The sequence below is a fragment of the Coloeus monedula genome (assembly GCF_965178545.1).
Source record: "Coloeus monedula genome assembly, chromosome: 5".
Classification (NCBI taxonomy): Eukaryota; Metazoa; Chordata; class Aves; order Passeriformes; family Corvidae; genus Coloeus; species Coloeus monedula.
In genome coordinates this window covers 39,272,759-39,416,937 of record NC_138785.1, presented here as the reverse complement: position 1 = coordinate 39,416,937, position 144,179 = coordinate 39,272,759, and the positions used below count along the sequence as shown (strand labels likewise).

The 144,179-nt window shown below is 36.8% G+C and overlaps 3 protein-coding genes across 6 annotated transcripts; 1 reads left to right on the top strand and 2 right to left on the bottom strand.

Moving 5' to 3' along the window:
* Positions 1-15,860: 15,860 nt before the first annotated feature.
* Positions 15,861-22,020, bottom strand: SPCS3 (signal peptidase complex subunit 3). The gene is made up of 5 exons (XM_082282498.1): positions 21,768-22,020; positions 19,935-20,008; positions 18,006-18,082; positions 16,476-16,591; positions 15,861-16,021 (listed from the first exon to the last, which is right to left on the bottom strand). The coding sequence occupies exons 1-5, from the start codon at positions 21,908-21,910 to the stop codon at positions 15,889-15,891; spliced, it is 543 nt and encodes a 180-aa protein (XP_082138624.1). The 5' UTR covers positions 21,911-22,020; the 3' UTR covers positions 15,861-15,888.
* An 11,796-nt stretch (positions 22,021-33,816) lies between these two features.
* Positions 33,817-62,567, top strand: ASB5 (ankyrin repeat and SOCS box containing 5). 4 transcript variants are annotated; one of them, XM_082282051.1, is made up of 8 exons: positions 34,037-34,113; positions 51,713-51,780; positions 55,143-55,222; positions 56,342-56,449; positions 57,842-57,992; positions 58,126-58,260; positions 60,299-60,490; positions 61,850-62,567. In XM_082282051.1, the coding sequence occupies exons 2-8, from the start codon at positions 51,723-51,725 to the stop codon at positions 61,975-61,977; spliced, it is 852 nt and encodes a 283-aa protein (XP_082138177.1). In that variant the 5' UTR covers positions 34,037-34,113; positions 51,713-51,722; the 3' UTR covers positions 61,978-62,567. The 4 variants fall into 4 exon arrangements, with proteins under 4 accessions (XP_082138175.1, XP_082138177.1, XP_082138176.1 ...); XM_082282052.1 differs by lacking the exon at positions 34,037-34,113 and adding an exon at positions 46,290-46,357; XM_082282049.1 differs by lacking the exon at positions 51,713-51,780 and having other exon boundaries at positions 33,817-34,113.
* Positions 62,568-67,305: 4,738 nt separating this feature from the next.
* WDR17 (WD repeat domain 17) lies at positions 67,306-113,620 on the bottom strand (the record flags this gene model as incomplete). Its single annotated transcript, XM_082282048.1, is given in 30 exon segments — positions 67,306-67,640; positions 69,302-69,506; positions 69,674-69,769; positions 71,886-71,987; positions 72,836-72,938; positions 73,024-73,165; positions 73,874-73,985; positions 74,942-74,962; positions 77,333-77,472; positions 78,561-78,660; positions 79,817-79,908; positions 81,127-81,259; positions 81,642-81,706; positions 82,003-82,158; positions 84,354-84,479; positions 86,341-86,471; positions 86,579-86,728; positions 86,871-87,073; positions 87,959-88,123; positions 88,835-88,921; positions 89,834-89,916; positions 94,083-94,174; positions 96,154-96,322; positions 97,563-97,736; positions 98,080-98,207; positions 98,956-99,207; positions 102,190-102,420; positions 104,168-104,351; positions 105,360-105,488; positions 113,555-113,620. Coding segments are annotated over 30 exon segments (3,957 nt in total). The 3' UTR covers positions 67,306-67,520.
* Between the last annotated feature and the right edge of the window lie 30,559 nt (positions 113,621-144,179).

Genomic DNA, 144,179 nt, shown 5'->3' with positions numbered 1-144,179 from the left:
ATATGCTTTTATGTAGAAACTGCCCATAGATCTCTCTTTCAAGTGCTTGGGCCCCCTTGAACACAAGCAAATCTTATTCATCTCGTTCATGAACACAGCCATTGTTGTGCACATAGTTCTGGATGCAGCTTCCAGTTGAAACATCTCTAAAACACCATTGACTTTGAACTTGCAGAGATTTTATCAGCATAAGGAAAAGAAGAGCAATGACAGAATTATTTCTGTCATTTTCTAAAAGTTGGACTATCAAGGGAAAATAACTTCATATAAGAAGGCTAAAAGAATGACATTTGCATACGCAAAGAAAGCTAGAATTTGGCTTTACAGAGGAGATGACTAATTAAGAATGTCTTATAGTTAAAGAACAGTAACCATTTACTTTTTAACCAGAAGACATTCCATTATTTCAAATATGCACGTTGTCACTACAGACTCCTCCTATTTTCAGATATAGTAAGTGGCAGACAATATCCTAAGTCTATTCCATAGATTTATCAATCAGAGATTTGTTGCTAAAAAATAATGTAAATTTGGGCACCATAGGAAAACGTCACCAATAGAAAGCTTGGGATACTGTTCTGCAAATTGTTGTAAAACACAGTTTGTGCATTTTTTACCTATTTTTCATGCTACCACTATGAAGAAAACACAAATAGATTAAAAATACTTCAGAGGTGAAAAAATGCATGGAAGATTCAGGTCTAGAGAGACAGAGCTGACCCTGAGGAACAATTCTTTTCTCCCATTTTGGAATGCTAAGACTTTAAAACCACGGGGGGGAAAAAAAGGGTGGAGGAGGATGGGACCTTATTTCTTATTACCTAAGCAATTGGGTTAAAGATTACAGAAGAACAAGAGAACTTTGTTTTTAGCTTTTATATGAAAAGCCAAAGCAGCCTTGGTTGCAAGAATTTGCAACACTAATTCACATCTTTCTCATGTCTGGGATAACCTAATGGCTGCTTAAATTGAACCAAACAAATTAAAACATTACCCTTTGTATACAAACATTTCATCAGCTTTTAAATTGTTTGTAACCACAACTATCTCAATAAATAATCTTTAAGGGACAACTAGGTATCTGGTCCATTACATCAGCAGTGAGTAGTAATTTCTCTTATTTATCTCAAATAAACTTCACTTTGTTACCACACTTGAATAAATATTGTATTTCTTATGATTTTTTTCTTACTGTGAGAGTTGATTTTTTTCAACAGGCATATCTAGCTCCATGGGATATGTTTTGTCAATTTATGGGCAAAACGAAATACATATAGTTGAAAAAAAAAATCTTTCTGACACTACCAACTTTTTTTGTGGAAGGGCAAATATTCATCAGTAGTTATTTTCTTACTTATATTCCTGTTTGTAAAAAAAAAAAAAAACAACCAAACCAAACACCAACAGCACAATATATATCAAAACTGCACAAAGCCTTACTTTATTTCAGGTCTTGTAAACCTTTGTATATTTTGAGATATGAAGCATGTCCATTGTTTGGCAAGCAAATGCAACTTTAATTTAGTAGCCTCAAAGCTTTTTGGTAATCTCTGACAAACAAGGAACGGGCTGCTGTCAAACATGCATAGATAGAACTTACATGTCCTACCTGCACAAACTGCATTTCCAAGCACCAGGCGAACACTGCCCAGTTTGCTAATACAACACAGCTTATATTTTCACGTACATTGTCAGAAAAACAGGCCTTATTTAGCTCTTTTTGTGATTTCTGTTCCCTTTTGCTAGAAAGCAACTCCAGTATTATTCTGTTAACTGTACCTCCCCATTTCACCTTCTTTCTACCAGCGCTGGTAGTTGTCTCCTCTCTGCAAGCAGATTGGACTTCCATGTTTTTCCTACAAAACCTGAATCATAAGCTTCCTAAACTCTCCTTTAGACAATTTAGAAAATCATTTGGATCAGGACCACTGTCTAATAATGACCATAAATCTATGTACCTGTTTTTTTCAGTTAGGTTTCCAGGAACTCTCATAAAGGACACCTTAGAACAGGTTCCACAGAGCAGAAATGTGTATAAATACAAAAATCTAAGGCAGGCATGGGGAAGAGAGATAGGACAACTTGAAGCCACCCTTGGCCTTCCTGCTGAAGAAGTGGAGACAGCTGTTTAGGCAGAGATCAAAACAACTGAGCTGCTGGGTCCTTGTCACTGGAAATTTGTGTGTGTGTGTCTATGCTGGTCTGCCTCAGCTGTCATAGAGCTCTTTGAAAACAAACTAATGAACCATCAAAACTTCCATTGAGGTAAATAATTATCAGCCTTCTTTCACAGATGAGTAAATAAAGACAGTAAATAAATAGCTGGTCTGAAACCACAGAGAAAAGCAGTAGTTCCAGAAAGAGAGTACTGGTTTCCATGTTTATATATTTCCTTTAAAGAGTTTTCCACTTTACTTTTTGGTTCAGATTACAGATTAACCTATTACTTTTTTGTGGCTGTATATTTAGCTCAATTTCACAGAAAAACCTCACAAGGTTTATCATTCTGTTGAATGATACACATATATTGTATAGTATTACACAGCATAGAGATCCCTGAGCTGGATCCAGCAGAAGCAGCAGGACAAGCACATTGGCACAAAGTAATTTATTGTAGAGTAGAGGGAAGACTCAAAAGGAATTGTTGCTGCAGAGGTCGGTTTTTAGGCCACGGCAGCATCATTCATCTGGTTTGAAACACAATCATCTTACCACTACTGCCTGATAACAGGCAATAAGTAGCTTCATTAGCAGCTTAACACCTAGTTCTATAATGAAGTTCCATCCCAAATTATTTGCACTACAAAAGGACATTGCTGTAGACCACCTTTCATGCTACTTAATTGCATCCACATGTATCAGAGGCTCAACACAGGCTACAGATCAACTACAGATTAATCTTTCTGAAAAGACAGGCATGGTGAGGAGCACAGAGGAGCTGCTAGGAAAGCTGCTGTGGCAGCAGGCTGGGTTTACACCCTGGACTACTGTGGGAGAACTGAAAACATAGTACTGCTTCTGTAGAGATAAACCAGAAAGGTTTGTACTACAGGTTAAGGAAGAGCAGCACAAAAGAAGGTAGGATATAAGTGATGCTTTTGAAAAGGAGAAGCTTTATCTTTGAGAAAGAACAACTCTCAGCAGCAAGTTATAGTCAAGCAGAAGATAAAAATAATTTGATTACTTAAATAATTTACCAGTAAAATATGACCAGACAAAAAAGCTTGAAAAAAAAAAGCTGTTTGATAAGGATAGCTACAAAATATCACATATGGCACATAGGAATGGAAATGGAAGTACATCATCTTTAAAAATAAACACTAGGTCACACTTGAGGGCAGTTCACTTACAAAAGGAAAGCAAACTTTCTTCCTCCCTGTGAAAAATAATAAAATTCAACTTACTTCCATTCCTATTTTATTTGTGTAATGCAGAATTAAGAAAAATTATAGTCATACTTACTTTCCACATTTGTATCCCTCTCATAATGAGAATTTCAAATGAAAAAGAGGGAAAGATAGGAAGATATTAATGTTCCTCTTTGGAGGTTGTTGTAGCATCTTTTCAAAACCATCTACTGAATTGAGTTTTGGTGTTTGCTCAGACAGTTTGGCACATAGGAACTAGCTATTGGGGTGGGCAGGGAAAAAAAATTTAAAGAAAGAGCCATATCAGAATGATTAAAGCAAAAACTAAAAAACTCAAAAGCATACTGATATGCAGAATTGAAACGTCACAGAAGTTGTCCATATAGCTACTCTTTCAAAGATTATCTCATTTTAGGGACTTCATGTATTATTATGGTATGTCTATATAATTTAGCCAAAATTACTCTGTGAAGTCAAATACATTGCATTTCATATTTCACTTCATCTGTCTATGGTTTTTGTTTGTGCTTTTATTATATTGCCCATCCTAACACATTCCAAGGTCTTGAAAAGATTTTCAGTGGACAACCACTAAAATATCTGGTAACTTGGTAACATTAATATACTCACAAAAAAAGGGTTTAATATATTCTTTACTGTAAAAATAAAAAGAACACACATACATTTAGAAACAATTCATCCAGATGACAGTTTAAAGTGTTTGCCAGATGCAGTTAAGGAGCACTGATAAATTAACATGAAAATGACTGTATATAGTTATATGTATGTTTTCTGTTTAGTGGATTAACAGACAACTTTAGCCTATTAGTGTTCTCTGTGCCATATACACATCAAATCAGCACTAAAAATACAACTTCTGTAATTTTAACTTCAGCCCCCAGATAAACAAGACTCCTTTTAACATAACAGCTACAAGCAGTCACAAGAAAATAACTCTTTTCAGCAGTCATGTAACAGAAGCCATATGCAGAGACACATACCAGCAGCAGATAAAAATCTTACTGTACTGAACTCAATTTCCCCAAGATACAACTTTGCACCACATCAGAACCAGTATTGTTGTTTCTCACATGGTAAAATCATGCATGTATGGCATGTGGCTTCATTTGATCCCAAGTACAGTCACAAAGAAGAGCACTGAGGAAACTCCAGTGGCATGTGCACACTTGCTAGGAATAAAACTTTTACTGAAGAACTTGGAGGGAGTGAAGTTTGAAAACATCACTCCTTCATGGCAAACATGTAAAGTGCATTAAAATTAAGCCATAAAATTCATCAAACCTCTGTAGTTTATCACATTGCTATCCACAGTCCTCTTTTTGTTAGTGTGTTGTTGTTTTATTGATAGTTTTCATATATTGTTACACTGAATTTAACATTTGAAAGACCTAAGACTTTGTAGTATTAAACCTTAGTAGTATTTTTTATTATTAAAGACTTTTGAAGTATTAAACATAATCTGCTAAACACTTCAATAAGACAGCTCCAAAGAAGGGAGAATGCCAGATAAAGAAGTCAGCTCTTGGCAGAATTCAGCTCCTGTAAGTCTTCAAAGAAAGGGCAGTCTTTGAAGACAATGGATTGGGCAAGCAGTTTTTAGCATGCCCTTAAACCAAAAAAAGTCCAGATCAAAAGTGGAAGCAGATTGGGCTGTCTCTCCGAAAACAATACTTTGCATGCCATGGTGTTTCTTCAATATAATTTTGACTTGGCTAGAACATTACTTTGGGTTTTCTTTAGCAGACCTTCTTTGAAAGGTGGGAATTGCTAAAGCACAGACTTCAGTTGTGAGTCATTACTATTGTTTCCTTTAAATTTTCTCACCAGCTCATCCTGCATCACTTCCCTTGTTCTCATGAATGAACAACAGTAATGGAAACATACCCATTGGTAGAAAGACTGAGAAAACTATTGTGATAGATTTTTAAATGTCCTGACAACAAAAAGTTAACATTTCATTCTAGCTGCTGACTTTTAGAGTTGTGGGTAGAAATGAAGCCATTTGTTTCCTCATTTAATATGAACTTATTTCAACTTTGGAGCCATGCAACTCCTTAAAAGCAAATAAAATGCATCCATCTTGTGCAACTTTGTTTTATGATCCATTACAGTAAAAAGGAGGGGGGATGTGATTTTAATCTTAAAATAATATGCCATTTGTGTAAAGACAATGCATCATCAAAGCTTCATTTCCCCATAGCATCCCTGTATTTCAGCACAAGGGAAAAAAATAGAAAGTCCTTCCATACCATGAAATCTTACCTCCTTTAAAGATTAATGGGCACCAGTCTGTTCATACACTAAGAGGTCACTCGACCTCATCTGTTGTGCAATAGCCAGGCACGCTGGGATAACTGAAGGAGACTTCATTTCCCCTCTATAAGTCATTGCACACAAACTTTGTGTTGTGGGCCCTCCGTGTGTTATGCCCTTGGAACTCCCTTTGATGCCAGAGGAATTTCTGAGAATGACATGAGTGGGGTGCTGTCACATCAGGTTCTGCCAAGTGCTGCTTTCCTGCAACAAGTTCCCCCAGTTATTTGCTCTCTCTTAATATTACGACTGAAAGTTAAAAACCAAACAAACCCCCACGAAACAAACAGGAAAAAAACCCATGAAAATAAGAGGAACAGTCTCGTTTCACTAAAGATGTGCAAGCTTTAACAAGTCATGGCCTAGACTTAGCGATACTCAGCTACCAAGGAGGACAGCAGATGCCAAGAACTTTCCAGTTGCCTTTTCATGAAGGAGCACTATGGCACAAACTCTGACTGAATGGATACCCAGTGCAATTTCTGTTTCACCATAACTACTGAGGCCTTCAACACAGTTAACCACAAATATTATAATTTCTCTCCTTTCAAGATGAGAAATATATGGGTTTTTAGGAAACAGCCTAGTGATAGTATTATCTAGCTTCTTGTTTGCTGCACTTTTAGCCATGAAAACTGCCTCAAAAACCTGCTTTCTCTCGATGTTACAAACTTGCTTGTACAGTTTAACAGAAGTCCCCCCGTGCCGTGTGTAACACTGCCATCTAATGACACACTTTACAGGGTGTTTTCTGCTGATAAACTGTTCTCAATCACTTTTCCCTAACGAAATTTCACTCAGTGTATTAGCTTAGTGTTAATAAAAGATTATTCAAATCATTAATGTAGTTTAATAGGAAAGGAAATTTTATTATTTTATTGATTTTAGAATATTTCTCACTGTGTCTGCACTTTCATGATTAGCCCTTCAGCAGTCTAGTTGGTACCTTTTAATATCGCTAATGGAAAAGACCTTTATATTAGGAGGAAGTGGAAGGACTGTTTGCATGGTTTCAGACCTTGCTGTTAGTGGTCTGAATAATCATATGCATTCTTACATTTAAAATTGAGCCTCCTCCTGGTGCATAAGAGCTGAGAGCCTAAATTAAGCCCGACTTAAGCCAAACATTAATGGGCTTGTGCTGAAGATCAGAGAAATACACGCACTGTTGGGTCACAGCCTTTTCTCAAGCAGAAGTTCATCCCAGAAGGTCAGATGAACCAGGGTGTCACAGCCTCACCTCACTGCAAATCTCTTGGAACAAGCACAAGATGCTCCAGCACCATCTTGCTAAAGCAATAAATGCTCTAGAGAAACACAGTCAAACCCCAAACTGACAACAACCTTGGCAGGGTCCTTCCCTTCAGCTTTACAAACCTTGTGGTGTGCACCCCAGCCCTGGGGAGATTGCAACGCACTGCCCCTGGCCACTCTCATAACAGGTTTATAGCTAAAGATAGGGAAGAAGCCACTTCCAGAGAGCCTAGCATAGTTTACACAAAGAATTGGTTGTCAGGGTTAACTTTACCTGCCTGTTAGTGTATTACACCAAACGATCTTTGAAATACTGCTACTCTCCAGAAGTTATTCTGTGCCTGTGTCAGCAGGTTTGGATGCCCTGTGTTGTTTTTAGGCTTTGGACATAGACACTGAAGGCGGCCATTTCGTTGAATTTCTTGCAGTTCAAAACTGAGTGAATGAGGTCCAAGTGAGAGGAATGGAAACCCAAACACTGGCAAGAAAGTAATGCTGACCAGCCCAGGCTGCTAAATCCAGTGATGAGCAGACAGTAATTGATACTCTCTGCCTGAATGAAGGAGTAGTTACATGCTATTCATTCACAGAAAACTGTTGGATCAGTAAGCTCTTCAAAGGTACTTGTCACCAACTCTTGAGTCAGGGCTTTAAAGGTGGAAGAAGTGTGTGAGATTTTCTTCTAAGTCTCTTAAGTCATCCTCCTTCATATCTTATCTGGGCACTTTCAACCTGGGTAACTTTCAAAGTGGTTTACAAACACTACTGATTCCTATTTATAACAGATATCATCTTTGTCTTTCCATTTTGTTTTTGGTCAAAAATACTTTCCCAGTGCTTGTGCATGAGGGAAAACCCCACAACATTCTGGAAAATGTACGAAAACCCCAGATACATGTAGTACTCCTTCTTTCTTTCTCATATATACAGAATATTTTCTTACAGCAGTTATTTTGGTCTTTTTTATTTGTAGTGGCTGAAGTTTGTAGGGAGATGATAAAAATGGCTGGTTGTTTCTAATACAGTGGGAACTGCAGAGGCAGCAATTCTCATTTCATGCTCATGCTTTCTGTTGTTTTTAACCATGGCTGCTTGGAGACTCCCGTTGCTGCAGCACTAGCAACTGACTTGTATCTTGTCTCCTTGGGAAGCAGCTGTTCCCACTTAGCAGGGGGAGATGCTCAGAACACGGACATTTACCTTAAAGAACGGGGTCACTGCGGTTATCTGGATAGAAATACCACCCCACTTCAAAGGACAGCTATTCCTGCTCCACTGCCCAAATAGTCACAAAAAATATTTTTGTTTCCTACAGGAAACGTGTAACAGGCAGGTAATAAATGCACTGAAAATTGCCTTAAATATATTCACTACAACAGTGTAGCTTCAGAAAGAAGATGATGTCGCCCAGTCTTGTCATTCCTTACAGCAATCCCTACCCATACTATTCAAAGTTGGAAAATATGGTTTATATTTTCAATGAATTAGGTTTCAAAGTGCTTGTGAAACAACCAACCATCGCTACCTATATATTTTAAAACTCCACATAGTAGTTTTGTCATCTGCAGCTTCATGTTTGGCCCATGGAAGATTCATACAGGAGCCAAGAATAACATCCCAGAGTCCTGAGTCTGTCACGGATTTTAACTGTAAAGATTTTTTCATTTGCAACAGATGATGGGAGAAGTCCCAGGGATAAACCAAGCAGCACTCTCTCAAATGCCACCAGACACTTACTGTCTAGAGAAGACAAATGCAAGGATGTCGCTTGTGTACACCTGTACACAATTGACTCATTTTTTTAATCATATAATATATGGCATTCATAAATATGTCAAACATTAAAAAAAAAAAAGACTGTCACATTAAGCCCACCACTGTCTAAAGCTAAACACTCTGAAAAGTCCTTTAAATTAAAATATCTCAAGTCTAATAGGTAAAAAGCTGCATTATATACCTAAATTTAAAATCCAAATATCTTATACATCCTAGTGTAAAAATGGACACGTCTCAAGTGCCACTGTTTTGTAAAGTGAATGCCTGACATCTGCTGGTAAATATACAAACTGCATAAGATTGAATTAAACTATCTTTGTGGGTTTTTTTTCTTTGGCTAAGGAAGATTCTTTCGAATATGCAATTTATTCAAATAAAAGATTAAAATTATTACAATCATGACATAATGAGGTTTCAAAATTGAACTGCATCAATATTGCTTTTATTTGTTAGACTCAAGATAGGTTCTTAGAATTTCCTACAAAAATTTCCCTGCAGGAATGATAAAATCTAGTCCTCAAAAAAACAATTTTTCCCCAACCGGATTTTTTGTTCACATTATTTTTACTATGCTAAATTAGCAGGGGTAATTTTAGTGCTATTGCACTGCCATTTTGTTTAGATTGAGCATTTTTCAAAAAGCTATTTTTATACTGTTCTGTAATATTTCAGTCATGCTACCAAAAAATATAATTCCTGGTTGAAACAACAGGAATGCCCATTAAAATACAGACTTATAAAAGTCCAGCCTGTGATAAAGGCTACAAAATATGGGGGTTTTTTTAAAGGATATTTCTCTAGAAAAAGCAGCAGAGGGCACTGCCCCAGAATTGATCAAATGAAGGCTTTCAGTTTTTCACCCTCTCATGTGTTGCACACCTCTTTTTCTAAAATCTGAGGAATATTTAGTATGAATAATTAAGACTCAATTTTATAATATCCAAGCACCTGTGATTTTTATGACGTACCTTTGTAACACAATGTCTCACTAAAACACAAGTCAGAAACTTTGTGCATGAAAGGGCCAGCATATCAGAACTAAAATAATCTTGCTGGAGCACAAGTAGAAAATAGGAAGGAAAGAATATACCCAGAAAAATGGGAAACTGAAATATTGTATGAATTCTTTAATATGGAGGTGGTAAAAAAACCCACACTTTTTTGGATGAAATTTAGAAGGGGAAAAAACTTCCAAAGTTAACAACAGACCTTTGCTCAAAGTCTGTTTGGATATTAAAGAGCAAAACTTCTTCAGACACAAAAACTGATCCTTCACTCCAAACAAAAAATTTTGTTTGACAAGATTTTCTTCTGTAAAGTAAAAGCTATTGCCTTCATTCATTTTTGGTTTTTCATTTTTCCTCTCTGCCAACAAAAACAATCAAGCATAATTAAAAACTGGTAGAGTTTCTCTTAAATCCCTATATCATAACGTGCATTTCTGGTGTTGAGCAACATAAAAACTATACTTTGTTACTATATCACCAAAAAGAGAGCATTAAAGAATTACCATTAATTTAATGGCAAGTGTACATCAGTTTCCTGAATGCAAAACATCTGCAATTCTCTTTGACAGAAGGTAAACAAGAAATACAAAAAAAAGAGAGAGAGCCAAAAAAAGACAAAAATGAATTAAAATCAGACCCATCAGAAAAACATCACTTTGGATCCAGGAAAACAAGTCATTTAGACCTTGTATAGCTCCTCAGGGGAAAGTGTTAAATTGGTGTTGCACCCTATAGAAGTGTCCAGATAAACCTCAGTGTTTGATGCTAGTTCCTATGAAATATAAGCAGCACTGAAATAAAAATTGCTGAAGTTCCCTGGGGCTGACCAGTTCTTGAAGGATTACACTGAACAGCAGATACACACATACAGCATACATATTTATTGGCTCTCCCTGAAAGGGTAAGAGTTTGTTATGTAAAGTACAAACAGAAGTTCCCTGATATTTTTTTTCTTTAATACTAAAATTGAGAATTGCACATTAGTGGGAAAACTCTCATCCTGGGATCCAGAGAGCATTAAAAAAAGATAAATGACTAGTGAACTCATGACATTACTATTATGCCAAGTATCCAGAAAAAAAACCCCAAACCCAGACTCACCTTAGAATCTGAGACACCCACTGGCTTTGATGAGTATCGGTGGGTTCCTACAGTTATCTCACTTTGAGGAGTGGCCTACTGTCCATGCTGAGGATGCCAGCATGTGCTTTACAAATTCCTGACTAATAACTTACTAAAGTGGGGGACAGGGAAAAATGACAGTCACCTAACCAAAGACTCTTCCTATACCCTCTTAAGTCAAAAAAAGTTTTATTAACTTTGAAAAAACAAGTCCTAAGGAGATACTCCTGTTTAGGAGAGACACTGAACAATACAGAGAGGTGACAACTAGGCAAAGTTCACTGCTCATGTGGATCCAAAACCTAGTTCTCCCAAAGGACTCCCCAGTTAAGGGTTCTCAATTATCCCTTCTGGCTACCAACCACCTGTGCAGCCAGCTGGAGGAACCTGTGGTGGGTTTATCACATGCCACACAGGCAATTCTAGTTATCTCAGGGTACTATTTTGAAGATTGTTGCTTGCAAAAGCACTCCCAGTATGGTTTAAGAATGCCAGGATCTTTCTGGAACTAAATGTGTATTTTTCTTGTAAAGCATGTGGAAATCATTGCATTGCAACTGCAAAACACATGATGGCTGCTGTTAACAGTTAGTGGTATAACACAAACATGTCTTCAAATTACAGAAATCCTTGCTCACTGTCATGGTCCTCTAGTGCTGGAAATATGTGTGTTCTCTCTAATCAATTTCTGCCAGTTTTATCATTTTAAAGAGGGCCAGATATTTCTTCAGATTTTACACGGGCACTATTAAGGAACACAAGGGAATACAGCTGGAAAGCAGAGGAAAATTCCAGGTGACTTTGTTGTCTGTGATTAGCCCAGAGTTTTTTTTTTTTTCCACTTTATTTTCTAAATAGTTTATTCACAGAGGATTTAGAATTTCATTATTAGACCATTAATATTAAAAAAAAACAGTTGTGTTGAAGCTTGGAGTAAACAGGGGGAGGGGTACTGAGAGGGAGAGTGGGGGAAGAGGAGAGGGTGGAGAGAGATGGAGAGGAGAATTTTGGCCATGCAAATGATTAGAGGGATGGCTGAGAGAATTGGGCTGCTCAGCCTGGAGAAGAGAAGGCTCCAGAGAGACCTAATTGAGGTCTTCCAGCACCTGAAGGGGCCCTAAAGAAAAATGGGCATTAACATTTTAGCACAGCTTGTTGAGATAGGACAAGGCATAATGGTTTTAAACTGAAGGGTGAATTGTTATTGGATATAAGGAAGAAGTTTTTTACAATGAGGGTGGTAAAACACTGAACATGTTGCCCAGAGGTGTTAGATGCCCCATTCCTGGGAACATTCAAGGTCAGGATGGATGAGGCTCTGAGCAGCCTGATCTGGTTGGAGGTGACCCTGCTCATTGTAGAGGGGTTGGACTAGACGGCCTCTAAAGGTCCTTTGCAACCCAAACTATTCTATGACCATGCTTATTACTGAATCCTCACTACTAAATCTTCAGCCCATCATCTTCAATAAGGTGCCAGTTTGAAAAAATGGTCCAAGGGAAGTGGTGGACAGCACCAGAAAAAGATCTAGGAACCATTTGGCTTGTTCAAGCTAAGCTTTGCATTTTTTTGCTTAATAAAAATATGCCTAACTACTGCAGTGCGAGCATTTACCAATAGGTGTAGAATGGGACTTTTCAGGCTAAACAATATATGCCTGTTGGCTTGTTTGTTTGAATGAACAGTTTAAAATGATTTTAAAAGTTTTTAACTGTTTTAATGGAAAAAAAAATTCCAAAATAAATCAGCCAAACCAACCAGAAAACCTTTTCCTAAAGTCTGACAAAGTTATTTTGCATGTATTTTCTGACACAGATTTGGAGTAAGATGGCTTCTCCACTATCTGAATTTTCAGGCTTAATAGCTTTCATTTTGCAGAACTGTTCTGCAAAATCCATCATCCTGAAGCAATTTTCAGAACATTTTTAACAGTTGGAATCCAAAAATTATGCAGGAACTCTATTTAAATCTTGCTAGTAAGCAATAAACAACTAATAGAAGTCATTTATTTTCTCAATGTCTTTCTATTTTCAATATCTGTAGCATTAACCCATAAATAAGACTGCATGCTCAGGGGAGCGGAGTTCTAAATATAGATTTTTCAAAGCTATTTTGCCTTTCCTACACAGAGCTGTCAGTTGTAGTGCTGTATGATTTTCATGGCAAATAGAAACCATAATAATAGAAATATGGTTACTTTCACAATTTCCATTTTTCAGTCCTTACACAAGAACTCCTGTCTCCAGAACCTCACTTAAAAATTACTGTCTGAAATGTCTTTTAAGTGTTTTCAGTTCAGCCTCTTCCCATTAAGTAAATCACTTGCCAGGGAATACCTCGTTTGTACACACCACTACATAAACCAGCAGTATTTACCTAGCAATGCAGCTAAGAGAACAATCAGCTACCAGCAATACTAGTACTCCATGAGATGTGCAAGACAAGAGGAAGTAAATGCCATTAGTCTCCATAAAAGCATTATTTTTATAAATGGTTTGAGAATTGTCACAACAAAATACAGTAGCCATTTTACTTTTTGAAAGGCTTTTTACTTTTTTTCAGAGATCAATTGAGGAATTTGCCTCCTTAAACCCTGAACCAACACCCTGTCTCAGTGGCTCAGGAGCAAAACCCAAGCTATTATCTATTCTGGTCTTTTCCTCAGGATAAAAACAAGTTCTTCTGTCCAAGAACTTGAACTCCATGATGGTTTCTTCTTCATCCCTGTAAAATGCTTACCTCAAGCATAATTTCTCTTCACAGGGAAAGGCCAGTAAAGCATCAAACATGACATGAAAGCTACAGTTTCAGTGTCTTGAAATTCTGCTACAGTTGGCTGGGAGGAATATACTATTTTGGAGGAAAGAAAGTAGCTTTCTCCCTGACAGTTTTTGATAGTGGATCCTTGTCTTTGTAGTTAAAGCTTCTCGTTAATAGGCAGGCACTATATTCATTGGAAGAGTACTGCCAAAGGAATGCAGGGAAGTGGTTGAATGCCAAGCCACAAGAAATGCTTCAGTAAACAATTCAAGAATATAATTTATGAATAAACCATCCACTTATTTGGCAATTACCAAAACAAATCCACAACTTTGCCCAATTATCTCTAAAAATATTTTGTTTTCCCTCTGTATGACAGTTTTAAGTTCTCTGTAACAGTTTTCAGAGCCATATATACATTTGATATCTACGCACAGCAAAAACAGTATGTGTTTCTGTCTGCTGATTATGCTACTCTGTGGAGAACAGCACAAGTTCAGAGAACTGAAATTCATGCAAATATGATACAAATGGATACAAATGACAAACTGTCCTAAAATATTAATGTGAAATTTTTTTTTTTAGTTTTCACACTTAAAACAAAATTTTGTTTGTAAAGACAATGCACTTTTTGGGAATTTTTTTCAAGACATTTTTGATTAATACACCAACACAAAGAACGTACTAAATAGTCGCTTAGAAATAATTCACAAATATTAAAGGTCCCTTTTTAAAAGCAAGTTAGTTCCCTCAAAATCTATCAGCTCTTAGGTGAACTCAAAACAAAGGGGGACACTCTGCTCCAATCCTTTATATCTCTTATTTTGCAAGGTTTTTCACACTGCAGTTCTCATCATTTTTCCTATTACTTTTTTCTGATTTACAGTATTAAAACCTGAGTTTTAGTTTCCTCTTTTTCCAAGTCCCCAGTACATTCAGAACATTCCCTGTCTGGCAGTAAATTCCCTTGTCATGCTTTGTTTGAAGATACACATGTACCTTAAGGACTGTGCCAGGAAGGTGATAGCAGTGCGTGCTCTTCCCCTGGATATACCATGACCCAAAGGCACCAGCTGACCACTATAATCCCTCATTATTGCCAAGAGGCCATCCTGAGACCCTGCTCATTCTGTCCTCCCAACCCCGACAGCACTGACAGCTGAGGGAAGGAGCACACACAGGGGGGTATGCAGCCACAGAGAGGTCACTTGTTTGGAGATTGACTGAAGCTGCTACATGCTGCTTGTAACCTTTCCTGGTTGATGTAACTCAACAAGACTTGAAGGTAGACTCATTGACAGTTAAGCTGGTAAATCTGCCTCAATTACTCTATCTTACAGTGGGGAAATCCTCTGCTTTGGAAAGGTTTACCCAGAGTGTTTAGGGCAACATCTATCCCATTCCTGGCTATGGAAGGTTCCCCCTCATATTAGTTGTCTCAGCCCCTTCTGGAACAAGCACGTTCATTCTTTATGATGAACAGATCCCACTAAAAATCTAGAGATTCCTTTTCAGAAAGCATTTCTTTACCTTAAGCTTTTACTTTTCTTACTGACTTAGCCTTGTCTTATGCTTAAAATCTTAAGACTCATACTGAATAGATTTCTTTCTATTCTTCCAGTTTGCTGCATTGTAAGCAGTTATTAAAATGATTTGTAATACAAAAGCAGGTGTGGGCTACATCAGTGGCACTCAAAACAAGATCTGAGGCTGACTGACAGATAATGAATTATCAGTTTTCCAAGTGGCAGCTGGCAGTCCTGGAAAGTACTAAGCTTACCCTACTGTAACATACTGCACATGGACTTAAAAAAATGCCCTAAAACGGAACAGCCATTTCTTTCAGGCACTCCCAGAAACCAAGTCCAGAAGGTGTATTTGAGTTCTACACATATTCTATACACATTAAACAACTATCACAATACTTAAAAAGCCCAAACACAGGAAGACCATCTTCTGGTTTAAAAATATTTATTTAAAAGAAAAGGAGATCTATACTCAGATGGCCAGGAAAAAAAAAATCCTCAGTTTTCCCCCCTCAAAACCATTACTCTGCTTTTTGCCTTTCCCTTAAGTTTCAGCTTCAATGTTTTATTTAAAAAAAAAAAAAAACCCTGAATTTTCATTTCCTTTTCCTATGCTACTAGCCTGAGGAAATTAAGTTCCTTTCAGTGAAAAGTTGCATGGGATGCAAGAAGAAACTGCAATAAAATGTATCCACAATACACAAGTATAAAAATATTTTGCTTATGATTCAGTACTATAATTTAATAACTTTTTGTTGTTTCATAGGTATCTGGGAAAGGTACAGACACATGTCCTGATCCTGTTACAAGAGGTAGAATGCCAGCATTTGGTACAACATTCCAGGAGAGAGTCAAGGTGATATTCCTGTTTCCCCTGCAAAAGCAACAAAGACTATCAGCAGAAATACTCAAGTCAACCAATTTAATTAACAGTTACTAGTATTAAATACATTAGGATACAGATTGCTTTCCTGGTCCAGAAACAATAAACTTTTTAATTTTATGTAGTTACTGCCTACTTTTTTTTTTTTTACTTAACTCCTTTGGAGTTGAGTGTGTCACAGAACCAATTCTACAGACTGAAGGCAGAAACCCAGAAGCCTGTCACCCAAAACAGCAGTGCATCTTCTAGTGTACAGAATAGATAGGATATCTTGTATCCCAAGGCCATCTTCTAACAATCAAACTACAAAGATGCAACAGAGATAACAGAGTATCAGATAGAATATAGGTACCTTACCACACCAATGAACATACCTATTAAATGCAAAGTATGCAAGTAAATCAAGATACCATGAACAACAGTAATGAAACAGGTATTTACTTACTTGAGACCATTTCCATCATCAAAGAAAAAGTACTTTGACTTCATGTCTTTTAAGGACAGCCTTGGGTTATCTCCTCTCAACATGATCTTGTCCCAAAGGACCACCTGATTTAGGGCCTAAAACCACAATTGTAATTAAATCAGCAAGGTACAGTACAAGATCACATTCAGACACTGGACTTCCATTGCACTATTCATCTAAAAGCCCTGAAGTACATGCTTACAACCCATAACTAATTTAACAAAATAATGCTGCACAGTGGGGTAATGTAGTACTACTACACAGTGAAGTGTCACACAGAATAAATGGAAACAACAAGGGACATCTTAAAACACAAGAAAGCCATTTAAAAAAAAGTCATATGCTTTAGAAGACTTACAAAGCATAGTGGGGTTTCTTTCTGAGTTCCAAAGGTAAGTCACTTTTAAAGCAGTATTTAGACTTTGTTTCAAACAAAGGACCTAAATTGAGCTATCATGACTCTGCTTATGTATTTAACATTTTTCCAACTTTAATGAAAATCTCTACTTGAATTGAAAGCATAATCCCAAAAAAATTATCAACAATTGAAAAAGTAAGATCCCAAGATCTCGTGTCACCAAAACTTTATACTGTTCTTTTACGTAGATGCTGAACAGTCTTGTTTAGTACTTTATAGAACAACTTAGAAAAATACTTCTCAGTATTTGTGAGAAATAGTGATTTATGTGGAAGAAAAAATCTAAAATATGAAATAATACAATAAAAATCTCAGAAACCCTAAAAACTATTCTAGTGGAAACACAATATCCAGCATCTTGTTTAATACAACAAAAACCAAGAAAACAAAAAAAGTATAGTTTTGTACAGAAAGTTAAGAAAACCCCCAAGCTTTCACTCTATCTTTGCAATGTGACCACAGCAGCTTTAACTAGAATTCAGTGGTACCATGGCAGCATGGTGCTTCATTAAAATAATTTTTTAAAGGCTGTTCCACATAGCTTCTATCAGATCAGTAAAAAGGGTGTTCAGCTATCCAAAGGGAAGTATCAGTAACAGCCAATTTAAAGGAGCAAAGCCAATTGTTTTGAGAAGTATGACAAGGTAATGTAAATGAATTATGGGGCTACAGTAACTGGTAGGACAACCACTTCTGTGATCTATGAATAAAAGACACACCACACCAGGCCAGCTGAGAACCCACTCTCTCTTGTTTCTTACAGCAGTCAACTGTAGAAAGTTAGAAAAAAAAAGGTAAAATGAACAAAAAAGGTGAAAAAACTCACAGTATACTATTGCAAGTATACTGCAACACAAGGCATATGTTCTTTTTCTCCCATTCTACTGGGCATATTTCAAGATAGGTTTCATGACAGTGAACTTCCCAACCTACAGTTAAACTGTCAAGAAAATAATCATGAAGGCCAGTACAAACAGCCCAGACTAGTAGGAAATGGTGGTGGCCTTAACTCTTCTCAGAACTACATAATGTTTAAAAATAGCTGCAGTACTAAAATGGCTAATTGCTTCAAACTTCTTTTTCATACTTACATTGTTTTTCGTTGAATATTCTGCAGACAAATATAGAAACAATTGTTTAACATTCCAGTCAAATATACTCTGCAGATGTATGCAGGTTAAGAAAAATACCATATTGTACTTACATAACCTTGTTTTATTTTTATTAGATCTAAGTAGTCTATAATCATTACTGTGAGTTCTTACCTTTCAACATACCTCATCTCACTTCCAGCACTTCGAACACATATCTTAATCATATTGAATGACAGGTTTTCAGGTGGGTTTTTCTTTTTACTATTTATGAAATCTAGCAGCTATTTCTCCTCCAATGATTTAAGAGTTCTATATTTGACACTGCAAGCTAGTAACCAGAATCCTTTGCTAGACAACCTATTATAAAACCTTAGACATAACAGGCACAACAGAATTCTTCCATAAATATCCTCAAGGCAATTTTTTATACTATCAGAGAACCCTCGCATCCAGCTGTGGATCAAAATACAATAATGTTAAACAATATATAAGTACAAAATTGGAGGAGTGTAGGGAATCCAAATTCTGGTCGTTAGGACAGTACATGTACTTGTATTTCTTTACCAGTTTTGAACAAAAAACCCTACCACACAGTTGTATTTTACAGCTCTAAATATGGCAAGCTTTATTTATGCCAGGCATGAGAGATTTAGTCAGACTCTTTACAAAAAAAAAAAAAAAAAAAAGATTGTTACTAGCAGAAGCCATTAAAACAGGGAATCTTTACACCCACATATTGCAGACTAATCCTTGTACAAGAACATTTCTTTTAGAGGTCCTGTCCTGCCTTGGTCTGCTTTCCTCTATACACAATGTGTACAAGTCTATGCATCTGCTTTAGAACTTCACTCTCTGATTTTAATATGTATAAGCATTTCAGAGGTAAAACTTAAGACTTAGGAATTTACCTCTCCTGCTTCCAGTTGATAAAAAAAAAAACCCTCTTATTCCTGTGCAGGCAGACCTGCAAAAATCTGATTAGCCTGTTTATCCAGCATTTGTATCAAAAGTTGTATTTTGTGTGGTCTGCTCACACAACATAGTGGCCCTCAAAGCAGTGAAACCAAAACACAGGGGTAAACAGTGTCTTGTCTAACAGTGACAAAAACCAGCAGACAGGGAAAAATCCCAGGATCCTCAGACCAGCTGCAAAACAAGGTTTAGTGTAAACACCTGAACGTGCACCGCCTATTCTCTGGTACTGACTTCTGCAGAAGAAGTCTTCTGAGAACCTAAATCCAGACTAGCAGGGAAGCAAGGAAATACAAAAGAAAAACTGCAAAACTGGAACAGCAATTGAGAAAGAGGCCAAAAAACAACGTGACAAATTTTTTAGTAAATCATATGCTTCCCAATGAATTTCATACTATTCAATACTAAAGATTACAGTGTTTAACACCTAAACAAGTAAGGGATTACAATGTCTTTTTATTTTTAGAAGAAGACAGGTACTTCTATGCACCTGTTACACAGTCAGAACTTTGACATCCTCACAACAAAATGAGTTTGAAAGGTGTAGTTTCTAGATTGGGTATGACATTCAAAACAGTTCACTATATAAAACCTACCATCAATTCACTCCTCAAACCACTGACACAAACTTCACTTTAAAGTAATAATGTCTAGATGTTAAACTGCATTCCCCATCATTAGATACAGTGCACTTCACAACAGAGCCTGATTTTAAAAACAGGCATTAAAAAGAGAGAACTTGTCACCTACTAGAGACCAAACAGCTGGTTTAAATTCTATTTCACTGCCACAGCTATGCAAAATACTATTTTTAGCTGCTTTAAATTTTTATTTTAAGACAAATTGCTAGTTTCTCCAAGTCCTGCATATCTGAAGATTACAAGGTAACAAAAATAGACATTAAAGTGTTCTTATTCCTAAAAGTTTGCAAACCATTTTTTCCGTTAAGGATATCTGCAGTAATGTCAAATGTGACGAATCCCAGGTCACTTCGTTCTCTGGGTCCAGTGAAATCTTCTACATTTTTTCTAAGACAAAACAAAACACAATGCAAGATTATCCTTTCTCATTATTTGTCTCTTACACACTACATGAATTATGATTCTTATTAGATATTTCCCTCATCTGTTTTCTGTATCTGCTTGACTCTGCATGGAACAAATCTTTTATGAATTATGAACTTCATAGGCATATTTAGTCCAGTTGGGAAATTAGCCAATTAAAACATCATTTCATTAAAACCAAGTTTAGTAATCTCAAATAAAAAAAATAAAGTTTACAAGTGAAGAAAGCACTTTTGGAGACAGAAGTTAAGAAAAACACTGCCAAATCTTCCCAATTTAAGCCTTGGTATGAATCTCCATCCCTTTGCAAAAAGCAGTATCTTTTTAAGTGGTAAACCTTATCAACACCTCTTAACCACTGTCAGTCTGGTGGAGTAGCAGACCTTAAGCTTGGGGTCTCCAGAACTTCTGAGACATTCAAGAGAAGCATCTTAGGTGTAACATCTCCCAGTAATACCAGATCTGTGCATCACAGAACAGACCGGCAGTACACATTTAACCCAAATTAGGCATTAGTATGCTGCCTCATATATGCTGAGCTCACCATAACACTCAAAAATATGCTTTTATGCCAATGTTATGCTTTTGCAATCCTCAGTGTAGCATAAATATGGGGCTTCTTTTCCTGTGGCATTAAACCAGTCTGAAAGGTGATGGCAGTCCCTTTATTTGCATTCATCTTTCCTTTCAAGTCCTGCTATTAGGCATCCACTGGTGCCACTTATTTTGGGATGGTTCCAAAGCTCCACAGAATCATCACCAAATCACAGAATGGCCTGGGTTGGAAGCGATCTTAAAGATCATTAAGTTCCAACCTCCCTGACCATGGACGGGGACACCTTTCACTTGACCAAGTTGTGCAGAGCTCCATCCAACCTGGCACTAAACACTTTCAGAAATGGGCTGCTTTAGCTCACTAATCTGGGTCAAAACCAACCACACAATAAAACATGAACCGAGCTCAGTCAAGTGTCCTATGAACCAGATTCCCCTGTGGAGTTCTGGTAAAGAACCACGCGGAAAAAACGGGAGCAGAGACCTCTACTCTTAGGTGGCTGTAACAGCTGCTCAAATACTTGTGAAACTACTGTCCTCCACATCACGCATACTTAACTTAATGGAAGCTTTCTGTGACTGTGTTCCAATTCAGGGAAAAAAAACCCACCCCAAACCAACTCCAAAACTGGGAAGAAACGGTCCCCCACCACAAGTTTGCATCAGTACATTTTATTTGTACACAACACGTTCTGACGCGGTATTACGTCCTACACCTGGCGCATTTCGCAAAGGGGAAGCCATTCCAATCACTCTGCTGCCACAGAAAAGAAAGGATGCTAGGTTATCAATGGAGGCACCCAACCGAACTACTTCTTAAAAGAAAAATGTACTACGACCGGATAGGATAAACCCCATGTTCCTGTAGGTCCCTGCCTCCCAAAACTGCCGGCCGGCCCGGCCCCTGAGCGCGCCGCCCCGGCTCCCGCCCGGCCGCGCCGGCGTGGGGCTCCCCCATTGGCCCGGCCGGGAGCGCAGGAGGCCGAGCCCGAGCGGCCGCGCGAGGAGCCGGGGAGCGCCCGCCCCTGCCGGGCGCCAGCGTCCCCTCACCCGCCCCGGCCCTTCCTCTCGGCTCCCGAGCCCTTCCGCTCCCCAGCGGGCAGCAGCTGCCGCCCGGCCTGGCCCGGCCCTCCGCCGCCACTCCCTTCCCTCTCCCCGCCGCACTCACAGCGTGACCCGGGAGACGGCGATGCGGACGGGCACACTGCGCTCCTTGAAGGCGGTGGTGATGAAGCAGCCGAAGGTGAGCGCCGCCATCACGCTCAGCGAGAAGGCGAAGAGCGAGTTGGCCCGGGACAGCACCGTGTTCATCTCCCCGCTGGGCCCGGCCGGGCTGCGGCCGCTGCTCGGGCGGGGCGGGCGCGCGGACGCGGCAGGAAGCGGGCGGCGGCGGGGAAGGGGCGCGCGCGCGACCGCCGGGGGGGCGTGGCTTCGGCCCGGCTGGGCGGGCACGGGGAGGCCACGCCCCCGCCACGCGCCCGCCACGCCCCCTGCCCGCTTCCGGCCGGTGATGGGCGGGGCCGGCGCCGGCCCGGGCGCGACATGGCGGCTGCAGCCGTGTGGGTGCGCTGCCCGCCTGCCGCCGGCGGCTGTGCTGCCAGGGCACTCCTGCCTGCAGGCCAGTTGTCGCTCTGCTGGGTTTTTGCATTTGTCTAGTAAAACATAAATAAGTGCTAGGCGAAGGCTTGTATTTCCACTTCATATCTGTATCTAGCTTTCAGTGGTACTGTGATTTGCCATTCCCTGCCTCGTTTCGTATAGGATGTTCCTATTCATTTCCAGTTTGTTACATACATGCTCAGTATGTCAGTCTTCTTGCCTAGAAATCTCCTTTAGTAGCTGGGCTTGTTCCTGGAATCCATTTTCTTTGCCAGATGGCGTGGTGATCTCACACCGTTTGCAGGGTGAGGCAGCCTTTCACCTTAGTCCAATTTGGTTGAAATTTCAATTCAAATTGGTACCAGCAAAGATCAGTTTATTTAGTGAGGTGGTTCCTAACTCCTCCCGGGGCTCCTATTTGATGCCGTTCCTGCTTCCCGGACCTGCAGCATGTGAGAACGTGAGAACCAAGGGGTGAGAGCTTTATAATGGTTTGGGGTCGATTTTTTTGGTGTTCCCACCCTTCTATTCCTCCGTGTTAACTATACCAAGCCGGAGTAACGCGGGTTTCTCGGGGCTGCCAACAGGTGTCAGCAGTGATTCAGTTATATGTGATTTCCTCTTCCCAGCCCGAAGGTTCCAGTGCTGCAAATACTGGGAGTAAGGACAGGAGCTCAGATGCAGGAGTCTGAAAGGCTGGAAGGAGTCATGGTGACTGAAGGGATAGGGAGAGCAAGGTGGGGGCTGTCAGGCCGTTCTGAAATACGTATGCTCTGTAATGATGGTGCTGTTGCTTTTCCTCCCTGTAGCCAAGAGTAAGGTCTATGAATCAGGGAAGAAAAATCTTTGCAGATAAAGGTAGGAAATGGAAAAGGAAGAAGATCATACTGAGGCTTTTTGTTTCCTCCCAGACTGAGTGCCTGTAGCACATGTCTGTTTAGCCTGTAGGATGACGGTACCTGTGGAGACATTCCTTTCTTTGAGGACCTTGTTTCCACTATGCAGTTGGTTTCTGTGTGTTTGCATTTGCCCCATTGAAGTCAGTCTCAGGTCCGAAGAGGGTAGACTCTTTTCTGGTTTGCATTTTGTAATTCTTGACCTTTCTGATATTTCGTAAGAGTTTCAGCAGCACAGGGAGTTTCTTGTATAAAGGTTTTTGTTGGCTTGTTATTATTTTTTGCTATTCAAAGTATTAATTATAGTGATGATTTATGGTCTGGAACTTGTTGTTACTGAAACCTTGGATTACTCTTACTGAAAAGTGGGTACTGTTCCCCAAAATATTTGAAGACTTAGAAGCATTAAGGAAGCTTTTACTGCAAACTGGGGAACCTAATAATTTTGAAAGTTATAAAATGTTGGCTGTTTTCAAAAAGATAGTTCAAATGTGAACACTATTTTTTTCTCGTATCTACAAGCAAAAGGCTTAATTGCCTTTGTTCTTGCTTTTAGTTCATGTAGCTGCTATTTAGAGTTTTTCATATTAAACAACTGTTTAATTAAAAAAAGGCTCTTGGGCAGAACTTACAGGAATACAGTAGTGAAGTTTCCAAAGCAGTAGTTAAATACCCACAAAAGACCAAAATCAAAAGCCATTCATCTGTTTTTAAAGGCAATGCATAAATATGGCTATTGTTTGTGGAGGTTTGGATTTATTTTAGTAGAAACTTTAAATAAATGTCACTTAAAAGCACAGTATGCAGGGGAAGACAGATGGAGTAGTTTATTCAAGGATTGATCTATTACTGTTTTAGAATAAAGAAACCTATCGCTTTTTAATGACTGAAATCTTGCAAAATCAAAATGGGAAAAAAATTTGAAACAAGGCAGTTGTGAAAGCAGGGGGGATAATTATTCACAGTAGCTATTTGCTCGCAAGTTCTAGATTGTTCTTTGAAGGATATAAAATCTCGTATTTTGTGAAGAATAGTGACATAATATTAATGTCAAAAGTTGCTGTCAGCTAAGTAAGGTGTGTTACTGTGAATTGAGCAAATACTATAATTATGGGAACAAATTCATAGGATCTTGGGCAGGCAGAAGAGTGTGGGAGACCATTTCCAAGATGCAGTGGAATGGTATTCATTATGCCCAAGCAGTGTCCTTAAGCCCAGACCAGCAGAGCACAAGGCATGTCAGTGTTCAGGCTGGCTATTACTTCAAGAAATGCCATATTTTTCATTACAAACTCATTGAACAAATTGCAGAGGTAGGATTGGCAGCAGGTCTGAAATGCAGAATTTGCTGTCCTTCTCCAGTCCTTACCCTAAAATTATCTGACTTTGAAATTGAGTTTTTGTGCACTCTTTGATCTATTAAACATGTGTTCTTTTTTTATAGTGCCGGCACTTCAACAGGATTGATCCTTGTCAGCAGCTGATGATTAGTAGTCTTTTGAGAGAGAGTAGCTTGCTTTCTTTGGTTGACTCTGATATTCCGGTTATGGAGTGATTCCTTTCATCATCTGTAAACAAAATAACAAGTGTTGACACTGACTATCAACAGAGATTGCTATGAGTTCTTTGTTTTCCCACTGAAGTCATATTGGTTCTAACATGGTACACACAGATGGAAGCTTTGGAGTGGCTGACAGTTTGGGAGGTATGGTTTGTGAATTTCAAGTGAAAGGGAGGTGTTAACTTCAGCCCAGCACCTTTGGCCTTCTTGGGGCTTAAGTTTCTGACTAATTTTACAAGTGAAAGTTTAGGTGCCTGTGGCATCTTTGGTAACTAGATAGTTAGACAAGAACTGTAAAGATAACGTTTTTTTTGATCTAGGGACATGTATATACTTCCTGATTTTTTTTACCATAAATGTCTAAATACTTTCTTGAATTTGTCTTTTATTAATTGTTGAAATGTTAATTCTTTAAGAGACAGTAGCAACACACAGCCTCTTAGGCAGCTCTGGGAAGGAAGACGAAGATTAAAATAAATGTGGCCATGATCAGCTGTCTCTTGCAACAGCCCCCTTTCAGTTAGCACCTCTCCTGGATGGCTTGTTTTTACAGCTGGTGTTGAAAGGTTGTGACTAAGAGAAGAGGCTTTTTGGACTGCATTGGAGGGGCTTGGATTCTAATGTTCTTCTCACCTCCATTTTTCAGCTTTGGATCTCCACAGTCTGCAGAATAAGAAGATAAGCAAGAAGAAGTTTTCACTTGGCTTCGTAGTATTATCGTAAGTCCTTCAGCAAGAAAATCTTGGGGAATTTTAAATTTCTCATTTTACAATGAAGTTGCTATTTTACAACATTGTCTCATTTGGTGGCATAATATATGGCAAAATAAAAGCTGCATCACAGAGAGAAACAAATATTCTTGGCTCCAAAGTCAATATATTTTGGAGCCTAACACAGATAATTTTTGGCTTCTGTGAGGTTTGTCCATTCCATGGCCTATAAAGCCATGTTAGGTAAAGTCATTCATACATTACTGATTCAGCTTAACCTTTCTCACTTCATTGTGCTTTGCATTCTGGGCAAGAAGCCTGGGTGCTACTGATCCACCTCACTGGGGTTTTGTCTCATTCACTCAGCCAGTTGCAAGTCTTCATCACGAGGTATTTTTATGTCTCTTGTAAAAGCACCAAGCAGAGACTTGTCATGCCTCAGCTTGAAGAAAAAGATGTTTTACCAGTTCTGTCATGGTGATATCATTTAGCCAATACCAATTTTAGTGGATAGAAAAAACCTTTCTGTTATGAGCACTAGCCATGGGAGTCAGCATATAGTGACATAAGCTTGCAGAATAAACTTTTAACTCTCATCCATACTATTGACTCTGTAATTGCCTTTTATTAACAACATGCTTAGGCACCAAAATATGCTTTACACAGAAAGGAGAAAAATTAAACCACTTTTACTTGGTCAAGAAGAAAACCTGACAAAGTTTGAAGAAAGGGGGAATAAAAGTAAACAGATGATTTCACTGTTTTTAGGAAGAAAAACTACTTTTTGAAGAAAAAAATTAAATGGTTAAAGAAAAATTTAAAGACAGCCTATAATGTAAAATAAAATTAACGATTTTAAAAATAATTCAAATTGATGACAAAAGATTAACAGCTCAGGTATTGTTTTTATTTAGAAGCATCTATTTAATGAGAACCTGTGACATTTTTGCAGTTCATTAAGGAAAAGATTAACCATAAAAAGTGCAAAAATACCAGGTTTAGTTACATGAATTTAGATTAATAAGGTGGTTGCACTGCCTACTAGAGAAATAGCAAAGTTAGTTTGTCAAGGTAGTTGAAATGCCAAAAGCATGGCTCCTGTGGTACCACAATCCTACAGAAGAGGTTGCGTTAGTTGCCAGAGAGGGAATCCGTGTTCTGCAGACGAGGTTGGCAATGAAAGAAATCTCTTGGATGCAAGAAAGGAACTGTACAAAGGGAAAGAGGTACAAAATGAGGAGACTCTTCCTGAGTTTCACTGATACAGCTGTATCAGTACATAAGGCCATCAAAGATGTATCCTTACGAAGGGGCAGTGAGTATGTGCATGTTGACATTGCTCTCCCCTCTTCGCTTGCTACGACTTTTTCCAGGGGGTCATTTGCCCTGTCACAGAATGGGTTCTAAGGAGTGGGTGTGAGTGGTTTTTTCTGTGTAAAATCCAACAGGTTAGTTTTAACTTACCAACAGTTTAAACTGCCGGATTTTGAACTGAGGAGTGTATCAATACACATTCCTTCCTGTTGATTTCCAGGAAGGGAGAGAGAGGGGCAGGAACCTTTAGCTGAGGAATGGAATGGGCAGCTGGAGGTGGTAACTTTTTAAACTTCTGGGGGCAAGATTTGCTAGAGTGTGTCTGTCAGCAGGCTGTGTGTGCCTGCCGTCTGACACGTTTCTGGGTTTAGTAATGTCTCTTAAGTGCACACATGACTTATTTTGGAATCTTCTGTAGTGCTCTTAATAGTTGAGTTATGTTAGTTATCCAAAGAGGACTGCAACAAATACTGTAAATAAACTTACTATGTTTCTAGCAGAACTCAGATTGAATTTACTTGTAAGCACGTTGATCATACCTGCTTCCCTGCTGGGTTGAACTTTGCTGTCAGTGATTAGATGGACTGGTTAAGCAGATCAAGCATGCTCATGTGATAATGTGGCTGACAGCAGGATTGTTGATATTGGACTTGTAGCTGAAGGAGCATCTACCCCCATTACGGGAAGCAGCTACCCAGAGGTGTATAACAAAGGGATACAGATTTAAGATTACTATGTTATTTTTTCAAGAACTGAGAAAGTTAGAAAACTAGAATTTCATAATCACTTAAATATCTGAATTACTTTTTATGCTTTTAAATGCATGTCATATGGAGAATGTCTGTTATGTGTAGAGATATGATTGATATTTAATCCTTGACTAGTAATTCCATTCTCTGGAAATCCAGACGTACAAGTCTGTATACTAGAATTATTTTCTAAGATAGGAGTAGTATTTTCAACTACTAGGAAAGGCAAAACACCTCAATTAAATAATTTTGAACTCATTAAGAGTTAGCAGTAGAATAAGCAATCTTTTCATGATGTTACAAATGGAAGGTTGCATCATTCATGTTCCACAATAACTTGATTTGTATAGAGCCTAAACTGTGTCAGACCAATGATTTTAGTACACTGGAGGAAAAAAGTACCACCCTACCACCGAAAGGCATAAGTTTGAACTTTCTAGAGCAGTTCGAGAACCCATGGAAATAATGTGCTACGCCAAAATACAGAGGGAAAGTATGTATAAAACTAAACTTTTTTGTGCATTAAAGCTCTTTTAAAGGAGCTGTTGTGTTTCATTATTAGAGAAGACAAATGGTGTCTAAATGTGTAACTGGTTTAGTAGAATGGGTGTCAAGAGCCAGAGCACAACAAGAGGAGAAGTGTTTTAAGACAGTCTCATTTTTCCCTGTTGTGCCACTAAAGATGTCATTGCATTGTATTTTGAAACAGACTTTTGGTTAAAGTCTTGGGTTGGGTTATCAGGATATTAGCAGGAATTATGACAGCTGCAGAAATCTGAATTAAACATAACTTTGGTTATGAGTTATGACGTCATGCTGCATGGTTTGTGTAGATCCTGGGTAGACTTGGTGCACAGGAAGAAAAGCTGTAAAAAAATGAGGGCCTTTCATTTGTTTGGTTTACAGTGTTGTGTCTGTTTCAGTTGGCAACACAGCTCTCAGGTTTTTGTGCTGATAATATGGGTTTGTCATGATGCTCAAGTATAATTCTGTAGAGTTCTTAAGGATAGCAATGGAATGCAGTGAAAAAGCAGTTGAGATATGAACCAAGTTTCGTCTTTTCTGGACGAAAAAGTTTGTGTTTTCTCATTTTTTGTCTTTTCATTCCTCTAAAACCATAGCACAAAGTCTGTGCTTCAGCCACCTCTTCCTATTTTACAAAGAGTAGTAATTGTGTTGTGCTAATGGGCTTGAGTTCCTGTTTGGAAAAGGACACAGCAGCTGCTTGATGTTTTCCAGTCACTCCAGCTTCTAAATTTCTTGTAGCTCTCAGGTAAATGTGACTTGTTTGGGTTTATTTTCTGTGCCTAAGTATAAATGCATTATATACATAACTTCGGAGTGATATTAATAAAAAGAACATTTAATAGTACTTTTGGAAGATTGTTTTATTGTATGAATGCCTTTTTTTTGTCTTTAATTCGATGTAACATTTTGCATAAAGAGGAAATAAATTTTAAAATTGTTTGTTTGAGTCTAGATTTCTTCAGTTCAAATGCTTTGAATATAAAATAGTAGAAAAAATTGCTGAACATAGATCAAGGAGGAAATGACATCAACAACATTCAGTAACTTTAGGTAAGTCAGGTAAAATTTTGAGGATTAGCATCTCATACACATTAAAATACAAGTCAGCTGGTCACTAAGCAGGTAATTTTTCATGCTGAATTAGACATTTGGTTTTTAGAAGCTCATGCTTCTCTTCTTTTGATTTCTTCATGAAGCATTGTATGCTTACAGAAACTCAGTTCTAGAACTCGATTTCTTACTGATTTTATTTTAAACTCGTTCTGAGGGCATTGCTTTAGAAATTTCTCCTGTTTGGTTGTCCATAATGTTTAAAATAATAAATTCTTCAAAGCACCTAAGAGTTCCTGTTCCTCTGCTTGGTATCTTACAATCTTCTGTTATACTTGTTATTAGACAGAAGTTTCAGAACCAGGATGAGTATCAACTTCTTGTGTATATTTAGCTAACTCTTATATGTGGAGAAAGACATGCACATGAAAGAATTCCTTGTACTGTATTGCATACCTCATCTTTAAAAAAACATTTTCACTTTCAGACATTTATATGCATCTCCAAAATATTGAAGAAAACTACTAGGACTAACTGTAATGGAATTTGTGCTGTGAATATAGTTACTCTTTTACATCTTCTGTCATCTGGTTTAAATATATTACTTTAAAAAATTTAAATAGAAGGAAGTATGTTTTCCAAAAGCAACAACTCAGCATGTGCTATAAAGAAATCATATTTCTAAGGGTTTTGTAGTCTTTAGTGTTAAAAAAAATGCCTTCAAAGACTAAATATTCTATCAGTTGTGTTAATTTTCTTGCATATCTTGCCTTACTAAAAATTAAACGCACCAGTCTTCTAAAGCATAGATGAAAAATTATCAGAATAAAATAGTTTATGAATATGATTATGCAATTAATCATAGATGATAAGCATAGTTGGTCTTTTTTCTAAAAATTACTTTGTTAGGTTGAGAGTAAATTGTACACTAGATTTTGGACAGTTTGAATTAGTACAAACAGGTGCCACTGCTAAATTCTTTCTGCACTTGGCTGCTACGCAGCAAAGCATTAAAGGCCAGGCTACTTTGTCTGAGCTCTGGAGTTTGAAATGAACCACTTTATAGTCATCATAAACAGTATTGCTATGTTGATTATACAGGTTATGTTCTTTAGAAATGATAACTGACCAAGCTACATTAAAAGGGAACTCTAAGACCATAAATTCCAGCATTTAAAGTTTCCTAAGTGGTTTTAAAATTAAAATAGGCTTTTTCTGGAAATGGGGAAGCTTATCAGAGGAATCATTACATTGTTCTTGTTTTATTTGCTGGGAAAGTGTTAGTATGTCAAGGTAGGGGTATCCTTGTCTGTCACAGTATTTCTATCTTCTTAAACAAAATAAAAATCAAAATATCGTTAATCTGCAATGTAGCTTGTTGCCATTTTCTTGTGTACTATGGTAAAACCCTAGATGTTAAAATAATTTTACAGCCTATCTCTTTTGTCAACATTAAGTGAATGAACAGTCAAGATATCATTTTATTTACGTTTGTAATCTGAATTTTGTATTAAAATAAAAAATTATTAGATACCTAATTAGTTTCAGTATTCTTTTCACCAGGATATCTGAGTGATTTTTTAACAGCAATGAAGTTATCTTCAGAATACTCCCATTTTACTAGTGAGGAAATGAGGCCAAGAAATTTCATTCCCAAAAGTCAAAACTACATGGGAAATGCAAATATCCAGATTAAGCCACTGCTCTTTTTAAGTGTTTTGATATCTTTAAAATATTGTACATTAGTTACATATGGTGCATTTCCATTTGGAAGCTCTCATTTTTCTGCAGTGCTGCAGTATCTGACTCCAGTTACTTCACATTGCCATGCAATAGAAAATTTGGGGCACTTACATCCCACGTTTTTACAGTCCTTCATGGCATCGCATTGACTGTCAGATCCTTTATTTATTTACCTATGCTTCTATTTTCTGATTTCCCTTACAACAGCTGTAGCTTTCTGTTTCCCAGTCTGGATAACTGGTTTTCCCAGTCTGCATGGGCCTCCTCTCAGCTATTCTGTGTTCAGGTCTCAGCATTCACATTGTTGGTTCTCCCAAAATGCTGTGTGGGTGTTAACTTCTAAGCAGTTGCTCAGTTTTCGTGACTGGGTGCCTTGTAGCATGGCTTTGCCAACAAGCTGTAATGGTAATTTCTGTAGCACTTTAGTAGACTTAGATTAGGATGGACTTGGTTCTGTGTGGCTGGGAGAGTTTCCAGCTAAGCTGACACATAAGAGTTATAGAGCTCTAAAAAAAGAGGAAATATTATGAGAGTAATTTTCCCAGCTTCTGATGGGTATGTGTGAACCGGAATTCTCAAAACTCATGATTTCATGTAGTTTTTCATCTTAGTGTAGTTTGTTACTGGTGAGGGGAATTTTTTAAAGAACAGAAGGCAAGTTTTGATGCAGGAATAACCTTCCTGCTCAATTTTCGTGTTGTTCCTAAAAGCAGTTTTACAAATCCATGACGTTATTTGAAACATCGCTTACAAAATAGTAATTGCATGCACAGCCTTATTATTGTAGTTTTAAATTTACTTTTTTTGAACCTTAACAGAAAAATTCAACTTGAAGAAAACTATCTAACAATTGAGAAATTTATTTTGTGATTTCTCTACTGCAGTTGTAAGGAGCAGGAAACATTATTGTAAGGGGAAGATGAATTCTGAGCACTGCTAACTTCAGCTGTTATTTGTGGTATTTGCTGCTCAGAGTTTTGCCTCTGCCAAGAAAGACTGTTTTGTAAGTTAACAAAATGTGGGAGAAGTCTAAGAGAAAGCAGGTGCTAGATTGCACAATATGAAATCAGGAAAAATGGGTCAGGTAAAACACTGTAAGAAAGAAAAAGCTTTCTATAACATAATTATGGTTTTTTCTTGTTCTGCATGGTAAATTTGTAAAACAGGTCCATAGGATGGCTGGGGAATTCTGTGGACTGATCAAGTTAAGCTTAATAATATTAGTACAAATATGGAAGAAGTAAGAAATTCCAATATTGGGTGTGTTACTGAGGAAAATACTATTTCTGTTAATGATTGAAACAGAAATTGGCAGTGGTAGCTCAGAACATAATGCCTTTTATACTTGTGGAAAACATGACACCTCAATTCAGTGTCAGATAACAATGTGCCAAATATAAAACGGGATTTTCATTTGGCATTTTAAGTGCTCATTCCCGCTTCTAATAATGGTATGAGGAAAGCAGTTCCTATTCTGTCTGGATGAGAAAATGTCTATAAATTAAATTTAGTAAAAAATTGCATATATTTTTTTACCAACAAATGTAGTTTACAATGTAAACTGCTTTTTAATTGCCTTTTTTAGTAATGGTTGACTTTAAGTGGATTAAATCTTTTTCAAAGAAAAATACCTAATGCCTGTTTCTCTCAAGATAAGCACAATTAACTTCCTGTCTGTTAAAAATCTTGTTATTTATTTCCAAGAACATTTCCTTTTATCATTGTCTTTTCTTCATTTATATAGGTTTGTTTGAATGTAGTTTCCAGAAAAAAACATTATAGTTTCTCTAATAAATTTAATAAATTGCTCTAATAAATTACTCCTAGAGTCAGATGACAAGAGGTGCCTTATTGTTTCCACTTTCCTTTCAGAAATACGATTTTGTATTTTAGTACCTAATATCTGCTATACTGTTCATGGAAGTCAGGGTGATCTGTGGATGCAGTGACATTTGGATCATTGGACATTTTTCCTGATGGACAGTTGCCAACATTCTAAAATGTTTCTTTCTGATCACCAAACAAGAATCCACGGTAGAATAGAAAGGTTTAGGATTACTTTGGGTAGAGTATTTTAATTTATAATTCAAGACACTATTTTTTAATTTAAAAGGAAATATAAAAGTTTAGAGCAGGACCCTTTCTTGTGCTGTCATGATTCTTTATTTTAGGATTATAGTTCACTTAGAAATCTAGTTCTGTCATGAAGCTCCTCAGTTTGTGTCATGTTGCAACTCACAATTTACTGAGCAATTACTCACACTAATGGAACAACTTGTGAGTGACTGCTGATGACTGTGAGTAATAACTTTATGGTATAAAAGCACATTATTTCTTAAAATATCTGAGGAATTTAGATTCCCTTCTCTAAAGCTGGCCAACAAATAAAGCCTGTTCTGTCATAGGTTTAAAGTAATATGATGCAGCACAGTGAAATGTGTGTCATAACTATTAGAAATTTTCCATGTTGTATATTTATCATTGCATTTTAATTAATTTAATTTTAGATGCTCCAAGGTCTTATGCATAAAAATATCTAGATGTTCGATTCTTATCACCTGTTTTCATATAGTGCTTAAGTCTTTGTATACTAGATACTTTCATTCAGCTTGAGCAAAATAATGAGAGACTGTCAAAGCTGGTGTATATAAAATCTCTGTTTATATATAAATGTGTACTTCAATTATTTACTGATATGGTTCTAGTTTTTTAAGGAAAAAGTATTAGTCTGACATAAAATGAAATATCAGAAAAGAGCAATTGTACTTAAGCAGCAGCAGAACATATTTTAGCAAAAACAGATTATCTGAGTTACCTGGTTTAGTACAATTGCAGAGTTTTACAATAGTATGTTTGAATATGTATTTTAAACATGTAAATAAATGAGTTAGCAATGCAGAATTTGGAATGTAACAGACCTTTTAAGTGGAACAAGTACAATCCAGGATCTTGGAACCTGCTGTCCCACATGATAGCAAGAGCGGTAGTGAACTCAATGCTATGTACAGTATAAATAATCGTCATATTTTGAGCAGCAGGCATCATGACCAGCTGATATTTTCTTTCCTCGGGACCAGTTGTTCCCAAGAGTGCATGGCTGGAGCCATATGATCTTATCAACACATTTGAGAGCCTGACCCAAACACTGACAGAGATTTTGCTGCAGCAATGACTGTCATAGAAGAAAGTCGCCCTTTTGCACAGCAGTTATCCAATGTCTACTTTACTATACTCTCACTTTTTTGTTTTAAACTTTTTGTGAAGATCAGTCTTGCTATACTTAGTCATTTCTACATTGTGAAAGGAAACCGTAAGGAAGCAGCAAGGATAGCTGCTGAATTTTATGGAGTTCCTCAAGGACAAGGTATATTTGTACATACTATGTTATCACTACTGTTTGGGGATTTTGTTGTTCAGGTAATTACTTACCTGCTAACCTCATTTACATTCAGTTTTTCAAATTATATGTGTGAGTGGGTTTTGTTTCTGTAGTTGTTGCTGTGTTTTGCATAACAAAAATTATCTGTAGGAGTGTTGTTAGATTATGTGACTTTTTTGTTTTTTTTTTTTTTTTCCAGTTTTTTTAATTTTTTTTTTTTTTAATTTTTAGATTAACATTAAGTTCAGAATAAAACTGAAGTATCATAGCTAGTGTTCTGTTAGGAGAGAGGCCTATATTTGGGATGGCTGTATATAAATAAGGTTGCTGAATACTTCCCAATCTGGGACTATTTTCCTAGTAGCTCCTAATGGTAAACTCCCAGCTTACCATGCATAGTTGAAATTTTCCATGTTTGGCATATGAAATATCAGAATATTATTTTGCACCGTTCTAGTGAAACTAGTCCAAATATTTCTGAAAATTATTTCTTGATTAAGGTAAAATTTTCTTACATTAATTTATTTGAGAAGATATAGTCCTCATGTACTTTGAATAAGTTGTCTCTTGGTACATCCCAGGAGCCTTAGTAACCCTTTGTCAGGGCCAGGTTTTGGGCATCTCTGTGGAAACCTTTCAAATTTTACTGGGTTGAAAGCTCTTGTGAAAATTCCTTTTTCTGTTCATGCACGCAGAACTTCAGCAGAACTGTTGCCCCAAGCTCATGTGTAGTGAGGTACCATTTTCATTCAATTCTTCCTTTTGCATTACAGAACACTCTTTCTTCTAAATTGTGGTGTGCTGGTACGTGACTGGACCATGATTTTGCTCAGCTTGGGATTCCTGCTACCTCACTTGTCTTTATTGTTGTTCCTTGTATTCTGGGATGACATCAAATTGAGTTAGGCAGTGGAACAGGAAGACTTGTCTTGCCTCTTACTGCCTTTACTACTCATCCCCAAGTACCACGAATGTGAAGAAGTAGCCCAAGTTAAACTTAAAGTGAGAAACTATAGAAATGAGCCAGAAACAGTTTCAAACTCAAAAGATTCTTTCAGTCTTCTATGCTGGGACTAAAGCTAGACATTTTCTGTAAGGTCGTTAAAATTTGCAAGCCAGAAAGAGAGGCTTAAATCCTAAAGCAGGAATTAGCTTACTTTGCAGAGGATTTACTTGAGATGGATTTATATCATGTGTTTTCTGCACAATCTCTGAAACCCACGTTTTTTACATCTGAACCTGTTAATAACACCATTTGAACTGCTGTGCATGTATGTGTTTGTGTGTATGTGCAGATATATATGAGTGGGAGAGTGTGTGTATGTATGTAAATATTCACTGCAGTAGGAAGGGAAGAGCACAGGGAGGAATACTTGCAGAGAATGGGGAAGGCATTACTTGAAATCTGGAATTTTTGCCAGAAACTGCTGGCCATCTTTAAGGCAGCTCATTTTAGGAAGACTGACACACAAGCTGGGAAAAGAAGCAAAGAGACTTGGGAAGAACTGCAGGGAAACGAATAACATACATCAGGGTGGAGAGTAAAATATTGTCTACAGTGTTACCTGTTGCTGAACCCAGGAGTCTGTAATTCAGTAATTTGTCAAAAGTCTCATCTATTATACCTAAATAAATATATTCTTAAGCATTCTAGTAGCTGGCCCATGCAAAAGATTAAAATCTATCACTCTTGCAGGTTACTGTTTTGGTCAGGTAGCAGAGGTTTTTGATTTAAAGAATCAAACATATGGTAGAGTTTCTAGTTTTCTGCTTGGTTTATTAAAAGAAAATAGTTAATGCAACTATTTTGTGCTTGAATTGTACTTTTTGCAGTTCAACATCAGTGTGTCTTCATTTTGCACTGTCCAGCTTGCAGTGTTTGGTTCTAGATTTGAAACAGTTGTAAGCACATGTTCAGCTAGTGTTACATAATCTGCTTTTCATCCATTTTTTTGTGAATGACAGCAGCAATCCTTTTCCTTTGGGATGCAAATAATTCTTCTCAAAATTATTATTTTATCTTATCTTTTCAGTACTTTAGTTTGATGTCTGTAGAAGGAGGCATGCTAGTGTCTGAACTCACACTGTGTTGTGGGATTTGGTTTGTTGGTGTTGGTGAAATACAGGGATGCCTCCGTGGTGTTTATATAATACCATGTAACAAAATATCCTGTTAAAAGTAGCATCTAAAAGATGTACAAAAAGTAACATGAAGCATGAAAACAGCTTGAAACATTACATTATAAAACTAAATACTGAGTATCCTTCTGATTAGTTATCCATTCTTTTTTCTCAAGTAGCAGAAAAACCTTAGCAGAAAAAAAGCCAACACAAAGAACCACCAAAACAGAAAATTAGCCCAACATCTATCATTAGCTAACTGAAGTTTATAGTGTTTCAATAAGTAATTCAAATTAGAGGAAATGTTTCTTTTCATTTTCTAGTTTTAACCTGATTACATACTCTCAAAATTCTGTTAGCACTGGTATTTTAGGTTTGCTTTTAATAACAAAAAATTATTTATTTCTATTATAATGGCTTGGCTAGGACAGAGTGCTATAATTTTGAAGAAAAAAGAACCTTTGGCAATAATGTGCTACTAGGCACAGGCATTATTTCATACTTGCTAAATTGACCCCTTGAATTAAAATAAGCCTTTCTTTTATGAAGTCTGTATAATTGAGGGTGTTTCAAGTACTGAGCAGTAGCTTTTGGTGGAACTCCTTTTGTCAAACTGAAGGGACAGAGGTCAGTTCAGGAACTGAGGCCTAGGGATCATGCATTTCAAGGCTGACTTGCTTTGTCACTTGTTCTTTTTATTAAATATAAGGAGACAGGTGAAGACCTGTGTCATCTGCCCTGTGTGTTCTTGTTGCTGCATGTTAGTAGCAAAATGGGTCCTTAATTTTTCGGGAATACTTTCTCTTCAGTTTCAATAGTCAGCAATCTACACTCCATTTATCCTTTGGATCTCAAGTGTGTGAACAGCTGGATAGCATCGCAATAATTAATTACAAAGTATTATACTGTTTATGTGGCATTGAAATATAGGAACTAGACCAGTGTTCAGCATCAGCTAAGACCAAAAAAGTGCATATAAAAGCTCTACTAATTATAAGTCACATTAATTTTTTTGTGGAAATGATGTCTGAGTAAAATTTTTCTTGTGTATAGGTGAAAGGTACATTCAGAGGTAAATTGAATGCTCTAGGATCAAATATACATGAATTATCTGTCAAATGTTTGGCTAACCTGTTTTTAAAATGCTTAGTAATAGTGATTTCTGCAGCATCCTTATGCAACCAATTGCAGTTTTTACTGTTCTCATCACTAGACTGCTTCCCACTTCCCCCAAGACTGGCCTAAATCTTTATTTCTGCAAACTAAGTACGTGAAATATGGTTGTTTCTCTCTACATATGAGAACTAATCAATTAAAAGACTATTATCATGCATTTTCCTGCTTCTACTGTTTTTTTTTCTTTTCTAGAATAATGTAAAAAGGATTTAACTTAGTCTGTCCTCCTAAGTCTTAATTTTCTAGCAGTTGGAGTTATTGCAGTTGCTCTCCTTTGCACTTGTGCCAGTTCGTACATAGTTTACAGACATCTTTACTGATGTCTAATTTCCCATGTTAAACTGAATGCTCCAGCTGAGACTTTATTAGTGTATCCAGGGGAACTATTAGTTGTATACAAGGGGAACACTTGTGTCACATGCCATGTATATGGTACCCTGTGTAATACCTTCTGGAATGGTGCTGCCCCCTCAGCAGTAAAGTATTATGGAGAGAGTCTGTAGCCTGTAAACTTCGTGTTAAAACAAAGTCACTGTCCTGTGCATTTGCTTTTTCCTCTCTCAGTCCTTTGTACTGGCCTTCAGCTAACTTCATGCTGTCTTGGTATCAGACAATTTCTCCATTTTACTTGCCTGTTTTGAATTGTTTCCCTCTGAGCAGCTGTAGCATCTACAGATTAGTATCATCTACTGCTTGCATAAAAATAAATACATTATTCTATTGTTCACAGTGTTAAAAGCCTGAATAGCACCAAATGCAGGACAGAATTCTGCAGTGTTTTACATTTGCTTAAAGTGAATTGAAGACCTGTGTCCTAATAAGCTATTAGAGTTGAACTCTTTCTTTTTTTTAATGAAGTCAGTGGTATTACTACCATAAAAAATTAAATGAAAAGGGGATCCATTCTATTATAAAGGTCCCATTTGGTGGGTTATTTTTAACTTTGGCGCCAATTTTGTAAACACTTACTCATATACACTTGCCCCATTGATTTGAAAGGGACTGATTCGTTGTTTGGAGCCAAGTGCCTTGTAATCAGGGACTAGAGCTGTGTTGTAAATAGGTTGTTGTGCCTAGTGTTTCTTTATTTATTGTGTTGAAGTGAACATTTACATATTCATTGCATTTGAAATTTTGCAGAGGTCAACATTTTATTAATTGCTTTCTTAATGAATAGAGTCATAGCAAGTATATGTTCCATTTTAAAATTCTGTGCCCTACAAACTGATATACAAGAATAAACTAACTTGAAAATTAACTTTGGGTATATTTAGCTCCTTAGCAGACTATGTGTAATGACAGTGATCTGCACAGTAGCATTTCTTCTCATGGTATTTCCAGATCTGTGAAGAGCTAATAACTCAGCCTTTTGTACAGCTGTTGCTGGATAAACACTGGAGGGTCAAAAGCAACTTTTAGACTCTTCCTGCTATACCAACTAACTGGTCATATCATGAAAGTGCTCTGTGTGTATGAGCACTGGGTTGGATGGAGCTTCAGATGAGTTCTGTAGTTCAGTTGCTTTAGGATGAGGTAGTGGTGCTGTGGTATGAGGTGGATTCAAAGTTTATGTATCAAATCTAAAGAGTTAATACATTATCAGATGTTTTGGGTCTGTAAGACATAAACTCTGCCAACAAATACTGGTAAGATCTCAGTTTGTATGGAAGAGTCTATACTTTGTTACTACAGATAACTTTATAGAAGGAAGCATAGTTCCCACTCATAAACCTTTTATAAGGGAAAAAAGTGTCTGTTTTATCAAAAGTAAATGTGTTACTCAGTAATTGTCAAAATATATTTAGCTGCAAGCAGAAAGTGATAGAGAGGAACCTTCGTATGAAAAAAATAAATTTGCAGAGGTTAACGTAAACAACAAACAGCTATTCATGTACATATACAGATACCTGGGGTCTGATAGGCAAGCTAAGCAGTTCTGAGAATGTAAAATGACTTGTCTTAAATATTCTATTTTTTAATGATGTCGATTCTCTTCACAAGAATTTGTATAAACTTTCACTTTATGAATAACTGTGTAAGTGAAAGTTACCAGAAATTGTGTTTATAGTATACTTCTTAAAATACATACTGGTTTTACAGAACAGGAGAGGTGAATATGCCCTGGTTTCTTCTAAGCTTAAAAAAGTGTACTCTTGAATGACTGTAGCAAATTCTAAGCTACCCATCTTTGCTGTATCTGCCTTGGTCAGGCATGGTAGGAAAGCTCAGTACCCTAGCTGCTCCTAGTTAGGCTAAATTAAGCCATCGACAGGATTGTGGTAGTTCAGAACTGGAGCCTCCATCTTCTTCCAGAAACTGGTAAATACTATGAAGTTTTCTGTTTCCTTTTCTTTTTGTACACTACTTGGGTAGTCCCTAGAAACCAGTCCTTAAAATACAGCTCATAAATAGTCAATAATGCTGTGGTTCACTGTCAGAGACCCACTGTTTGGAAGGCTTCATCATGTTTTGAACTGTAGTGAATGATTAGAACAAAGTTTTCGTTTTTATTTTATCCTAACGAGTTGCAATTGATAATGCCACTCAGCAACAGTTGTTAGGTAGGGAAGACAGGCATGAGGCATTTTCTCAACTTGCATTCCATAGAGATCACAGTTCTATTAATAAAAGCCACCCAAGACCTCTCCTAGTTTCCTGGATACAATAGAGATTCATTTAGCAATGATAGGAATACTGTATGGCATACCTATTCACCATACCACTTGGTGTAAGGCACCACATTTAGCATTTGTTTTTCATTTGCAGCACGTAAGCTAATGGTGTAAAAATGCTTAAGATAGTGTGAATATTCTTTTTTTGAAAGTTTAGAAGGGGGAACTTTTTTGATGGAGCTCATCACTTTCTCTTTTATGCCAAATAACTTTGCCTATTTTGGAAAATGACTGCTAAAGAAGAGTCATACTTCAAAATAAAGCCAATAAGATACTTGCTTTGAAGGAAGAAAATGACACCACATATCAGACAAATCTCAGAACCATTCTTTTCTGAAGTACGTATTCTACCTTAAAGAGGTTTTGCTCAGAGATATATGATACAGCTAAATCAGCATGGCCAGAGCTGTGACTTATTTGCAGGAACACCTGTTGGCCAGCATGTTACTTTTAATTCAAATTTTACATTTTTTACATCCCTCATCTTAAAGAAAATTTCTGAGGCTACAGAAACTTCTAGTGAATATACATGCTGGAGCATGTTTGCATGTTTACCTCCCTGAAAGAAACTGATATAGCCTTCATGTGGATTTGTTTGTGGGGGTTTTTTACTCTTTTGTGTTTTTCAGGACCTCCTTGAGGTCCCCCAGCTGCATATTTTGGTTGGTTTCCTCCTTGAAATGGTGTGCCTCCTTGAAATGTATTTCTTCCTGAAGATGGACCTTAACTTGTCACCAGCCTAGGTCCCGTACACTTGCTTGGAGTGTGCACTCTAAACTCACATGGAAATAACCTGCATCAATTGATTTCTCCATTTTTCTGTGTTAAATGAATAATAAGCTTATGAAATAATACAAGTACAAAATTAGTATTATGAACTCCGATATAGCTTATAACCTGGGGTTTTAAAGGTGCATAGCAATAAGACTGAAAGGCAATCCTGGAGCAAAATCTCTAAAAGGCTTTAAAGAGAGCTGGTGCTAAAGCGAGTATGTAGAAAACTGCAGTATTGGCTTGGGGAAGCTCAGTTGTACCACCTGCACTGGTCTTTTTTGCCCTGGTGGGGCATATGGCAACAGGGGAAGACCAAAATAGCATAGCTCCCTGAAGCTGATGTTCCTTCCTTCAGCCACAGGATTCTTATGGCCAGGGTTTTGCTATTCACATTCCACTCTTGTAGGGGATGTTCTTAAACTTTCGCAATGCAGGCAAACAGCGAGTGAACTGCTGCCAGTTAGATGATGATGGCTTGGGGGGAATTGCATTGCGTGCCTAAGTACTGAGCTCTGCTCCTGACTGCAGCCGTGCTGGCTGGTTGGCCATAAATCCTTTGTGGCATGCTGCATCTGTTGCACTAGTGGATGTTGCTCTCTGCCATGTCTGGAGTCTTTCTGGCAACAGATACAATCTCTTTATGGCTGTTCTTTCACCGTAACTGGCTAAAGAGTCTCTCTGGGGTGCCCTTTTCCACTCCTATGCTGACTACTGGTTTCATGCCTGTGTGTGTCTTTCTGTCAGTATCTGAAGCTCAGGCCTGCTTGGTGGCTGATTTGCGTAGGTTCAGCCACGTGACTTCTGTGATTTTGTTTAGTTTACATATTAGCAAATAGTCTATGTTACTGCTGCCTGTCTGCATGAAGAGTCTGGCAGTTACACATTGCAAATCCACAAGCCAAGAAATGTAATAAATGTATCATTGTTCCGTATTTGAGTTCTGGGAGGCCTGAGACAAAGCCTTTGTCATAACAGAAGTTTAAATATTTTTTTAACCTTAAGTTGTTCCCAGCATTCAAGGATACAAGGTGTAACAGCTGTAAAAATCTCAGGGGAAGAGGTAGGAAAATTACTTGCCATCCAACCATGCTGTTGCTAACATCATCATTCATCATCAAATACTACTACTACTAATAATAATTTGGATTTCCATCTAAGAAACAGTGATGAGATTGTATTAAGAGTATGTAATAGACTTTTTTAGTGCTTAAAATGGTGTAAAGAAATGTCATTTTATGCTTAAGTAACTAGTGACCATTAAGGTATTATCTACATATCTGCTGGTATTTGTCAAGAGGGCTGGTTGGTGACACCTGGATAATGCCTAAGCTTCTGGTTGCCTGCTAATGACTTAGATCACCACCATACTTGCCATGAAGTATGGCTTGATACAAGAGTCTGTTTAACAAACAAATGAAAAGTTATTCCAGGCCTTTCTATGTTCTGCTCTTAGAGCTTTATCCCTGTACTTTTATGGTGCATTTAAGTTCCTTGGCATTGAGCTGGCACTACAGGATGTAACAGTGGCACCACTGTGGCCTTGTAGGATTCTGTTTTTGTCAGTAACCACAGCTCAAGAATTCTTCTAAAATTTGCTTCATCTTGGCATCTCCTACAGGAAGGAATGTTCAAGATCTCTTCTGGTTCATTTTTGGCTATGTCAAATGACAGGCTACTCCTGGGGTACTGGCACTGAGCCACAGGGAGCCTGTCTGTCATTTCAGCTTCATGGTTGCAGGGTGTGGATCACATGAGCAGGAAGAGTCAGTTTCTAGTCCTGTTCCAGAATTTAGTGTGGCAGGTTCCATGCAGTCACTGTGGCCCCATAATAATCCTGGTCATAAAAACAGAGTAACCTGAAAGTACAGAACAGTTTGGGAAGCAAGGTGGGTCATCAGTTTGCTGGTTTGAGAGGGCTGCACACAAAATACTCATCTATGACATTTGAAAATGGTGCAATTTTGTCCAAATTTTCCTAAGACAAATTATTGTTATAGTAGTTTGGACTGTAGTGCATTGGACTGCATCATGTGTTGAAAGGTCAAGGGGGTTTTGGTATTGTTGCTTTTATTAACACATTTTTTGTGTGTTACCACAGTTCCATCTCTGTTGACGTAAAAACAGTCTTGAAAACAGAATGAGTTCCCCACTGAAAGGGAGGAACAAAAATGTACTTCTATTTTCATTCCCACCTGTTAAGGACTGCTGCCCATTTGAACTCAGAGCTATGTGCTGGCATGGAAGTGTTGAAACTGTACTGACATTTCTTTGGACAAAAATCTAGAATAAAAAGATTTTGAAAGTTTTCTTTAACACTTCTTCCTCTGGGTTATAAATTTGAACAGAACTAATTATTAATGAAATGTAACATAGTGCTTTATTTAAAGCTTGTATGCTAAATTAGGTCAGAATGCCAAACTCATCAGTAAAGTCTTCTAGTTTGCTTTCTCTCAGACTGTAGTGTCTCCCCCTTCCCCGACTGCTTTTTTAAAGGTAACTCCCATGAGTAACTGTAATCTAAATGCTGCCCCTAATTGCTTGTTTGCCAAGTCAGGAAAAGTAATGGTCAACTGTCTTTTGTATGTGCTTGGACACCCACTTAGACTTCTGTTATAGGTTTTTGGGCAGATTTTCTAAGTGTTTGAGTGTCTTCTATAGAAAAAAATCTGACTCTCAGATTCTGAGCAGACTCTCAGGACAAAGCCTGGGTAGTTCTGTACTTTCGAGGGTTAGAAGTTTTATTGCCTAATGAAGTTGAAGGACACTGATTTTTATTTTGTAGCTAATGTAGCCCAGGGCATAGATGGTTGTCATGAGAAGGATCTCACTTTCATTAAGCAATTCCATGTCAGAGGTGGAAGTGAAATAGCACGGTCTTCAGCCTTACTCTATGGTTTAGTCATGTTCATTCCTTCATCTCAAGTATATTTTGAACATCATTTCAGATGATTTCTGATGATGTTTTACTTTTTTTTTTTTTTTTTTTTTTTAATTTGTATTTATGAACTGTTTTAGTAGGACTTTTTAATGGCTTTTTCCTGTAGGATGAATGGTTGGGTCTAGCAGAATTTAGTGAAAAGTTCCTTCTAGAGTCCTGAACTGGCAAAGCTTTGCCTTCTTTAAAGCACAAAAATGTGTATTTTACTAATGTCCTCTGGAGTATTCAAAGTAACTCAATGAGTGGCAAGCATCTATGGAATATCTCTATGGAATAAAGATACTTTACCTATAAGCCATGCTTTGAAGGTGGAGGATTTTGGGAGTGGTCTAACTGCATTGGTAGCTCATTGCTTCCTGTGCAGTTTTCTGGACAAGAGAGCAGGTGATGCTGACTCCTGTGGGGGTCTGCCTCTTGGAGCCATGGCAGCTGTCTGTGTACCTGCTGGTTTCCTTGCTCCTGCCAGTCACACCTCCCAGGCTAGTAAGAGAGAATGGAGGCTGGAATAAATGTGGAAAGCATATGTATGAAGTACTTCCAGGTTTGTACCACTCCTGTAGAAAGACACAGATTCATTCTCAGCTGACAACCTCACCCACGAAACTCCTACAAAAAAATGTAGGTTTTTTCTTGCCAGACCAATGTCAAGTCCTGCTCTGCAGTTCCAGATGCTTTGCTTGATCTTGATCCTCACCACCTTCTCCTGAGAGTCCTGGAATTCCATTCCTAATGGAAATTTAGAACTGAGATGAGCCTCAGAGCCATGGCAAGTACAAAAGCTGTCAGTGCTTATTTCTGACAGGAGAACAATGCTGGTATTTTCCTGCACAGGCACGTGTGTACATATCCCTAGTACGCTTGCCTGTTAATTCCTCTTCCAGTATTTATTTACTTGGAAGAAAGCACTAAAAAGTAACACATAATTCTAGTATTAAAGTGATACATTTGTAATGTCCCATTTATAATGAGCCCTTTTGTGAAAGCTCTGTTTCAGATTCACATGCAGAGTCTGATTGCTGGATACGTTGAAGAGTTTATTTCAGTCTCAGAGATATTCTGATTCATTCAGCTGGATAAAACCTGAGGAAGAGAGTTGTCTGAAAGCAGCCTAGTGTCTGTGAGAGTGCTGTTTTGTTCTGTCTCATGGGAAGAGCAGTAGCCCACCTGCTTCTGTTCTGTAAAGGGTGTAGCACTATTCCAAGTACAGCAGTTCTTATGTGCAGTAATTTCAAGGTGAAATTTGCAGCTGCTCCTTTTTCTTCCCTTCACCCTATCTAACTATAATCTTGCCTCTGATTTTCTCTTAAAGAAAACCAAGAGGGATATAGAAAGTTTCATTAAATATCTGAGTACTATTTCAGAATTTTAGGAATAAAATTTTGTCAGGTACCTAAAAAAAGTAGTATTAGTGAAACTCAGTAATGTTGATTTGCTTGTTAAAAATTTACAACTGGCTAGTTTTATATCTGTAGAAGAACATAATGAGGAAATACTAGAAAGAAATGCCAGGGACATAAAGGCAGCATTTTAACATGCTATTATTACAGAGAAATCACTGTCTTTAACCGTGATGGAATTTTATCCTGGATTGCTTCTCTCTGCAGATATCTTTTGTATAGTATCAGCCTGATACATGGTAAAGAACAAAAAATTCTAGCACTATTTGGTTGGTTTTGTTATTATTTTTTAAAAACTATTGACTTGTGCTTCTTCTGACAAGACTACAGTCTTACTTTCATAATGGGATCAGACTTTCAAAATAACCATTATTTTTTAGTCAAAACATGCTTTTATTCAGGACTTAACTTAGTTTCTGTTGACATTTATAGGATAACTTGCCCCCTATTAAAAAAAAACAAGAAACAAACCACAGGTAACCAGGAGTGCTTCACAGTTTCATGGATTCTCCTGAATTCTAAAATCAGTCTTAACTGCACATTACATATGAGTAAAACCTGATGCAGTAATAATTGTTGTTACTATTCTTAAAAGAATTTCCATTCTGATAGAATAATTTTGGTTTTCTGTTTTAAGCTGCTTGGTATTCAAGCAGCAAAGAATTTGAATACTTATGCTTTAAGAATCTGTTTCTTTTTGTGTGCTAAATGATTAAAAAATTAACACCTTCTTTCCATTTAAACCATGTAAATAGTTAAGACTCATGCTGTAGCTAAGCTGATTCTTTCTCTGTTTTAAAAATAGAAAATGCTGGAGCAGTCCCTCCCTTCCCCCACTCCGTAGTCACTAGTCCAAGCTAGTAAATGTAACTGAATGGATTTCAGTGTTGTAGCCATTCTACAGTAGGTACAGCAAGATCCTTTGTGAAAAACCAAAAGGAAAAAAGAAAAAAGGTAGTAGAAATCCATTTGTGGATGTTCGTCAGACCAGAGTACCTGCACCAATGACAAACAGGCTTTCCTCGAGAAACAGATCATGACAACAAACACTGCTGCTCAGAGGAGCCAGAATCTCCCCAAAAGACGCCTAGAAAGTGTAGGGGAGTGCCCTGCAAAACGGAAATCTAGCTGGGGTATTCTGACCAGCCAAGGTTAGTATAGCAGCCATTTCAGAAACCGGGTACTGAAATATGCTAAGCTGACCCAGTTTATGATGGTATAGCTATAAAACTGATTTTTGTGGGTTTTTTTCTCCTAGCTGTAGTGTAAATGCATGCTTTTGTTAGTGGCACTTTATTGTCTTGCATGGGTTAACACAAGGGTACTGAGGCTATTTTCGTTCTTTCTGCTCTCTTATCAGCTGATCTAAAATACCATTTCTTGTTTATCTGCCCTATTTGTTTTATGCAAGTGTTTAAGGCTTGACTTACCCTGACTTTTGCTGTCCTGTCACAAGGTAACTGGATACTGAAGGTTAATGGTTTACTATGGGGAACCAGGGAATGAAAGGAGGGGGAGGAGAAAACTTTACATATCACTTCATGTGTAAGGAGTCTATAGATAGCTGAAATAGGAGGCAATAGATGAACACAGGTGACAGAATTATTGTCCTGTACTAAGATACTAAGGACAAAGATATAATTGCAAGGCTTTCTGTAGAGAAGTACTTAGGAGGTATTTAAGTTCTGAACACTGACTTTTTCAGCAATGAGGAGCAAACTCTGTTAGAAAGTGTTTAGGACTCCTATTGCCTGTGCCATATTTTCCTATATTATTTTCATAATCCAAGTGTGTAAAAGGGAGCTTTGAATAATTGCAAGAGTCTTAAGAGAAATTTTTTTTAAAGAGTGATCATAATTCCATTTAATGTTGATGATATCATAAGTTTTAGAGTGAACCAAACGTTAAGGAAGTCAAACTTGAAATTCATGATAATACGATATAAAATAAAAAACTGGAGATGTTAAAATAGTCAAGGAAAGGAGTAGATGGGAGTGAGTTTATATGTTGTGCTTAAAGGAATTTACCACATAAAATATAGCTATATGCTATAGAAATCAGAGTTATTCTTAAAATACCTTTGATGGTTTCTGGTATTGACAGTTTTAGAACTAAGCAGTATTCAAGAGTTTAAGCACCAGTTTCCTTCTCTTCCAAGTAACCATTTGAATGCAATGACACTTTATGGTTGCGTTTATTCATCAGTTTTAATATGCAGAGCATCTTTTGCCCTCATGTTTTTCACTGTTTGGGCTAAGATTTCCTGACCTAAAGAAACTTTTATTAATGGTGATTGTAGCTCGTTAGGTCAGTAGTTTCCAAAAGAACTTGGACAGTCTCTCTCAGCTGAAAAGAAATTTCACAACAGTTCATCAGCATTAGCACTAGCCACTCCATTATATGGTTGAAGATTAGGCTCTCTTGCTACTCTCACAAAGAAATAGCCATAATTCGTCTAGTTTTGAAATTCTCAGAATCAAAGTAAAATATGGAAACTAAAATTTTCTGAAGAATCCATCTTAACAGGGTCTAGCTACTTAGAGCCTCTTTGTGATTGCCACACTGGGAATATCTATTTATTGATGGACGTCCTGAAGTGCTGAAACTTCTGTTGCACTTAAGGCTTCTGACTGTTGCAGTTCACTTGAATAACAAGTATATCTTTTATCAAGTCTGAAAGATGCTTCTTTCCTTCCTATTTCATCCATGGAGGTATCCAAACCTGACTTGACTCTGCAGGCACCCTTGCAGAGCAAAGGAAGAGAAAGTCATACTGCAGTGCAGTCTGTAATTAAATAGATTGGAAAATGGACTGAAAGTGAAGCAAAAGATGGAATCTATCATAATATTGGATAGAAGAGTGAAAGGACAGTCAGAGTGGGAAAAGGCCTTCAGCCTATTGGCTTGAGGGGCCCCAACTCCAAAATCTTGTGGATGTGACAAAAATCACACGGTGGGCCCAGTTTTGCTGCACAATTGCTTACTGCTTATAAGGTTTGGGATTAGGCCCTGTGCTGCATTCTCTGTCAGGCAGGCTGGGAAAATACTGAGAATTCTCAGCACAGTTTGGGAAAAATTGCTTGTAGTATGGATTGAGGCTGAGACTGTGTTTGAGGAGCAAAATTATTCCAGACATAAATCCTCCAGAGTCTGAGCTCAGCTCAGAATGTCCATATGCCTTTTCTGTCACCTTTTAGTTGGGAAGGGGACTGAAAAACCCTTGCTTTGTTTTAGTGACTTGTCCAAGGAAATAATAACAGTCAAAGAATGTTACCAGTTGCTCCTCCTACTCAAGTCAAACCTGGTGTGGATGTAATAGATTACTGAATTTGGAAGTTTATGTGATTTTACAGCTTGGAATTCTATCTAGGGCACACAGACTTTGCAAGCTAATTTTGGTTAGAAAAATATCCAGACAGTTGTTGAGGCTTCAAGAAGATGGAAAAAACAACCTATGCATGAGCAATGGCTGTGGAGCTGTGGCTGTGCTTCATGTGACACGAGAAGGGGCCTGACACACTCCTTCCCACGCGTGCGAGGCCCAGCGCAGAGCCAGCAGTGACCGCTGCTGCTCCTACCATTGTCATTGCCATCATCTTCACGTAGCAGAATGTGGCTTCTGTTGGGAAGCAAGGCAAGCTGTGTTTGGAAATCGCTGTTGTGTTATTCTAGGCTTTTATATAGAGTTCGGTGGCTCATATTTCTGTGTGAGAAGTATGCTAAAGTGCAATGCCAAATACTCAAAATGTTAACTGTGCCACACTGATTTGAGCATCCAGTGCATTATACCCCGGTATTTGACAGCACAGTCACATGCTGTGCTCTTCCACAAAGCCCCAGCCTCCTTAGCTGTGCAAGATGAATGATGTTCTGAGAATGCATGAAGTTTATACCCAGGAAAAACATACCCTATGTTTTTCTGTTTGATGCAAAGGTTAGAAGGCATGCAGTGAATGGTAGGGAAAAAGGGTTAATTTTTTAATGTCCCTAAAAGTAAATTCCGTTCTTGTCTTTGCTTTGGCACCTATGTGTTTTAAGATCAATCATCTAATATAAAAGTTTCTTGGCTGATCATAGTTATTATTATCTCAGGCTGAAATTTCAAAAGCTCAGAGCTCTCATAACCATAACTAAACTGTGCTTTTAGTGTACACTCTAATGTTTAAGTAGTCAGAAAAAAAAAGATAAGCTGTTAGAATGATTTTATAATTCAAGTATCAAAACTCTGTCTTTTAGTTCCTTAGTTATAAAATAGTATGAATGGATGATGTTCTGATATAGGTTCAGCAGGGGAGCTGAAGTATTCTTTTGTTATTGGGACAATACCATGAAAAAGGCAGTAGAAAATTAACAATGTTACAGTGAATTTATAGTTTGGATGACATCTTAAAGAGATCCTGCTAGACATGGAGATAGAAAAAATTTTGGATACTAGCTCATTGACTGAATGCAACACTGGAATGGCAAAACTAATGTCTAGTCACGTAGTGCAGGTGCATTGGAGACAACTCTGTGGGAAAGTAGGTTTGTTTTGTATGATTTTTAGGAGTAGACAATTGTTGGCATTTACATTTGGAATGAAGTCCCCAAATTGTGAAAGGCTACATTATGATAAACATTGGAAAGTATATTGGTTTGAACCAATCAAGTTTTCATTGTTCGTATGCATATATATATATTTATGCATACAAGCAATATATATATATATATTTAGTTATATGCTTATATAGTTAGAGAATTTTTAGATTGTTTGAAATATTGAAATGAAATATGTGAATGCCACTTGAACTACATCTTGTCTTTCAGACATATTTTAATAATCTCTAGCCTAAATTCTGATTCTCTTGAAGTTCTTCAGTGTTGACTGTTGAAACTTCACTTATTAAAAAAAAGCGGCTTCTGTTTTTCTGGACATATCTAATCATGGTAGTTAAGCATCATAGATGTATTTCTAAATGTTTAAATCCTTCATTGAAGATTTTTTTCAATATTTTTTATCATGAAATATCAATTAAGTAGTTGACATGCTTCTTTATCCTACAAGGGATTTAGACAAATGAGTAATTTTATAGTGCCACAGTAAAAATCTGTTAGAACCTAATTAGATACACAAAATATCAGACACTTTCAACAATGGGAGTGAAGTGATTCTGTTGATCTTGGGACTTTGATGTTGCAGAGTTTTTCTCTTTTGTTATTGATCCTGTCTGTTGCTTCAGTTGCCAGGAGCTGAAGCACTCAGAGTGCATCTTAAGAAATAAAACGTAACAGTCCTGGTCTTAATACATAGCATTTGTTGGTTTTGCAGAAATAAATATTAGCTGCAATGCTTTCCAAATACTCTGTGTTTCTCATCTCCCCGTAATGAGCTGTGTCAGGCTTCTATTTTCAGTTCTTCTTTGATGATAGTGCTTCTTCTGAGGACTGGGTCTCAATCTGTCTAGCCGTAGAGCAGTAATTTTTTAAAGTGCTGAGCTCCGGTATGAATACTCTCCCAATGAAGTCATTGAGAAGAATTTCATTTATTACAGTCCTTCTTTTGAAAATCTAACTTTTAATGTACTTTTTATACTGAGTTGGGGGTTGTTGTTTTGTTGGTTTTTTGGATTTTTTTTTGGAGACTTCACAAATTTTTAGAAATAAATATGAAAGGAATGACATGACTGGAGGTAAAGACTGTTGTGAAAATATTTTTACTTAGCATTTTGCTACTATGATTATAATTGCAGGAATGACTTATAGATAATTGCAGGTAGAAGCAAAGGAGTAAGATCTGTAGGGAAATGTGAGGAAAAGAACATTAATGACTTAGAAATGAATCAAAGTCAGAATTGCAGTTCCCTATTTTTGGACATTTTCACTGCTGAGAATAGCTACCAACGCCCCAATTCAACAACCAAAGAATATTTTAGAACATAATTGAAGGAATAGTGAACTACTAAAAGAAAAACACAGTTCAGGGTATAGATCAAACAACATTTGAAACATATTCAGAATATCTTTGCTTTTCTTTTCTAGATGTGTTATGAGGAAGTAGGAAAATAATATAGGGATATTTGGCAGTGCTCCCCTTAAAATCTATGTACTGATACTTATTTTTGAGGATAAAAAACTGTATCTCTTTGCATGAGGTTAAAAAAGGAGGAGTTTGTCCTGCAGTTTATTCATGTCAAAGTTCTCTTGATTTTACTGTGAGTTTCTCTTGTGTTGAAATTCCAGTTAATCTGTCTTGGAAAGCCAGTGCACAGATACTGGCCCTTTGAGAAGCTGTTATGTTAAAGAAAGAAATGTGAAAAACTGACAAAAAGGGCAGCAGTCCTTTACCATAAGAAACTGAGCACTTGTACACACTCATATATTCAAAGCCGTGTTACTGAAGGCTGAGAGTTCGTATTACAGGGAGCTGCTGATCTCCTTCCAAACACAGCTGAAGTGTATTAAGAAAAGGTCCAACTAGCAAGAGCAGAGTTTTTTTATTATTATTTAATTTTTTTTTTATTTTCCAGATTGAAAGAAATGAGTAGGATTTATAATTGCAGTTGGCTGGAAGTGCCATGGGGAGATGGAGATTTAGGTACTGTATAATAATTCATAATTGTTTTTTAAACTTCACCTGTTAATGCAGTGAATCTATTGATTCTTTCTTGATAATGCTTACAAAGCAATGATGCTTTGTAATAGTTTGCCCTTCTGGTAAACTGTACATCAGAGAACTTGGAACTCATGTGGCTTCTATATATAGTTAGAAATACTTTGTATTCAGCATCATTCAGCATCAGTAGGGAATTAATGCATTATCAATTTTGGAATAGACCGTGTTTGCTAATACTGCTGCTACAGACACAATGAGTGAAAAAGTGTCCTTGTTTATGTTTTTGTTAATGTCTTCTAAGTGAGAGACATTGTAATTTGTAGATTAGCGGAAGGCAGTAATCTAGGCAAAGAATTTAAGAACATCTTTGATGTTTATTTATGATACATATTTATGTTGAGCATATTCTTGTCCCTGTGGTATTTAACAATGAATTACTATGTATATCAAGAAATCAGTTGGAATGTGAATTTTCTTTTTCCAAACTTGGTCAGCACAAAATAGTTCTGCAACATTTTGCTTTTAGATTTGTCAGTAGTAGAGATGATGCAGGTATTTTGCATTTAATAGATTTACCAGGAACAGCTGGCTGCTGAATGTCTCTGCCTGAAGATAGGGATATAAGGTGGGTCTAGGTGCAAACCAGAGTTTACAACAGGATCTGGCATCATTTGAGTATCAAATGCCACTGGAGTAATTAATAGACATTCTTCTGATCAATCCAAGATGGAAGGAGGTGAAGGAAATAAAGGTGAAAAATTGTTGCTTTCAGATCCTACCTGCATCTTTGTTTTGTTTATACATGGCTACAAAAATGTCTGAAGTGTAAGTGTATTTAATGGGCATAAAAGCTTCATAACTCTTACAATTTTATATGTTTTTCCATATAATCAGTTAAGTGTCTTTTTTTTCCTTTCCATTGAGTAGGATAAACTGTCAAGAGAGAGATGTTCTCATCTATAGAGACAGGGTGACAAAATACCAAAAGCAACCTCTAAATACAGATTTAAATTTGAGGAATTTTTTGCAGCAGCTAGAAGGAGAACTTAATGGATCTTGTTAATTTGAATTAGAACAACTTGAGTGCTCATTCAGATACTACTGCAGAAGAAGTAAAATAATGATTACACACACCCAAATTACAGTAGAATAAATCTATCTGAGCTTATTGGGATGACAAATACTGATGATTTGTCAAAATTCGGTCACTTGAAGGTTTCTGAGCTCAAGTTGGTTTTTTTAATGTAAAATAACCCTTAAAATCCCAATCAGTTTGTGTGGGGGGTGGTTTTGGTTGTGGGTGTGGGTTTCGTGGGGTTTTTTTGGTTTGGTTTGGTTTGGGTTTAGGTTTTTTGTTATTGTTTTTTGGTTTTGTTGTTGTTTTGTTTGGGGTTTTTTTGTTGTTTTTGGTTGTTGCTGGTGGTGGTATTGTTTTGGTTCGTTTGGGTTTTTTTTGTTTGGTTTGATTTGGGCTTTTTTTTGCTTTGTTTTTTTTTTTTTTTTTTTTTATTCTGACTATCAATGTACAGGGAATAATGTGTATGTACAGGCACACACAGATGACCAGAGCTTAGTGCAAATAATTCTGACAGAGTATTGGAAGCTGGGTCTTCCCAATAGCACATCTACTGCCACAGATGAAAGAGTACGAGGAGCTCCACACATACAGGATACCCTGACATAATAAAAATCTCACTGCTTTTTTAAGATCAGGCTTATAAAGCCTTTCTCTCACATTTTTAAACTTCTGTGATCAGCTTTATGTAGTCTTATGATAATTAAAATAATCATCTCTGCTTTTGTTTTGCCAAGTTTTTGATCTCAGTAATATTCAGTAATGCTGAGTCACGAAGTGCACTGTGTTCTCCAAGATGCAGTCATATGTCTGTGTACGTTTTAGTCTCGTTCAGTAACACCAGTAGGAAAATGGAGGTTTTATCTACATTTTCCTATTGTGCACTATTTCATATGGTTTTAACTATGCCCTGATTTCTTTTCAGGTTGAGTAGCCTTAATCTTTTCATCATTCTTGATGTGATATGAGGGGGCTGTTTATAGTAAACAAAAGTGTACTTTCTGAAACAGAAAGTTCTGGCCAGAAGGAGTCCAATAGGAAGCAGAAACAGGGTCTATTTCTGGGGTGTAGTTATCTTAGTGCTTAGGCTGATGATTGCCAGTGATTGAGCAACAACCTTCTTATTTCAGATTCATCGCGTTGTCAGTAAATGCAGTGGCTGGCTCTGTAGGCAGTGCCTGTCCATAACAAAGTCAAACCTGCACTCATGGAAGAGTCATCTGCCAATGTTAGCAACTCATCATTCCAGGCTAATTCTCTCTACGTTTCTTCAGGAATTTGGGCAGCTTGATATAACTCACACAAATGATTGTATTAGTATTTTACAGTTCCAGTGATTTTGTTCTTAGAGGAATAAATACTGATAATTCATAATACATTTTGAAGTTGTTTCTTCCTTGCACAGCCTCTCAAAACTGGATTTTCAAAATTCATCCAATAAATCAATATCAGCTCTGCCTGCAGCCTTGGCCGGCTAGAAGGGACCTGTCAGTGTCCAGTCTTCTAGTGGAAAGGGCAGGTCCTTCAGCAAGAGCTTCAGGATGTCTCTGGAAGCTGGGTTGCAAGTTATGGGGGGCAGATGTGTGTGAAGGCAGGGTTCTTGTTGGGTTACTACTTTCTTTCACTTTTCTCTTTGGGGGGTGATAAGTAAATGAAAATAAGTGCCAAACCTTTACAGTAAACATAGCTAATTATTTTTAGGCCTAATAGTTTATGGAATGAAAACTTAAACTTTATATCTTATTTCTACTATAGTAATTTTTTTACTGTGATTCTCACTGTATTTCTCTCCTTGCACTTATGTAGTAGCTTCAAATTAATCTCACCATACATAAAGATTTCCACACTGATTTTCATATACACCAGCTTCTTTGTGACTTCTTCAGTCAGCTTTGCATCTGGTTTAAGTTCAAATAATGCCTATATTCCAACTACGAAGTTTAATTACTTGTATTAAAAATGAGCAATGCAAAAATAGAAGTGGAATATGGTAATTAATGAATTTATTAAATCAGATTACTGATATAAATATCTTAGTATTTTGTTCTGTGGAACACATAATCATTTATTAGAGATGTTTACAGTTCATTATAGAGCACTTTTTTATTATTTAGAAACTGATCATTTGAAATACAGTCTCTAAAGAGGAAAAATTAATTTCATAGGACAATTGACTTCATTCTGTGCATCATATTTTCTGCTTTGCTCTGTGCATTCTAAAGCCTTTCTAATTCATATGGTTTATTCAATAACTGTTGTTATTATATAGGTTCTTGGGCAGATCGCTCACCTCTGCATGAGGCGGCCAGTCAAGGACGTCTTCTTTCTCTAAAGACTTTATTGTCACAGGTGAAGGCTCTGTTCTTACAATTGCTTTCATTTTTGTTTAATTTCTCAGCATAGATTATTAACACAGATTTAGTATGCTTTGTTTTGCTTTTTTCGCTTGAATTTTTCAGAGCAATACATATTTAGGAATTTTTCATATTATAATATATAAGCTAGTATTTAAAATATTTTCTCTGTATGTTCCTCCCCCCCCCAAAAAAAAAACAACCAAACAACACAACAATCAAAGTTGTGAAGTTTTGTCTAAATTTATGTCAGTCTTCTGGTCTTGCAAGGTATAGATCAATATAGTTTCACTGCTTTAAGCCTTTGGGTAAATAGAGCTAGTCAGGAAGATACTAGTTAACAGGAAGAATCACTGAAAGATTCTGGGTTCTGCATAGTTGTCATTTAAAAAAAAATTGTTAATAGCAAAGGGAGATACTGTAAATGCTAAATTTTAATATTGCAGTATTGATCCATTAGCTATTTTGATATTGAAAAATTATACTACAGAATACAATTGATGAGAGCCAGTAAATAAAATTGTTCATTCTTAAGAATCAAACTACATCTACTGGAAAAAATTTCAAGGGCTTGGTGATTTTATCAATCCAGTAAGTGGTTTCTTTGCTAAAATTCATAGCTTTGGATATTTCAGACCTTAAGTTAGATGATAAAATAACAGAAGAATTTAGACTCAGGTCATCATGGGGTTTTAAATATCACCAAGAGTGGAGATGCACCATCCTCTCCCTCATCTGTTTCAGGGTTTCACTGTCCCCCAGTTAAATTTTTTTCCATACAGCTGCTTGGAATTAGCCATGTTCTGACTTGGGTCTGTTGCCTTTTGCCCTGTCACTGTGCATCTAAACAGTCTATTCCTATCTTCTTTATACCCTTTATATTTTATGCCTATTTCTGATTAAAAAAGAAAAAAAAAGAAGAGCTGAGAACTTTTATTCTGTTATGCACTGATTCATGAAAGATTCTTTCTATGCTCACTGAGGATTTACTTATTGCAAGTTGAGTTTTAAGCCTATTTAGAGTACTGTAAAGTATTAATTTGAACAGTAGTGTGAGGAAACGACTTTTAATAGGTTTTGTATGATCTTTAAATGCCATTCACATCTATTCTAGGGGTACAATGTAGACACACTAACAATTGACCAAGTAACTCCACTTCACGAAGCCTGCCTGGGAGATCATGTAGGATGTGCAAGAATCCTCCTTGAAGCAGGAGCAAATGTAAGGCTTTGGTTTTGTTTTCTTTTACATGAAGTCCAATGCTAACCTTGGCTTAACTGAGAAGGATATATTCCTTGATTTTAATGTAATTGGTCTCTACTTACCCAATTGGCTGCGTTCATCTCATGTAATTACAGCTGCCATCTGAATGCTGGCAAATGAAAGTGATGGGCAGTCACAGAGACAGTAATGAGTCGGGGTGAATCTGTTAGCAGTATTCATTATGATATTTCTCTTCTAAAATATGAAATCCATTCCTCCACTTGACTGGGTTCCTCTGGCTTTGAGTGGCTTTCAGGAGACTGTTCTTTTAATCTTCAAAATGTCTGCTGTCACACTGTACCTGTGTGCTCTTAAAAATTCTTTGGTCTAAGTATAAAAAAGCACTAAAGCACTGTCTCTTTTCGGTACTCCTGACATAGACTGTCTTACCTTTTATCCCAAAACAAAAATGGGACATTATAGATCACTTTCACTGTAATGTCTGTTGACATCAGAATTCAAGTCCATAGCTTCCCAGGTCTCTGATCTTTGTAATGGAAATATTTATTGTTCTTAAAATTCAGGTTTGAGAAGCATGTAGAAAATGTCTGTGTTACTACAGAGAAAGAGAAAAGATACATAGATGTTTCCAAAACCAATTTCTCCCTACTTTAGGTAGCACAAGGATTCTAAGGATACAAAACTACAGGAAAAAATTTCATTTTCCCACCTGATTTATTTTTAGTATCTTTAATTGTTTTGGTAGGTTTGGGGGGTGCATGAAAGAAGATAGGCCAGAGTCCTGGAAGGAGCCCTCTCCTCATACCTGTGCTCCTTTCTTTAGTATTATTAGCCCTCACAAAGTTGCCTACTTTGTCTCCTTACTCACACTGGAAATACTCAGTTGAAGAGTGAGATGATGAGGTTGGTATTAAAACAGTAGGCCTATGCTATTAGCTTTGTCTCCTTCCTGTGAAATATCACTTCAACCTGGAGACTAAAACTATCAAAGAAAATGGCAAATAATGCTCACATTTAATATGGAGTTTGCATTCTTGCCAGAGCTGTGAGGAGAAGATCCCTTTATCCCCTTACTATGTGAAGTGTAGATTTTCTGTATCAGTGAAACAAGCTCAGTGCAATGACTTTTGAAAATTATTTACTGCCCAGACATCAATATATGCTCTTTAGTATTCCAGGTGTATTTATCCAACATAGTTTAACTAGAAAAACAGTAAACTAATTTCAACTGAGCAGCATGGTAAGAGGAAGACAGTAGCACAGGGACTGGCCAGTTGTTATTTGACCTAGTACTTTTCTTTTTGTATTTTATGCAATTTCTAACTATTTCCTGTTTAGAAATCTACCTTTCTTTCAATTCTGTTCATAAATAGATTTTATATATCCTAGGTAAATGCTACAACAATTGATGGAGTGACACCTTTATTTAATGCCTGTTCGAGGGGCAGTGCAGCATGTGCTGAGCTCCTGTTACAGTATGGTGCCAAAGCTCAGTGGGAGTCCTGTCTGCCATCACCAACACATGAAGCAGCCAGCAGAGGTAAGAAACTACTTCCTGAATAAACGTGGAGCAGTTGAGCAATGTCTCAGTAACAGGGTTAAGCAATGTGTGTGGTTTTGTCCATGAGACAGCATACTGAAGTCGAGCAAACTGTCACGCTTTGTACTGACAGGTCACAGTGAATGTCTGGAGGTACTGCTATCCTGGGGTATAGATGTTGACCAAGATCTTCCTCATTTAGGAACACCTCTGTATGTAGCTTGTGTTTCACAGCAGATCCATTGTATTCGAAAACTTCTTTATGCAGGTATGTCATGATTTAAATAAATATATGGCTGGTCTGTAAAATAAACATATTGTACTCACCTTTGAAGTCAGCTGTGCTCAGTCAACTCAACTGGAACCCTTGCTTGCAGGACTCTACTTCAAACTTTATGCTGATTCATGTTTTCTTATAATAACTTAGTATATCTTATTTTTTGGTGCTCTAGTAAGCATATGAGGAAAAAAAGGAAGCAAGACTAGTAAGAATGTGTGTTCAAAATTTTCAGCACATACTGCAGCTTTATTGATACTAATTTTCTGTAGGAAAAACAGGGGTAAAAAACTAGTTTTGAGAAATTTTACATAATAATCATTGAGATTTCAATTGAACTATTTTAGCAATGTAGTCCCAATTGCTTTCATTTTTCAGCAAGTTCTGATTGATCTTTTCATGAGACATAGAGGCTGAGTTGCAGAGGGAAGAGGTGAGGTAAAAGGCATCTGATCCTAAATTTCAGATTAGTTATTTAATCAATGGGTAAGAGATGTTGAAGGCTCGCTCTGTTTCAGCACAAGTCCAGGGACACAACTGGCATAGCTCAAAGACAATTTGCTGTGTTTCAGGCATCTACATACAGGCTTTTGTATCCTGCAGAACAAGGAGTTAAAATGTATATATGAATAATTCAGCCTTGCTATCATTGCACCAGAATAGTTTTTCTACTTGATTGCATGTTATATTTAGAACTTAAACAAGCAGTTAAAGTGTTTCTCATTGAGTCCATCTCCTTGGATGATTAATTATCCTATGTCGTGAATTTTTGTGTTTAAGAACAGCAAAAGTATAATTAGCATATTTTGGGATTCAAATGCTACCATACAGAAAAAACAGTAACAGAAGAGCATACATTGGTTGCTGCCCTGAAGTAGAAATGGCTATGTAAATTGAGAATATAAGTAACTACTTATGTAAATCTAAATTTTTTCATATTTTATCAGTTTGTGAGAATGTATTAGAAGTTGAAAAGCAGATAGACAATGAAATAAGCAAGACAATGGTACTGCAGAAGCATGCTCAAATTGTTAATATTAAGAACAGTGAATTATTCAGATTTCAGACCTAATTTCTAGATTTGTGACATTATTAAATTATTTTACTCAAATGAGCATTTAAAATGCAAAAGGTGTTGATTCAGGGAGTAAAGTTGATACAGAAGGCAACTGTATCACCTGTGTTTTGGTCCCACAAAAGGTCAGTAAGAAGTCTGAAGAAGGCTAGGTTTTAGGTGAACCAACAGCTTGCCTGTAAGGGAAATTCTTCCATACTAGCTAGTTTAGTTTAACTCTCATATGGATTTATTTTTCTTGAATATGAATGAATTGTTACAAATTAATTTAGTCCATTTAAATTTAAAATATGTTAACAATTCCCTATTAATGTAAAAGTGTAATAATTAGAACCCATGGATTGGGAGAATTAATGGTTTGGGGCTTTTGTTTCCTGTTAGCTTTCTTGACTGTGTATCTCACCTTAATTAAAATTAAAATTAATTTATAGGTTAATAAATAAAGGTTGGATGGGATGGGAGTTTATTTCAAACCCTTTGCTAGTTCTGACATTCGAAAAATTATAAAGCATCCAAGATTTCTTCTTGAGTTGATGTACTCACAAAAATATGTGTACAAAACTTCAGTCTAGTGATTTTTTTTTTTTTAAGACCTAAATAAGGAAAGTATGTTTTTTATGTAGTGAAAATTTTCTTAAATGTGTACAAAAAGTGCTTTTTAATGATTAGGCAACAATGATGCTCATGTTACCTGGTTGGTACCTGATACATTTTTATCTGGTTGTATTTAGGTAAAAAACCCTAGGATTAAAAAAAAAAAACAAACCAAAAACATACAAAACACTGATGTGATTAACTATAGTTCTATGCAATGAAATTAAGAAAGTGGCTAAATGCACTGTGGCATTCCAGGCCAGTGGTGGTTTTTGTTTGTTTTGTAGCCTCGTCTTTCTTACTCAATGGCAAATTTAATTAATCTCTTCTTACATCTCTTTATGTGCATCTACCCACCAGGTGCCAATGTGCAGAAAGGAAAGCATTTGCAAACTCCACTCCACGCTGCTGCCCAGCATTCTAGTACAGAGATTGTAAACTTACTCCTTGAATTTGGGGCAGACATAAATGCCAAAAATTCAGATTTTGAGAGGCCTGTTGATTTAGCTGCCCCAAGCAGTTTAGTGGAGAGACTACTGCTGTTTCATGAAGGTAAGTTTACACGTTTATATTTGAAACCGCAACTTGTATTATTAAAAAAAACAAACCCACATATTATTAACAGCCCAAACAACCCATGTTATAGAAGGTAACACTGTGCTTTATGAAATGAATATATGAGCATTCAGGTAATTTCCTTTCTAACTATAAACATACTCAGCAATGTTTAGCCTCAGGCCAGAGCCCATTGATCAAGTAGCATCAGAATTTGTACAAGCTGAAAAAGTATCGTCATATGTTTATTGGGTGTTTACAGAAGTAGACATTAAAGCTACATTTTTATTGGTTTTTACAGACCTTGTTAAAAAGAAACAGAGTATTTAAGTTTCAGGTTAAAATATATTTCATTTTGGTCAGCTGTCATAATATTTTTAAATATATATTTTATGTGCATATAAAGCAAATTATTTTGATTGTGGGCAAAAAGCGTAAGAAGTTTAATTTTCTAAATTTTCTTTACAAAATTATAAAAACCTGAGAAATAGGAGACTAAAGAGTCTAGAGTCCCTCAAACCTCTTAAAGGTCTATCTTCTTTGGAGAAAGAGAATATTCCAAAGGGAACTGGATTTGTTCAGACTGACCTATGTATAATGTAAAAATAAGCCACAAGAGAAAGAAACTATTTTAATAACCATGGGTATCGCTTTAGAGGTGAACTGACAAGTAACACTGATTCATGTTTTCCTCCAAAAACCCACTCTGTAGTCTGAGTCCTATTAACAAAACTCCTCTAAAAACTGTATGTTTTCACAAATTTACCAAGACTAGTAATGTTTTTAAGTTAGAGCAAAGAAAAAAAATTACATGGCATGAACCAGATATAGGTTTATTGTCCAGAGAAAACAGCCATGTTCATTTTGAAGGAGTGGGGGCAGAGTGATAAAGACATTATTATTAACTAGTAAGACCACTAAATATGGTCCAGGATCTCGGGGTATTTTGCCTGCTTATTCTTGTTGCAGTGATGCATTGGTAGTGCAGCTGGTAGTGCTGTAGCAGGTATATAACCTGTACTGTGAATAAAAAAATCCAAAACAACAAGTCTGCAGTTTTTAAAGTTATTAACATCAGATATTTTCTGGGAGCTGTTTTTTCATTTAAAAAAACTGACCTTGTCTTGCTTTCTTTAGTATTTCCCTAACTATTTTTAAGGTTTAAACAGCCCCAGTCTTTATCTTTGAGGGCAGAAAGGCAATGAAGGAAAGGGAATGAAGAAAAAGGCCAAATTTGCAAAATGTGAAATTTTTTTTTGTTTTTTTTAGAAATCCCATTATTGTGCAAGACTGTTGTAAAATAAATTGCTGGCTTTTATAGTTGTACAATTAAACTCCTTTCTTTATTGTTTGCAGCCACACCATCCTCTCTTTGTCAGCTCTGCCGACTATGTATCCGAAATTACATAGGAAGAGCTAGACTGCATCTTGTTCCACAACTCCAGCTGCCAACAATACTTAAGAATTTCTTACAGTACAGATAACATAGTAATTAATCGTTAGAAACTTAAATATAGCGAGTACTTTTTCTTCTCTCTGTTCATTGTACATTTTATCTAAAGAACTGCTGGGCAGAAAAAAAAAGCCTTTTGCGTATTGCTTAAAAAAATTGTATCTTTGACACCTGGTGTTGGTAATGTAATAGTAATTGGGAGCCATTCAGCAACTAGTGCCAAGGTGCTAATCCAGCTGAATTGAATAAGTGTGCTGATACTCTGGGACATGATGGTATAATTTTATCTTAACCTTTAATAGCTTTAGTGCTGTTAATTTTAATTGTGTTTATGTTTTTAAAATCTGTTTGACACACCTGAACCACAAAGAGTTTCTTCATTATTATTATTTAAGTTTTTCCACTTGGAGTCAGTATTTTATGTGTTTTTAAATTTCTGTTGTTCATGTACCTAAAAATACTTAGTGATGGGTGCACTATATACATTGATAAAAATAAAATAATTAGACGTCAATTCTTTTTTTCTTTTATATAGACAACTCATTAATCACAGTGAGAAACTTTCTTTAGTCTTCCTCATTGCCTGTGCTGTGAATTGTAATTAAACTGATATGAATATAACCTCAATTTTTTATAGAAATCTGTTTATTGGTACAATTAGTAACTTATTTCTCAAAAATCTTAATGCAGAGATTCTTCTACTCTCCTCTTGTAAAACAGAATTATATGGGCACTTCCCTTATCTTTTCGTAACAGTTCTGTATCATAAGCGTTTAATGAGCATATTAAATAATTATTTTAATGTATAGTATCTGGGAGGTTTCTGAAGGCATATTGTGGAGATGCGGATACTGAATCTTCAAGCTCAAGTTTAGGAGGTGAATACAAGGTTTTCAAAAAAGTCAGTTTTCTTTATCAGGATGGGTACAGCTCACGAAAGGACATTACTTCTCTTACTATCTGTTTTGTCAACATTTACCCAGCTCCAAAAATCCTATTGAAAATCCCAGAATACTCTAGCAGGCATTTCTGTGAAAAGGTTGAAGTTATGTTGCTCAACTCTAGCCAGAGACAGAATGGTGACAGCCCCAAGAGATAGTAGAAAACCCTAAGGCTTTGCTCATGCCCTTGAATTTTGATGATTGTGATCTGAATAGATGAAAACGCAGTGCTCCTCCTTTCCTTCTTCTCATTCGTCATCTGTTCCTTTGAGAACAGAGTACTTTCTCAGTGACTGATACTCAATTTCTGCAAACCAAAGCATGGGACACCTGAAAACTTGCCATTTGCCCTTGGTGATTCACTCTCTTCCATTCCTTTTCAGTGACTCCTTTCAGTATTTATGTTCCTACTGGAAAGATGCTAAGTGAGGAACTAACTATAGAGGAAGCTTTCACAAAGAGGAATGCTTACTCAGTTGCTAAATTATATGCACCTAATAAAAAATGCAGCTGTCTTGACACCATGTTAAATAACCTTAATTTGTTTCTGTTCCCTGCAAGAACTCTAGTTAGGGGTCTTTTCTGGAGTCCTTGTAAAGGAAATTCAAATGCAAATATGAGGAGAGGCTTAGGAGTCCATCATATCCTGAGTCTGTACTGGAGTGAGTCTGTTGGTTTTGGTTTTCATCCAGAAAGTAGCAATTTGTGGTTTTAGGTACAACACCATTACTGTGTATTACTTTGACAGACAAGCCAACTATGAACTGCCAAGCCAACCACGGCACTGTTGAACTTCTCCATGTAGAATGAGCTCATTTAGATCCTCACCTTCAGGTGTACACATCGCTTTTCAAGCTTGATTCAGACAAAGTGGCAAAAAGCTCTCACGTTACATACACCTATATCAGATTGAGGCAAAGATTCTGCAAAACACCTGTTTGGAACACAACTAGATAATGTTAAAAGTCTTGCTGAGAGTCACATCAGAGTCGAGCCCATCTCATTGCAAATAGGTGTGTTCATGCTCTTGTGGCATTTGCAATATCTATTTCCACTGTTCCCCCTGATTCCTGCCACCATCCAAAGAGCAAACAAGACCGTCTTTGTGGTTTACAGGTATTTGGTACTATTTTTTCTGTAATTATACAGAATAGGAGACTAGTCAGAAAAAACTGGGTTGTGGTAATACCATTACTTTGATCTCAGGCAAGAGGCACTCTTCAAAATAAACTCCCGTCTTTTCCTAACAGATAATTATGTGAAAATTGAGCTAATTTTGGCAAGCTGAGCCAAGTTGGATGGGGCATTGCTTCTGTTACTATGTAACAGGGACAAACAAAATAGGGAATGGATGTGGCTGGCCTGGCAGGACTACATACTGGAACAGGTTTCTGGCAGGTCAGAGCACGCTACTGCCACATACCAAAACACAGAGCAATGAAATACCTGGTGCTAGTGCTTGGTAGAATCCCTTCCAAAAATGATCCCTTTTTTAGCCAGAAATGAAAGGAAACAGGTTTGTTACTGTTCTCATGCTGTGAGGGCCCTATTCCAATGTGGCTCTGGTGGGTTGAATTCTTAGTATGAAATAAATGTTAAGTAATATATTAAAATATTAGGAACAGGATCTGAAGCAAACATTGACCCAGGTCAGAGCAATTTTAAAGACTGTTACAATAAAGCTCTTATTAAATGAATTTTTATACCTGTTAAAAAGTCTTCTAAGGCATTTTCAGAAAAAAAAAAAAAAAAAGTAGTGTAATATGTCAATTCTGGAAAGAAATCCAACAGTGGAATCCTGTAGGCTTGCTGAAAGTGTTCCAGAGACCCACAGGAGGCACAGGGCTGAGAAAGCACGTGGAATACAAGGTTCTCCTTGTGTTTCTCCTGGGGCTGCGGGGCCACTCGGCTCCGGCCACAGGCAGCACAGCATCACTGGCCCAGCCTGGCAGGAGCCCTGCGCAGGGTGGAACAAACAGGGCATCATTACAGTCCAGCAACATGGATTTAAAGTGCCAGATCTCCTATCTCAGACTGCAGCTGCCAGTGAAGCTGTCTCTGAAGCTTATAAACATATCAATACTGTTGGACAGATTATTTCCACAGAAAAATTGATTTGGTTTCGCAGGGATAAAGTGATGTTAAACTTAACTGAGATTTAATAGTGAAAGCTGGAAAGCTTTTAACTGGATTTAATTTAATAATTTAACTGGAAAGCACTAGCTGTGTAGCTTGATATGTTTCTTCATTCAAATGGAAATATGACTTTTACAGAGGAGTCAAACAGTCTTTTGAAGACAAAGTATTCTTTAATATTAAGGGGGAGATATCTGTATTTGACTTGCTGTACTAGACAATGAAGCTACATATTAGCAAACAATCTGAAATTATTTTTGAAAATAATTTTTGAACCCGTTGACAGTTGCAACCACAGCTGTAACAGCAGATACAATGACAACCTTTTCTGCATATTCCCCTCACTCACCACTGTACAAACAACTTTAAAGAAAATGCAACCTCATGTTATTCACAATGATTGTTATCTGATGGATCCCCAATATAAAAACATCCTTTGACTTTGTTTTTGTATTTTTGTAATGAAAGAATTCTTAAACCTCGCTCTATAATTTAAAGAGGGAGTACATTTGCCCAAGATTTCATGTTAAGGCACAATTTATGTGCAACACATTGATGCAGTTATACTACATATTGTAAGATATTTTAACTGTGAAATATTAGTAAAAATCCTTACACTACAACAAAAGATTTTAAATATAGTAGAATGGCAGTTGAGTCAATGCTTTAGATCCCAATCATCAGTCATGGGGCTGCATGTTCAGTTCTTACCTTTGCTCTCCACCTCTGCATCAACAATTTTATATACCAGGTTGTAAGATTTCTGTGCTAAAAGACAGATAGTCTTTCCTTTGACAAAAGCAAGATCAGATACTGACTGATCAAAAACTATGAATTTTAACTTCTGAAACTGAATTCTTCTTCTGCAAGCTCCATGGAGTAAACAAAGGAAAAACATTTTCAAAGAATATCTGCAGAAAGTAAAACATTAGGTTCCAGCACCCACGTACGTACAAAAATGGGGGTTTTATGTTGCAAAACAGCTGAGCATTCCCTCTGCCCAATATATTCTTACACTAGAAACCCTGCAATAATACTCCAGAACATTGCCAGAATGAAATTTTACCATTTTGAAGAGGGAGGAAAAAAACAACAACCAGGATTTTTAATTTCTAATCTCCATCCCACCTTTCCAGCATGGTGGCATTGTTATTTCTATAGTTAAATGAAGGCATAGCTTACCTCTATATTGAGGATTGTTTGATAAGATCTGCTAAATAGATACCTGATACTAATTCCAGTTTTATAACAGTTGCTATAGAAATAATTCTGCCAATTTTTAATTGCAGCCTCATTTCATGTAACTATCAGGAAATTAAATAAATTTTAAATTTTATTTTAAAGCAGCAGCAAAAAATGTAAGAACAGGTAAAGCAGATTTCTGCTTATGTGCCATCAATTAAGCTAATAAAGAGTACTGTAACCAAGGCATCTTTTCCACAGGTGAGCAATTCTAAGAATTATTAATAAGAATAATAAGTATAATATTTGCCTAATAATTAAATTCTGTACTATACACAGCTTTAAAGTTTAAATATTTTTAGTATTCTATTGCCATAACAATTTTTCCATTTGAGCGTAGATTTAGTAAATAAAAATATATATGCACAAGTATTTACTGCTGGTCTGTCATACTATATGCATGTTTATAACTAATACAAAATGTAAAAAGAAAACAAGCATTTTAAATGTACATAGCATAGTTAAATAATTTCAATAAATTTTCTATTTGTTCCTTACAAAGCCTTTAAAAAAAAAAAAAAAAGTTTATAAAGAATTTTAGCCTCCAGTGAAAGTATAAGGGGAATGTTGCCAAAGATGATCCTATTAGAAAATATAATTTTGTAATCTAGATAATTTAAATAAATAGATAATAAATAGATAATCTAAACAAAACATAAGTGAGCTTCTATTTCTACTGCTGTTAAAGCACAATAGCAAGTGGATGAAAAAAACATCTACTCTTTAAATTTTACTTTTGCTGTAGAATCATGTGTGTAAAATTAGTTCAAATTAAAAAGGGGGACAGTGTGAAACAGCCACAATATTTCAGTCATTCTAAAAACAGGTTATAGTTGCTATCAATAAAGTAATTCTATTATTATATTATATATTTGGAAGTGTGTTTATGGGTTTCACAGTTTGTTATCAATATTTTGGTAATGTGTAGATAGTTGCTTACTTTACAAAGCATCTATTCACACAGAGGTGACAAAAATAATTGTCTGATGACAATATTCTTATTAAAAAAATGACATGGCTATATATGAAATTAGGACTTTTTCTTTGGATTATCAAATAACTTTTTTCTTTGGATTCTCAACAAACATTTGTATAGAAATCCTTTTGTTCTCATTTTACAATTTTCAAAGTTCAAGTAATTGACCTTCAGGAGGAATCAACTACAACCTTTCTGTTCTTTGACAATCAAGGTTAAATCAGCATTAACCCCCAAAGTGTTATTTTAAGCACGATAAAGTACAGAGGAAACACCTCATCAAAATGGGTTAAGTCGTATTCCTGTTCCTAATGGTGAAAAAGGATTCACTTTGGCCCACATCAAAGCATCATTCAGTGAAATAGCAGATTTTCCATCTTCAAGAAAGAACACAGGACCCTGTAAAGCAAAAATGTTTGGGAAGGGAAAGAAAAAGAAATTACACATGTATTGTATAAAGGCCACCACAACAGAAAGCACATTTCATCTGAGGAGAACATAAAAACCTTGTTCAGACCTATCATCTAAGTTCATGCAAAAATTTTACCCTCTGACTTAAAACTCTGATAACAGCTACACATTATGAATTGAGGGCACTTATGTTCCCAAATCTGTCAACACAGCATTTCAAAATATTTAAATTTTTAGTTTGATGTATTTTATTGTTATTTTATGTATGCTTGTCAATTATTCCAGAGTTAAATTTAGCCTGAATTAGAAACTGAGGTAAAAAGCATTTTTCTTCTGAATAATGTCCATATTTCATCATGTTTGTCATTGTCTCTGCTGATCCGTGCTTTTCCCTATCCACAAAAGCCCCCGATATAATGCCTCCATGAATTGTTTGAAAACAGTCTACAGGGAGTCTACAGAATAATTTGAAATATTCACTATGAAAAGGACAAAATACTCATTCATCTGATAGAAAAAGAGCTATTTGCTAATTTATTAATTTGACAAAATCTGCTCTCAAAGCTGCAGTTCTGTTTCAGTGCTTTCTGAAAGACTTATGCTCTCAAACTTGCTACATAAAACTTGTAAACCCATACAAGTAGGCTGCTCTACTTTAGTATTAACTAATTTTGACTTTTGAGCTGATCTGCATGTTTAAAGCCATGACTCCTAACGTATGCTAATCCAGAAATAAGTATCCTGTAGATGACAAGCTGGTGACACCATATTTGCTATTCTTGTTGAATGGATTATAACAGTGGCAGCTTTACATGGCTGTTAGCAAATGTTGAGAGTACAGCCATAGACAGAGACCACTGATCTAATGTGGAAGTGTTGAGAACAAGTTTTTTTAGACTGATGGTGAACAGTTGAGAATTTTGTTTACTTCAAAAATCCCACTAGCATTTTGTAATCTCCAATTTTTGTCACAAAACTATCCATCCCTCTTAGACCACCCTGTTACTCTTTGGGCTGACATCTTACACTGGACAGAGGAAACAGACTTGGCATCACTTAGGAAAGTAAATTCAGGCATTGTCTGGAGTCAGGAGTAGTGTTTTCAGGATCTTTCAATTTTCTCTTTATTAAAATAACAACATATGCTAAAGAGGTATTATAAGGACTAATGCATTTTAATCTTTAAACTCTATGTGAGTGATGAATAAATATATTTGAATATTTAGTCTTCTAATAGCTGGATTTAATTAGTCATGAATTCCAAGTTTTGCAGTGTGCATTTCCATAGTGATAAAAGCCAAAACCAGAAAAATGTTAGTATGTGGTTGAAGACAAATAATTTCCTAGCTTTATTCAAGCTGTGGTGAGGGAGTAGCCAATAAGATACATGCACTTTAGACACAACATTTAGCAAAGGAAATCTTTCACATGGAAATTAAAAGGTTTTGGATTTGGGAAATGACAACTACTTGATTGGGCAATTCTTTATATAGCCTTTCTTATATAGAATCTTATAGATGTCACCGCCTGTCACCTTTAACTCTACTCCTGTGATAACAGGGTAAACATTTTTCCAGGCAAATGATGGGAGGGACCTTTGATTTATGGCAACCTCACAAGTAGTCAATGCTATCAGGAAGAAAGAACACTTCAGCTCTCTGAAACCATACCTGGATCTTTAGTCCTGTCAAACAAGAGATATGAACATCTGAATGACTAGGAAGATTTGATCCAGTGACACAGTCTGGCCCAACCATCCCCTTCAGAGGCTCCTCCTGAATTCGCGATATGAGTACTGAGTACAGTGCTCTCTGCGATTCAGACGGTGGGGTGCATGGCAACTCATCCGTAGGCCTAGCAACATAAAAGAAATTTGGTTTTCAATTTTGCTTCTTAATTTGTGTTAGAAAGTAAAACCCTCAAAGCAGTGACCTTCAGACTTTACAAAGGGAATAAAGGTACAACTAAACAGTTAAATACTACTACTCTCACTCATGGTAATTTTATGTTTTTCCACCTACTTGTTTGATTGTGTGCAAGCTCTCCATGCATCTAATTCCTCAGAAAGCTGTTCGATTTTCAAAGGTACAGATACTTCCCGTCTTTTTAAAAGCTGACTGAAAAGGAATGCAAGTAATTAAAGTCCAAATTAATCCCAATAATGACTGTTTTCTTAGAAGCAAAACATGATAGACAGTAGTAAAGTAAAACTATTTCTGATTGGATATGGAATAACTATGGAAATAAATTGATCCTTCACAATATAAACTATATTAAACCTTAGTAATATTCATACTAGATATAAAAGTATAGATTTTGATTTGAATTTTATTTTAGTTATCCCTATTTACATCTTATTTAATTTGTTCTATTTTTTTTTTAATTTGAGGCAATTCTATATTTTAAGACCGTATGTGTTTTTATTTCTTAATATTGTCAACTTTACTAAAATTAAGGATCCATTTTGCCTATATATACTACATATGGTAAAAATGCAGTTAGAGAAACATGATTCAACACATGCTTTGGGACAGCCTTTTTTCACTTAGAGAAAACAGTTTCAAAGCCCTTGCAGCGGATGCATTTTTTATTTATCAAAATATAATATAAGGGGCAGTTATTACCTGACCTAATTCAGCCATCTTTCATTTGTGTTGGGATACCTTAAAAATGTCCTGCTTAAGCATGTAAGTTGTCCACCTTAAGCAGGTAAGTGTGCAGTTTAAGATGGGCTGGAAACTAAAAAACTGCTTGTTACTAGTCTATTAATATCCATATCAGAATAGCCTTTCTGTAAAAGCTTGTATTTCATCTTGTTATTTCTTTAGGTTCAAAAAAGAAAAAAACCCAAACCAACAACAAACAAATGCTCCTTTTCCCAATCCTCTTACCAAGTTTCAGACATGAGGATAGCTAAGAAGAAAGACATGTTAAATTGTTGAATTACCCTTGGTAATTCTGATAAAATATCAGCAGGCGTTGGAAAGCTTGCAATTCTAGTAAGGTGTGAAAGGACTGAATGACATAAACATAACATTTATTCTCGATGAAGAGATAAATAAACTGAGATGATAAGCAAAGCTACAGTGGTTGGTTAGAGCAGTTAGTGGAGCAGTAACAGTTAGAATAATGCCAGCATAGCTTGCACTATAAAATCAGGGACATACTGGAAATGGCCTTGCTATCCAGCAAGTTAGGGGACAGAAAGAGGAATTGACAGCCCCAAAATGTGAAGGAGAAGTGGAAGTTAGTCAGCTGGATATCATTACCAAACCAGACAGGAAGACTAAACAATTGTGGTTATACTCTGAGGAAGGAACACGAAAGTATTCTATGTAAACCTATTTTATTTACCATATAAAGATTATTGATCTTAATCTTTCTCCTTCCTAGTCCAAGTTGGTTGGTTCAAGTTCAAGTGGGGTCAGATGAAATTAAGTGTACCAAAAGAAATGAAGTGAGTCAGGTTGAGTAGGGCCAAGTGAGTTGGGCCAAGCTTCATTGGGCTGGGTCAAGCCAAGTGGAGAAAGTTGGGTCACGGGAAGTGGTTGAGGTCAGGTTAGGTCAGGTAAACTGGGTCAAGCTGAGCTGATTGAAATCAGTCAAGTTTAGTCTGGTGGGCCTAGTCAGGTCAAGTCTAGTCAGGTGGCTGGTTGGGGTTGAGCTGGACAAAGCAGGCAGCACCAGGCCAGATCACATCAAGTGGGCTGGGAGTCATTGGTGTCTGGGAATATTAGCTTATTAGTCATTAATGTCTAGAAATATCAGGTCACTGAATAACAGGAGGTCAAAGTGGGTTTCTTGGTGAGAATCAAGCTAGTGCCCAGTCATGGGCTCCAAACTCAAAGCTACTCCTTTTCGGTACTGAGGAAGTGTTGGCAAATGTTCTACAGGTAGATACAAATTAAAGTGTTACTGGCAACATATAGTCACACCTGGCAGTGATGCTGAATACTCAGCTACTTCTAAAAATAGTTTTTCTTACAGAACTAAGAGTTTGACTGACACCCTGGTTTCACAACTTGTTGAGTTACCTGAGAAACTCATACATGTATAATGCATAAAGAAAGCAAAGAAGCTTGTACATGCAGGCATAGATATACCTTTACAACTTTATAACAGAACTGGGAACTCAGCTGTTTTGTGAGGGGTTGTGAAGAAGTGGGGTCAGTGTATGGTATATGCCATAATAAAGACTGAGATTACTCAGTGTTAATGAAAACACTGTATTACCTTGTGTACTCATACAGTGCAGGGACAATGCTATCGTACTGTCTTCTGATAGCAAGTAAAGCACCAACGTAACCACACAAAATCAGCAACTCATTCCGAAATCTAGAAATGAACAAGTATCAATCATGAAAAACAAAAAGCATTTGCAAAAACATTAAACAAACTCATATTCACATTATAATTTTAAAACCTAATTTATCCATGCACCTTTTGTGAAGAATATATGTTTGCTGATTATGCTTACTTTCTGTGTCATGGAACTGTTAGAACAGACTCCATCTGCTTCATATTGATCTCCATCATTAAATCTTAAATGGCATGTACAACACAATTTTTAAGCACAATCATGTAAAGTTATAAAAACAGCATCACTCAGACATTTTAATATGATAGAACTCTAAATGTAAATAAAATTGCCCCAGATATTAGGTGAATTTCAGTTTACCAAGTTTCCACAACTTTTTTCTCCTTTTCGTTCCTCACATATATACTTGTGTAGGCATCTAGGCCTAGCTTCAACCATCCATCTTAAAGGTGAACCAGAGCTATCCAACTATTTTAGAGTTAATTCTGAGAGTGGCTGCCCAACTTTCCTTAAGACTTTGACATAAAAGTCCACATGATTTGTGATACCACTTCAGGGAACTGAAGCCAGAGCCGATCAAAGTGAAGCTCTTCACATAAAACCAACATTGATGCACACATTGTAAATGCTCCACAAAGAAAGAAGCAGTAAAATATCTTTTTTTTTTCTTGCTAAACCTTCAAAATTTGGGAAAGTTCCACCTTCTATTTTCCAGACTGGGAACGAGCATGTTGCTGAATTTTTTTTTTGTGTCCCTCTTCTGGTAACAAAAACAAATGATACTGACAATGTGCACTTGTAAATTCATTCCAAAAGATTCCTTTAAGGAAAGTTCCACTTTTCTAAGTCAGGAAAATATACTCACTCACTACACTTAGGCAACATTAACTGTTCAGTCGGCATGTAACTTAGAAGATCAAGATACAGAAAGACTGAATCTAAAGTCCAATCTGAGCCACAAAGTTGTTCTGTTGAAAAATAGAAAGAAAAATATCTCATGAGGCAAGTTATACAAATGACTCCTGCTTTAAAATTGTTCATCCAAATACCTACCTTTCACATATTGAATGCCAATAGGGAGAGCCTTTTCAGGCTCTGTGCTTAACAGATAGTATTTTATTGTTTCAAATATATCCCCATCTGCATGAATTGTCTCTGCCAGTCGCATACATTCTTCCACATCAGGAAGGTTACACTGGAAAACAAACATTTTGCCAGAAAATTACTGAAATGTTCAAACACTTCTCTAAGATGCAGAGAAATACTGATGTTTGCAATAACAATAAGAAAAAACTCTCTCTGAAGGAGTCATTGAAAGACATACCTGCATATAATGTGCATTAAGAAAGCCATCTAGACAGAGAACAGCACTGGAGGAAAAGGTTCTGTAACTTTAATTTAAGCAGTACCAGTTTTTATTGCTAATGTTTTTGCGAAGTTTTTACTACTGTTTAATAAGTGTGCAGTCTGAGTTGCACCCTAAGGGAGTTATCAAAGCAGACCCTTCTGCTGCTGAAGAGGAAAGGGGGCATTTAAGGACATTACAGGCATAAGATATAAAACAATTTAGACTTGTACAGAAAGTCGATCTGCCAAAACATGACTAGGCTGCACATCTAGTAGGTTATAAATCATACTGACAGGTAATTCTGAAGATCATAAGCTACTTCAGAAAGTAACATGTGTCAGGGAAAGAGTACACAAAGGATAGAAATAAAGAACTAAATTTATTGTACAATATTGAAAATAAAGTCAACAAAGACTTATAGAGTCAAAAAGGATATGTTACATATAAGACTGTAGAGAAAAATTCATCCATTATTTGGCCTAATGCTTTTTGAAGTTAGTAAATAAATCAATACAAAACCTTATTACCATTCAGGTAAATCCTTTTTCATTGTACCTTTTCATGCAGGTCATTTATTTCTGCTATGCATCCAGGATAAAAAGCACATAGTTTTACTAACTGCAGCTTATTATCAGGAATCATCATAAGAAGATCAACTGCTAAATCCCTGCACAAACAAAAGATAACATGTAGTTACTCTTGATGGTTTATAATAGAAGGAAACTATTTTCTCTTTTACATTTCTTTTATAAAGAAGAGTTACTGAAAAAATACTATTTCCAGAGAAGTGCAGAAGCAACCTCAGTCTCTAAGACCATTTTTGTTCAACAAATAAGGCAACGAATTTTTCATCTTTTTGGGAAAGTAATTTGTTAATTTTCTGTTGCTTTATTTGGTTGAATTAAACAGCTGTGCAATTCTTAAGCATCAGAACCATCTCAAAGTGAATTGGAAGAATATGTGAGCAGGGATGGGAAAGGAGTGTAGGAACCATGAAATTTGAGAGAGGAAAAGATGATAATGTGGTTCTGTGTCATGAAACCATCCTCAAAATTCCAGGCTTCTAAAGCTTCATGACATCAACATAGGACATCTCTCAGTCATCCAGAACGACTTGGTGCTCATGTGATATTGAAATAGATTATATGAGAAAAGAATGCAATACCTATTTTCATCCTTCTCAAAGGAAAACTGTTTTACCAAACTGACATTTCTGACATTTTCCTAAACTTTTTACCATTTGTTACCCTATCCTTCATGCAACAAACAGCTGAAGAGAACGTGTAATATTAGGAAATTATTTGGAAATTGTTCTATTTAAGTTTTAAGAACTGTTTATTCTGTGACTCTTCTATTCATGCAGATGTCATGTCTCCTGTGAACCTCAAGACTGACTTGCCCCTGTGTAAGGCAAAAAATCCTACTGATTTCCTCTGGATTTTCAGAATGTGGTTCTTAGCTTAAAAATGTTCAAGTAAGCTATTATCCAGTACTTGCAACTGCTTTCTATCCCACTTTCAAGTACTAATCACAATTAAAAATTAGGAAACTTAGATTTGAAAAGCGTGTGACTTTATTAAGGGAGAAAATAAGCTTAAACTTTCTCTAAAAAAAGCAAAATACCTGTATCCAAGTGATGGGAAGCTAAAAGGAAGACATTGAAACAGTATTGAACAAAATTGTGTATTACTTTACAGAGAAAATATCTGATAGCAAATAATTAAACTACAACAGCAAATCTAAAGGTCAGGGCAACTGGCTTCAACAACAACAAAAAAACAGCTTTCTATTTTATGCCTTTTGACAACCTAAAGAAACTAATGCCAAAAGGTCTTTAGAAAATCTGTGATACTATTACTGTACAACAGCCACTTTTCGAAGTTACAGAAGCACTCTTTCAGAATCTAGGATATTTCACAAGTTCTTAAGCTCTTTTCAAGATCACTTACTCATATGTATTAATCTTCATAAACAATTTAAACATTTTTTTAAGTGATTAGAAATTGTCTTGTCATAAAACTGAAATCCAACATTCATTTGAAAAAAAAGTAATTCAAAGAAGCCCTCATATAATGGCGTACAAATTGTGCTACCTGGAACGATTTTTAAGAATCAAACTGAAAACACTGTTGCATATAAAGATCAAAATGAGGTGTCTGAGCTTGCATATTCAGAATTCAATATCTCATATGACTAGCCTTTTGAATAGTAGAAAGCTGCTTTTGACAGTGTTTAGGTGTTAAATGCAAACAAAAATGTGTCCTTAAACACTCACACATTTCCTCAAGGCTGTAGATTTAGGAAAGTGCATGAATGTTTAGTTTTGACTTATTTTTTGGCTTGATTTTATATTTTAGAGCACTTCTAAAGACGGCCAACCAAAACCCAAGAAACATTCCACCAGTAACTGATTTCTGTATTAATCTATCAGGGTATATTAATCTATCCTTCTCGTATTCCTTTTGGTGTCTACAATTAAGTGCTTCACTACAGCAAAATGTTTCCAACTGATGGATATCCCTAAGCATAACAACCAGTAAAATAAAAAGGGAGCCCTTCAACTATCAGAGACCCTTGAACTCCAGCTTCCCCATACATGATCTTATGGATGCAGTGAACCAAGGGGATTATGCTGTGTGAGAATCTCTTTATTACAAAACAAAGAGATCCATGAATCTCTGATCTTTTCCTACAGAATAGAAAAAATATGCTGTAATGGCTGGCAATCAGAATCCAGGATTGCAGGGTGTTCAGTACAGCATGTGAAACCCACTGACAAATTCAGATGTATACCTGGGCAATATGTGCTACACCGCTTTAACATTTTCTCATCTATACCCATGTAGACTTCAGCGTACACATGCCATAAGTTTGCAGAAGCTTTGTGTACCTAAACGTAAATGCCATACTATCACAAGCACTTATTACAGCCCTCACATCACAGCAAGCTTTTCTTAAGGAACTGAAAAAAATATACACTATTTTTCTTAAATCCACATCCAGTGCTTCCTATTGGAGGCTACATAAAAATCACCCTTTACAATGAATGCAGGGAGATCAAAGAAGGAGCTTCAGACACTTTAAAACCTGCCGATGGAGTTACCAAAATGACCCTATTAAGACTGGTGGAAAGCAGACATGCTAAACCATGGCAAAATGAAAGTCACCAGTTTCTTATCTTCGCATTTCCTACAATGCTTCATTGTCTAGAGCAAGCTAAATGTTCTGTAGAGAGGAGTTCCACTATGTTTCTCTCAGGCTACCTCTAAATACATCAGCAAATATTAACTGTAGAAGAAAAACTGATCCTTAACTGTTTAAGTGCACATTTTCTATGAAATGTTAATTACGAAACAGTTATACAGCTGCCAAGTATACCTTAGGAAGGTTTTCTGCTTTTTCATTGTTAGATAAAAAACAAGAAGTTGTATTCTTCAAAGCAAAATCACTATAATGAGGAAAATTTATGACAGAAAGCTTCCCCTATATGCAAGAGAGAAGTTACTTCTGCAGAATTAAATAGTAATCCTATTTCATCCTTAAATCTTTTCAGATTCTAATACCAATAGAAGATAATTCCTCAGACTCTTAGTTTTATATTTTTCAACCAAGTACTTAAAAATCACTTCACATATCCTACTTGGGCTACTGTTCCTTTTGACATTTTAACTCAATTCCAGCCTTACTTTTTCTGAAGCAGTTCTTGTTACTCAGTATAAACTAGGACTTCATGTGCTACCTATTGCCCAAGTAGCTAGGATTTTTTCAGTGGGTTTCATACTCTGACAATGACTCCTCTCTTATTTACAATGCATACGGAATGTATTTTGAGACTAAAGCAGAACATTTGCATGCCCTGTACTTCAAAGGTCTAATACAGCAATCCTTGTTCAAGGAGCAATTTTTATTCTCCCTACCTGTGGTGGTTGGATCTCTACAAAAGTTTCACAATGACACATCTTGATTGTTTTATCAGGGAGAAAAAAATAAACCTTTGGGTTAAGAAATTCTTACCATGTCATTACTGCCATATATTTTCTTGCTAGTAGTTCTAGGGCATAATGTGTTGCTTGTGCTGCACTTTCTCCTAAGACAGTACCCACACTGATTGCCAACTCCAGTTCATTTCCACGAATCAGATTTGCCATCGCAAGCTTGCTCAATGAAAAAATATCATTAAGGGACATAAGCATTTTGGGGCATTGACCATGTTAAGCATATCACATTTACTTAAGAGACTTTTTACAGAAGGACAAAATATGCAATAATTAAACTCAATTATATATACTTGGGGTCTCTTGAATGAGTAAATAATTGTGCACCACGTGTTAATAATTTTTTAAATAAATAAATAGACTTCCTTTAGCAGAATCTTCCTTTATTCAACTGAAGAGATCACATAAATACGATGCCTAAAATGCATGATAGGAATTCCATCTAATCTTAAGGACACTAGAATTTCCCCTCTCTTTCAATGAAATGAGACTCAGAACACCAAGAAAATGAGAAGGATTGTCCTGTTCTTACTCTCTCTCAGCCACCAGAGTTACTGATAGGCATAGCAGAATGTCAGACCCTAAGAACTACACAACAACTTGAAATATGCCTATTTAGAAATACAGGCATTAACTGATTCTCAATTTCTCTCAGAACAGCTAATTGAGATGGAATTATACTTATTTGGGGGATAGAGGAGGAAAAACTTGTTAAGTCAGCAACAAAATCCAGAGAGAATGAGGAAAAGAAACAATTTGCAAAGCTACAAACAAATTAAAAAATGTAATGAAATGTTTCCTACATGTCAGTTCTATTTTTGTACTGAGGGTTGGGGTTTTTTTTCCTATTTACTTCTTCATTTAGACTGTAAATTCTTTAAGGCAGAGATTGCATATTCTTTAGCAAAATAACTTCCAGTTCTGAATGGGTATTTTGAGTCACCATAAACAGTAACACTTAGATGTACACATCTAAGGTACTTAAGTATATTATCTAATATAACAAGATACTGTAAATACAATTCAAGATCATGCTACCTTCTGTACATGAAAGAAACCTTGAATTTAATAGAACCAAGGGAGTTTTGCTACTAAATTTAATACTATAAGGGTCTAACTGCATAAATATAAACAAATCAAATACCAAATACCATTTTAGAATGTGACACATAAATTTTAAAACACATGTGAAGATGTAAAAAGGAAGTCAATGTTGGCTTTTTCATTGTTAAATTAAAAAAAATTACCTCTATATTTTCAACAGCCAGATGACAACATGCTGCAAGCACTGCACGGCCATCCTGGAAATACCAATCTGCCAGTTCTTTACTGACCCTCTGCAGGAGACTGCAAGAACAAAAAATTAATTCTGCAAGGTCACTTTAATGTTGGAGTCTTGCCTTGGGTCTTAATTTATGTGAAATTCACCACACTTGCTTCTGTACCCTAAAAGTTGCTATATTTGACTCACAGATAATGGCACTACTAGCTTGAAAAATGCAATCTGTTTGAGCTTCATCCACTACTTTTGTTGGTGCATACTGAGGTGGGTCAGTTTCCCAAAGTCTACATCAGTACAGAAATGTCTCTTCAGACTGACAGAAGAAAAATTAAATAATTGCATATCCAATCTGTACCTGTAAACTCTGAACCATTATTTCTCTAATTCCTCAAAAACTGCTCATGTAAATGAAGTAACTACACAGCCTCTAAACTCCTTTTTTTACTACACCTATAACTTGATAATGTAATGCAGGTTTTGGAGCGCTGTTCTAGACAAGGAGAGCTGCATATTTGGGGTTTTTTTATGGGTATGGACAATGAGAGTCATAGAATCACAAAATGGCTTGTGTTGGAAGGTACCTTAAAGGTCATTCTGTTCCAAGCCCCCTGCCATGGGCAGGGACACCTTCCCCCAGACCAGGTTGCACAGAGCCCCATCTAACCTGGCCTTGCACACTTCCAGGTTTGGAGCATCCTCAGCTTCTCTGGGCAACCTGTGCCAGTGCCTCACCACTCTCACAGTAAAGAATTTTTTCCTAATATCCAATCTAAACCTACTCTCTCAGTTTGATTTTTATTTAACATTATCAGAACCTTCATTGATGATAAACAGCAAAGCTTCAGGAAGAGATTATGTGTAATAATAGGGGATCACAGATACTTGTTAATGCTAAAACTTACTCTACTTACCAAAGGTTCTAAGGTAATATGCTATATATTTAAGTGCACAGGAATGCATCTTAAATATCAAGCAAGTGAAAAGGACATTTATAATTATAATACATACATATGAAACATCCATTTTGTGTCAGGAGACAGAATAGGGAAATTAATGTAGCAACAAGTAGTTAGTAACTCTATTAACTAAGTACTAGAAGATGCAATATTTTGTTGAACTCTAAATTGCTGATGCCAAATTAAACCATTTTGCTTTATCTCCCTTAATGACTTTACACTCTGCACTAAGATGAGGTTTTACATATAAACTAGAACAACTTACTCATTATAATCATCTGTATTGTTTCCACCAGAATTTGAAGTTCTGCTTGTTGTGGAGAGTGGTAACATCTGTATATTTCCTTCACAAGCTGCCTGGAAGTGAATAAAATATAGATAAATTAATGCACAATTCAAACTGAAGATGAAATGAAATTTTTCAGTAACAACAAAAATAATCTAAGATTTATAAAAATCTTTCTAAAGCCCAGTTATAACAAAGAAACTGTTTGAATGTTTAAACCAATGAACTCACACATAGCTAAAACTTAGCCTAGTTTTATCCAGACATACAAGAATTCTACCGAAGCAAGAGACTTCTTCCTTCCTACGCATTTGTGCAGGATTTTTCAGCATTTGTATGTAATGGATGGTGAAGGCTACAACCTTGATTTTTACACCCCAATGAGCAAACAGCTCTGAGGGAAGGATGAAGTCCATAGACTTCTATACTTCTCAGCAGGTATACCAGAAAATCTGGGAAGGTTTGGCATATAGTGGCTTAAGGTGAACTTTCCTTCGTATCTGGTAATAATTTATTTCTAACATTAAATACAAAGAGGTTAGTGTGGGTTAAAATGAAATCAGTTGACAAGGCGGTGTTTGGTCAAGGGTTGGACTCCATGATCTCAGGGGTATTTTCCAACCTAATTGATTCTATGAATTTTGGAAATTCTTTCACATCTTTTAAGATGTAGCTAGGATAACACCATTAAACCTCAGGGCTCAGTTAAAAGGGAAAGTAATTCCTGGTATTTTGTTGCTTATTATTATCTTATTAAACCTTTGAGACAAAGATTATTCTATGAATTGTAATATCTCTCTGCAATACCTCTCTTACATGAAAAATTAAGATCTTTCTGAAGCTTTAACTTGCTTTAAAGTTCAAACATTATAGCTTGTTAAATCTGTGTCAAAGTTACATTCTGTACCTTATTCAGCTATTTAGCTAAAACGTACAGACAGATGATTTCTCAGCAGAAATTCAAGAGAAATGAAATCCTACATGACTTTGATGTTAAGGGGACTGACTGTTGAAAATCAGGTTGCATTTCAGTTGAAACTGAACACATCAGTTTTCATTATGATCATTTGCAGTTTAGAAGAATAAGGCTTTAAATCTGTAAACATGAGTTACCTCCTTATGATTTCTGCATAAAAATTGGTCAATACCACATGGAAGTTAAGACTTGGGCATCATTATTCAGCTATTTTGCTAAAGTGAAAAGAGCTAGCCTTTTAAATTATGTCATATTCTGAGTTGCAAGCTAAGAGCTAAATACATCTCCCACACTGATATATATGTAGTAATACCTGTGCAACAAGTAGAGCCTCTTTAAGCTGACCTCTTGAAGTAAAGAAAGAAACCAGTTTCTTCACATCGCCAATAGCTATACAGTATGGAATGACATCATCATTTTCTTCCTGAATTAACTGATCAGCTCTCCTAATTAAACAAATGAATAAATAAACAAGAAATATCTACATATATGAACAATCACCAAACTTATCTATATGGTTTAGGTGTTAGATGAAGTCGTTTAAAGTTCACTGAAAACCATCTGCCTTTCCAGACTTGCAAAATGTGAATGCTGCACTAAAGAGTTTATGAAGTTGCAGTTTATGTTCAACCCTTTGCTTCTTGTACACAAAGTTATTGTTGAAATCCTCCCCAGCTCCATCCCAAAGCTTACTGAACAAAAAGTAACATCACTAGCATGCTGTAACAAAAGAAAGCTATAACTGATATTACTATCCGTCCTTCCCACTTGTCTATGTCCTTTTATGGACTGAAGCTACAATGTGCCATAATATTTTTATTAACTTACCTTTGCATTAACTTCCTCCAATATTTCATTGATACACCAGGTGCAACTGAGAGAGCTTTGTCCCACTAGAAGAAAGAAGCAATGCATTTAACACGATAATTTTAATTTGAGAAACAGCCATATTTTGAACTAGTGTAATTTTTCTTCCATTAAAAATAGATTTCTCAAAAGTTAAATAAGGAATGAGCTATGCTTTAGACTGCATATGTTAAAAATAATTGGAACAAGATTACTGATTTGGGGACTAGTGACCCATTTATTGCCTCCCCATCTTTGCTAGGGTAGCTGCAAATATGCAAATATGAAGGTTTTCAGAAACCTTCATATTTTATTATTCTTCAATAGTGTTCTGATATTTTACCTCTCCAAGTTCTACCATTAGCTCACAATATCGCTGAATTTGTCCTAATCTTAAATGTATTTCTGCAGCTTCTTTGAGTCTTTCTTCTTTGCTTGGTGCACCAATACCACCTCCAAACTTAGACATCTTTACTGTTGTCAGTTCTTGGGCCTTGGACTGAGGAGAAAAAAAAAAAAAAAAGATTAAGAAGTTTTCTGTGATGAAAACAAGTTTTCCTAAGAATGGACTATTGCCAGATATTACAGTGGAATATAAAGATTATAATTTAAGAAAAAAATTCTTTAGAGAAAAGGCTAATTGAAAGAGATTTCAATGAGATTAAAGTGAACTATATTTATGATGTTAAAGTAACTGTGTTTGCGGTTTTTTGTACACATACATTTTCCTTGATTCTCTTCCTTTATTAGCTTAGGGGTTTTGGGTTTTTTTTAAATTTTCATATATAATAGTAATTCACCCAGATGTGCCTCATAAAAATCTAGATATTTTGAAACTGAAAAAGAAATATTTATGAACATAAGCCATACAGAGCTGGAAATTGTATATATTACTATTACAATGACGTCCACATAAAGAAATAACAAAGACAGTAGGCTTAACTGGTAGACAATAGGCTCTGTGGTCTGATCTGTCATGTCCCATTAACCATATGGCCAAGAAATGACTTATATTCCCAACTACTGCAACTTTTATATTAGTTGGGGAGATAAGACTAAATTTCTTCATCTGTCAGAGTTTGAGAAACAAGCTGCAACAGAATTATACTTAACAGAAAAAAAAGCAAAGGGAGCTTTTCAAGAGTTCTCAGTTGGATTCTATCATCAATGCACAATGGTGGCATTTGGCTATTCATGACTTTGCAGTACCATATATTGAAGATGGAGTATGAATTTTGAACATTCTTCACCAAAGTAAACTGCCATGTAGACCAATGGCAGCTCACAAGGATCTGGGTTTTTTTTAAACAAACTACATTAATTTTTTTCCTCAGCACTTCTATATTTTTTATATTTTCCTGCTGAAGGCTCCAATGCATCCTCTCTGTTTCCTAAAAACAGAAAAAAGACAGTTGCTCTACATCCTTACTTCATCCTGAAATGTCTACGTGCTGCAGTGCCATTATTCAGTTTCCTAAGGAAAAGAGAGTATTAGCAGTCCTTAACAAGCAATCAGCATTACCCTACCCCCTACTTTCTCTTAAAGGTCTCAAACAAGACTCTGAGTCAGTAAGAAGGGGGGAAAATGCTTTTAATTAATGTGAACACTTCATCTAGGTCCACAGAATGACCAGCAATTACTGTAGTTACTCTAGATCAATGGGGTTATAAATGCATGAAATCATGTTGCAGGAATAAACAGACTTCTTGCACTGCACAAGTCAAGATTTAATGTCTTCTCAGGCTAACTGGCTGAGAAAACTGTTGTTTTTGACACATGGACACACAAACAGAACTCCATAGGATTAGCAGAACAGCTGCTATTATTACAGTTAACAATACTAATCATCTTTAATCACTCGAGAGTCATAAGGAATGTAGGACATGCCTAAAGAGCCTGTGATTTTGCAAAATAGCATGTAACAGTAAACAACATGTGATAAATAGCAAGTATTAGCCCGGGGGCTGGCAAGAGCATTCCCTGATCCATACCAGAAGATAATTTTTCCTCTATTTACAGTCCAGTCATTAATGTATGGGATACTTTATTATTCCTAAGAACTTCCTGACAGAATGATGAATCTGCATATTATACACAAACTGTGTATCTGGTTGCATATTCATAAATACAGCTACTAATAAATTTATGGCCTAGTACTTAAATTTCCTATTCTCATCCAAGTCACTCTTAAGCTGCATATTCATATAAATGACAGGTTCTTGCTTACCCATTCCTTCTTCCAGAGACCTGCAGAACATATTTCTGCTTTCCTTCATTTTCAGACATGAATTCCCGTCTGTACATCTGAACATAGCTACACACTTCATGTTTATACAATCAAATAATCTGAATTTACCAAACATAAAAGTACAGTGTATATAACAGGCAAGACAAACTTGCTTCATAGCTGAAACGGTAGTGATGATTGCTTTGCAATTTCTTTTAATTGTTTTGAAAAATGCCTTTCTAGTTAATAACTGTAACCTAGCATTTTAACGCTGAGTATGCATGAAATCACACAGACAGCTACATACTATTGTAACAGAGTAGTATTGCAGTGAAGAACTAGTATTGCACAAATTTCTTTGGACTTGAAATTGCAACCTTTTGTAAAGCATTGAATGTTATTTTTAAATAGTGAAATATTACATGGACTAACAACCATTTTCACATATTGTTTGTGCTTCACTTACCATTCTAAATCTAATGAGGTGTTTCATATGCATAATTCCTTTGCAGTAGTTTTGTGGAAGCAAACTGTCATCCTGTCCTTTTATTACAGCAACCAAATCCCATAAATTTTTGCTGCCTCCTGGAGGCTAAAATTGTTAGAGAAGAAGAGTTTTATTACAGTAATGTTCAAGAGAGAAACTTGAACTTACAAAGACATTAGAGAACATTTGTCAGTCAACTCCAAGAAATACAGTTTCAGATCATTTCAATATTAGAACTTTTATTATGAAAACATGAATTAGTTCAAGATACTACAAGTTCTTCAGTCTTCTTGCAGGCACTAAAAATACAGTAAGATCCATGAACCTATTAGGTTATGGTTGGACATAGCTGAGGGCTTGCCATTAGAGTTTTCCCTTTTGCTTTCAAAGAAATACAAGCTATCTTGTGTCTACTGCTGGCACAAACCAACAGTCAGTTGCTGGCATGCAGGAACTGACCCAGCACTTGTTTCCCACTTTCTGTAAAGCAAAGACATGGGCCAGGTAGAAAAGAGCTTCAAGGCCTGACTGCCACAAGCTGGTTTACTATCTTAATATTAAATCTTAAAACAGACACATATAGTAGAACTGTAATAATTTTTTAAAATAAATTTCAAGCATTTCTATTGGTCTAGCCTTTGAATCAATCCTTCTGTAGAAACAGGACAACAGTTTAACATTGAATGAGGTCTAGAAGAGAGTGAGTATTTAAAAGCTTAAAAAAATCATTAAACCTTTGACCTAAAAAAGCTTCTCTAAGAAAAACAGGTTCACAAGTTTAGAAGTCAAATTATTTCTGAGCTGGTAAAAAGCATAAAATCCTACTAGAGAAATCTCTCTCCACCCCATGCCCACCCTCTCCCCTTGCCCCCTCCGGCCTCCCCCCCAAAAAAAAAAAAAAAGACTACTCTCTCTTTTTTTGTCCATTAAAACTCTTATTAGACTCCTCATAGTTTAGCACAATACCTCATTTTCTGGACTCAAAAAGCACTGAGCATACCTGATCAAAAAAGCTTTTGTTCTTGGAAAATTCTAATATTCTTATAACAGTTTTACTCTCAAATCAACATGGGAAATCAAAATTTATAACTTCTGTAAGATAAGGAATTCCATAAATATATTTTTAACAAATGAGAAAATGTCTAAGTTTGAAATCAAGAAAGATTGTTTCAGCATTTCTAAGTTATATACTTAAATTTAGCCAGAACTCAAAATAAATACTTTGAATGAACTAGGTCTTTTTAGATCAGTGTTTTGACTTAAATTACAACAGTGTTTGACATGAGCTCCAATAGTAGTAGAACCTGTAGTTCCAGGTGATTTTGTCCTTGTTCTACCTCAAGTGCAGCTCCTATGCAGGTAAGCGCTCACAGGAACCCATATTTTTAACTCATTTGCACTGAGAGGCTGCAGCAATTTATAGAAAATATTACTGTGCAATGGAGAAAAGGCAATAGATGGATACTGAGGTATGCCGGATCCGGATCTACAGTTCCTAGAACATAAAGAGCAATTTGGGCACAGACACTTGGGCAGTTCAAATCTTATCAGTAATGAAGGTGTTCTCTTGATTAATTAAAAATTAAAAAGCTCTAATGCACTTTGATTAAACACATATTTTCATTTTCTTCAATAGCAAATTGCTGTCAAATTAACCTTTCCTATAGAAAATGATATTATTTCACTAATTTAACTTTGCAAAAAACTGGTTTGTTTTTTGCAAAGTTAAGTTAGTGAGATTTGTTTTTCACAAGTGACAGACAATTCTATCACGGACATTTTTATATGCAGACCTATAGACCTTAAGTTCTATAAGAAATAGAACTGATTTCTGCCTATTTTCTAAGATCCCTTCAAAAAAGAGAAAAAAAATGGTGGAGAAGAAAGAAATCTCAGTTTTGGAGATTGACTTCAGAAGAGAAAGTAATGCACACTGACAACATCCCTAAGTCTGCAGAATACTTACTGAAAAATATTCTGAAAACCACCGTAGTTTTTTTCCTCGAGGATTTCCTGACAATTTTTCCAATTCTTGTTTCATATCCCTGGAAACTTTACCACATAGCAAAGGAGGAGTGCCAGGCTCCACGGCGCGATCTAACACACACAAAGAGTTATACATGAAATTAAAATAAAAAACAACCAAAGGAATAAGAGCAGTAACATAAAGAAAATGAAAACAATGGTTTATACAATTTGCTTACCTGGATTGCCAATAATATCATCCCAACATCTATCGGTTATGATATTTATTTGTAGAGGGTTTATAAGAGGCGTCAATGACCAGAGTCTCACAGTGGAATCACGAGAGCAGGATGCCATAGTAAATGGACGACTAGGATGACATGTTAATCCTAGTAGAAAGGACATTTAAAAATGTAGTCAAGTAAGTTTATCTAATAACCTGTTTGATTAAATTACTGAATAAGTTTTAAAACAGAATTTTTATTGGAATCATTTCAATACAGAAATAAAACAAAATTTAAAAAATATTACCATATACATCTGCACCATGATCATAAACTGTGTCCAAACATGTTCCATCTCTTGTATCCCAGACTCGAATTGTATAGTCCCAGCTGCCAGATATTAGAAGGTAAGGAATTTCAGGATTCCACATAAGTCCCCGTACTGGAGCTGTATGTCCACTAAGAACATTTATACAAGCATCTTGTGTATAATCCCATATCCGAACAGTACTGAAACATGATAAGAGATCAATCTCTATCAGATCACCTATTGAAATATAATTATCTCTCTACTTCAGCAATATTTTAAGCTTCAAATTTATCAGAATATTTATTTGCTTCACATCAGGGCTCAAAGATTGCAGTGAAAGGGGCTAAATCTAGCTGGTGACCAGTCGCCAGAATGCTCCTCAGTGTTCAATCCTAGGGCAAGTCCCATTCAATGTATTTTATTGACAAGAAGTTTGCTATCAGGTTGTTTCCTGTCATGAATCACTACACCATGAACTAATAGATTTTGCTTCAAGCATAAACCTCTAATGAATGCTAATGTGGAAAGCAATAGAAGCCAATACTCCAAACTTTACAAAATATCCTTTACAAAAATATCTTCTATACTCTGCAGGGAAGTGGCTTTGAATCATAGAAAAATGCTTCCTCCTGCTTACATGGACTTATGTGCTCTCCCTCAAAAGCAATGTCATCAAACCAACAAAACAGAAGTATCTAATACTCATTAAAATTCTCTGCAGATTCTACTTAAGCATACTTTTGAAAAATATCAAATAAGAGCAGGTCTTGCACCTGTTTCTTTAGACGTAATGTAAACGTGGTATCCTTCTTGTGTTATTCGTTGCAGTAATAGTATCAGGCATTGACCCTACTCTTGGGAAAGGATTTGGAAACTTGCCCAACTACAGCAGTCGTGACAATTTTAGATAATGATCCTGCTGCCCAAATACTACATAAAGCTAAGAATAAAGCTAAAGCCTGAATCTGAACAAGGCAGAGATTTAGATTATTAAGTATTCACAACACCATTACAAGTAAAGATCTTAAGTTTCTCCAATATTCCTGCTTGAGGTTTAAGTTTTCTAATTGTTCAGAAATACTAACCCGTCATCAGAGCCACTGCAGAGGATTCCTTCTCTGAGAGGAGACCACCGTACATGAAACACCTTTGCAGTATGCCCAGTAAAAACTTTCAGTGGTTGATCAGAGCTGGTTGCCAAGTAGTAAACACGAACGTTTTTATCCTCACAACCAGTAGCTATCATATCTCTGCAAAATAAAAACAGCAAAATCACAGAGATGGCCAATGTCTTTTTAAATTAAAAAAAAAAAAAAAAGTGCAATTTGCAACTATGTTTTTAAAAAATAGCATATTTTTGCTTCTCCTTCGTCTCTTCAAGATGTAGCTATTGATAATCCAATTAAATAAACTAAATCAGAAAAAAACCTGATAAAGATCCATTAGTTGCAATGGGGAATAGTATTTGCACTGCAGTATGACCATGCACCCAATACACAACTATTAATAGATTGAATTACCATATAACTTTTTTTTTTGACACAAAGTTCTCATGTCATTTTTAGGAATTATCTACAAAATTTACATATAATCATAATGTATTTACTTGTCTGCGACATCTTCACCTTAGCAGCCATTCCAAGGACACCAATCTAAAACCCTCGTTCCTGGTTTTGAATGTCTGTTTTTTTCTCCCACCCATTATATATTCAGCTAGATAATTTTTTTTCCCTCATCAATATTAAATGATCCTCCTTTGAAAGTTCGGGAAGTTCATGGTGGTCAATGAAATATACTACTGGGAATAGAGAGCTGCTATAGGCGTATCCTACTGTGGAACAGATAACTTCAGTGTTTTACTATCACAGTGAATATCACATTCTAGATAACTTTGTGTTACTTTGCTGGTAATCAATTTAAATAGTAAATATTGTCAATTCTTTGGGTTAATTTTTACTTACTTGTTGTTTTGACTCCAGTCACAGCCAAACACTGCAGCTGGGTGTTTGTACTTGTGAAGAACATTGCCATCAATGGTTCGAATAATACTGAAACCAATTACAATGTATTATTATAAGCAAAAATACATTCTGAGTAGGCTATCCAAAATGAAGTTTTATTCTGTGCAAATAAGCCAGATAGCAAAAAGATATACACAAAGAATAGGAGAAATAGCCACAAATAATATCAGCCCCTCAATTACAACATCTAACTGGATGTTGATTGTACAACATCTAACTCTACTTCATTTTCTATGTTTCTTCAGAGTGGCTTTAAAGATATTCACCATAGTACCTCTATTGTGAAAGGATCCCCATAGCCCAAAATCAAAGTTTTAGTCATGGCTTTAAGGTACAAATAGATCTTTATGAATTAAAAAAAAAAAAGAAGCTGATTGTTTTCTAAAATTTCTTCTCATTATGTTTGAGCTGGAATGACACAGGTAGCAGAGGAAACTAATGAAGAAGAATTTTTAAAATGTACTGAAACACAATATACGCAAAATTGGTCTCAATAGATATTCATGTGTTTTTAGAAATGAGTTATTATACTCCTGTGATAGTACACTTGTAATTACTTCATTCTAAAATAGTACTTTTTAGTCCTTGAAACAAAAAACTAAAAAAATAAAAAAAAAAAATTAAAAATTAAGACAAGCAAATTGGATGGCTTTTGATGTCCTCTACAGATAAGAAACACAGGAAGATATTCTGGTCCAAATAAAAATCAGTACTTAGTTTTACTATTAGAGTGTCTTAGACACTATTCCTTTGAAAACATTTCCTTTTTTTTTTCTTCTTAAAATCATGAAAAACATACCCTAACAAGTACAGAAGACTAATATGATTCAAGTTTTGTCCAGTAAGAAACGTTTTATAATTAATTACTGAGAGTACTGTCAAAATTTATGGACTTGAGAAGTGCATTTAGCAATTTTTTTTTCTTCCAATAACACTCACCAAAATCCATCACTGCTGCAGGTTGCTATTCTTTTGGAATCTTTATGACTCCAGGCAATGCAGAAGATTCCATTCTTTCCATGCTTCAAAAAATGCAAAATACCTATCAATAAGAAATAATTCACCCCTTTTTCTCTCATCTATTGACTCATCTTTTTTACTTTATTCCCCTGTGGGCTGCATATTGACAGTACAGTACAGTATACTGTACAAAACCACATTATAATGAGTACCCAATACAATTGGATGTTTGAGAATCCAAGTCCAAAATATCGGGAATATGGAGATAGGTAGTTGTCCTGGGGTGACTGTATGATACTGTATTCCCTATCATCTGCCCTATGCCAGACAGGAGTTCTGTGCCTTTAAAACTACTGTGGGAGAGGGGAGAGAGCTGCTGGAATTCTTTCGGCGGTTTGTGTTCAAAACACAGATAAGCTCGCTGGCTTCTCCTGCCTGGCTGCTCCACTTCTGCAGCAGGGAAGGGTTACATTCCTTTTGCCCTTTAGCTAGTTTCTTGTTTGTTAGCTAAAGTATGGAGCCCTGGGACTTTGGCTTCTTCTTCTCTTCTGGACTGTTCAGCAACGCCAGAACATCATCCAGGAGGCCCTACACACCAGCCCAGAGGGGCCCATGCTGAACCCCAGCTCTGGAGAGGAGAGAGCCCCTCCCACAAAGGACTCTGAAACCTACCCAGGTTCTCTCCATAGCAAGAGGTTTTATTATTTAGCATTATTCTTTTTTCCATGCCTGCATGCTCTTTTGCTTGTTAAATAAATAACTTTTTTTCACTTTCCTCTGAGGAAAATTCTTTCTGAAGAATCTTCTGGTGGGGGAGGGTGGCTGTAACCTGCTTTCTATCAGAAGACGTTCACTTCAGACATTCCTCCGAATTTATCTCAAACTGGGACAGTTGTAAAACTGCTGTAACCTTCAGGATCCAAGAGATAAAACTGGGTCAAGCTGAAGAATGAGCAATCCCTAACTACATAAACCTGAAGCTTAAATAAAGAACACTGTGGACAATCAAGAGGGACCTCTGGGCCTTGGGACGACTGGTAAAGTGATGTGAAGTACAAGTTGTGTTGTCTTCTGTGCTGCCAGTTGCAGGGAATGATGGGGCAAGAAACAGGAAGATCATGCAGATAAACATCCGGATTTGATACTGGTGTTACCAGCACAGTTTTGGGGGTTTTGATCATGGGTCAGTTTATACAACACCAAGCCTGCTGGCAACAAATGGGGTCCACCTGTCTCAAAGGAGAAAAAGGACCTTCGTTCATGAGTTCATAGGGCTCACTGAGAGACCTTTAAACTAGATTGGAAAGAGGCCAGGGCCAGGCTTGCCAGAGAGAAGGTGTAGGGAAGGAGAGAACAGAAACCACTCTAGTAGCTTAAGGAGGCTTAAGAGCCTGGAGCAAGCACAAGCAGCCAAAGACATAATCACTAGACAGGACTATGGGACATCCCTTTGCACCTCCACTGGGATGTGGACGCAGTCAAATACTTCTATAAAGTGCCTGTACCCCAACACACACAGTATGGGGAGCAAACAGGATGAACTAGAGATCTATGTGCAGTCACAGGCCTTTGACCGCACTGTGAATACAGAGACACAGCGGGATAGCTCGAATGACTGGAATGCTGCCACGAAAGGCTACATACTGTTTAGAAAAGACAGATCAGGAAGTGACATTGGTGGAATTGCCCCCTCTGTGAGGCAACACTTAGGATGTATCAAGCTCTGTCTTGGGGTGGATGATGGGCAAGTCAAAAGCTTATGTTTTGGATAGTAGACACTGTTGTGGGTGTTTGCTATAGGCTGCCTGATAGGGAAAAAGAAGTGGATGAAGCCTTCTATAGCCAGGTAGAAGCAGCCCCAAAGTCACAGGCACTGCTTCTTGTGGGGCACTTTAATTACTCTGATATCTGCTGGATAAGCAACACAGAGAAGCACAAACAGTCCAAGAGATTCCTGGAAAGTGTTAATGACATCTTCCTGTCACAGGCAGTGGAAGATCCCATAAGGATCTTGTGCTGCTTGAACCTCATACTAACAAACAGGGAAAGCCTTGTGAGGGATGTGAAGGCTGGGGGCAACCTTGGCTGTAGTGACCATGAGACTGTGGAGTTCAGTATCAGGCAAGGCGGAAGCAGGGCAGCAGGTAAGATACAATCACAGACTTTGGCAGAGCTACCTTTAGTCTCTTCAGGGGTTTTCTTTGAACAGTTCCACGGGAACATGCCTTGCAGGGAAGAAGGGTCCAAGAGAACCAGTGATATTCCCAGATCACTTCCTCCAGGCTCAAGAGCAATGCATCCTGATGAGCAAGAAATTGGATAAAGGGGGCAAGAGATCTTCGCACACTGGAAGTGTGGACCAGATGAGTGGACAGTGAGGTGGGTTGAGAACTGGCTGAACAGCAGATCCCAGAGGGCTGCAATCAGTGGCACAGGATCTAGTTGGATGCCTGCCACTAGTGGTGGCCCCCAAGGTTCAACACTGGGCCCAGAATTGTTTAGTTTGTTCATCAATGACTTTGATGAAGGGGCAGATGCCTCCTCAGCAAGTTCAGTGATGACACAAAGCTGGGAGGAGTGCCCAATACCCCAGAGGGCTCTGCAGCCCTTCAGAGGCACCTTGGCAGGTTGGAGAGATGGGCAGAGAGGAACCAGCTGAAATTCAACAAAGGCAAATGCAGGGTCCTGGGGAGGAATAACCCCAGGCACCAGCACAGGCTGGGGACAACCTGCTGGAAAGCAGCTTGTGGAGAAGGACCTGGGGGTCCTGGTGGACACCAAGCTGTCCATGAGCCAGCAATGCCCTTGTGACCAAGAAAGCCGACTGTGTCCTGGGGTGCATTAGGAAGAGCATTCCAGCAGGTCAAGGAATGTGATCCTGCCCCTCTACTCAGCCCTGGTGAGGCCTCACCTGGACTGCTGTGTCCAGTTCTGGGCTCCCCTGTACAAGAGAGACATGGAGCTCCTGGAGAGTGTCCAGTGGGGGGCAATAAAAATGATTTCTCTTACAAGAAAAGGCTGAGAGAGCTGGGCCTATTCAGTCTTGAGAATTCACAACTGAGAAGTGATCATCAATGTCTGCCAGTATCTGAAGGGAGGGTGTCAAGAGGATGGATCCAGGCTCTGCTCAGTGGTGCTGAGCAATAAGAGGCAATGGGCAGAAACCGATGCATGGGAAGTTCCAACTGAACATGAAGAAGAACTAAATTGTGTATGTGGCCGAGCACTGGAACAGATTGTTCTGAGAGGTTGTGGAGTCTCCCTCTCTGGAGATACTCCAGAGCCATCTGGACACAATCCTGTGCAATGCATTCTAGGATGTCCCTGCTTGAGCAGGGAGGTTGGACCAGATGACCCACTGTGGTCCCTTCCAGCCTTACTCATTCAATGATTCTGAATAAAGGTTAGTTACTTGTTGGAATAATGAAGTTAGTGGGCATGAAAAACTGTGGTATGAGAAAATTTAAGTGGGACCTGTATCAGATATTTAGTAGCACAAATGCAAATATCAGTGTCAGAATCCCAGAACTCCTGAAGGTTTCTGCTTGTACCTCTCCTCACTCCTTCACCTCTCTTCTCAAAGAGCATCCCTTGTACATTGATGCAGATCCTACAGTTAAAAAATTATGTCTGTATAATCTGACGATCACAGCTATATACTAGGAATACACAAAATAGTGTAAAATACTACAGCATAGTATTACACAGCTCCTTCTTCCAATAAAAATTATGCTATTATATCAGGACTTAAAAATTCCTGGATAGATTTCAGCTAATCCAAGGCAAGCTGCTAAATGAGTCATACTGCTTAGTGTCCTGAGAAATTGAGCTTTATTGATCTAGACTTTAGGGACTGAAAGTTTCTTCTGGCCCTTATGTTTGAAAATACAGAACACAGTTTTCCTTTTGAAGCTGAGTCTGTATGTCCATATATGTTTACACATTTAAGAAGGAGTCAGCTATGCTTTTGCCATGCATCCCTAGAGGACCAATTTTAAGATAATGGAGTCCATCTGGTGCTTCACCACTCTCATATCACAAATCAAGTCTGAGGGAGTAAAAATACTTCTGCCACACATGTAAACTGGCACACACATAATTCTATAGTTTTTTATACTACAGCACCTTTTAAAAACATATGAACGTTGGCCATCTCTAATTATGGACACTAGAGGGAATGACTACTTTACATTTCATATAGACAAAAAAAGAAGTAATCTCATCTTACCTCACTGAATCTGGTTATAATTTTGCCTTTTCGAACATCCCAGATAAAGCCGCCATTTCTGGATGTTCCACCTGCTATGCAGTTCAGATCTCCTTTAAAGAGAGATGTTTGTAAAATATTACAATAATTATATAATCACAATATTGTTTGACGGTGGTTCTACTTTAAATTAAAGAAATGCAATATGAACAGAAAACATCAATGGCACATAGACATGAGTTTTCCATAGTTTAAGGCCAGTATTTGCTACTAAGTCACAAACACCAATTTCAATGAAAGCCTGACCTGTTTTTCTACATTCCTGCTTTGAGGAATGGTCAAATAAAAATTGTATTGCTGTAAAAGTATCTTACTGCCTGCTGAAAGCCTTGCATGTAAGAAATTAATGATCATGATGCATATGACTCAAACTGAGAAGTAATCTCAATGTTTCAAGCTTAAATTGTAGCAACTAGACCATTTTCCTTTAAAGTTCCCTATGTAATAAGACAAATCATAAAAATGAGACAGAACATCTAAGAGTATTTTGTTTTCTTAATCTTGCACCATTACTGCATCTAAGACCGTCAGGAACGTACCTGAATCTGTAACCACAATCTACAGGGTGGAAAATCTGAGTACAAAACTCCACAGTGAGAACCTGAAAATTCAGTTCAGGTCTAATCCAAAAGTCACCAAATTCTCCTCACCACAGTGACTCTATCCTAATATAGCTATGCTTTTAATAAATAGCAGATTTATAGGAAAGTTTTGACTGTTATTTTATTCCAAGCTTCAGAGGCAGAAAAGACAATCTATGCAGGGGGAGTCTAACAAGGTAAATATATAAAATGGGAATAGACTCAGGTAGGAGAATGATGGGGGAGAAAAAAGAAAAAGGAGTAACCACTTTTTTCAAAGGTCTTCTGAGACCAAAAAAATGGTGGCATGCATTAGATTATATATTAGGAACAAAGTACAAGGCAGATAGGAACTGTCTGGGAGTAAGGTGAAAGAAGCAGCAAAAGTTCTGGCTGGGAGAGACAGAAGCTTTTGGACAGGATGGTAAGGAACAAAGTTGAAGCATGTGCTTCCAATTTACGTTTTTTTTAAAAAAAAGCAAAACCAAAAAGCAACAACCCCACAGCACTCCTCCAGTAGACAAACCATTCATTCAATGTGAGATACAACTACAAATTTAATTTAAATTTCAAAGCTAAATAACCAAACATAAGCACCATATTTCATATTGCCATAATTGCCATATAGCAAGGTAAATTATTTCTGAAGAGGAACAAGGTCCAAGAGACTCTCTGAAATGAAAAAGTGCAAATTTATTTCACGTATGCAGACTACATTAAGCTTCCCATCACAATATTTTTCTCCTGTCAGTTATTATTGAGGTCTCTTCCAGCTGGTGATTCTGTGATTCTATTTCTTAAGAGTTTAAAAGTGCAGGTGAGAACAGAGAGATGAATTACTTAGATTTTAAAGAAATGCATCTGCTGTCCAAAGAACTAAAACACAACAAGGAAGTCAACCTATTGTCAACTATTGACAACTATCAGAAGTGTTTTTTCAGGTACACCAAAGAGGGTTGCAGAACAGTTTTGAAAACAAAATTTCCTACTGACTCCAGTGATTTCTCTAAGAAAAAGCAGACACTTTGCAGAAAAGACACTTCCTATTCTCATAGGGTAAAATCAGAGTTCTTCAGTGAGTAGACTCCTACACAAAAAATAAAAACTAAATACATATGTTCCATTATTTCAGCCCAAAATATAAACTGAATTCCTTTAAGTAACTGCTTCTCATGCAAAGCAAGTCATTTTGTCATTTGTGTAATGACATGTTAGCAATGTTCTGGAGATTTCCCTCCCTCCATTCTGAGTATGAAATACTTGGAGCATTACTCAGAAGGGTAAGCTTCAGCAAGGTCTGAAGCATTGAATTCTTCTGGTTTCACAGACAATTAAGTTTTATTTAAACCTTATATGATGCCCTTCTATATAAAACTAATACTTTTCTATGAGAAATTCTGCAGTCAATGCTAATTCAAAGAACATTTAGACATACAGCAAAATATTCTTACCTGGAGCCCAAGAAATGGAATAAATAACCCCCTCATTACCAGGAGATGTATAAACCGCTGATAAAGTATTTATGTCCCAAACTTTTATTGTGCCATCAAATGAAGCTGTAGCAAGAAGATCAGGGTTATCAGGTTTGAATTTGCAATCAAAGATGGTCTCAACATGTCCCTTAAATGAAACAAATATTTAATCCATTTTTATTACATTTGATGTTTTTCATAAGTCCAACTCTAGATCAAGCTCTAAAATACATTGTACATAATTTACCTGTCAGGTCAATTAAGAGTTTGCCTTATCAGTCAAAATTAAATAGCATAAAATAACTTAGACTATAACATGCTTTTTCAGAGATTATTATGAAAATCAGAAAAATTCCTTCATGAAACAACAGGGTACACAGTGCCAGGAACGTGTTAGCATTTTCTGTTGGAACTAAGTTGCTAAAAAACATAATTAAAAAAACTAAGAAAAAAAATATTAATTTTTAAAAAAAGGAATAGTTTTTCCCTTTTGGTAAAAAGCACCTGACTGAAAAAATAAAGCTCTGTATGTTGAACATGTTCCACAAGTTGCCTAGTAGCCCACTGAATATTCTGTGTTCCTAGATACAGTCTATGCTCTATTGCAGCTTAAACTTCAATCCATTAGAGATTTCATGTATCAATTGGGTGTTTTCCAAGACATGTATTTGTAGAATTAAAATCTACAAATATATGAAACACAGGTATTATGTAAGAATTTATTTTAAGCCTCAGTTGCTTTACAGAACCAAACCCAATAAAAATGGAAAGAGAAAACCAACCAGCACCCTCTATGCAAACACATATGGGAGCACAGCTGAAAATTATTTGGGTGTTGTTTGTTTGGAGTTTTTTTTTCAATGAAAAAGGAAAAGAGAAAAATCATCAAGAACCTCAATCACCAAAAGCCTGGTGAAGAAGAGGGTCATCTAATATGTGTGAAACCCATTTTTGAATTTCAGCTTCAAAGAAAATTTAATAATTCAGTCTTTGTAATGTTAAACTGAGTGCCTTCACCATATATCTCTCTGACTTGACTCAAACTTTTATTCTGACTTATAGAAAACCCTCTAGAGAAAATTTCTGAGCAGGCCATCAAACTAAAATTTCAGTTAAAAAAATAAACAAACAAAACCCAAGTCCTTAAATCTTTATCTGTGGTTTAAAAAAAACCTGTCAGAATACTTCCAACAGAATTCAGTCATCCGCAATAAAAGATTATTTTAAACTTCAGAACTGTCATTTTGTTTCCTAGAAAATTAGGCTCTTTTTAACAATAGAAACTGCTTTACAGTACTGCAAAGACTTCATTCTCCAGTTTTTTTGCTGTTGGAAGAAAGTGCATAAGACAAATAAACTTTCATTTCAAAGACAGAGATGAATCATACCAAATCTCTAAGGAAATCCCACTTTTTGGCTCCCATGTCATAAAGCCCCACTCCACCATCCATGAAGCAACAGACGGTATGACCAGGAGGAAGAGAAAATGCTTGGTTTTGGGTTAAAGTTGGAGGAGGAACAGCCTCACTTGTTGAAGATGTATGGTGATTTTTAGTAGGATACTCTGATGAACATGCTTAACAATACAAAGCAAAAGACAATAAGAAAATATTATTTCTTATATCAATAATAAGTAAAATTATAAAGAGTAAAATGCTTGTATTCCTATGAGATTTAAAACAAAAGAAATTGAGAATTCCTGTATGAAGCCTGGCCTACTACAGAAGGACTTTATAAGGTGCTTGATCCTTTATGCATTTGTTTAGTCCACTAGCAGCAGAAGGTACTTTAATTAAGAACTAAAGAGCTGACCAGCCTTACAGAGACTGATCTGGACATAACAAGACTCATAAATAAGATTTTCTTAAGCTGCGGCAAGTACAATGAATAGCAATCAAATTTACACTTACACTTTTTCTTTGGAGGAGAACTTAGCACATGCAAGCCATGGAAACCAGTTTGCTTCAATTTAAAATTATCTATAGGTGTTGTACGTGAAACATTCCAAACACGTAACACACCAACCTGAGAATCTGAGGTTTAAACAAACAAAACAGAACACAGAGGTATGAGTTTGAGGACTGATTTATGCAAAAAACCAACAATGAATTAAACTTCAAGTCCTAAGAAGAATTTTATAAGCAGGTACTGACAACTCCATAGAATCACAGAATAGTTAGGGTTGGAGAGGACCTCTGGAGATCATCTAGTGCAACATGCATGGCATCCTGTTTATCCTCCATTTACCACCATGGCCATATCACTATTAACAATCATTATTAAAACTAGCTATTTAAACATAGATAAATTCTATGGAACCTCTCTCATTATAAAATATTCTGCGAGTCTTAGTTTCCTTATTCATTTATTCAACCTGAGCCATAATGTCTGTGGCATAGAAAAGAAGGAAATAGATTCTTTTCCTCTTTTAATTTTCTAAATCTTTGAAGTGACATCAATTAGTAAAATGCATTTTTATTCCTATTCCCAAAGGAATTCATATATTTGTTGCTAAAGTGTGCATGAGAAAAATATTATTTAGCATAAAAAAAAGCAGAAAGTCACATACTTATGTAGCTAAAATTTTTAAAACATGTAAAAACTGCTCAGTGTAGTTTTATTATTTTCTGGTTTTGTATTATGGTCTGTTTTTGTACAATTCATGTATGTTTCTACTTGTAAAAATGTTACAAAACAGAAAAATCAAACTTGGAGTATCAGTTTTGAAGACTCAGTTCTGTATTTATTATCTTTGTATAAATCAGGAAATAAAAGCCTTACCTCCAGTTATAAACATTCCAGGTGCACTAGAAACCCAGGCTAAACACTGAACAGATGCTGCTGCACTGGGAAAACTAAAAGTTGTGATGCAGGACAGAGATTCAGAATCAACTAGTCGAATACCATTATGTAAATTAGCAACAAGAAGGTAATCCGTTGACAAAGGGTCCCACTCCAGAGCTGTAACTGGATCCTCTTCATCTGTTCCTTCAAGAGATTCTGGTCTTAAGACATGTTTCTGATTTTTTGAACCTTTAAAGTGCATGAGAAAACAGATTATTTAAAAATTAAATCAAGTATATTCTTTCAATAATTACAAGTTAATTGACAAACATAATTTTTTCTCTCTCCTTGAAATTTTCACTAGCCTGCTCTCTTGTCTGCACCAGTGAAATTAATGAAGCTGCCTTTGCAGTACTTGATTTAGAGTATTTCTTTTTCCATCAGATTTGATTTTATGTTCAATACCGCAGAGAACAGAAACAGCTGTCAGGTTTATTAACATAATTTTATAGGAAAGGAAAGTATGGTAAATCATATACATTGTTCTAATAATTTCTACGAGTAAAGGCTGCAGCACAGCATAAAATAGAATCCATTTGAGTGTAAGTAAATCTGCACACCACAACAAATACAGGCAAAATGAAGGCAGTATGAACCAGGAAACCACTGTGGTAGTAAAGGTTTTTCTGAAAAACCATTTTTTCTTCTGTAAAACTATGTGTGCAACCATGAAGTCTTTATAGATTCTGTAGCCATTAAATTAAACAGACCATTAAATATCTATTCTGACACCTACAAAAAGATGACTTGTTTCACTTGATGATCCATATTATCAAAACTCACATTTTTTTAACATCATATTTATTTCCCACTTTTATTTTTACAGAGATGAATCTTAGTTTTATAAGACAGTGTACAGTCCAAATGAAATAGTATATAATAGAATAAATGTATTTTTGAAGTTGTGATCTTATACTAGAAAAAAAAAATACTGTTTTCTAGAAATAACAAATTGACATCTTCCATTATTCAGCTGGTACTAATTTTTAATGCTGGTACTGGTTCATACACATTACATCTAGGCCAACTTTATAAAATCAGGTACCAGAAATGGGAGAAATAATTTAAGACTGCACAACAATTAACAGCACAAACCAGTTTCTCCATTCCATTTCTTTTCACTCTTCTGAAGCATTGGGAATAACATCAAAAGTATGATAACTGCTTTAATTTGCCAAAAACTTGAGGATTCTCACTTTTTAAAATGTCCTCTGCTTATATTTCAGCTCAAATTTTTGTTTTACTGCAAGTCAACATCGAAATGAAAAACAAGAACTGACAACAAAGCTGAATTGTCATTTTTCAGTTAGCTATACAAGAACTAAAAGCAGTAAGTCCTCGAGTGATTGAAACCAGCCATACTCAAACACTTCAGCCCCAAGAAAGCACAATCAACTGGTGGGGGAGTATGAGAGAGTATGTATCTAGGAGCTATTCAGTTTTACCTGTGTTTCAAAAAAAAGAGTCTAAAAGCAAGCCTCATGAAAACCCTAATTGTTAAATTTTGTTTTCCATTAAAAGAAGACATGAACAGTATGAATCATGCAACTGAGTCATAGGTCTTTTAAGTAAGCTGTGCTTATTTTGATAACAAATGAAAGGAAAAATAGTACAAAACATTTGGCTCTATATGACTGCATTGAATCTCCCTAAAAATTGGGTACTAATCTTAAATTCTTCCATATATTTTCTTTCCACTAAATGTTCTGATACATTAATGGATAGTCAAAAATACAGCCATAGGAGAGAAAACTAAGTAGGCAACAACAGTGAAAAACACATTTCACAGTCTGCTATTTATGCAGAAAATTTTCACCCAGCTTCAAATAAACTTTCAAATTTTATTTCTCTATTGGAAATGAAGACTTATGTACGTTGAGAACAGGAAATAACTTGCATGTTTGGTTTTTTTTAAATTCTAAAATTATTTTAATAAAGATATGTAATATTACAATAAAAAGGAAAACTATCCTAAATACAGAGAAAGGAAGAATTCCTGTGATAATCTAATCTAAATTTCACGTTGATGCAAATAGTTTTATCCCCAGCAGTAATGGATAATTTTCCTTAAACAATTTTTTTACAGCAACTTGAATTGTGGTACATACAAAACTGCCACTGCCTAAATTTTTTCAGCCTGTATTACATTTTCAGTTGCAGAACATAATTTTGATATTTTAAATATTTTTTTTATTATTTCTGTTTTCATATTCAAATAATTCTAGACAGACTTCATGAAAAGTCTCAGTCTGATAAATACTTAGATGATGTCGTAATAAAATAGATATCCTTTTCCCAATGCCAGTGCTAATTCAGTCAGCACTACAGAAGCAAGGGAATCTATTCTGTGTGACATCCTGTGTGACAACTTAGTTGAGTGAACTGAAGGAAAATAAATTTTGCATGGCTGCTGGAGAACAACTTTATGTAAAATTAACACATTACTTAACAGTTTTTCTCACTAAGTTGGAAATCAGTTTTTACTCGAGGAAAAAGAAGTAGTCAGGAAAAAAAATTGAAATATTCAACCTAATACAGACATCTGTCTTTGAAGAAAATTACGAAAACAAGTGAAATTTTACCTTCAAATGAGCTTATAATCATGACACCTTCTTAGCAGACAACTAGACTACTTATAAAGTATGCACAAATATGCATGGTGGATTTAAGACAAAAAGACATAAATATTTTCCCATCTATCCTTTGACAGAACAGAACCATGAAGATAATATTAAGTGTGACACGAGGATCTACCTATAAAATTGCAGGGGACTCTAGAATATGAAACAGAGGACTCCACAATAAATGCAAAAGTAAGAAAGTAAACAAAAGATTCAAGTCTTTCCATTCAGAAAAATAAACTTGCAGGGAAATATAGCTCAGTAGAAGATCATGGCTGTTATCACCCTCCAAAAAAATGTGTACATTGTAGTAGTGAAAAATTGCAGTCTTATCTTGGTCACAAAAGGGATGAGAAATGCCCTGCACTCTTTATCTAAGAAATCAGATTTTTATGATATGGTAGGCAGTAGGACTATTATGAATCAAGAACAAGTTTTATATATGTACCTACATTATAGAATCTAATTTTTAAAAGTGCAGAATTCCATGCATACAGAAAAACAAGAGATACATATAAAAACATAAATATTTTACCATATGAGTTTTTACCTGGTTGAAAAATAGATAGGCTTCCATCAGTATGTCCAAATACCACCTTTCCTTTTTTCTTTGGATGCCATCTAAACAGACTGATATCTGACAAGAAACTGTGTGCTTCTCTATGTGCAGTTACCCCACTGTCCGGTCCTGAGATAGTCCAAATATACAACGGACCTCTGTGGGACACAAATGCAACTGCATCACCTGCATTCCAGCACCAGCTAAGTGACGCAGGAATTCCTGAAACATACAGGTAAACCTTATAAGAACCAGGATACGAAATTCAGTGTAGTATTCCTTGAGCTGCTATCAGCAATTGTCTTGAAAAACAGTAGAAACAATTGTTCTACGCAAAAATTATTAGACTGAAATATAGAGAACTGCATGAACATCTTACAGTGTAAAAGTAAACTACAGACTTCCATAGGCAGGAAGTAAAATTACTTCCCAAATTACTTTTACACTATTTTGATGGGCTGTATTTAATGATATCTATATTTCATTGGTGACAAAGACAATCACACATTTGAAAGAGAATAAACCTGATCCTGCAAAGAGATGTGAAAAATACTTTCATTCATTCAGAATTTCATTCACCACTATGTTTTACTGTAAGTTAATTGCTACTAAGCTAGTAAAATACTGAGAATTTCAAAATGCCTATTTTAGCAAAATACAAAGAAATTTAGAGATAAATATAACAGAAGCAGATATCTGAGACAAAATTTGAAAGCTAGCTCTGTAATAAAAGGGAACTTTTGATAGCTTCTTTTGGGATACATGACAGTTTTAATTCAGTTGCCTAACATCAAACTGTAGGCAGTCCTATTTAAGAATTTTGATCTTAATGTCTCCAATCCTCATCATCCTCATAATTTAATAATATGTGCCTAAAGGAATAAACGACAGTAAGATAAATTCCTCAAGCTGAAACTTAAAACTGTATTTAGATACTTTTACATGGCAATGTAAAAGGGACTAAAAGAGAAACCAATAGAAGGTTTAAACATATTAAATTAGTTTCTAAAAATATTAAAATAGTAATAACAACACTTCTTCCATGTGTAGTCATTGGTTGAAGTAGATTTTTAAACAAGCAAGGTATTGAAAAATAAGTACCAGCATTTATATTCATGCATAAACTGATACAATATTTCTTTTAGAATAGATTAAATCACTGCGGAGTTTTCTTTTGCATGACATCCAAGATGTACAAGATTTCCAGAGGTATCCCTAAATGCTCTGGAGAGAACAGAGTAGGGAGTCCCAAAATGGCTTATCAGATCCTGAGACTCGGACTGTTCTTGGGTTACATCTGCTTTCCAAGAATGCAAATGTAGGAGCCAAGGACACCTGACAAGATTGACTGTAAGAACAGAAATATAGGCACTTGTTTTGACTAAATGTAATAAATCAGAACCAGGCAGGGAAATATGACTGTAACATGGATACTTAAACCTCTAGACTTTTAATACAATCTCCAGCAGTTTCAAGGCCTGAGGCAAGATTCAGGTAGACAAGCATTAGGGTATTTTAACAAAAGCTGCTGTTCAAATTCACTGATGATTTGTACTTGAATCTGTTAAGGCTACCTTTTATTTACTTTCACTTAGCGAAAGTTATATTGAAATTTACTAGTTTAAAATTTAATTATTTATCCTTTTATACAGTGATGAAAATAATGTTGGACTTTTTTTCCCCTGCTCAACAAGATAACGCTAGCAAAGTTAATTCTTGAACTCGTCAGCTTCTTTAAAGAAAAACGAATAGCATCTTTCTTTACCAAATACAAGACGGTTCACAGCAATTTACTCAAACACACTATCTTTATTTTCTAGAATGAACTGCAACAAATCTGACAAGAATATTGTGTTAGGCAATTGTTAAAACTCTGGCCAACCAACTATAGAGTTTACACTGTATCTAGTATTTCTCATACCCATGGATCAAGCCATATGGATCAAATAATTCTCCATGTCTAAAATACCTTTTGTATTGTCCAGCTTGGCCACAACTTTCTGTTCATTCACATTCCAAATGATCACTAAACTATCTGCACTGGCACTTGCAAACACATCAGGGTTGTGGGGACACCAAGATATGGCTGTGATTGTCTTCTTATGCTCAGACATAATCGCATGGAGCTTGAATTCATTGTATCGGTGATCCAGCTAAACAAATAGTAAAATTCATTTTAGAGATACATTTTTTGTAAACTTACTTAAAGTATCTTTGGGTTGGAGAATATTTCATATAACAGTATTAGACTTACAGATGAATTTATAGTGCATTAAAAATTGCCAGCACCTCACATCTCAATAAAATAAATTCTCACACATTTGACTTAGAAAGATTGTCCAATATCCAACTGTCCAAAAACCAGTTTTACTTCCATCCTCTTGTCACTTATAAATTATTATATTTCATTGAGAAGTGTACTCAAACAATCCTAAAATGCTTTATTTATAGGCATGGTAACAACCATTTACTAATCTCCAAGGGGTTAAACAGGATAGAACATAAAAAAGACAACAAAAAAGAGTTTGAAATCCTTGTAATTATTTTTAATTACTTAGTAGAGTTTAAAATGTATTTTAAAAACATGCCAAATGTGACACAGTAAATTTTGTTTATTTTAATCCTACACCGGTATAACTCTTAAAATTATAGTAAGTGCATCCTGTATTTCCTCACATATTTCTCAATCTGAAAATTCTTTGTCACAGCATTTCTATTTTTTAGTTAGGTGTTGATGTACAGCAACTGCAAACTTCAGCAGACCACAGTACTGAGGAGGTCAGGCTCCAAATCAAATAAAGGTGGGCCATTGAATCCACAACTTTGAACCATTTTAATCCACTGTGCAAAAGACTATTTTATGGTACAGCTTTAAGTGGAATTGTGGAATTGTTTCATTTCTCCTTCAGAACCCAGTCTTCTATCACTGAACTTCATTCATCTCAAATGTTTGCTGCACTGCGAGCCTGTCTTCTAAAAATAATTCTTGACACATACAACTTCAGGGGTATCTTGAATGGAATACTGAGCTTTACAAAGACATTTTCTCAGCAGCAACCATACTTTCAAAAGCATTGCAGAAACATTTATCAAAAGGGTTCAAAGTGAGATCAACAGCAACATAAAAATGTAACTAGTCTGATAAACAAGAATGATCTTACCTGATAAACATAAACAGCAAGGGTAGCACAGTAGGCAAATCTGTCCCCACTAGCAGCACATATATCCTTGTTCCATGGCTGACATCCAGCAGCTAAAAGTCCCACTTGTTTAACATGTGACATTTTTGCCTTTAAAACAGAAATTCATTAGACTACAGGATGACAGAATATTAAAGAATAGAATAATACATTTTTGTTCCCATAAATAATTTATACATGTCTACTTTAAAAATATAACTTGCCTGAGGTACAAATGAATGTATCTGAAATAAAGCCAAGCAGGATGTTCAGAGGTTTCAGTGCCACACAAGAAAGGGTGCCTAATACCATTCACAAGAATCCATTTGGAAGAAAAAGGGGGGGTGGGAAGCCCATAAAAACTTGAATACTTCTTGATTTGTACTAGCTGAAATTGTTCATCATGTTCATTTTCTTCTGCGATCTGGTTCAATACTTTCTCTATTACAGTTTAATGCTTTCTCTGCTCTCCCATTCATCTCCCACTGACAGCCACATAAAATAAACCATATACTAATAGTTTTAAGTAAAACCAACATGTAACAAGGTCTTCAAACCATTTGCATAGAACAGCTATTTATCATATTATCCTCTTTATTATCATCCTTTCTGGAGAAGCTTTCTAAATTTCTTAATAATTACCATTTAACAAAAAAGTTGAAGTGAGCTGTAAAGAATCAAAAGCAAAGCTTAGGGCAACATTACTGAACAGCAAACTATGCTTTCTATGTCCAAAACAAGTCTCACAGTACCAGCTGTTCTCAGAGTGAGAAAACTGACCTCAACATAAAAATGCAAGAAATGTTTTGCTGGACCAGACCAATTATTTACCTAGCCCACACTTCATTCTGGATAATGTCAACATGTTACTTAGTAACAGAATATCTCAGGGTCCATTTATGCTGTGGATAGATTAATGAACTGAGGGACATTAGGTAGAAAAACATTACATGGAATATGGAGGATGACATCTTTAGGTCAAAGAGCTAAGAATATAATCCTGAAAAACAAGGAGAGTTATGTTAAATTTACCAAGTGTTAGGTACCATTTCAAGCTCCGCAAAGGAAAGGGAATTAACAAGAAATGAGACTTCAAAAGCAATCAAGCATTTTGAGGGAGCAACTGTTGATGAAGCACAAGGGCTGGTTACGCAATGCATGGCTGTGTAACAGTTGAGCACAGATATGTTGCTGTTGATCACTCTTGAGCTACTTGATGTCAAATGTATAGAGGGGGAAATATTTTTCTGGACAACGTTAGTATTAAGGCACATACAGAGCAAAATTTATATGGGTGTTGCAGTAGTGATCTACAGTACCCAAAGGAACCTACTGGTAACTAATGACTAAAAATGGCTGCCTAAATATTATTAAAATTTCATTTTAATACATATATACAAGGGATAAAAATAAAATTGAATGATTTCTTTTTCTCCTTTGCTTGGTGTATCTGCTTGGTAGGTAAACAGTAATTAATAATTATAGGCAGAAAATTCCATGATATCATGTTTCTCTCTCTTTGGAAAGTGTGAAAAAAAAAAAATTGAGAGCAACTTATTTTGGGTGTGTCTTTAGCAGAAGATCAGGATCAGTTGAATGTTTGAGACTGATCATCTCAAAGATATCACTGACCCTAGTAAAAGTACTTAAACATCTGAGTGAGTACTAAAGGACTGAAGGAAATGAAATGCTTACATGTAACCTTTGAAAATTTTGGTAAAAGAGACTGCAATAGCAGAACACAAATATACAGAAAAACAAGTTACAAGATACAGCTTTGTGGCAGACAAGTGCTTTGGCTATTAGACTTCCTTTCTGTCTGTCAATAATATTAATTCTTCCAACTTCTGCAGCAAATTAGAGATTCTAGAGAGAACACTTCCATAAATTGCATCATCTTGCAGCTCCTTTGCAACCCATCTCATGTTCTAAATGATATGAGTCCCACAGAGAGAAATTTATCTAATTATTTAAAGAATCAACATCATCAAGTGGCAAAAATAGCCTCCAAATTTTGCCAGTTAGTGTTGTTTTACTGTTCAGTAAAATTACAAATTCCAGAGGTCCCTTCGGTACAATTAAAGTATAAATCACATATGCAGAGAAATAATTGGATTTGGGGCATTCAGAGCAGACTTCTTCTAATTCCCATGAAAAAATAACTGGCATCATTAACAATCACTTTTTCTGAAATTAAAGTCCCCCAGCTGATTAGATAACTATTTTATGAAAACACAGAATACCTGGAACTAGAAATTTTGGGCTCTGTTCTTGATTCCAAGGAAAACAATGGTTAAAACTCTAGGTGTGCCAGCAAATTGAAAAGGAATGTTAAAAAAAGCCATGGTGAAGTAGAAGAGAATTAGATGTAAAATATTAGGTTATCGTAGGCTTAGTTTGCACGTTTACCACCTGAAAACCATCAATGTAAGATTGATAAAAAGTCAACAACTATTTAGAACTATTTACTAGTTCTAGAACTAGTACTATTTAGTACACAAGTATTTACTTCATAATAATGAAAGATTTGTCACTTTGTGCAGCTACTCTTTTTTACCTTCTCATATGGGAGCTAAGAATTCCTGATTTGATGAAGTTTTAATCTGTAAGAAAATATAACTTAAGTCTTGTTTAATTTGCAGTTTGATTACAGGTAAAATTAATCGTAAAGCTAAGATCTCTTACAGATGCTAAAACAGAATTCCACAGATTTTTCTTTCAGAGTAACAACAGATTTGCCTTGTAGGGTTCTGCAGTAATCTCTATAAAAAATGCTGTTAATAGATGAAATTTTTGAATTTTACATGAAAAATGTTGCTCTGTAGTATATCATTATTTCACTGAGTTAAGAATTCATGCTTAAAAAGTATTCTTAAAACTTTGACTAGATTTTCCCAATTTAAGTATATGTAAAAAAGCTACATATACAAAATATTCTGAGCTTTATTACAGAAAGGAATTTGCATTTTATTTACTAACATTTATTGTTTTAAACTTGCTATTATTTCCTGCTCTTTGTAATGATGTACCATTTTACGAGATGAAACATTTGAAATTCAGTATGACAGTATCTAGAAGAAGAAATGACAGTTGTGTGGCATACTGACTTCCTCTCTCGTAGGTATCATACATTAAAGCAGCTTCCTGTAGATCTCTTCAAATATTACAGATTTCTGTTAAGCATACTTAACAGAGTAAGCAGAGTATAAAAGAGAAAGAAGTATTCATCAGAACAGCCTGAGTAAAACGACAAAAACATGGAAACGCAGCATAATTGAAAATACGCATGATTTCACACATGGTGCATTTTTATACAATGGAGAGCTTTTATACTTTGTAAAAAAGCATTTTATTTTGAAATAAGGGATGTACAAGTTATTATATTGGACTCTTAAGTATACAATGAAAAAAACCCTGTGCATGTAAAAAATATATACCACATTGGGAAAACTAGCAGTGTGCCCACAGTTTCCAAGGAGATGAAGGAAAGAGGGAGGACAACAAAACCCTTTCTTTCCAGTTGGCAGAAGCAGCAACATTCTAGGCCCTTCCTTGTTGCTAAATATAGAAAAAAAACCCCACAACCAACCACATAAAACTGAAATTTGATATATCATAAATATTTAAAAATATCAACTGAATTGACTAGACGGCTTTATATCAATAATTTAAAGATAAATGCCTAATAATCCCTACCTTAGCATAGGTAGCAGTTTTTGCAAACCATTTTAGAATTTCCATGTTCATTCCTATACCTTGCTGGTCCCAAAAATGGAAAATATTGTTCTGATTGCAGAATGAAATCACTTTACTTGACAGATAAAGGAACTAAACCTTGATGTTGACAGAATAATACAGTTACTACAGGATGCAGGAGAAAAGACTGAGCATTGTGTCACACCACACAGAAAACTGCAGCGTCAGTAGCCTGGCAACTGCAGCTCTTTAACAGGCACCATTTTAATTTTAATCTAACTCCTTTTTCTCTGCTCCAGCTACTCAGTATTTCATTGTTCACTGTATCTCCCAATTGCACTACAATGACACTTGTAGAATAATAATAGCTCTTTAAACCCTTCACTTAACACTTTCATTATCAATATGTGTGCTTGCACGTTATCAGTATCCATAAGTGTATAACCATCAAGCAAAACCAACAACAGACGCTGTTACGATCCGGTTTAGGCCCAGAAAAGCAAAGCAAGTTATGTCTCTGAGCATAAACTGGAAAGAACTTAGAAGGTTCAAAATATCCCCAGAAATGAGATTAAAACCAAACAAGGTTAGATGCTGTTGCCAAAAAATTGATTATTTTATTTAATAGTAAAAGAGGCAAAGAGAAGGGAAGAGACAAGAAAGAAAGAAATACAAAAAGAAGTGTGCGTGGGGGATGGGGGAACAGGGAGAGGTGACAGGGGTTAGGTGGAAGCAATGGCCCATCTGAGGGTCCCAACGACGTCTCGTTGCTCCCCTCCATCTGCTCTGCTGGTGGTGAGGGTCCCCCATCGCTGCTGTGGCCACGCTGCTACATGCTGCCACACGCCATGCCACGCTGCCACACCACACGCCGCCACATGCTGCCACACACCAAAGAGTACAGAATCCCATGGATTAATATACGCTTTGGGCCAGGTGGGAACACCCACGTGCCTCTCTTGCAGGGGCCAACTTGACACACTGTCCCTTGCAACACTGAGGGTCTGCTGCATCATCTCTGGTGCTCTGGTGCAGGGTCTGGGGACCCTTTTGAGGGCAGCCCCTGTGATGGGCCATGTCACCCCTCCTGCTGTGGATAAGCTTCTCCCCCTCCCAGTGAGGACCCCTCATCTGGGCTCCTCTGCACAGTGGAGGACGGGCAGTCACGGCACCTCTGACCACAGGCTTTTCCCAGATACCCAGAGCCTCTCCTCCCTCCACCCCTTGGTGTGAGGGTCTGTTCGAGCCTGGCAGCTGATAGTCCTGGGGCTGTGATCCTCATCTTGGAGGTGTTAAGCCTGTGCTCAGTGAATGTCCCCAGCCCTGAGTTGTCACTTTATCTTATCTTCATCAGCGAGCAGTGTCAGGCCTCAGTCAGGGCCCCATTCAGGGTTCGGTAGTCCTCTCTGCAGCTTTTGGAATACAGTTTTAAAAGTCTTTTAAGAAAATGTTCAAGTCATAAAATATAATATTTCAGTCTCTGACAGATGCTCACATGTGCTTCGTCTGTAGTCCATGTGGTGTATGACCCGTCCAAATGAGTCCATATGCAATATGGCATGCATACAAAAGTGGATATACAGTAGCCTTATGTTAATCAATATGCTTCTGTGTGTACAAAGTGTAGTTTCTTAACAGCTATAAGCATAAAGTGCTAGTGTCCTCTGCTTCTGTTCACTCTGTTGGCATTATCTTCCCATCAGGTTTGTATCTTTTCTTATGTGGAAAGCTTGCTGTCACTCCTGTATGTCTGACATATAAAACTGTTATATCTCATCCAGACTATTGTCCCCAGGTACCAATATTTTTGTCAGCACATCAATGATAATGTAATAATTAATAAGATCTTTAGTGATATAAAGACATTATATCACATTTTATCTCCTTAAAGACTTAAAATTCATCACCCTATCCAGTGGGACCAGTCAGAAGCACCAAATAATGGACAATCATTTTATCTTGCTAAAAGCATGAAGGTCTTCAAACCTACAAAGAAATCTTGGCATGTCCGCAAGACAGACTTCTGCCTGACACTGTCTGACTCAATGGTACCGAGACTCATGCAAAAACACACAAACATTATTAGCACTGGCAGTCTTCCAGTGGTGCTGGGAAAACCCAAGCACATTATAGCCATGTTAAGAAATTAAATTCTCATTAATTTTCCAGACCCATGAAGTAAAGGGTAATTGGAAATACTCTGGTATATATACAACTTAAAAGCCAATAGACAACTTACAGTATGAAAACTTTGACAAAACAAACAAAAGTTCTTCCCACTTTGGAGTACTGCAAAATACTAACGAATTTTCAGTCTTGAGGTGGCTTATTAAACTGCAGTTACCAATGCAGGTCTCAGAATAGTCTGAGAAAATACACACTACTACAGAAGCAACTGCTTCTGGGCAAAAGATGAACCAAGTCTGACTATATTAGCAGTGACAGTTACAATGTAGAACAACGTAGAATAATTATGTAGGTTTACATATGTACTTCTCCACACATGTGGAGCCCTTCATACTTCCCAAGAGAATTCTACCAAGGTAGTCTACTGCGTATTAAAGTGCCAGGCTGGTTGCTAGTTTACCACTAAGCAGTATAGGTAGTTTGCAAAAATTGGAAAAGTGTTTTCTAATTTTGTATACAATCCATGGTACACAGGCCGTGTATAGCTCCCAGATAATCCGAACACTAACCATAGTCAGGAACAGGGTGCCTTGGACAAGGCCTTGAATTTCAACAAGATTCCTCAAAAACACCAGAAGCTTTGGCTAGACTCTTGCAACCAGAATTTGCAGATGACATTTTCTAATCTATGGCAACCTATCAAGGGTTCAAAATGTGCATTCAGTTATCCAGACACTGACTAGGAAAAGAATACTCTGATTTAAAAGATTTTTTGAAATGAACAAGTGTTCTACTACTGTTCACAGCCATTTTAAACCTCCACAGTAAATTTGGACCCAAATCACTACCAGAACTGATTTAACCACAGGATCTCTGGCTTCACAAGCGAAGAAGTTGTGGACTTTTCACTAAAGTTTGAAACTTGAAATCACAGCCTGAGACTATTTTACAGAAAAAACCACTTGAAATAAAACCCAAATATATTAATCCAAGATATATACCCTGTTTATAAAGCATAAGGTAATAATATTAAAAAAATTATAAGATAGTAAGTCTTACAAAGTAGTGGTTTTGACTGTTTTGACTACACTACTTGTACATTTAACTAGAATACCCTTGATTGTGCAACTTTAACAAGATAATCTAAAGAGCCATACTAAGTTTGAAACCAAGCATGGAGAAATACTGACATTTCTAACAATACATCACCAGCAGTGCTGGAATACACACCTAATCAATACAAAGCCATCTAGCAGTGATAACAAAGTCATCATCTATGGAGTATTGCTTAATCATAGTTTGCAGATAATGGGTGTAACACACAGAGATATATATACAACCACATCTGATCACAGTATGAAGCATCTAAGAGTCCACATACAATTTTGTTCTCATCTTCCAAACCAGAGTTACAGCAATCACCAGAAGATTGCTTTTCTGCTGGTAAATTGCCAAGACTGGTCTGATTTCAGATAAATTTACCTCTTGACATTTCTCACATCTGAATCCCTGACAACAGCTATGTCATGAGTGACATGTAGAATGAGAACAGTGGAACAGTATAAATACCTGCCAGTTTTTTATACTTATGAGCATATAACTGGCATTATCAAGTAATACACAATAATACAATACAAGCAGCTGCTTTCAGTAGCATCTCCCTCATTCTAATTCATTAGCTGACCAGATACTTCGAAAACAAGAAAAAGAAATTACAGAAATATAAGGTACCATAAAAGAGCTTACTACTGTGAAAGAAATGTAACTTATACTCCTTTCCCACCATAAATCTATGAAAGCAGCTGTTGACCAAGCTTGCTCAAGGCATGCAGCTAATAAATGCTAAAAAAAATCCAAGATATCCTGAAAATGTTGCTATAGTAACAACTCCTCCTCAGAAAAATGTTAATAAAAACATAAAGCTATCCAAGATACAACTTGGAAATGACCCTATGTGAATTTAATGTCTCCCAAATATTTTTTTTACTCTATTACTACTTATAACTATTTTATTTTACTCCATCCCTCCTAATACTATAAAATTAAATGTTTGCTTTCCATCTCATTCCATATTAAAGAATTACTACTTGTTAAATTATGCAACCTAAAAAATACAAGAAGGTGGCCATCACACTTCCAGCACCTTTTATCCAGCCAGCAACATCCATTTTCAAAAACCTCATTTTAAATGTGATTTATCTATGATTCAAGACCTCATTAAAACTACTAAAAATCCCTTCCTAGTACCACTATAGAAATAGGACTTTTGATACTATCAATATAATAAACAGCAGCTTAAAGAAGAAAAATAAAAAAGTAGTAAAAGAGAAAATATTAATTTAAGCAATCCTTACTCTTTGTTGTCCTCCATACCAATCATCTTCATCAAACCAGTGGGAAATATAAGTCATCCAAGCCATGACAGAAGGCACAGTTGAAATAAAAAATACAGAACCGGAACACACATAAGTACAATGACTCCTGTGCTAAAATTTATTCAACACTACGACAAGCTACTCAAAGACCAGATCTGAAGTCTGTGGTATGATTTGAGATCAATAAGCTTTAAATTCAGAAATATATAATCTGATATAGTTTGAACAACAATTTAAATGTTCTACCTATTGGATTTTCTAATGGAAAACAAATCAATACTAGAACAATTAAGAGATTATATATTTCAGTATTTAAAACTAAAGCAGGCTAGTGCTTCCAGATTGATTTTGCTGTGTTTCTGAGCTCTGAAAATGAGGCGCTGTTTGAGTCATTCTTATCTCTCCGAAAAATTACTTTCCTTTTTTTTCAAATGTACTGTCTGTATGAAATGTAGTTCAGTGCACAAAAGCTTGTATTGAAATGTAAAATATTCTCAGAATCACAGGGAATGATTTGATTTGTTTTGGTTATGTAGGGAGTGGTTTCAACTGGCACAGTAGGAGGGGCTAAAATTATCACAAATGCCAGGCATCGGTTCAACATTTTTTTAAAGAGGGATTAAAAGGAAAAATAAATCTGCAACTCCATTGTTCATAGCCAGCAGAGCCTGAAGGGCTCAGCTGCAGCCACCAGCACTGGCTGAAAAATGTAAAAAGCCTAATTTAACTAATTCATCAGAATGAATCTGCTTCTTTTCTCCTCCTCAGAAGAGTTTCACATATCTGACAGCATTATTCCTTCTGCACCGAGTATCCTTTTCTGGTATGTTTCCAAGTTTCACATTAGATTTCACAGTGCACTATGCTAATGAAAATGAAAGGTAAAAAGAGGAATAAAAGCTGTACTATCACATTTCAGTACTGCAGCAACATACTCCATCAGCTGTGCTGTTTAGGAGACATTATCATACAAATCTTCCTGACTGCATGGTTACAGCAACTATCAAATCCTCAACAGAGACTGGGCAGACATAAAAAAACCCTGTTTCTTCAGAAGCCTAGAATCCAGACAACCTCTGCCTTTCTAACCTGACTTAACAAGCTGTTCCCCACAGTTTGTAATATAATAAATGCAAAAACTAAACACTGAAGTCCATTGTTTAAACAAGAAATCAACCAAGCAAACTAGGAAAAGAACAACTGCAAGTACCAGCTACTAACTGGTCAACATTATTTACCATTTCCACAGAGCAATTCTGTGTCATTACCTGCCCTACCCATGCAGGTTCTATTAAACATGCAGTTTCTATTAAAGGTACTGTATAGACAAGCTATAGTCTCCAGGGGAATAAAGAAAAGCAGCAATACTTTTGGTTTCCAACCTCTTACTCAGAAATTCTGACATCCAAGGGAAAAAAAACAAACCAAAAATACAAGCCACACACGCAAAATCATAAATATTTAAATCAAGACACCCAGAAATAGGAAGCAGCGTTCCAAGATTATCAGATTTTTTGTAGTTATACATTTCTCCATGTAAATGGATACAGACACAAGAGTATACAGAAAAACTTCCTACAGTAGTGCTGAAATTTTTCAAATTACTTGCCCTTCAAGATTTCAGCTCAAACATTAAGTATGCAAAATGCACAGAATTGCATGGTCTCATAAACTGTATGAGAAACATATTACTAATTCAGTCACCTCTTATCATAGTGCTGAAGAATTCCCCAACCATAACCATGGTCTATGAGTAAACAATAAATTTGTTACTGATGTAACACTCTATGAACAAAAATTTTACAAATTGTTAAACAAAACATATACACATTATTACTGCTTGTTACACATGAAAACCATGGTTTCAAGTGAATTGATACTTATCCATTAAGGAAAGTCTTTGCTTGCAGGTTGTTCTTTCTTTTTTTATAAGGGCACATAGTATCATTGAGAATCTTGATCAAAGAATTACAAGTAGTTCAGTCGTAACAAACTTGTTTCTCTTTTTTGCCTGTAGCTGTTTCACCACCTCTGTGAACTGAGTCTTCTAGCCTCAATACCAGCCTGTCAGAACAATGAGTCTCTCAAGACAGACAAACACTGTGATTCACATTGAGTTTCACTACCATCAGGGAAGCATGGGCTAAATGGATATGGGTACTGTATTATCCTTTCAACAAACTGGTAATATCTTCAGCTCAAAAGTACAGATGCAATTAAAATCACAGGATAGCAGATGGGAACTTAAACTGCTATAAAAGATCTGTTAAAATTACCTGAAATAAATTAAGAAGTTTTGTGTTAAATTATAGATGAAAAACAAAGACAACAAAGACAACAAAGACTGCAAATGCATCATGCGTCCATTACTTTTTTTTTTTTTTGCCTATTTCATTAATCATCTCCAAGTTCTGCAAAAACTATTATATTATAGTGTGCTGGTTTTGGCTAGGGTAGAGTTAATTTTCTTCCTAGTGGCTGGTATGGGGATGTGTTTTGGGTTTTGTGCTGAACAGAACTGACAACATAGATATTATAATTAATACAGATTACTCAGAGTCAAGGCATTTTCTGGGGATGCATGGGAAGCTGTAAGGCAATTTAGCCGGGACAGCTGACCCCAACTGACCAAAGGGATATTCCAGACCATACTACATCATGCTCAGTACATAAAGTAGGGGGAAGAAAGAGGTGGGGGATGAGGGGGGAGGGGGGGAAGTAGTTGGGCAGTCAGGGTGATGGTGTTTATCTTCCCAAGTAACCACTGATGGGGCTCTGCTCTCCTGGAGATGGCTGAACACCAGCCAGTGAAAGAATTGCTCGTTTAGCTTTGCTTGTGTGCATGGCTTTTGAGTTCCCTATTAAACTGTCTTTATTTCAACCCATGAGTTCTCTGCCTTTTACCCTGCAGAGTCTCTCCCTGATCCTGCTGGTGGGGGAGTGAGAGAGAGGCTGTGTTGGGCTTGGCTGCTGACTGGGGTTAAACCATGACATAAAGGTATAACAAAATGCATGTGTAGGACGAATAAAACTGTGAATACTAAATATTATAATAAAAATATGAAAAATCTCAAAGCATTCCATCCCTTAAACTGCTGTAAATAATGTTACTATTATTAAATGTTTTACAAGTAACTTAGTATGCTCTTAAGCTGAAGTCCAGTTGGTACCTCCAGTTAAGTGTTCTTTGATCTCAATTTAAGGACAACAAAATGTACTATGATAGATCAGACCAAAAGAGACATCTTCAAGGCATATACAGTCTTATAGTATATTGCCCAATAAATTTGTTTACAATATTCTAGAAGGAATAAAAAAAGACAAAATATACAATCAATTTGATGCAGAAACAATTGTTTAATTCTTCAGCTGACACAAGAAAATTGCATGAAGCTGCATCAGGGGATGTTCAGGTTAGACGCTATGAAAGGGTTCTTCACTGAGAGGTGTTCAGTCACTGGGACAGAATCCCCCAGAAGCTTTCATGTCACCAAACTTTTCAGATTTCACTGAGCATCTGGACAATGCAAGGAGCAGGAAGTTGGACTCGATCCTTACAGACTCCTTCAAATTTGAGATATACTACAATTCTGTGATCAAACATGTACTGCAGACATTTCACAGTCCTCCCTTTGGAACTAGGTACTCTCATTTTAGCTCATTTCAGATTGACTAGGCATAAATAAAAAAAAACCTAAAACAATCAGAAGGAAAAAATGGAAGGGATGTTGAAAGTTATGATGTTTTAGGGTACGAACATCACAATGTGTCATTTAAGTGCAGCGCTACAATGGTCAAGAATTACAAAAAACCAAATACAACAGACCACTCCACCCCCCAAAAAAAAAAAATCATTAAAAAAAAAAATCATTGGTTATGAAAGTTGATCTTCTGGACAGTCCAGTGCAGCTATCTGTTTATTATGAGAGCAAGCTACTACCTTGCTCTCTACAAAAGACATGACCTTAAGAATCTAGAAGGATGTAGGAGAGTATAGTGGCCCCAATCTCTATCCACTAAAAAACTGTACCTAAATACAACATATAGTTTACCTAGAAAAGAGAGGATAAAAGATTACATCTGAAAATAATATTCTATACTGCACTGGAATGAACAAACTGATGCTGCTCTCCCATGTTATCTGGCAATATCAGAAGTCAGCAATGCATTTCAGTTCTGAATAAACATTTTCAAGAAAGGATGAGAGGTAAGAAACCTGTATTTTGATCTTCCACTTTTACCACCAAATTTGCTGTTAATTAATAATTTGAAGTTGATGTACTGCGACAAATCAACCATGCACTTTTTTCCAAATACATCTTTAACCACTGTTTCTGTTTCTGCTTATTATATACAGAAATATTTAGAGATTTGTCTGTGTAATATCTGTAAAAAGTCATGTTTGATACATTCTTGCCATAAATCAGTAGCATTATGTATGTTTCAAAATTAAGAATTATTTTCAATTAATTCAATTTTTACCTCAGAAATTTTTATTTTTGATGTACCAAATTCTACGAGAAAATTCCCTGCCAATTCATGTAGACATAATTTCCTAATATGTCCTATCCTAGATATAAAATTTATCTTCCTTAACTACTAAATTACTAAAAATTAACATGCTATGCCTTTGCATTTTGAAGACACATAATTCATTATAGGAATGCCTTCATAACAAAAATGCACAACAAATAACCCGAGGACAAAATATTTAAAAATTTCCTTAAATTTACACAAGTATAGAAATTCATTACTTTCATAATTTATATGCCATTATGCAAATTCATTACTCCAATATCAATAGTAAAGAAGTCAATTAAAGTTTTATTTATTAACTAGTACTTTAAGAACCTTTACACTGAGAATACAAAGCATCGAATGATGCCAAATATCCTAAAATAAATCCTAAAATACAATGTTTAGAGTAAAGCTGTGCAAGAACCAATCATATGATAATGACACAGCAAACCTATACCTCAGATCAGTTAAGTATTAGACTTCCCTAGACTTCCCCTACCCCTACCAAGCTACGAATGGCACAGATATGGCAGGGCTCTAAATAGTTGTCCTTTTTTATCTTTTCCCCTCACTTCCTCTTTCACAACAAGGATTTATCAGGACAAGATGACATACAGGACAACCAGGCCACCTCACAGTGATTACACTAAGCCATTAGTAACAGATGTGAAACTATCATCACCACCAGCTCTACATTGGGCTGAGACTTTCACACAACCTTCTCACAAGCTACTTTTAAGACTGAGCTTTATCAGTTTATGGAGGAGATTAAGCTTTAGCTACCAACAATAGCAGTGGATTGGTCTTGATCATGTATCTTCTTAAGGATGTTCCATAACTGGATTTTAAAAATAAAGTCAATTAATCTTTATAGTCTTTTTTTCTAAGAAAATAAATTAACATCTCTTCAGAAAAAAAAATAAGTTTATATAAATATATATAGTACTACTTTTACTATGGCTTAGGAGATGCCATTCTAATTCTGTGAAGAATACATACAACATTTAAGAAATGGCAAAGTTAAATATCTCCAGTTGTGTACTTGGTCAAAAAAGACAAAAAGGGTACACAGTGTATTTACAGAGAAAAATTATAATCTCATTCATAAAACTATGTCTATACTGAAATACTTGTCTCAGTTTCATAATCAATACTTGTATAAAATTTGAATGTAGTCAACACTAAAGTGCCCCAGTTATGGTTTAACCTTGCGGGTAGCTAACTCCACATGGCCACTTGATAACTTTTTGGTCTGTCACCAAACAGTTCATATGCCAAGAAACATATTGTATGTACTTTTTTGTATCATGATCACAGGATTTTATCTATGCCTTGCTAAGTCAATCCATTCTAACATAATCTTCAGATACACATTAGATTCTAATAAATTTAGATTATAATAGTGCAAGTCCCTGTCTGGAAATATAATGAACACATTAGAAAGTAAATATTGTAATTATATCAACTTTTTATACTATAGTTTGCTGATATGGATGTTAAGATAAATATAAATTAAATTTATTAATTTTCCAAATTTGAACAAGTAGTTAAAGTTGGACATGGGCAAGAAAGAGTTGATTTTATTAGAAAAACAGATTAACTCCTGAAAAGTTTGTCTCCAATATAATGTTCTAAAACATGAGATTTTCTGCCCTACGAATTTTTACAGAGCAGTCAGTTTAACAGGTTTGTTCAGACACTCCAGGGCCACTTGTGTCCGAATAACCATAAAGGCAAAAGAACCCTCAAAAAGTAAACACCACAATCAACCCCAAAATAAGAAACCCTTTAACTGTAAAAAGACTTTCCTTGATTCTCTGGGAAACCTGAATGGGATACAACTACATACCTCTTCACAGCCAGCAGTTAGGTAGAAGAGACATGCTGTAGGTTAGCAACAAATGATTACAGAGCTCCTCTCAACACTAACCCCACACCTGACAGGGGAAGTCTCAATCTTTTTTTCCTGAAATCTAAATCAATGAATGAAACTGATTGCTGGGACCTGACATATCCTATTTCATTCCATCATTATCAGTCCTCCATCACAGGTATTTTCGGACAACAGGTAACAATTTGAAAAGAAAATTAAGAGAATGAAAATAGTGGAATTAATTTGTTCTCTTAGACCTTGATTTACCTATGTGGGGCAAAAAAATTAAATATAATCAACTCTACCATAAAACCTCCAAACTATTCTTTTGCCAGATTGAAAAAGAGAATACAGAAGGTTAAAAACAAAGAGATTACGTTTCATATTGTCAACAAACTAGGTCGTTTATGTCTATTAAGAAAGAGGTTAGATAGCATGTTATTTAATGGTACAAGTAAATGCCAACAATTCTACCTAAGACAGAAACAAACTAGGTCTTAAAACATATAAGTCAAAGGGATGAGAGAAACGCTATATGTTGGCCCCCAAAGATGCAAATAGAGGTGGTGGGTTTTAAGAGACCATGAAATTGAGTACATATTATACAACTATAGAACATCAAACAGAATGGAATCAGTCAAAAGGAGAGATTGAGGAAAAAAACCCTTACAAAATCAGTCAAATATTGGATGTAATAAGCCATGGGAAAAGTATGAGCCACAAACAGGACATAGCCAGAAGAGATGTACAACATGTTAGGAAAGATTGTCAACACAGAAGGAGGCCTAACACTGTCATACTGGTCATTTTTGCTATATGTTTGGTTAGCACATTCAAGAGAGATGGATTTAGACATTCAACATTCAAATACAGGGGTTTAAAAAATAATGAAACAAGGAAGTAATTATCAGATAGTGTTATTTGAATCAAGATATCATCCATGTTAAGCAGCTGGGTTCAAATTGGTCACATTGGCTAGAAGATAGGTAAAGGTTCCTGAACGTGAAGCAAATTTAGCCCGTAGAAGCATTAAGAAACTTCATTAAGTACGGGAAAGGCGGTATTAACCTCATCAATATAAGACCTATAATATACAGCCCAAGAAAGAACTACTACACGAATCCTTTTCCACTGCAACAACTGCTTCTGAGAGCCTCTACCACCATTAAATAGGAAATTAGATACTGAACAACAAATATAAAGATTCACCACTGCTGAAGATCTTAAAAATCACTATTTATCAACTTGTTTGCTTACACACAGTTTTGCACATACAACTAAACAAAGTAGCCCAAGTGAGAAAATGTAAGCAGGACACTTAGCAGAGACAACAATGCAGTCAAGGTCATCAGCATAAATTAAAACACCACCAAAGAAAGAACTGGAAGAGGCAAGTTTCTACACTTGAGACTGCCTCGAGAACTAATATATGATATTGTCAACATATTAAAAAAAAGTCAGCAAAGTTCTACAGGTCTTTACTGATAACCAAATAAATCCCACACAGGCCAGCAAAACCAAATTCTCCAACCAGTACTAGAACAGCATAAGGAATAAACTGCCCCAATGGACTCAGCCAAGATGTGCTTATAGGATGAAAGCGAGGAAAAGATTACTACAAAAGCTTCTTTCTCCAGTGCCCATAGTACAGCTCAGCTGCTACCATAAATAATGGCTAGCCTGAGTGATATGATGTCATCGAATTGCCTATACCCTACAGGGGAATTCACAGCTCTTGCAGTCACTTTCTGTAATTCAAATGTTATATTGATATTTACTTCTCTTCTTGTGCTGCGTATGTTTTGGTTTATAGAACAAATTATGTCAGTTACACAACATCACCACCAGGACTTGCTGAAGTAACTCTTACTGGCCACATCAACTTTAATTTGCAGACTGCAGGAACAGGAAATACTGCTTTCCATAAATTATCATCTCCTATTAGCACTGTTAGAAATAAAATACTGAATTAAATGTACCATTAGGACTCACCAAGGACCTTCTTATGTTGTTCTTGCTATGTGGGAATTTTCCTCACAGCAGATGACCAAATGACAAGTTTATTGCTGTGTTATGGGTCCTTCAAATAGTGAAAGCTACTGAGAGTCCAAGATTTGGTATAATAGAACATACAAAATGTTCAAACTGAGGAAGAAGATTGTAGATATCTTGTTAGGGAGAATAATTAATAAGTGAACAAAAAATCAGTAAGTAAAACAATGGTCACATGGTATTTTAAAATTTTTGCATTATCTGTAGTCTTCCATGCATACTCCATATTACCTTTGTAAGTTCTTTGTATCACCATGTCACCATATGGGTTACAACAATTTGCCAAAGATGACTACAATCTTGACTGAAGCTTTTGAACAGTTTTGATATGTAAAACATAAATAATGATAAAACAAAGTTATTTACAATGTTTATGATTTGTGCAAGGTGCTTATTCTCTAACAGAAACCTTAAAATGTATCAGTAACTTATACAGTTGTGCCTGTAATTAGGAAAGAAATATCACAACATAAGTGTATTTTCCCTATTTTAGGACCATAAAAAATCAGGAAGTTCAAAGATTAGAACCTTGAACTTATTTTAAAACAGTGAGAAATATGCCTTACCAGAAATAACTTAAAGCAAAAAAACTCTGTACTAAAGTTTGAAGAACATCTTACTGTTCACCAAGTGTTTATTATCAGAATTCTTCCCCCATTACACTCTTATGAATAGCAGGTACCTGAATAATGTCATGGCAAACTTTTTAAATAAGGTACAAAACCAGAAGGCTCTACACTCCTACAAAAACCCCCTAGAATTAGTTAGAAAGAGACACAATGAACTTTCTAGCTCATGAAGTTCTTGAAAGACTAAGTGCATGGCAATCAGAAAGACACTCTTGAAGCAACAGGGTTTAGGGCTCAAAAAGGACATTTCCAAGTATTTATTTTCTATATCATGCCATGGTTAAACCCATTATTAAGATCAGTACGGTCTTTATAGATTCTAAAGTCCAGGATTATGTTCTTCACTGCAGCATTACAAGTAATTAAATCTTGCTCAGACTTTGATTTCACATCTGCCATCTTCAAGCCTTCCAAAACAGTTTCTCTAATTGTTGCATGACGTCTATGTAAAGCAACATCTCTTAAGATATCAGAGGAAGTTACTGAATAGAAAAAACCCGCTAAACTGATTTCTTCATTTGCAGAGTCTGCTGTCTTAAATTCGCTTTCAGAAGCTTTGCTTACGCGGCTTATAGTTTGCTTTTGTACTTAAATAGTTTTCTTAATTCTCTAAGCTTGATTTTGTTTCCACCTCCCACACTCGTCCCAACTGGGAGAAGCACTTATAGCATAAACAAGCCCAGAGTTCTCCCTCCCTACGGACGGCAAGCGTTTGCAGCTTGCTTCTTTTAGAGGTTGCTGCCTCCGCCTTTACTCGATCTTAAGTTCGTGTTTCCGCACAAACACGTTTGTAGAGAGATACACACACAGTAGGACAGTCCCTAAAACAGTGCAAAATCCCGACAATACCGTCAGAACGGTTCCTGGGTGCTTCAGACACCGCCCGCAGCCCCGAGAGCTCCCCGGGTCCGCTCCGTCCCCAGAGCGCAGGTGAGCTCAGGGCGGCGCGGCCCGGCCGAGCCCCGTGCAACCTGCGCCCAGCGCGGGCTGAGCCTCTCCCGGGCCGTACCGCACCCCGCGGGGCGAGAAACGCCACGCCACGGCGGCCGCACCTCCCCTCCCGGCCCGGCCCGGCCGCCGAGCTCCCGCCCGCTCCACGGGGGCGGACGCCGGCCCTCCCTCACCTGTCCTCCCGCAACGCCAAAAGCGGGGCCGCGACGCCGGGCACAGCGATGCCAGGCACAGCGACACTGGGCACAGCGATGCCAGGCACAGCGATGCCAGGCACAGCGACACCGGGCACAGCGATGCCGGGCACAGCGATGCCGGGCACAGCGAACCCGGGCACCGGCACCGGGCGCAGCGAACCCGGGCACAGCAGCGCCGGGCACCGGCGCCGTCTCCGGGCAACCCTCGCGCCCGCCCCCGCCGCGCTCATTGGCGCGCGCGCCGCGGCCGCGTTACCGAGCAACGCGCCGGCCGCACGCGCACGCCGCGCGCGCGGCCCTGGCCCGGCTGCTCGGACCGGAGGGCCCGGGCCGTGCGTGGTCACCGGCCCCGCCCGTGCTCCGCGGCACCTGTGTCCGGCGCTGGGCGGTGCGGCTCTTGGGTTAGGGGTTACTGCGGTAGTGCTCGCCTTGAAGGTCTCTTCCAGCCTAAGTGATGCTGTGATTGTGTGACTGTTCCATGCGAGTTCCCGGCTGGGGCGGCGGCCGGGGAGGGGAGGTTTCAGAGCTCGGGAGCCGCATTTCCCGTTACCGTGAGGGCACCAGAAACCAGCGCCAGGCGGGAAGGGCGGATTTTGCGCGCCCCGAGGATCTCCGGGAGGGTTCTGGTCCGCCCCCGGACGTCCCCGTTGTCAAACCAAGCACTGTGAGGTGACATGAATATTGACTCATTCAGCTGTAGCCGCACCTCGTTCTCAGAGACCGTGGCTCCATGCTGAGGGGCTGAAAGGAACTGCAGACTAATGCACTAATCCCATCAAACAGGAGTCACAAAACGCATTCCACCAGATCCCACTCCACCTGGGGTTATCAGGTACATGCGTGGGTTTACGATTCACAGACATTTATAAGGCAACATCCACTTGTTTTTCTCTTAAACGTTTTCCCTCGTCCAGTGTTTGTGCAGCTGGATGGTGGCTTGCAGTGTGGAACTTGTTTAGCGAAAAGTATTTTTCCTTGAATTATATTTCAGACAGAAGAACTTCCTAGTCCAACTCAGTTTATCAACATTGCTGTGTTTGTGTCAGTGTGATGCAAACAGCGGGAAGGTAGCCCGTGGACTGTGAAACTACAGTCCCAAAGACAGTTTTTGACTTCTTGCATTAAAGCTAACACAATCCACTGTACCTGATATGTATGCATGCTCAAATAAGAAAAAAAATGTCTTCGTACCCTATTCTCTGCAAAAAAGCAATGTGTTGCTTGGGAAGATCTGTTTTACCATGTAATTCCTGACAGATTCTTCTTTAGCAGAGGGAATTCAGATGAGGTGGATAAGAAATCACTTTGTATGTTATTTACTGGGCAGAAAATTTATAATATACATCATCTGCCAGCGAAACTTTAATTTGTTTCCTTCCTTAAAAAAAATATGCTATGTTTTAACGTAAATGATCTTGAAGATCATAGCCATCACACTTGGTCATAGCCCCAAGTACTATCTATATTCTATATCCAACAACAGTAGTACAAGAAGTAGGTGCAGACTGAGTATGGAACAAAAGGCCCTAAAGTATTATACTTCAAGAAAAGCTTCTAGCAGAGGCAGATGCAAAAAATATAAGGAAAAGAAATGTATTCTTTCCCTTTTGATATTGTATCTATTGGCAATTATAAACTATGAAATTCTTATACTAAATGTTGCATTCAGGTCATGGCTATGTATCCCCACATTTATGCACCATCCTAGACTTTTGGTCCTTAAAACATCCCACAACACTCAACACTATTTTTAAAGTCAGTATTTGCATTTGTTATTTTTTAAACATCCCTCTGGAAACCCATGTGCTGCCTTTTTAATGATAGATAACGAATAATTTTCTGTTCAGCTTCTATCTGTTCATGCTTTCCTAGCTCTTTTCAGCCAACCCTTTCACCAGTTGAAGAGATCTAGCCTATTTTGACTCTTAGATAAGATCTACCTGATAAATGCAAATTACCACACTTGTTGCCTTTATCTTTTCTAGCTGAACTTCATTCTTTTGGCTTAGGGTGACTGGAACTGCCTAGAATTTATTCCTGGAGAAGTGTCAGGCTGTGGGCCAAAGGACCCGTTCATAGGATCATAATATAGTAAAAGAGGATGATACAGATTAGAAGGACCTTCTGAGACAATCTAGTCAAACCCCCTGTTCAAAGCAGGGTGAGCTATGAGGTCAGGACAGATTCTCATGGTTTTATCTTGGCACTCTGTTGCGCTGATATTGGATGGTAAAATGCCGCGACCTTCCCAAGAGCGCCTCCAAGGAAGCGTCTCGGTGCAGCCAGCACACTGGCACACACACACACAGGATAGCCGGCTAAAACAGTCCGACGGTGAATGAGCAGGAAGGGTCTTCGCGTAGGGTTCTACAGGAGAGATTTAATGCATCTGCACTCGTGCAAGGTTCCAGAGAAGCAGGGGAGAACAATGGGGTGTCCAGGGTCAGGGAACCAATAGAGAAACTCTGAGCGGGTATCAGGTAACAAGGGGTGGGGTGGCCAACAGAGCCAACCAGGGGAGCAGAACGGGGGTACATTAACAGAACAGAACAGAGCGTTCTGGGGGAGGTTTTTTCAGTCACCATAAGCTGGAAAGGAACCTAGGACTTATCCCACTGTAGGACTCCTTTCATTCCTTGTCCAGCAGGCCCACTGGCCTCCACAGCAGTCCTTCACTGAACTTACTCTATTTTTTTGATGCCTTTCTTGTGTTGAGAGCCCAAAACTGGAAGCGGTATGACAGATGTGGCCTAAGAAGTGCCTAGTAGAGAGAAAAAAATTAAACATGTAAAATAGAAAACAGTTCTAATACTTTCTCTTTTACATGCTAAGGATAGAGAATATTTCTTTAAAAAAAATTAATCACATTTGTGTCCATAAAGTAATTTTCTCTGGATTCTGAGATTATATTTAGCACTGCAATCTCTGTTATGTTGTGTTTTATTTTAGTTACTCAAAAAATGAATAGAATTTTTACTATTAGGAGTCTTGATTAACCTAGGCATACCTAGTAACTCCTTTATGGAAGGTGTATGTCTAGCTCTGCCACACTACTAAGAACAAATCCTACTTTTTCTAGCTTCTCTGTGACTTTCATCTCAAGAAATAAAGGTATCAAGGTGAAATGCAGTAGTTTACTGTCATCCATGTCCACTATACTCATTAGTAATCTACAGCATGTTAGAGTTACTAGAGCCTCAAGCTTTTACAGAATTTTTACTTGTTCTTTCTCAGTCACTGAGACTGAGCTGAAGTTTATTCAGATAGTTGTTTCTTATTTTTACCAGTGCTCTGTATTTTCTCCTGGACTCATGTTATTAAAGGAGGATACTTTTATCCAAATCATGAATAATACAATTAAACTAGTAGAAATAGAAATTTAAATGGATTGAAAATGCAATTTCAATTTCTATCACATGTAGAATCAATGAGTACTTTGAATTTTGGTAATTTTCATTTTATTCCTATGGTATGACTGACCTCTGGTGGGAATCACTAAATATTATTTTAATTTCTCACTAAGAACGTTTTTTTTTTCCCACTAGTGATCCTATTGATTTGATCCCTGCCTGGAAGGGATCATATGCCTTTCTACCTCATGAAACTGAGGTAGAAATTATATCTAGCAAATTATTTTATTGGGGACTGAGGCTGGTGATTGTCTTCCTCCATTTCTTCTAAGAAGTCCTTACTGAAAGGTGTCAAAATGAGAAAATACTTGAAAGAAGCTTAATTCGTTGTGTTCATGCAGTTGTTTATTAGGTGCATACTGTCTCTGCTGTGACTAAAATCAGTAACATTTCATAAACTATTTTAAGTGGAGGAACCGCCACCTTGACAGTGCCGTTGCTGTTTGTTGGTAGTTACAGTGTTCGGACTGCCTAGAATTCATTTCAGGAAATGAAATGCAGTGAGTCCAACATTTGCAAATGAGATCGGGCCAAATCAGAAAGTCCCACTTGCCCTTAGTGACTTGCACAATGTAGACTTTGAACAGCTTTTGCAGGACATGAGGAAGAAGAAGGTGACAGACCCTTCCTGACTGATGATTACTGGTAGTTTTCAAAAAGCTGTAACCAGGGATAATCACTACTCTGAACAGGCTTGCAGACTGGCTCTGGTTACCAAATCTAGTCCTCGGGTGAGATTCACTTTGAAGTGCTGGACCAGTAGGTCATTACTATTTTCTCTCACAGGAGTCCCACAAGATCTTCCACAGTCTCGTGGTGTGGAAGTGCCCAGTAGCTCAGTTTCTTATAAATTAGGAGTTTAGGGTAAAATGAGTTGTTTGTTCTAATCTATTGAATGTACTGACTAGATCATTACTGGCTATAATGGGAATTTTAAACACCTAAATTTAAACCATCTCCAGAGTTTTAGTGGCAACAGATTTTTAGGCTGGATAACACCACCATCCTGGAGTGCCACTCACCATAAGACCCTTTCATATTGCAGGGCTACTGGCCCACATGACATTGAGCCTGAGAAGGCTCAGGCCTGTGTTGCGCTGTGCTGCACATCCCACCAGGCTCTCAGGCCTGCGGCTGCAGGACACTATCGGCCAGCTCACTGCGAGAGGGAAGACTGCAAGACTGCTCCCACTTGGCACCCAGTGTCTTTGCCATTATCTAAAAGTGCAGTAGGAAGTTTTCCTGTGGATATCTTCCCTGTTCAGGAGTAGAAATTATTAATATAGTTATACATATGTAAAAAAATCTATAGTAGCTCAAATGGTCAATATGGTGTAACCTTTTCTACAGGCAGGGTCTGCATGGTGTGCTGAACATCTAAAGGAAGGTAAGATTACTTGCGCTGTTCTCTATTTCTTTAATTTTTCTAGCTATAATAAAAAGCATTTAACCTATACTTTGCAGAGTTCAAGTGTCTTTCTAACTGGGAGCATAATGGACCAGTATCTCATAATGCAAAACACTTCCTTTTCTCATTTTTCAATTTTTTTTTTTTTCAGAAATACTGGTGGGATTTCTGGTCTACATTGAAAGGGAAAAAAGTAACCCAGAGGCAAATATTTTAGAATCAAAAAGTATTGAGGCTTCTCTGGTTCCTTTCTTTGGGAAGAATTAGCTTGGCAGAACTCCTTCGAGGTAGAAAAGGCAAGGAGCTGGCAAATGTAATTATATGTAACTCCTTTTATTATAGACCAGAATAGATAAAATTGATGCACTGGAACAGAGCTTCCCTTAGAACTTTATGCTCTTAAACATCTATATAGGAGCAAGCTCTTATAAACAGTATATACAAGCCTTTTAGTTAAAGGCAGTACCTAAGAATGTCATGATATGTGCTCAGGCCTTGCAGCAGTAATTCATGTCTATGTATAGATCTACAACCAAGATTTATGATTAAACCATCGAGATTCTACTTGAAATCATTATTTCCTTGTTACAATGTCTTCTGTAGTGGCCCACTATAGCATTTTCATAGAATAATAGAAACATCAGGGTTGGAAGAGACCTTCAAGATCATCAAGTCCAACCATCAACTTGGCATCATTAAATATCAAATGCATAAACTCAAGATGATAAACCCAAGAATTAACTTTTTAAACTCTGCTGGATATTATAAGATGCGCTCAATGAACCCATTGATGTAAAAGTACAGTGTGTTCTCCCTCTTGACGGCTTCCGTCTCCCGCATACCCTTCTTCAGAGATAAGGAAGAAAGGAAGAGAGAGGAACGGGTATAAATTGTTCTATCATTCAACCCCACAAACAACACCTCTTATTTCACAGATAGCAATCATATATTGTCTCTTTATTTCATGCACTTCTAATTAAACTTCCTCATGCCATGTTTAGCATTAAATTAAATCCTGTGAACTAGGTTCCTTTCTTTTTTTTCTGAATATCTTGATACCATTTTGAACTAATAGATTAGATATGAGAAGCTATGTGTTATGAATTGGTTATGTTTTATAGCAACTAGGCACACCATTTTTTAAGTTTAGATAACTGCAAAAGCTGAGGTAATATGCGGTCTTTAATGATGGACAACTTTTCTACTCATTATTAGTAATTCTTTGCTGGTAGAAAGGAAGAAGCTGTACAACTGCTTCAATAGCAATAATAGTTCAAAAGCAACAATGGATGCCAACTGTACAAAAACTTTGTATTGTTTTAAATTTATTGTTACTCATGCTGCAAGCTCTTAACACCTCCAATGAACTTTGATATTGCAGTACTGCTAAAGCCCAGATCTTCCAGCAGATCAACCAGATCTATCATCAGACACAAAGACTGAAATCACCCCTTTGGCTAGGAAAGTCTGACATGCTCAAATGGCAGTGGCTGGATCCAGATGAGCTGCGATTAGGTGATTTCAAATACAGTGCTGTGTCTAGTGCCAGCAGGTGTGTGGGCATGGAGCTCCCTGAGGCGTGCCATGGAACAGGGATATGTGGTGGAGCTGTGTGCTGTGGTCAGGGGCCATTCAATGATGCTGTAGCATGACATTACAGAGCACGTGGCATGTGTGGGCCAGACATCACCACTTCAGGAGATGGAGACTGGAAATTGGCTGGAGTCAGTGTTTTCTGGTTTTGCTGAAACTTCAGTTTTGAGGTAATCCTGTTCACTGTCAGTACATTAAATTGTATAACTACATTCTGATCTCTTCCCTCATGGGTCTGTGAAATCATTTCTTTAGTGTTCTTACCATATCCCCCACTTCTGTTCTGCCTCCTTCTTACTTCTTTCAGTCCCTCATCTGCATCTTTTATCCTTGAGAAGCCTTTCAGTGACCAGGTTCATAGTTAATTTTCTGTAGCCCTCTTCCTCCTGTGCTTTTCAGAGTGTTTAAGTCTACCTCAATGTAGCCTCTCCTTAGCAGGAGTTCTCTCTGCTTTTCTTTGACCTTCTTCTACTGTTATCTCTTGATTATAAGTAAAATCTGACAGCTTAAATAAAGGATGGTAATATAGTCAATACACAGTAAAATTATGTCAGGCTGTGACAGTTCTGCTGAAGAATTAAAAAGTCAGAGTTCACACACTCTTTTTTTCTGTAGAAAGACATTATTAGCATTGATCCTTCATATGCAAAAAATGGAAGATTAAAGAACAATTCTACTTAATTAGGTTTTCTTTTGATCTTTTTCCTTGCCCTTCCTTCCTGCACCCTCCCTGATGCCATTCAGACTTCAGTTTTCATTGAATAAAGCTGGATATTAGGTTTCTTTTCAAGTGCTTTCATGCAGGTATAATATATTAATGCTTTCTTATTCATCTCTGGAGGCTAAATCAGTAGTTTTCAAGAAAGCAGCAGAGTGGATGTAACTGGAACAGGACCAAAGTCCAGAACTGAGATCTTGTTGCTTTCAAATTTGGAGCATCATGGCATCTACATAAAATAAGGATAATACTGTAACTGCTTTTATAGAAGCAATGCATTTTAAAAGCTGCCTTTTAGAGAACTTAATAATAATAAGGTCCAAGACTAATGAATCCCGCCTTTCATTATATCAAACAAAATTTTTGTCCCTGATTTTAATGGGGGCAAGATTGTGCTTGGACATATTTGAAACAGAAAGATAAAGTCTGTTTTAAACACATTTTCAACATGATAGAATTTACTGAAACATCAAATATAGTGTTAGGAAAGTACAGCAGAACTACTATGGTAGATAAATGCATTGTACCATTGTGACTTAAAAGATGTTAGGAAAAAATGTACATTTTTGAGTGCTAATTAATGAACTCTACTTTTGACAACTGCTAAGCTGGCTCAGATTTATAATGATTGACCTGAATATCTTTGGTTGTATCACTGTTTTGATCTGTCATGTAATTATTTTACATTTAACTAGAGCAGAAATTGTTTGACACAAGTTAGTTACTGCATATATGTGTTAAATTTCCTATATTTTGAATATTTTTAGTTGTGCAGAAGCATGTCCTAGGTTGGTATTTGGGAAACCTAGAGGAATTGCTAACAGGTTGACTTTGAGCATTATATAGCTACACTACCTTCCTTTATATAGTCATCATAAGTCCTTGGGGGTTTTTTTAGGTGAGATGCTAAACTACTGAAAAATATGATTCTAAATTTCTCAAATAAAAGGCAAATGAGAAATACCCAAATTAATCATCAGTGTTAAAGATCACCTTTTAGCTGCCTGCTAGATGTTATAAAAATCTGAAACTTTCAAGTTTTGAGGTAACTTCCTTCTTTTATGTAAAGCTCTTGCAAGAGAAGAAAGAATATGTCTGCTTCTTGACTTCTATGGTTTTGCAGTGAAATGTTGCTTTCATCTGAAATACTTTATTTAAACAGGGTAGCAAAATTCAAATGATCATAAACCTTTCATGTCCTGTCTCTCCCTGATCATATATACAAACTCAGTCTTAGCCATTGGTACAAGTGAATACGACAGTTCCTGTATTACTGGGGAGAGCCTGATTTTTAAAAATATTGTGTCTGAAATACTAATTAAAATTAATTGTGATCAGATCGCGATTATTTCTTGGATTTAATAATATGCCAAGACTCTTTAAGTCTGCATTCTTCATTCATAAAACATTTTCATTTTATACATTTTGAGCTGCTCATTTCTATTACATTTTGTAATTTCAGCATCTGTATATATTTCTTTTGAGTATATAGAGTAATAATTTCTAATACTTATAGCTTCAAGTAAAATTACATTGCTGGGATGGATGACCAAATTAAAAAATATAAGATGAATTTATCTTAATGGCTTGTAAAACATAAAGTTAGAGGGATGTGAATGTTTCAAAACACAGAGCTAGTTTCAATGTAAAATGGGGAGTGGAAGGGAAAGAATTGCAACGGTTTGCTAATAACTTTCTCTCTTAACTGGAACAAGGAGAAATAATCTTTGTTCCTTTTGCTTCTGGAAAGATGTAGATGTGATTGTCCCAACTATAGGCCTGTGGATATTCATCCTGGACTAACCTCTTTTTGGAAATAAATATAAGCAAAACGGAACATGTGTGCAATTGCTAAGTGACACTCAATCACTTAACAGTAAGTTTTAGAGTGATATACATTTATTATCTTTGAAAAAGATCCCATTTAAAATAATATAATAATTTATTAAAATTATCAGTATGCTAAAATTGCACTTGCATCAGTTGCTGGTAAATATCAATTTTCAGAGCCAGCAGTTGATAATGTATAATGGTTGCAGTTAAAAACCTTGGCAGCCTTAAGACTTTGTCTGGGGGCCAAAAAGCTGGTCTCTTTGACTTGTTCTTTGGCTTTCATGCTGTCTTCTGTCAAGGAGGTTAATAGAAGTGATCTTGGACAATGAATTCTCATCAGATGCCTTACCAACTAAATGCGCCATTCGTATAAAATGTAAGTTTCTAATCATATTCTGCACTGACAAAAGCAAGTGTTTTTGCTGAAATACATGGAATTGAACACCACAGCCCACTGTGGTGGTGCATCCTACCCCTCATTGGGCCTTCTCTGCCTTCTCAGGCCTGTTCCATGATCTCAGTAATTCTCATTAGGCCACAGCCTTTGTGTAACGAGTTCAGCAGTGAAACGTCCCTTGGCCATACCAGGACCTCTTGCACGGCTAGACAGGAGTGGCACTCTCTGTTACAGGGACACCTGTTGCATGACTAAGGAGGGGAATGAGAAATAATCAGTCATCCCTGACAGCCCTGGAACATGACCCACCTGAATCATAACCCAAGTGAAACGGTACCATTATTACTGGACTTTTGAATAATTTCAGTAATTATCAACTTGATTATGGCCAGGATGGAAACTTTCTGATGACTAAAGGCAATCATCTTGCCACCCAATAAAGAACAGTCCTAAGCGAGGCCCTTTGAGCTCTCCTGGACTGCAGTGGGCTGTGCCGACATCTTTGCCTGAATGGGACACTTCTCAGAGCTTGAAAACTCTCAAGTTTGCAATGCTTGAAGGACTGTCATCAGCTGAGGACAGGGTCTCAGCTGATACCCCAAATCCTCAAGGCTCAGCCCTTGTCTGTTGATAGACACCAAGGTATTCAACATATTTCACTGACACTCGAGGGGAATTTTTGAGGTACCTCTGTGCATATAAATCCATACATCTTTGTGTCTGTGTGTGTGCATAAGTGAATTGATTAAATACCTTATAGATAATTGAGTTACTGTTGTGATTATAATCAATACTATTGAATCACTGTATAAATTTTAAATTAACCACTTACTCAGTTCTGCTAAATCCTTCAGGCTTAAACTCCTTGTACAGGTCTGAGGCTAAGATTAGACCCAGCTGCACTTGGGCTCCATCCAGGAATTTAGAAAGCAAGGGAGTCTGCTCCAACCCTTGTTACTCAATGTGTGAATCTCCATTATCCTTTTGCACCCTTATAATTTTGTATCCCTAGACTCTGTGGAAATCATTCTAAACCGACTCTAATTCCATTTTTCTTGTACGCTTCATCTATGTAATCAGTAATAGAGTGAAGCTTGCCACCAAACTGTGTTAGGTCACACTTCCAAAATATGTATATTAAGACCTACTTTTGCTAATAACTTTGCCAGTGATTCTTTAAGTGACCAAACTACTCACTTGTAACACCACTTAAAATAAACTAGTTTCCTATGGAAACATTATCTAATTTTTTTACTAGTGGACTTTGTATTGCAAAATTTGGATAGCTTACTAAGAATGTTTAAAAAATAACACCTATTGCTGTCACTTTGTTAAAAAAAATAGTTTTACACTAGCCAGTGTCATACATTTTTGTGGAGCTGATCAGTTTTTGGACTAGTACTTCTACATAATAATTTAACCTGCTGGCGCTAATTCTTCATATTATTTATCTTCCTAAATATGTAAATGCAAAAAAGGAAATTTGTTTTTATAACCAATCAGAAAATATATGTGTCTCAGGTGAAGGATTATAGTAGTTTTTTAGCCTATAGTATATAGATTTGAATTTCCCTGGTATGCTGTAAACAGATTGCTAATCCTTCCAGTTGGCAGTGTAATAGCTGTAAAGATGTGTTTGATGTTCTGTGGCTGGGTCTTGCTCAGATTATTGAAGTCTTTAAAAAATCATGGTGATCTGCCTACATTATGGAATTTTTAAGCAAGAAAATGCATTTGCATAAATATTAGTAAAGAATCTGAGAGGCAACATAGATTTTTTTTAAAAATAAATTTCTGATGATTTATTAAATATAATGAAACACTGAAAAAGGGTCAAACCCATTTTTTTAGCCTGCCAACTCATTAAATAATGGAAAATATCTGCTTGAATTGCCTAAACATACTAAACATAAGAGAAATGTACTCTTTAACAAAATAGCTATTTTTTTCCTTTCGTAATGCAACATTTCATAATCCAGTGTCAATGGATACACCAGTACATTCAGTAAAAGCCAAATCTAGTACTTATTCTGTACCAGATGATTTACCAACTCTGTGATTGTTATAATGTCCCCTTTGCTCCATAACTGAAGCTTAAGAGCAGGTAGAGCATTCTAATTTTCCCTTTTATCTTGAAGTAGTTAAGGATATTTTTCAATTCCCTGTTGTTTTTACGCTTCACCCCCCTGCCGCCCTTTTTTAAAAAAAAATTCTTTATGTTCTTATTCTGTGCTATTTTTACCTGTAGATCTGGAAAACAATAAGTGTTTTCCTCCCTGACTGCAAACCTTGCAGCTTTCAGAGCACTCATCTCCAGTAACCACCTCAATGCTTTTGCCTTGTTCCTGAGAGACCCCATCTCCTGACCTTACAAGCTCTGCTTGTGGAAGTTGACAGTTTCATTCAACACTGCTGAGAAATACAACAAATAGCAAGGTTGGCTTTGTGGATGGAGATGTGCTTTCCAGGAGCATTTGAGTATTTGACAGGGAATCTAGAGGAGTAATGTTATAATGTTATCTTGTTTGCAGAGGAATCAACCCACCACTGAGAATGTTGGACCTGTTTTCAGGGTTTTATTTGTGTTTTTTCTGAACTTTTTTTGTTGATGCTGTTTGGCTGTGTTTGGTTTTGACCTCGGGGTTTTTTTTTTGGTTTGTTTTTTTTTTTTTTTTTCTGGAGGGGAGGGATGTTCTATAAATTGCTCGTGTTACCTGCATGGCAGGATGTTGTGATTTTTCTGAGAAATGGTGCTTGGCCCTGTAAAACACAGGCAAGTGGTAATATTGCTGACTGCCTTATCAGTTCTGCACCTCATTCAGGCTTGTTTAGTTATTGCACAACAGAAAGGTAGTTCATATGTGGTTTGCTGTGTATGCCAGTGACATCTCCGATTTGGCTCGGCTGAATAACCTGAGCCGGTGGCTGTCCAATGCGAGGTGTTTCTTTAAGGCTTTCTTTGCAGTCTGGTAATGTTCCGATACCAAATTTTTTCACAGCAGCTATTTAGAAGAGGTATCACATAAGAAAAGAGAATAAAGAGGAAAAAAAAGAGCAGGGTGAAAACCTGCCGGAGCGTTTACCCGCTGTGACAGCGGGCGGAGGGGAGAGCGGAGCCGCTGCGGCGGTGACGTCATGCTGAAGGCGCTTCCAGGGAGCGCGCCCAGCAGGGGGCGCCGCGCGGTGCCCTTTGTGCCGCCGGCAGCGCGCGCTGTCCGTGTCCGTGTCCGTGTCCGTGTCCGTGTCCGTGTCCGTGTCCCTGTCCCTGTCCCTGTCCCTGTCCCTGTCCGTGTCCGTATCCCTGTCCCTGTCCCTGTCCGTGTCCGTGTCCGTGTCCGTGTCCGTGTCCGTATCCCTGTCCGTGTCCCTGTCCCTGTCCCTGTCCGTGTCCGTGTCCGTATCCCTGTCCCTGTCCGTGTCCGTGTCCCTGTCCGTGTCCCTGTCCGGCTGCGGCTGCGCCGCGGATCCGCGGGGAGCGCGGCACGGCTTTAGACTAGCGAGCTGCTTTTGAGCGGAACACAGCGAAAGCGAGAGCCTGATCTAGAAAACATTGTCTCGTGGTGCTCTGCGTTTTCTTTACTGTGTTTGATCCTGTCTTTGCTTTTCCAGTAGCCTGTGGTAATTGCCTCTGTTCTATGCAAAAAACAAAACGCCGCCCCTCACGCCGCCAAAAAAAAAGGGGAAAAGCAAGGATTACGTCATCTGTTTTTAAAGAGAGTGGAAATCCCTTTTCTTTGAGGAGAGAAGGGAGATTGTTTTTCCCGCAGTCTCCCGCAGGTGGAGAGCTGGAGGATAATTTAAGGTCTGATCTAGAGGACGTCATGCGGTCGGACACAGAAGACAGCGCAGTTCCTAATCTTAGATGAGGATTTCTTGCAGTCGAAATTGTCGATCTTGATTCAAGTCGCCACCCAATCATAAAAACAGCCCCTTTTTTTCTGTTTGATTCGAGCTGGTTTGGTCCAGAGAGGAATGCAGTTTGTATGAAAAACAGTGCTTCCATTGGACAGGGACATCAGCTTCTCAGAGAAGTCCCCCTGTATCCCCCCCTCCCCTGCTACAAAACCTTGCCACACAAACCCAACACAATTGCCAAAAGAAATAGTCCTGGAAGATGATTGTTTCTGTCTTTATAAGCACATGAAGCAGTCCAGTGGTTGCTTCAGGTGTTGTTGAGTTGGGTAGGCAGCGGCTCAACAAAGTTGCAGTAATCAATTTTCGGGTAAAGAAAATAAAATAAACTGCTAAGAAGGAGGTAAAGAAAATAAAATATACTGCTAAGAAGGAGGGGAAAGGGAGCATGTTGAAGAAGGCTTGTTCCAAAATGTTGCTTGTGAAATATGCAACATTTTGGTGGTCTTTGAAAAGAAAAATGCTCTTGAGTGTGAAAAAGACCCCTAAGTCCTTTTTGTAATATCATCCTGAGTAATTTTGTGTTTTGTGACAATCCTGTTGCTAATAGTGAAACCCATTAGGGTATTGTCAGATATGTTTTGATACTGTGTAAGAAAGCTAGTGCAATCATTGAAATGATTAGCATGGGGAAAGAGAGGATGATAATACTATAAATGAATGAAGGAACTGATACTGGAATAGGAAAAAATACTGAAAATACTTTGCTAATAACTTTTGTGTTGACAACTCCTGGCTTTTATTAACAAAACAAATAAAATTTCACAGGTGTCCTAGGTAGACATGATTTCTTTATCCCAAATACTAAATCATTTTACTTTAGCCTTTTTGGTTTGCTTTTCTCCCCCAAATCACTTAGATGCATTGGCAGCATCCCCATATTCTGAGAGGAAACATTTTTCAGCTGACTTTTAAAACTATAATTGTTTCAATAACATAGTAAAGATAGCAATTTGAGATTTTTCCTCATCTTTCAGTGTAAAGGTTGTATAGGTCATGAGACATGGCTAGTCAGCATCTTTTTGTAGGTATGGACTTTTGCATTCTCTTCTCTTCCAGCTGTGAAAATACACTTGCAAAACTAAATCCAGTTTATGTTGGTAACCTTTTTTTCCCAAAGTTCCAAAGAAATTCTTACCTGTCTCTACTGATGAAGGTGTGACTTCAAATGCAGCAAAAATTGATGAATGTAGTCACCATGCAGGACACAGATGTTGCATTTAAAGATGATTATAATGACAGTTTTCCTCACCCAAGTGATGCTGGTATGATGAGTGTTGACGAGATCCTGTCGCTGGTTCTACTAGATTTTCTTCCCTTAGAAGATGTTAGAGCCTATGCAGTAGAGGAGATATGATAGTAGGAAGCACGTTGAGGAAAAAACTCAAGGGAGAAGTAGCAGGGGAAAAAAGTCTCTGTCCGTCAAAGTGTTGCTCTTCATATTTTGTTTTATAAATATTTGCAGTGGTGCTGGGAGGCAGCAGGAGGAGTAGCTCAGGAAAACACTTAACTGAGAATAATCAAATTGAACTTATTAGACCAAGTGTTTCCTTGAGAAGAGAGTTTTAAGTGTAAGATTTATCTGCTTTGGTATTATTTGGGCAATGAGGAGAAAAGGTTTTAGTTCATTCTACAGGATTTTTTCATTTCAAAACGTGATACTAATCAACAATTTAATACTTTCTGACCAGGTCAATGTCAGGTCTTTCATACCAGAAAACTCTTTAAGTCTCTCTGAAAGTACTGATATTTAGTATGATATCTGAAATGTTTATTCATCCTTTGCCATAGCCCAGAGAATGGCATATCCTTGGACCAGATCCCCTTCCACAGTCATCTTCTGAGATAAGTGTGCTTTCTGAACAGTTCTCTTATGTTATATATGACCCAATAATGTACCACATATTGACACTGAGTGTCATAAATTGTCCCTGTCTAAAGGCAGGTACAGTTTGCTTATATGTAATATAGCTAATATACCTACTGGTTTTCCATTTTAAGATTTGAAAATCTTAAGGTGATCTCTTTGGGCCTCTGGTCACTAGCCTTCCAGACCTCTGTGCCTTCTGAGAAAGTCTGGGGGAGAGGAATGCTAACTATGTGAGAGGAAGACCGAGTTAAGAGTTCATATAAGCAAACTGAGACTGATCGATGTGCATCTAATATTGCTATTTCTTATTTTTCTTTAAAGGTTATGGTGATTGTGAAAGGTCCTCAGGAACTGGAGAAAGCTAATTAATATGCCTACTTTCAAGAGGGAAAGGAAGGATATCCAGAGAACTGTGCACAGGACAGTCTCATCTCTGTTCCTGGGAAGATTATGAAATAAATCTTCCTCGAAGCAATTGTTAGGCACAGCAAGGTAAATAATGTGATTTGTAACAGCCATCATGGCTTTACTGAGGACAAACCATGTCTGACTAACCTGATTACATTGTGTAATGAGTCACCTGTCTCTGTAGATGAGGGTATGACAGGTAAACAATTTTGTTTACTTTGACTTAATCAAGTATTTTGACATGGTTTCTTAAAGCATTACAGACTAGTGGCCACAACACGGGTGGGAAAGTGGCTGCATTGTATGTCTCAAAGAACAGAGGTGTACTGCATGATGTCTAAGGAGTGGCTGCACTTTAGAGGCTGATACTGGTGCAAATATTGCTTAACATTTTCATCATTGACCTGGATGAGGGAAAGTGCCCTTTTCTTTGTGAATGACAGCAAAATGGGTGGCAAACTGAGTCAGCCTGTATGCTGGGCTATATGCAGGGCTAGCACTCAAAAGGACCTCAGCTAACCTGACTATAAGGTACCTGGGGAAATTTGGTAAGAACAGACATACCTGGGCTGGCATAACCCCATGCAACAGCATAGGCTGGTGAGTGACTTGCCACAAAACAGCTCTTTCATAAAAGACCCAAGGCTGAGTGAGAATTTAAACATGAGTCAGCATTGTGTCGTGAAAGCTGTCTGCCTGCTTGGTGGTCACAGTATGTGTAGCCTGCATAGCAAGGGAAGTAATTCTTTCCTCTTATTCAGTACTTGAGATTGCATCAGGTGAGTACAGCTCGGAGATATGTCCATCCTTCCCCCATGGCCATCAGGAGATTGCTAAACTGGAATATGTTCAGCAGATGGCTGTCAGAATAGTTAAAGGGATAGAGCACCATGGAGATTTTCGGCCGTTGAAAACATGGAGTTCTCATTTCATAAAGGGATAAATATATACGATTATTTAATACAGAATGGATTGCTAAAAATGGTGTGCTTTTAACACCTAAGATTGTGTGGGTAGAGAAGTTCTGGAGTGAAAACAAAATCTAATACCTAGGAAGTAGTCTGGAAAGAATACTGTTCTTTCCAAACATACAAAGGTTAAAAAGAAAGTAGTATTGACCCTTAGTATTCCAATTTGAATTACGAGAAAGATTAAAAATAAACAGATTAAAGGAATTTTATGATTGGCTTACTCACTGTTCTCCTTTTACACTTATTCTAGTCTGCTTTGGTTTCCATAGATACTAGTTTAATCATGATGCACAGAGCTATTTCTAATTACAGTATATGCCAGCATAAAATTAATTCTTTGAGTATCTCAAGCAAAAAAACAGCTTGCAGCTTGTTCTTTGACATTTTATTATCACAAATCCTGAAGTAGCACACTAGGACATCATATTTAGGCTGTTCATTTTATTAAAAAAAAAAAAAAAGTCTTTAAATATATACCATCTTAGATCTGTGTCAAGGGAGGCAGGTTACAGAAGGACTATATTGTACCCAAGGCTGCTGCATTAATTTCAAATTATTTCGCTCTTGTAAATGATCAGTGGCTATTATAGAAAAGACCTGTCATACTGAACATCCAATGCAATCTAGTTCTGTCCTCTGTCTTTTATCAATGTTAAGTTTTTGTGACATTTTTAAAATCTTCTTAGGCAAATACATGCTTTTTTCCTTCCAAAAAAAAGAGAGAATGAGTTAGATATATCTTGTCTTGAAGAACTTGCAAGGACTCAGGTCCTACAACTGAGTACAGGTGAACCAGACACAGAGTTCAGTGAGAAGTTATTCAAGTGCAGTGATTGCAGGCTAGGTCACAAATGAAAAAAGGCTGATTTTTTCAAGAAAACTAAATGCTAAGCATGAACAGTAGAGAAGTTGGTGGGACTTGATGATCAGTGCTGTTGAAAACCATGCCAAAACTTGCTGATATTAATTTTCTAAGTGAAGTAAACATTTGTCTCATTGTTTTGCCTTATTATAGTACAAACTTTTCTCATATGAAATAATAATCCTATTTTATTTCCCTATTCAACTGCCATCCATCTCTGAAGCTGTGACTATAGTAATATATTATCTTTTCAAATATGTTTCTGCAGTGTAAAGTAGAAAGAACAGAATCAGAACTTTTTGTGTTGTGATTGTTGCTGAAAATAATAGCATATTTAATTAAAATGTTTTCCCCATCTTTTTGACTATTAATGATCTGTGTTGTCAAGAATCAAAAATAGCCTTTCCTTAAATGTTTTGGATAAAGGTAGAATTTTGCAGACTTGTAGAGATTTTAACTCTACAAAGAGAGTTGAAATACAGAATTTGAACTGTAAATAAGCAAAACTATTTGACGATACTATACAGGTCATCCATTTATCAAGCTTGAAGTGAGAAATACAGTCTTCAAGTCTTCCTGTTTGCTATCTAATGAGTGTTCTGACAGTTCACTGCCTGTAATATTGTTTCATTTACTCACCTAAACATTGAAAGTATGAATTAAGATATATGGTGCATACAAAGAGCTAATTTAAGTAATTCTAAAATTATTGAGATAATTATCATTCAAACTGGTGTACAGTTGACTTATTGAATGCACTTAATAGATATACTTTTTTTACTCTTGTTTCTGACTAGAGACTACTGTAAATTTTTCTGAGTTTCTTCTAATTAACAGAAAAGAATGGATCTCTGTTAGGGGTGAACTTCTGCTTCCTATGTAAAAAAACATATCTGTATAGATTCTTTAAAACCTGAATTGCTAAACAGTGAATGGTTTTGATAGTAATCTTCCCTTTGAATTCAGCAAAAGTCTTTCTGTGAGCAAAGAATGTGAATTGGAATCTGAACACTTTTGTAAGAACTAGAATTTTTAACTTCTAAAATGATGCACTAACTTTGCTTGATTCATAAGTATTAACAATGTTTAATTAGTTGGAAAAGCTTATGGGCATCTTTCCCTTCAACACAATTTGGATCATGGAATACAATAACCACTGTCTCTCCCATTTGCTTCTTCCATAAACATCCTTGTTATATTGTATAGTGAACTGTCTTTTTATATAATGTACATTGTATACTAGTATTTCTTAAAAAATTTTGCCAACCTTTATTGACTCAGTCACTTCTAGACAAGTTTTCACATGTAGATCAAAAGATGCTGCACTAATTGTAAGATAAATCATTAGTGTTCTCATCACTTGAAATATTATCTATAGACTGAGGGTTTTAATTAGGTTTTTTTAATGTTAAATCCATCTTGCTTCATGTTCAGCCTTCATCTCCAAACTTTCTAAATTTTCTTATGTAGAATTTTACCTGCATGAGATGGCTGGTACACTAGACTTTAAAGGTATTTTTTAACATTTGATATACGTGCTTTTTTCAGGTACATTATTTCTGGACTTGCATTGCAACAAATTAGAATATGCTTTTAACTGAAAAATGTAAAACTATTTCACTTTCTCATCTGTAAAGTATTTTTTTTGAGGGTGAAATATTAGTGTAGTTAAAATACTGTTCTGTAAGCACTGTGTAAATGTTGTCTTTTCCACCAGTACTGGTAGAACCACTACTTTAAATTGACTTGGCAAAAAAAAGAAAAAAAATTAAAAGAAACCAAACCAATCAACCAACCAACCAACCAACCAACTCCAATAAATAATAAAAGTAAACTTGCTAAGTTTGATGCAGAACTCTTGGAATGTTTCTTTTGATGCTCTCTTAGCTATTGGGCATTCTCCTCCTGTTGTGATTAAAAAGCGCTGTTGTAGTACATTAGAAAGAGTAATCAATAGATGTTGTCCTATAGCACAGCACACTCAAACAAAATCCAATCTAAAAACTCTCACAATTCATGGTATTCTCATATATTCCCATGAACACTGTTTTAAAGTTGATGGGCATATATTTGTTCCAGAAACTATGGGGCTGTACTGATAATAAGAAATTGTTTCTCTCATTGAAATTAACTGTGAAATTCCTTGTAGAGTTTCCAAAAAGATTGTGGATGCTTGCTTCAAAATGTATTGACATATTCAAATATATTGGTTTCTTATTTGAGCAGAGTGGTTGGCCATCATTTGTTATTGGCAGATGGAATTGATATCTCTATGTTACAGATTATAATCAACTCAAACTTTGTTCTGTCCTGATTCTTCAAGCCTAATGGATACAGCATAGAGCAGTGCTTACATCCATTTGTTTTAAATGTCTAGACAATTTCCTTTTTTATTTCCCCTTTTGAATGATCTTATAGCTACCCTAGTGTGTTTAAATAACCAAATAATTGCTAAATATTTCTCTGGTGAACTGATGAGGGAGAAAAATATTATAGAAGAGTCACAAAACCCAGTGGATCATATGATCATTTATTTTCATTTTTCCTCATATTTAGTGGTAGAGGAAGTGTGAATTTATCCCACAAAATTAAAGAAGTTAATGTTAGCCAGTTCAGAGTTAAAATAGTTTAAAATAACTTGTTTTGATGGTAGCTGAATCCAATGAACCTTGCTAGATGCAAGATAGCAGCTTCTCTGTTTCCAGGCAGTCTCTAGCCAGGCTGCTTCCCCGTGGGCACACACATATACAGACACAACCACACATATGGCAGGGACAGCCAGCCATTGCAGACACCTGCAAAAACACACAGAGCATTCATAAGCATGAACAAGATGAGCCAGACAAACCTAATGGCCAGTAGCTTGCTACAGGTGTCAGATCTCTTTTATTCCCTGACTTCTCTCCATTTTGCTGGTCTTGTTTCTTGTTGATTCATCTTTATCCCCCCTCACCTCCATCCTTGTCTTCCCCAAATTAACAATTTTTATGTAATTACTTCTA

Bases quoted from the DNA above. Each gene is read 5' to 3' on its own strand.
- SPCS3 (XM_082282498.1), bottom strand. From the start codon at position 21,910: ATGAACACGGTGCTGTCCCGGGCCAACTCGCTCTTCGCCTTCTCGCTG. The intron at 20,009-21,767 runs GTGAGTGCGGCG...GTTTTGTCTTAG, and splicing joins GCCGTCTCCCGGGTCACGCT to AAAAAATGTAGAAGATTTCA. The intron at 18,083-19,934 runs ATATCCTTAACG...TAACCTGCATAC, and splicing joins CACATTTGACATTACTGCAG to ATCTGCAGAGTATATTTGAC.
- ASB5 (XM_082282049.1), top strand. From the start codon at position 33,918: ATGACTGTCATAGAAGAAAGTCGCCCTTTTGCACAGCAGTTATCCAAT. The intron at 56,450-57,841 runs GTAAGGCTTTGG...TATATATCCTAG, and splicing joins TCCTTGAAGCAGGAGCAAAT to GTAAATGCTACAACAATTGA. The intron at 58,261-60,298 runs GTATGTCATGAT...TCTACCCACCAG, and splicing joins TCGAAAACTTCTTTATGCAG to GTGCCAATGTGCAGAAAGGA.